The 120,484-nt window shown below is 33.1% G+C and overlaps 5 protein-coding genes across 5 annotated transcripts; 3 read left to right on the plus strand and 2 right to left on the minus strand.

Annotated features, from left to right (window-relative positions):
• Positions 1-23,787: 23,787 nt before the first annotated feature.
• Positions 23,788-38,414, plus strand: LOC148300995 (N(6)-adenosine-methyltransferase MT-A70-like protein). The gene is made up of 12 exons (XM_088273958.1): positions 23,788-24,235; positions 25,012-25,192; positions 25,409-25,566; positions 27,839-27,930; positions 28,021-28,147; positions 29,013-29,250; positions 30,509-30,654; positions 31,986-32,114; positions 33,342-33,486; positions 34,140-34,287; positions 36,110-36,288; positions 37,607-38,414. The coding sequence occupies exons 1-12, from the start codon at positions 24,037-24,039 to the stop codon at positions 37,722-37,724; spliced, it is 1,860 nt and encodes a 619-aa protein (XP_088130084.1). The 5' UTR covers positions 23,788-24,036; the 3' UTR covers positions 37,725-38,414.
• Positions 38,415-44,934: 6,520 nt separating this feature from the next.
• LOC148300996 (ethanolaminephosphotransferase 1-like) lies at positions 44,935-70,013 on the plus strand. The gene is made up of 8 exons (XM_088273960.1): positions 44,935-45,189; positions 55,998-56,066; positions 58,480-58,675; positions 61,006-61,268; positions 62,807-62,964; positions 65,201-65,381; positions 67,047-67,223; positions 69,671-70,013. The coding sequence occupies exons 1-8, from the start codon at positions 45,136-45,138 to the stop codon at positions 69,731-69,733; spliced, it is 1,161 nt and encodes a 386-aa protein (XP_088130086.1). The 5' UTR covers positions 44,935-45,135; the 3' UTR covers positions 69,734-70,013.
• A 13,428-nt stretch (positions 70,014-83,441) lies between these two features.
• LOC148300997 (coiled-coil-helix-coiled-coil-helix domain-containing protein 7) lies at positions 83,442-86,842 on the minus strand. Its single transcript, XM_088273961.1, has 3 exons — positions 86,672-86,842; positions 84,921-85,019; positions 83,442-83,967 (listed from the first exon to the last, which is right to left on the minus strand). Exons 1-3 carry the CDS (start codon positions 86,714-86,716, stop codon positions 83,863-83,865), a joined length of 249 nt encoding a protein of 82 aa, XP_088130087.1. The 5' UTR covers positions 86,717-86,842; the 3' UTR covers positions 83,442-83,862.
• Positions 86,843-87,548: 706 nt separating this feature from the next.
• On the minus strand, positions 87,549-103,454 carry Cep89 (Centrosomal protein 89kDa). The gene is made up of 12 exons (XM_088273959.1): positions 103,327-103,454; positions 101,264-101,691; positions 100,037-100,501; positions 98,389-98,699; positions 97,335-97,591; positions 95,990-96,139; positions 94,297-94,590; positions 93,527-93,695; positions 91,752-91,919; positions 90,556-90,733; positions 88,614-88,792; positions 87,549-88,255 (listed from the first exon to the last, which is right to left on the minus strand). Exons 2-12 carry the CDS (start codon positions 101,669-101,671, stop codon positions 88,063-88,065), a joined length of 2,772 nt encoding a protein of 923 aa, XP_088130085.1. The 5' UTR covers positions 101,672-101,691; positions 103,327-103,454; the 3' UTR covers positions 87,549-88,062.
• Positions 103,455-105,615: 2,161 nt separating this feature from the next.
• LOC148300999 (uncharacterized) lies at positions 105,616-110,619 on the plus strand. Its single transcript, XM_088273963.1, has 4 exons — positions 105,616-105,687; positions 106,439-106,533; positions 107,396-107,536; positions 110,449-110,619. Exons 1-4 carry the CDS (start codon positions 105,684-105,686, stop codon positions 110,617-110,619), a joined length of 411 nt encoding a protein of 136 aa, XP_088130089.1. The 5' UTR covers positions 105,616-105,683.
• Positions 110,620-120,484: the final 9,865 nt, after the last annotated feature.

A 120,484-nucleotide genomic window follows, 5' to 3' on the forward strand; every position in this document is an offset into this window, starting at 1 on the left:
CTTAAATACTGACATTTCTTAACAGTGAAAATTCTCCTTTAGCGTTAATTACTCTAATCGAGAGGTTTTTGAGGTACTTTTTCAGAATATCAAACAACTCAATAGCCTTTAAATCAGTTTATTGTCAGACATGGTTTTTATGGTGCAAATCTTTATTAGCCATAATCAAATTGTTTAAAAGGCAATGCGGTCCGAGATAATGACGAGATTTTAAGTTTCAAAACAAACGTTAACCCTCATTTAACAGATCTCATATCCATAGTGTTGCCACCCCGCCCCCCAAATCATTCACGCACGCTTTCATCGTAAATAAACCCCTCTAAATGGGTACCTACCCGAGAAACGCGAACGAAAAAAATCCAGTCTCGTCCACCTTAGAACTCGTGGCAAAAAAAAACGCAAACGAACGAAAAGGGCATATAGCAACGCCGCTTTGTAATTATAAATTTGGAGGAATCGGCCGGTCGTAGGTAGGTAGGTACTCAAGTACAAGAGCAGCGCTTCTAAAACTGTTCCAAGGACGTCGATACAATACAATAAAATAGTTTCGATGATGGTTTTGTTAATTATTAAACAACTATATATATGTAACATTTAATATGAAAAATTAAAAGTAAAAAGAAGGATGATATTTTTTTAAATAAAAACAGAACAAATTTTTTTTTTATTATTTATTTTGATTTTTTACCACATACTTTGTACCGTAAAGAAAACGTCGGTAAAAAGAAATGTAATTTTATGACTTTATATGACACGATTCCACATAAAAATATGTCTTTATAATTTTCATATAATACTGATGGAGATCATAAGACCAAAATTATTTTACACTAACCCGGATCCGCCACCAAACCCAGTCCTAAGGTGGAACACCAGGCAGACTCTTGTTACCCTAGCGATCCGGTTTAGTACCTGCCATATATATTTTGGATGTTTTTTTAAAATTTTGTGTATTACAGTATTGTCAGAATTCATAGAAACATGTTACAAGAATTTAAACGAGAAAAGTTAATTCTAGACATTTTTACACATAACTCCTTTATTTAAATGGAATTGCTTTTCGAATTTCATATGATAATGTTTGTACTCAAAAGTACATATTTACAATCAATAAGCAATTGTTTCATTTACATAAAAGTATTTTTTTTAAATTTAAATTCAAATGGTGTTACTGTATTATTTTGGAATATGTTTGTATGACTTAATTTTTACTGCTGGTATGCCTTCGATGTATGCAGATACGTGTCATAGTTCTGCTGATAGTGCAGATACCACACATTCAGAATCACTGATCTAGGGAGTATTTTTTTCGACTGGCAACATCGAAAAAAGGTTTGGGCGGGAAAGTTCTAAACGTCAAACGGTCCCACGAAAACGTGACAATGTCTCGTACCTGTAAAAAAACAACAACGTGTATTTTCATATTATATTATTAATAGGCCATTATATTTTTTACCTAGGTGGAAATAGAATGGTATAATTAAGGATCGGTCGGTCAGATAATGCCCGTGTAAGTTTTATAACTTTAAATTGTTGGAAATAAATGCATAATCCTAGTATTTAGTTTATTGGAAATATTGAATGATTGCATGGCCTCAGATATCAGATATACGAATACGAATACATCATTATACAACAATTGTTGAATATATAATGCGCACACGTATATTATTAAATGTTGCCTGTTGCTCGATGTGTAATTATATAATTTAAAAATAGTTGTGATATATAATAATTTTAGAAGCTTGGTCGCATAGTAAAATTATCTTCAATTATATCGTAAAATGTATAATAAAATGTCGATATATTTTCCAAGGGACTCGTTCAAATTAGCAGTGTACAATTTACGCAAGCTAGTAGGAGATGATAATGATATGCTAATGTATTTTTTTTTCTTCTAAATTATCAGTATAAAAATAAAAATATTTTATTCCTGTTATACCCGTTTATTGTTTTATATTTAACTTATAACTCTGATCAAATTTTGTTTAATTATTTTACTTCCTAATTTGTGTTTCAGTCTTGTTTATTTTTTACTATTGTTCTGACCATGTTTTTTTTTATTTTTACCTTTTTTCCTTTTGTTTTACAATTTTGTTATTTTCGTAAGTACCTACCTTGTTATACGTAACCTTATTCCTAAAATAAGTAATGAAAATTACTCATCCGGAATATTATATATGTTACTCTCATATGTTTTAAATAAAATAATAAAAATAATAAAACAATATACATATCTCTGTTATTTTCTTCAAAATTAAAACCATGTGTCCTGTAATACTGAAGATAATATTGCTTCTATACGATGCAGTACCTTATTAAGAGTTGGAAAAGATAAAATAAACTAAGTGTGTATTTTTTTATTTAATATATATTGTAGTCGTACAGGAGAAAGTGACCAACTAACAAAACGTAAAATTTTCAGGGGGGCCATTTAAGTCACTTTTGCTTGGCAAGAAAATAAACATCAATGCTGTTAGTCATTATTAACAAGTCAATATATTATACTTCCAAGTTTAAAATCCTTTAGGATCATTTTCAGGACAATGTGAAGCTAGTAAGATATCAAATAGTCGATGATCACGTTTTTGTTAAAAATGCACTTGGTCACTTTCTCCTGTGCGACTACGATATATTTACGAGAGTTTTTTTAAAATAACTAACTAACTAACCATCACGTCGCTTCCTCGCAGAGGTAGGCAGAGAGGATAGAACGCCACACCACTCTGTCCTTGCAAACATTCTTAGCCTCTTCCACGTTCATGCATCTCCTCATACATACCCGCCGATTGTTTAAACTCCTGACCACTTTCAAGTATTTGGCATACTTTATCGTGCTCGTTTTTTTTTAATAATTGAATTAATTTAGACATTTCTACTGGAAGAGAATAAGCTCTTGTGCTTGGAGAGAGACTTGACATACATTTATTATTTTTTGCTTATGTTTGTGGGTGATATGATTTGTTTTTGTTATTTTTTTACTGTGTTTTATTTTCTATAAAAACTTATCTTGTGAGGGTAATATATCGCTCACTCCTTTCAAGAACGTCATAAATCAAAAATCGTCTATTTTCAGTTGTGCATGTTTTCGGAATGCCCAGAAAATGTACTATATCCCAGCAAAAAAAGCATATTTTTAACTTAATATTTACCCGCCACAGGGCAGAAAGAGTTGTTTTTGCATTTTGAAGAAAAGGTATTGTTTCATTTTTTTAAAAATAAACTAGTTATTTTTTAAATGGTGAAAAAACCTTCAGGTTTAACCTAAAAAGATCTGTTGCACAGTAAAAAGTTCAATAAGTGGCTTGATATTTATTTTAAATAAATTGTATTATATTTTTCAACTTTAAAAACGTTCTCCTGAAAAATCTAGTTTTTTGATTTATGACGTTCTTGAAAGGAGTGAGCGCTATAGGTACATACATGTACGACGTAAATTCCGCTATAATTTAGTTAGTGGATATTTGTGATAATATACCCTCTTAGTTTGCAACATGTCGGGATGATTTTAGGGTCGTTTCTGGATCATTTTAGACTCCGTGTTAGCCCCGGGGAACGCTATACCCTGCGAGGTCAACCCTACATGCGCTCATTTGCAGTATCACCCACATACTGGGTGGACCAACACCTGTGGAACGATTTAAATATGATATATTATATCAAAAGTAAGCAGGTGCATTTGAAACATAGATAGAAAATGATCAAACGTTTCGTTTGGTCAGTACTGTTGTAAAATCCCAAGGTATGGATGAAGAAAATAAGTACAATAAATAGACTTTCAGATGTGGATGCGTAGACGCAGCTCTTTGGATAAAGGTATTCTTCTTCTTCTTCTCACCACTATCCGCACCCAATGGTGCATAGGGCACTGCATCGTAGCGACGCAGTGTTATCTTGATCGTTAATTGCATGAAGGCAAGGTGACCAGCCCTGCGCTTCTTGTACCAGTCCAGGGTGATATTAAATTTAAAAAATATTATTATAATTATATATACACTTAGGTATCTTTTTATGCGATAGATACGTTCCACGGGGAGTCGGATAAAAAAAGACTTGGAGTACACACAAAACTGGTGGATATACCTATTTTTCTTTATTCTGCGTTTACCTTCCACTTTGTTTTGTAATAATAGATGTAGGTATTAAATTGTTTGGAAAAATATTAACTCCTTACCTTCAATAACGCCTTTCTTTTCAAAACCCTATATTTAACCAGTCTGGGAGTGTGAACGTAAATGAACGTCAGTGCGAATTTTCCTTAAAGGAGTATGGACGTTAATGAACGTCGAAATCCGTCTGTGAGTTAGTATGATGTAACTTGTATAGCAATGTCATCTGTGGATGTTTGCGTGTAATTTTGTCATAATTGAAAAATATTTCGAAAAGGTGTTTTAAAAAAAAAATTACCTAATTTCTATCTTCATAATGCACCGATTTAACGAAAAAAAAATCATGTAAAAAAAACCAACTCCCCAGAGAAAGCCGGACATCAAATTTTGTAATCCCGGAAAGGTTAAAAAAATTACTTTTTCAGTACAAATAGGTGTTTTGAGTAAAAAATTAAATCACGTTAAATGTTACCTGGGTTTAAGAAAGTTATCCCACCTTAACGATCAAGATAACATATATATTTCAATTCTATGCAGTGCCCTATGCACCATTTGGTGCTGAGGGTCAGAAGAAGAATTTATTAAATATGATCCGTGCTTTTGTGACACCCAGCTTTTCAAAAGAAATTGTTTTGTATAAAAAATTGTACCATCACGACTAGCACATTTCCAGATTCCAGGTTTTCAGTAAGTGGTCGACATCAGTCCGAAAGAGAGGCACACCTGCGGACAAAAGTGACGGACTGCAATCGTTCCGATATTGCGATGAAAGCGTTGTGTTTTCATACTGACAGATGCTTTGAAATGAAATTGTTTTGAAGTATATTCAACTGCAAAAAATACGATAATATTGCGGCAGTCAAGCGCTATGTTTGAAGGTGGACGGAGAATTTTGAACTCAAGCAAATAATGGAAAAATTCTGCGTGCGTTCTTACAGGGGTTTTTAACTTTTTTCTTGTTTTCGTATTTGAGGTTGATAAAATATTAACAGTAATTTGTCCTCAATGTGATATACCCTGGCCGAGACATATTTTGTAACTGACAACATTTTTTGGTGTGCCCAAATCCTTGTTTTCAAGTGTCCCCAGTATGTAAAATAATCCGGCTAGGATCTTGCGTACATCTTAATAAAAGGGTCTCTACTAAATAAGAATTTGGCTGGGCCTACGATGGAAGCTTATTACGGTCGTAAGCCCTGTAAATGCCCAGACTTCTATATTCTTTTTCATCTATGTAAAGATGTGTCAACAAAAAAAACTCCTAATTGGAGATAATCCAGAATTTTGGGAACAAGTATTTGGACACATTCAAAATGTTGTAAATAATTAACTGATCTAATCATAAGCTAAAATAAAAATAAAAACATTGAATATCACGTTTTCAAGCGTTACGCAAGTATGTACAAATGTAAAAAATCTCTGCTTAATAAAAGCTTTTCTCATTCCAACATAGATGGCTTTTGTGAACTCGCACATACTGTGTCACGAGTTTGATCAATAGGTATAAAATATTAAGAAGTTTAAAAAATTTAAGTAGTGTTAAAAATTTAAGTCAATCACGGGTAGGATTGGAGAATGTTAGGTACTCGTATGTAAAATAATCACTTTATACCAGCCTATTACGGTCGTATGCCCAGACTTCCAAATTCTTCTTCACCTTTGTTGAGATGTCAAAAAATAATATGAAAAATAACTCCTGTAATTGAAGATAATCCAGATTTGTGAACAAGCATTTGACATACTCAAAATGTTGTAAAAGCAGCAGATTCTATTACATTTAAGTGGATATATAGATACAATAGATTCAGTATTTTTATATGAAGCAAGATTTTACTCATTTTTAAAGAATAAGAATAAAAAATATTGTCATTTGTTGAATTCGACATAAGACGTTGAGAGCATCTGGCCGTACGTTCGCTCTTGCAAGCTTCCATTTTCCACCGCCATCGCCGGCCCGCGATGGCAGCACTCGCGGCCATCACGATTTCCCGCGCGAAATGGCGCTGCGCAATGAGAATGAGGACCTCCTCATTATTATTGTTCCAACGACTGCCGGCCGCGGGCTAGAGGCGAAAACGAATCGCTACTAAATTAATAAGCGATGTGCGATTATGCACGTGCATTTGCTGCGTTCCGTATTCCATTACGGGTTCATTTTGTGTGCCCGCGCGTAATGAGGAATAACGAATGGGGAATGTGTGTGTATATGCGTGCGCGCAGAGCCGACATCTTCTAAGGTAGGTAGGTACCTACCTTAGAAAAATATGAATAGATTAAATGAATACCTACATACCTTCGTTCTTTTACGAGGCTACAGGTTCGCGCCGCCCATGACGACCACTGCTGACGATTCGTCGTCAGTTTTTGTCTGAACTTCGGGACCCGCGCCTGACTTGGGAGGACGCAAGCGAGCTGGCAGCCGACAGTAAAGCCTGGAGACAGTTTTTGGACTCCATAAGCTCCACATAGGGAGCGGATATGGTTATTCTCGCTAGTTAGGTAAGTAGGTACTTACCTAACTAGCGAGAATAAAACAATGAAGTAAGTTTTTTTTTATTACAGAATAAACCGTAAAGCTTCTATTTTAGAGGCTCGTCTGCAGTCATGATAGTTAGGAAAGGGTAGGTACATGAGAAAAATACATTACAAACACGAAAATGAATATTTCTTGGATTCATTTTGTAATTGACGGTAATCGAACCCGCAACACCAGTTTCGCAGTCAGGCGTCTGCCCGACTACGTCACGGCGCCTGCCACCCATCTTTTGAAAAACACTCGAAAATTGGAAAACCAACAAAAAAATAAAAATCGAGTTTTCAAAAAGTCAAACTTCCAAATTTCAGAATTCCAACACTCCAATAATCAAATTGCTAACATCGAAGTTTCGAAAATGATTCACGTATTTGATACATACTAAATAACATTTTTAAAACCCTTATCCGCACCCCAATGGTGCATAGGGCACTGCGTCATATAAACGCAGTGTTACCTTGACCGTTTACACAAGAAAGATCAGCCCTCCGCTTCAGGCACCAGTTCAGGGTAATATAGAATAAATATTACAGTGAAAAAATCACTTATTTTTATTTTACCCCCCTTGGGAATCGAACCCGGGACCTCCAGAATGGTAGCCGAGCGTGCTGACCATTACACTACGGAGGCGGACAAAATAACATACATACCAAAATCCCGATGTATCGAAATCCCAACGCATAAAGATGTAGATACCTACATTAATTTGTACGATAATTACCACCCTTTTAATGTAAACTTCACCCGAATCATAACACCAACACCCGTTTTTTGTACCAAGTTAAATAATATTTAACTTTACCCATTAATTAATTTAAATAATAAACCTTTGAAATCATAATTGCGAGGGTTGGACTTTAATTGAAGATGATGAAGTTAATAAGTAATTTTTTTAACAATCAAATAATAATGGCATGTATTTAAACAATTATGATTCATTGATTTTTAACAGCTTGATTAAGAAATTTTGAAACCTTGCATTTTCCGAAATTGCTTTTAGTAAAACTGTATCCTTTTACACGTCGCTGTGGCTGTCTGGTAACATGGAAAAGAAAGTAAAGAACGTAGTCGGTTTGTGGTCCCGTGGTTAGTGTTGTGGACTCTTGAGTCACAATTTCTCGGTTCGAACCCATTCTTCCACAATTTGATTACTATTTCTAATAATGAGCCGCTTAGGCTTACAGATATAGTGTGAAATTGAAGTATTTTGTAAATTATAAAAACACATATGCTTCTTTATTTTTTTTTAAAGCACAAATTTCCTCTTCTTCTTGGTATGGGCCTTGTGGCCTGTTTTTTTTAAGAGGGATTAACCTCCTCCGATGTCGATTCCCAGTTATCGATCCATCTCTTTGGTCGTCTACCTTGGGGTTGGTCGTCCAATGCAATGTGGGGGAGTCTGGATGGTTCCATTCTCCTCACATGCGTAAACCATTGTCTTCTTCATTCCCTTCCCCACCTAATGACATCTTCGATCTCGCATATTTCCCTTATCCTGGTTTTCCTTATTCTATCTCGTAGACTCTTGTCAGATATGCTCCCTATAGTCTGCATTTGTGACGAATTTCTAATATGCTAAATTTCACGTTGGTCGTGAAAAAATGGAATTATAAAAAACCTGTTAAAGAACAAAACAATAAAATAAAATAAATTTTGAAATGCTAATTAATTACTAAGATATTAAAAGAAATATAAGTAAAATTAGTAAGAAACATAATATTGCATGTCTAAATAAAGAAGATGGAAAAAAATTATAATTTTTTGATATTACTAATCCTAATCCTAGTGTTTTAAAGTTATTGTAATAATTCAATGACGTGCGGTTTATATGTTAGCGGTAGAATCTGTCAAGTGAATTCATGTCGAATTCTTCCGCCAATCGAAAGTATTTAAATGCGCGCATCATTTGAATGTTCGAAATTCCACCGATCCAATTAGGCTGTTGGGTGAGTAAATATGGCTACCGGCAATAGTAATTGGATTTTACCGGGGTAAGATGTTATTTCATTAAATAGTGCAAGAAAGGTAGCAGAAATACGTGAGCAATCAATGGGAACGGGCTCCGATAAGGCTGTACCATCACTTGTTTCAATAACAAATAATAAATAAAATAAAAAAAAGCCATCTTGTCTACCACCATTATATTTCATAGTTTAATAAATTACTCGTGTGTAAAGTAATCACAAGAACGTCATTAATCAAAAATCGTCAATTTTTAATTGTGAATGTTTTCGGAACGCCCAAAAAATGTACTTTATCCCAGCAAAAGAGGTCTATTTTTAACTTAATATTTACCCGCTACTAGGGCAGAAAGTGTTGTTTTTGCAATTTGAAGAAAAGGTATTGTTTAATTATTTTTTTAAATACACTACATATTTTTCAAATGGAGAAAAAACCTTCAGGTTTTACCTAAAAAGATCTGTTGCACAGTAAAAGCTTCAATAAGTGGCCTTGATATTTATTTTTAATACATTGTATTATATTTTTAAACTTTGTCCGCCTCCATAGTGTCAGCACTCTCGGCTACCGTTCTGGAGGTTCCGGGTTCGATTCCCAAGGGGGGTTAAATAAATATAAGTGATTTTTTCACTGTAATATTTATTCAATATTACCCTGGACTGGTACCTGAAGCGGAGAACCGATCACCTTTCCTTCATATGTAAACGATCAAGGTAACACTGCGTTGATATGACGCAGTGCCCTATGCACCATCGGGGTGCGGATAAGGGTTTTATTATTATTATTATTAAAAACGTTCTCCTGAAAAATCAAGTTTTTTTATTTATGACGTTCTTGAAAGGAGTGAGCGATATATCACATGGATTAGGAAAAATCTCACCGAAAAAAATGGTTGGTGAGTTGATTTTTGCTTCCCAATCTGGTATCGAATGCTCTCACATTTAATCAACACTAGTAGCGAGAATGAGGTTTAGAGGGCTGGGCTTCTAATCATTTTGGGGGTCCTATATCCCATATTACATCATCATCTACCGTACTACCCCTCAATCCTGGTACCCTGATACCTAAAAAATAATTACTCAATTTTATTTTAAACTAGCCATCCATACATGGTCCGCCTCCGTAGTGTAATGGTCAGCACGCTCGGCTACCGTACTGGAGGTCTCGAGAGAATCAAAATTATAAAGTGATTTTTCACTTTAATGATTACTTTATATCGCCCTGGATTTGTACTTGAAGCGCAGGACTGATCACCTTTCCTTCGTTAATTTAACAATCAATATAACACTGCTTCGATGCTGTGCAGTGCCCTATGCACCACCTGGTGCGGATGAGGGTTAGGGTTTTTTAAAAACAAGTAAATGTCGTGTCGTTCAAAATAGAAATGGACATTTCTAGAATCAAGGGTGTCTTTTTCAATATATGAAAAAGTTGACGATTTAGATACCATTTTTAGAATAAATAGTTTTTTTGTGCGTTGTGGCCCTTTTGCACTTAACCAGCGATGAGTATACAGGTTTTGTAAGAGAGCATGCTCATTTTAAGCATGCCTATAAGCATGCTCTTTTATAGCATGTTTATCTATACATATATATATATATATATATATATATTTTGTATATTAAAAGCATTGATATTCTAGAATTATATTACATAAAATTATATTTTGGGTCATAATTTCTAAAATGATAAAGCTAAACGCATTTAAACGATGAAATTTTGTATTGTATAATTGTTTTTATTATTTATTATTATTTTGTTTGTAAAAAATAAATAAAAATAATACTTGACACTGGCAGAAACATCCTTTCACTGGCTGACTGCCAAATAAATAATAAAAAAAATATTTAAAAAAACTTTGTGGTACGGTACTAAAACACTCTCCCTACCATCCATTGTTTACTTTGTGTAGTACCACTTTTTAAACACTTATTTCTGACTACCGGTTTCGGTAAATTATTCCATCTTCAGGTCATAAAAATAAAATTATAAATAAAATCGTAATAATTTTATTTCAATGACCTGATATTGGAATAATTTTCCGAAACAGGTAGTCACAAATAAGTGTTTAAAAAAGTGGTATTACACAAAGTAAACAATGGATGGTAAGGAGTGTTTTTTTTTACCTTATGAGTTTTATCTAAATTTTTAATATCTTTTAAGGTTTTTGTATACTTTACCTGCTGACTGTTTGATGTAAAAAGATTGTTTTTATTACCGTGCGTGTTTTATGATGATATATTTGTGTCTGCGGTGATTATCCTTAAATAAAGTCCTGCCTCCTCTCTTGGGCGCCCTTCTCGGAACGTTTCGGGTCCTGTGAACTATATTAAACGTATTCCGAGTGACCCTAGCATTTTCTGTATAGTCCTTAATTCTTATAATTGACGCTCAGCCCAGACATCCTCGAAACAAAAGGATCCAGCGAAAAGTAAATGGTACCTTCAACTAAATAAAGACGATACCATTTTGGTAACTATAGGATTGTTTGCCAAAATTAAACGTAGATAAAAGATTATTGATTATAGAGGAAGGAATTATTTTATTTATATTGTGTTTTATATGTTAAGAGTCAATAGAACGCTTACCGTTATAGGGCTGCCAATTTTTTAACAAGAGGCTCGCGGCTGGAGTGGGAAGGGGGGTGGGGGAGGAGGGAGGTGTATGAACTAACTAACTAACTAACCATCACGCCGCTTCCCCGCAGGGGTAGGCAGAGAGAATAGAACGCCACACCACTCTGTCTTTGCAAACATTCTTCGCCTCTTCCACGTTCATGCATCTCCTCATACATACCCGCCGATTGTTACGACTCCTAACCTGACCACTTTCAAGTATTTGGCATACCTGATCGTGCCATGTTTTTCTCGGTCTTCCTCTGCTTCTTTTCCCAATTACGTTCGCCTCATAAATTTGTTTTACCGTTCTTTCCTCACTCATTCGTTCTACATGTCCAAACCATCTCAACACACTTTTCTTAATTTTATCGATAATGTTTATCTCAGATTTGCATTCCTTCCTTATTTCACTATTCGAACATCCGTCAGACATCGTTCTGTCGCTCAATCTTACCTTAATTAAAATGGAATTCTACAAATTAACGTAAAATCTATAAATAAATACCTTTCTTATTATTATATTAATATATATAACATTTTTTATTAATTTCATTCAACTATTGAACATTTCGTTTAGTTTGATATGCAGGGTAATGTGGCCTGTATTATTTGCCTCGATTAGTCCGCAGATGGGGGAGGTCCAGCGGTGTCTGTATTCTGTGGCTGTTGAGAAAGAGGTCATTTTGGATTTTAGGAATCGGGGCCCTGTGTCGTGAGAATTCACAAAAATCGGGGTCGTGGCGCTCCGATGCATTTATTACTGAACGCCTTCGTTTTTTTAACAGGTTGAAATATTCTACATAAAACGAAGGAAAACATTTTTTTTTTTCATTAATGTGATATTAGCAAACACAGAGTTCATTCCACCAGAGACCACCGGAGAGGTCACATGTATTTAAATATATGGTATATAGAAAAAATATATATATTTTTTAACTCCTTACCTTTCAATAACTCTTTTCTTTTCAAAACCATATAATAATAGTAATAATATTTTTTTTAAATCCAGCTTGACTAAGGGCTTACTTGACTTGCTTAATAAGATACTTACTTCGTTTTTAAAGTTTAAAAATATAATGAAATGTATTAAAACTAAAAATCAAGCCACTTATTGAACTTTTTACTGTGCAACAGATCTTTGTAGGTAAAACCTGAAGGTTTTTTCTCCATTTTAAAAATATTTAGTATATTTAAAAAAATAATTAAACAATACCTTTTCTTCAAAATGCAGAAATTACACTATCTGCCCTGTAGCGGGTAAATATTAAGTTAAAAATATGCCTCTTTTGCTGGGATATAGTGCATTTTCTGGGCATTCCGAAAACATGCACAACTGAAAATTATCGATTTATGATATATGACGTTGTTGAAAGGAGTGAGCGATATATGTTTTACAACAGTGTTTTATATAATGAAATAAAAATTACAATAATTAACACATAGAATAAAATTGAAATAAAGAACAGCGAAAAAAAATAAATAAAATAAACAAAATATTTTTTAAGGAAAACTTATTTTTTCTATGTTAAAATAATGTTTTGAGAAAAAATTAATTACGTCATTACCTGGATTTAGATAAAATTTAGTTCGGATTCAACTTATACTGGGCTTTAATTGATTCGACAGTCAATTTGTGGGAAAATCTATCAATTTTAAGTATAAGTTTGACTTAGTAACTACCAATTTATTTTTACACTCACAATTGTTTTATACCTTATTTACTAAAAAAAACTTAAATTTAAGAAGGAAAACATCATGGATGTGTCCAAACTTGTTAACTTATCTTGGCTTCTCTACCAAGGAAATATATGTCCTTAACTACTTTAGAAGCAGAAGAAGTTGGAATAGATTCCCGCACACTAGTAAAGGCCGCCTAATATGGGGTTAGGAAAGAGATTCTCATAACTAATTGACGATTATGATACAGGAATGGATACAATAATGTGAGGTTTCCACACACTTAGATACAGAAATACGAGTATCCTTGTTGTACTGGGTGAACTACACTTATGATATGGACGTTAGTGTCATTTTTTAAATCAGTAAGAACAAAAATAACTAAGTAAATACTGACTTTAGTTATCAAAACAAAAATCAATATTTATTAACAAAATGAATTTAAATCATTAATTAGATTTAATTTATTATTTCGGCATTCACTTTGTGGTAACACATGATGAAATTGTACAAGAAAAACACTTGTTTTTGACCACTTCAGTTTTTTTTCACTTACCCCCTCCTTATTCACAAAACAGATAATTATTTATGCTTTACTTATATTTATACCTGAAGATTAAAAAAAGCTTATGAAAAAAAATATTTGTCGGGTTGTGGTCCCGTGGTTAGTGTCGCGGACTCTTGAATCAGAGTTTCTCGGTTCGAATACACTCTACCATAATTTGATACCTATTTCTAATAATGATCCGCTTAGGCTCACAGAAATTATATGAAATTGAAGTATTATGTAAGTAATTTTAAAAAAACCTTTTTTTAAATTAAAATATGTGTAACTCTTTTTACAATTAAATTTTACCCTTTCCGGTCTCTCAAAATAAAATAAAAAGCTAAAAATAATATCAATGATGAAAAAATGTCGAATAACATCTGACATGGGACCTAAGAGCAAAAACTCGATGTCGAATGAGATTCGACTTTGGACCAGTAAGGGTTAAGTTTTGTACTGGTATTTCTTGGTGAAACTGCATTTTATAGAATAAAATAAAAAGCTTTTTTTGACATCTCAACATAGATGAAGAAAAATTAGAAGTCTGGACATTTACGGGGCTTTATAGGCTGGTTTAAGATCACATGCATTGGAGATTAATCCAGATTTGTGAACAAGTATTTGGAGACACTAAATATGTGTATGAGTAAAAGTAAGTCCTGTTAGTAAAAACTGCCTTTAGTTGTCAAAATAGGAAACAATATTTATTAATAAAAAAAATAATACTTTTCATTAATTGATTCAACAATCACTCTAAAATCCTTGTTCAATGCGAGAAATGAAACTTATTCACCATTAATTAACGTTTACGTAACTTGATCGATCTTCGAAAGCGCTGGTAGAATCCAGGAGTTGTAACACACTGACCATTAATATTTATATATCGCGGTGGACAACTCAAACGCTTGTTAAATGCTGGGTCTGGAACACATTCACCATTAATTTTAATGTAACGTGGTTGACACTCGGTTGCTCTGCGAAAACGCTGGTAGAATCCAGGAGTTGTAACACACTGACCATTAATATTTATATATCGCGGTGGACAACTGAAACGCTTGTTAAATGCTGGGTCTGGAACACATTCACCATTAATTTTAATGTAACGTGGTTGACAATCGGTTGCTCTGCGAGTACGCTGATGGAATTCTGAAGTTGTAACACACTGGCCATTAATTTTTAAAGATCCTGGTGAACAGATTTCAGAAGAGCCTTCAGATATGCAAATGAGCATGAATGAAGCCACCGCAAGAAGTGTTTTCTTCATCTGAAAAGTGATATTTCTAAGTTTTCAGTTTTAATACGAGGAATGTATATTTAAAATAAATTCTAGTACCTTGTTTGATTGTAGCTGCTAGTACTGTAATATTAAACTAATCTATAATGTATACTTCATAACTTAAAAGATAACAATTATTGTTTGGCTGTCTTAAAACACGGTGGTTGGAAACTCTCAGTAATATATATATATATATATATATATATATATATATATATATATATATATATATATATATATATATATATATATATATATATATATATATATATATATATATATATATATATATATATATATATATATATATATATATATATATATATATATATATATATATATATATATATATATATATATATATATATATATATATATATATATATAACGTGGTAATATTTTTCTTTTGTAAATTGGGTATAAATAATATGTAAAGTGGGTGTATAATAATAAAATAAACAATGTGTTGCTTTGTAATTAAAGTTTATTCTTAATTTATCTTTATAATAATTTTTATATCTATCTATCTATCTATCTATCTGATTCTGACAGTTAACAATATTATCGGAAGTCTTTTGTTTTATTCTGAGCGACGCATGCGACATCTGGTGGTATAACTGTTTTATGTAGGTACTATTTGTAAGTACTTAATAAAATGTATAGGTAGGTACCTAGTTATTTTATTACATCTCCCCCCTTGGGGATGAAAATTCATAGTAAAATTTTCACTCGTCCTCCGGATCATCTTCTTGTAGTGAAGGGACTGGTATAAGTTTAGTGATATGATAAAGTTTTTTTTTTTCTTTCTTTCTTTTTTTTCCTTCTTTTTTTTCTTTTTTTTTCTTTCTTGTTTTTTTTTCTTTCTTTTCTTTTCCGTTCTTTTTTCTTTCTTTCTTTTTTTTGTATTTTTTTTTCTTGACCCTTTTAAAGTAGACACAGTTTTTTTCAATCCATTTGTTTTTTTCTTTTGAATTCCTTCATTTTTATTCAGATCTCTTAAAGTATCTTCTAATATAACCAAATGTACAACTTTTAATTGTTCATCTGCATTTTCATTCGATTCTAAAACTGGATTCCTGCTTAGACAATCTACTTCTAAATTCTTCTTTCCTGAAGTATATTTTGTTTTATATTTTGTAGTATTTTTTTCTACTTTATTTTTATTTTCATTCTTCAAGCACTGTTTCTGTGTTATTTGTATGTCTTCATTTTTATTCTGATCTTTTAAAATATCTTCTAATTTAACCAAATTAACAACTTTTATTTGTTCATCTGCATTTTCATTCGATTCTAAAACTGGATTCCTGCTTAGACAATCTACTTCTAAATTCTTCTTTCCTGGAGTTTATTTTGTTTTATATTTTGTAGTATTTTTTTCTACTTTATTTTTATTTTCATTCTTCAAGCACTGTTTCTGTGCTATTTGCATGTCTTCATTTTTATTCTGATCTTTTAAAATATCTTCTAATTTAACCAAATTAACAACTTTTAATTGTTCATCTGCATTTTCATTCGATTTTAATACTGGATTCCTGCTTAGACAATCTACTTCTAAATTCTTCTTTCCTGGAGTATATTTTATTTTATCTTTCGTAGAAGTTTTTTCTACTTTATTTTTATTTTCATTTTTCAAGCACTGTTTCTGTGTTATTTGAATGTCTTCATTTTTATTCTGATCTTTTAAAATATCTTCTAATTTAACCAAATTTACAACTTTTAATTGTTCATTTGCATTTTCCTTCGATTCTAATACTGGATTCCTGCTCATACAATCTGCTTCGAAATTTTTCTTTTCTGGAGTATATTTTATTTTATATTTTGTAGAAATTTTTTCCACATTATTTTTATTTTCATTCTTCAAGCACTGTTTCTGTGTAATTTGTAAATCTTCATTTTTATTATTAATCTTATCATCCTCTTTTGTTTTAAACCAGCACGTTGCTTCAGAGTGATATCGAGTTCCCTTATTTAAATTTTCACAAATCTTACATGGACTTTTATCTTTAATTTTATCACTAGTTCTTAGATTTCCACGTCTTCTTTGATTATCTTCTAATCGTTTTCTTTGATCATCTTCTAATTTTTCTCTCTCACTCCGAACATATTGTAGTAATTGTTTTAATACATCTAATGTTTCATCATCCATTTCCAATTAACAAAATTGTCGTTTTATAACGTGGTAATATTTTTCTTTTGTAAATTGGGTATAAATAATATGTAAAGTGGGTGTATAATAATAAAATAAACAATGTGTTGCTTTGTAATTAATGTTTATTCTTAATTTATTTTTATAATAATTTTTATATCTATCTATCTATCTATCTATCTGATTCTGACATATATATATATATATATATATATATATATATATATATATATATATATATATATATATATATATATATATATATATATTTCATCTCAGCTCAAGTTATTCATCGGTTCCTTTGAAAATTTGACATAAAATTGCAATCGAATATGAACGTGTTTTTGTAACTGTGACAGATGCTTTTACCTGGGACTGATAAAAACTTGCTTCTTGACAGCTGCTGGTATTTAGCATATTCAAAGTTTTAGATTTTGTTGTTTCATAGATTTTTAGATGTTATAAATGTCTGTTTTCTATATTCTTTCTTTTCATTTCAACCAGACTGAGCCACTGTCTTTTGTTTATCAATTACTATAATTCGTTTTAATTTTTAAATATACATTTATTTTTTAACTTTTTTCTTGATCACATCGTTGATTTAGCGTTATCTCTTGAGTTCAAATAAACATGACCTTTAAATTATCACTTGTAAATAATTTCTAATAGGAAGGCGAATTAAATAATATTTTGTTCGACCCTTTGGAGTAGCAGTTAGCAAGGTACTCAAATTATTGAAATCCCATATTTTGAGTGTATCCAAATACTAGGAGTTTTGGACATACATATATAAGTGTGGTGTTGTAAAATAATAATAATATGTTTTAAGGGGTCTGAAATCAGACCTAGCATCTATTATTTTTAAACGAAATAAGATGGAAGTCCATCTATGCCTTCCTTCTCTATTTTATATATTCTTCTTGTTTTATAACTAAGTTTATTAACCACAAGGTATTTACTACGATTTTTTACATGTCGCTCACTCCTTTCAAGAACGTCATAAATCAAAAATCGTCAATTTTCAGTTCTGCATGTTTTCAGAATGCCCAGAAAATGTACTATATCCCAGCAAAAGAGGCATATTTAAAACATAATATTTACCCGCTACAGGGTAGAAAATGTTGTTTTTGTATTTTGAAGAAAAGGTATTGTTTAATTATTTTTTAAAAAAACTAAATATTTTTCAAATGGAGAAAAAACCTCCAGGTTTTACCTAAAAAGATCTGTTGCACAGTAAAAAGTTCAATAAGTGGCTTGATTTTTAGTTTTAATACATTTCATTATATTCTTAAACTTTAAAAACGATCTCCTGAAAAATCTATTAAGTAAGAATCTAATCAAGTAAGTATTGCACCAATCCCTTGATATTTATTTTTAATACATTGTTTTATATTTTTAAACTTTAAAAACGTTCTCCTGAATAATCAAGTTTTTTTTTATTTATGACGTTCTTGAAAGGAGTGAGCGATGTGTGTAATGGTACTTTTTTCCCCACTAAATTACAAATGAAATTTGCTTGGACTAGAGTTATATATTAATATTTTTCAAATGTGGTTTGTGATACATGAAAGAACGTGTATCACAAGGACTCATTTACAAACTTGACAAATAATAAGGCATATTATTTTTTCTTTATCTTCTTCTCCTACTTCTTCGTTTTGTAGATCCTAGGGATCTGTATGTGCCTCCGTATGTCGCTCTTGGGATGTTGACTCCCGGCTGTCTTTCCATCTTTTCGGAGGTCTGCCTGGGAGTCTGCGTCCTTCAGGGTTGCCTTGGAGGGCGATACGTGGAAGTCTGTCTTCTGACATTCTATTTATATGTTCCTTCCAGTATCGCCTTCGTTGTCGTCCCCACCTCACGATATCCTCTGTCTTACACATGCTCCGGATGTCGGTATTTCTTATTTTGTTAATATCATTTAAAATAAATACTACGAAACTTGAAATCGTTAAAATGATTTACGTAATTGCGAGAATATTTTCCAATAGGTACGTAAATTAGAAAAACCGACCAACGATTGGTAGGAGAGAAGTCCGTTCCTTGGGCAGTTTTTTTCAAAGTCTCATAAAATGGTTAATTGACAAAGTTTGTCAATTTTTTAAATTGAACTGGAAAGATCGGTTATTTATGATCAAATTGTTGCCAGATATTTTATGCTCATCATGCCTTTATACATAGGAATGATATTTTACAAAACCTCATCTCCTGGCTCAACGTACGGTACGGTCCCCTACCTTGGACCATATGGTCCAAGTAACGTACCTTGGTCATATACAATAAAATAATCGTTCAGTAAAACTATTTAAATAGTGTTTTATGTTTCTAATCAGATTTTATGTTTCTATTTGTCGCCTCCGTGGTGTAATGGTCAGCACGCTCGGCTACCGTTCTGGAGGTCCCGGGTTCGATTCCTTGGGGGGTTCAAATAAATATAAGTAATTTTTTTCACTCTAATATTTATTCAATATTACCCTCGACTGGTACCTGAAGTGGAGGGCTGATCGCCTTTCTTTCATGTGTTAACAAGATAACACTGCGTTTATATGATGCAGTGCCCTATGCAACATCGGGTGCGGATAAGGGTTTGAATGAATGATTGTTTCTTTAGTTTTTTTAGTAATTATTGGCTTAGAAAACAGAAATTACGATTGTTTGTATGAAAACGTGCATCATTTTGCTATTGATATAAATTTGATCGGCTTTTCAGGTAAGTCTTAATGCGAGACAGCTTATACGTGAAGCAAAATCCTGATATTATAACATAAAACGGAAGAAACTAGCTTGAAATAGGGTATGTACTTATATAATAAGTAACAGGAGGCGGCATTCACGACATAAGTTTAGTAGCAACCGACCATAGTTATGTTCCCAAAGTAGCCAATAGCGCTGCAGCCCTACGGCTAGATCACTTGTGGATCCACCTTCAAGCCTTGTACTGAGGTCCAAGGTGAGTACCTAACTACTAGCTTTATCGGTCTGGAATTAAGGTACCTACTCGCCTATGGAAGTACCTACTTCAAGTAACACCTAACTTGCACTATATGAAAACAGTGCCTTCTATATCCCATACAGTCTATGGATAACGTGATTTTATTTACAAATACATTTTAACATTATTCTCATACAAATATAAGAGTTTCTTCTTCTATGAAAAAAAACTCTTATATTTTGAAGCCTAGCTAACATATTAACATTATTCACATACAAATATAAGAGTTTCAACATATAAGTTTTTTTCATTTTTGAGCTTAAAAACTTGCTAAAAAAGCTTCTTCATCTCCCATAGATGTCTCTAGTGAAATTTTAGTGATTCAAGCACTATGTTTAGAATTTTAACAAAATATGTTAAGAATTTGAGTTGTGTGGATGTCAATCATGGGTAGAATTGGTAAATGTTACACGTGTGTAAAATGATCACTTAAACCAGCCTATGACGGTCGTCAGCCCCGTAAATGCCCAGACTTTTATATTTTTCTTCATCTTTGCTGAAATGTAATAAGATTTCAATTTATTTAGATTGGCAGTGACAGGGACCATTTAAAAAAATCGTATCAAATTTTGACACAATTTAAGTGTTTTATAAGTTTTAAATGTTTTATAATTAAATATTTTACTTTTTTTATTTTTTTTTTACAAAAATGTTAGTAATATTAGTATATAACCACTCACCGAGATTTTTATGTCTACCGGTCTCGAGCCGTACCCGTCTCTCCGTCAGGACAATCACTAACACAGCATGCAAACGATACTACCCTTCACTACCATAGCACTATTTACACACTTAAAACTACACAAAATATTTACCACATGCGATTTTTATTGACCCGAAGACCAACATGCACTAGGGGTTGCAGCACAAATATGCATTAAGAGCCGAGGTCAAGCATGCACTTGTCTCAAAACCGCTAGACATAAAAATCTCGGTGAGTGGTTATATACTAATATTACCAACATTTTCGTAAAAAAAATAAAAAAAGGAAAAAGGACTAACCACAAAGTAAACGCTTTAAATATTAATAATATTGATAATGTAAATATTTTAAATATTGTGAGTTATAAAAATAAATGTTTCACATCTAGCCCGAATTAATATTTTTAATCACAACCCAGACCCTTAACCGAAAAGGTTTTTTGTAGGGTTGAACTTCGGCCACATATAACGAGATCATTCATCACGAGATGTGTCTATGATTCCTGATTTATCGCTCATCCCAGACCGAGGGACTGATTGAAAATGTAATTATTATGTAATATTGGATCCTTATTAATATTTCCCCACTAATTTACAGGACTGTTCACGCTTTTTTTAAACGTGGGAAAGAAACGAAGACGTTTGGTCAGAGTACGTGCCGACAATTATTTACAAAGGTTGGCATAGGCTCTAGCCAGGCATTGGGGGGCCCTGCTAGATTTTATTAAATATCCTAAAATCTCTTTATACACGATTTTGAAGAAAAAAATGTGCGCGCAGGGCCAAACGCGTGGTAAAAGTGAAATTCTTAAAAAATAAAAAATAAGAGAAATAAATCACTTATTATTTATTGATTCGGTATTAAGGCCCAGTATTTTGTTAAGTTGCAACATAATTTTCTCTAAATCCAGGTACCTAATATTTTATGCAAATGATTTTTTTCATAAAACACCGTTTTTGCTTTGAAAAAATAAGTTTTTCTTCGAAATTTTGAAAAGAAAAGAGTTATTGAAAGGTAAGGAGTTTAAAAAAATATAATTATATTTTTTAATTCTAAATGTTATATAATACTCGTACACATTTTTAAAAAATCGGGCTAGGAAAAACATGTGACCTCTTCGGCGGTTGGCCGGCAAATGAGTTCTCTCTTCGCGAATATCTCCTTAAAAGAAAAAAATGAGAAAATACAACTAATCACTAACATAATTATCTTTACATAAAGTATTTTAAGTTTATCTAGTTATCGTTGATGAGAAAATATCTGTTTGATTTCCATACCATTTTCCCTTGTGCAGATTAGTTTTCTAAGAATATCTAATTTCTTCTTCTTTTTAATGGCTTTTCACCCTTCTTGAGTGTTCTAGCCAGTGTCGAATATCTTATTACGGAACGATGATTTCCAAAATTGTTGCCACCCGAAAATAAAAGTCGGTTCCCGCAAATTATAACCCCATAATCCCTCGCGACACGAATTTGTGGACCTTGCAAATAGATCCCATAAAACGACAGAAATTGAACCAGATTCCTAAGCTTTTTCCCACAAGAAAACCTCCGACAAGTCTATAATCATTAGGGCTTAAATATTCACGAATTCTTATAACGTGGATCGGTAAAAGAACGACCCGAAATTGACACGCAAACCTAGTTTTTGGCATGGGATATTTTGGCCGAACTTTCAGTAAACATCAGGCGGGTTTTCATCCATGAGTCACATCATATTCCTCTCCACTCTTCTCATAATTCCTCTCCTCTCCTTTTCCTTCCTGCTAAACCATTTTATACCAAACCCTTATCATTAACTCCCACGAAAAATAGAATTTAACAAGTTTAAAAAAAAGTAGGTACCTAATTATTAAAAAATACCTATCTACATTTTGAGGGCAGGTACCTACATATTTAGTTTCAAACGATAATAATTCTTATCTTCTCCAATTTACGCTTGTGCAAACAGTCTTTCTTCATAACAAACTCGTAAAACTATGTATGGATGTTAATTACAGATATACATACCTCACATTTCATTTTGAAGTTCAACGTATCACAACACATTGCCCAACCTTTAATATGATGGAAAACACATTCACAATTTATAATTAACAAACGGCAGCGGACAATATTAATAAATATCATTTTATGATATTTTTGGTAACACCTGCGTAGGCTCCTACCATAAAGGCTCTTTCCAAATGTAACTGGTAGAAAAAACGATAATTTAGAAGCCATAAAGCTGCCGTAACTGTCGCGTCCGAATTCGGAACGTGTTAAAAAATGGCGGTGAATTTTTCAAATTTGACAGGTGACAAATGAACTCCGAATTAATGGCGCGAACGCGGGCTGCGGGAAGAATGCGTGAAAATTTTTGTTCAAATCGATTTGTTTCTGCACCGTGCGCGAATAAAAATTGTAGCTTCGTTCCTCGTCAGATCTAGATGTTAATTACGTATCAGATATATTTAATTAGGAAACAAATGTGTTCATTAATCAAAATTTAGTTCCGGTTCAAAGATAGGTATGGAGGGTACCTACCACTATTAATGAGATCAGTGCCTTATATACAGATGAAATACAAGACGTTGTATAAGTTTTGCAAAGTCCCATCATTAATCTATTATTTTCTACCTATTTTCTTTGCTAGCTTTAATTTTTTTGGGAAAATTTTGAGATTTTAATAATAGTTCTAAGTAAGATATGAGTAAGTATACGAAAAATATATTTTTATCGATATTAGTATTGTACTATATCAAACGCATTAAAATTTGATGGATATTATTTTATCAGTGTCCTTTTCGCATATATTTTAAATATACATATTTTTTTATGCTCTGTAAAAAAATCTAATTAATTTTCACGAGAACAACAGAAATATAAAAATTATTGCATGTTTCTAACGAGTTGTTTTTTTTTAATATTTAAAAATATATATTTATTAAAGAAATTAAATTTTAGTGGTATGGTTCTTCTCGTTACTTTTATCAGATTTAATAATCAAATGAAAGGAGGTACCTAATTGATAGAAATAATAATTATTAACTAATACTGTGGTGATATCATTAAATTTTACAGAATATATTATCGTAAAATATCCACACCCCCCCTCCCCGCAAAACAAAAAAAAAGAAAGTTAAAAAAAATATATACAAGGTGAAGGACATCTATTGATTAAATAATTTATTTCTTTCTAATAAATACATAGATTAGTTTGCTAATTCACCGACAGATGCGTCCGGAAAACTCTTGTTGACTTTTTTGACAGGTCAACGGCGTTTTTCTCCGGCAACGCCAAATACTTATTACATTTTGTAAAAATGACGATTTCGATTTGTCGTTCAATATTCCCTGTGTTAGTTTATTTATAAAATGCCAAAAAATCAAACCGGAAAGCCGTGTGCGGAAATATAGTTGACGCTTTGCTCGACATAACCTCAATCTTTTGCCGCTTGTTTTTGCGTATTTTTTCGTTTGTTTTACTTCACCGACATGTCCGACGCTTGGGAGGAATGGCAGGCGTTGAAGAGTAAACAAAACAGTTACAGGGAAAAGCTTGAGAAGCGGAAAAAGGAGAGACAGGATATTCTAGGAGCGTCTGTGGGTGTTCCCATAAAATCAGAGGGATCACCCGGCGGTATTAAACAGGAGAAAGGAGTTTCCAGCCCTTGTAGCATTAAAAATGAGAATTGTAAGTAAGAAAAAAATCATTTAAAAGTTTAATCTAATATTTTGGATATTAAAAGCATTGATAACTTTGTAGTATGGTAATAAAACAAAAGTGGTATTACACAATGTGAACAATGGATGATAAGGAGAGTTTATAATCAAATGTTTATTTAAGCGTTTACATGTTAAAAAATCAGACATATTTTTTTAAATTTTTTATTTATTTATCTATCTGCCCCAATAACTCGATATTAAACATTTTGTAACTGCTACAATATAGGGCCATACTCCCCTCTCCTGGGACAAATCGGCAGCCGTTTAAATTATTTATATATCATTCAATAAATACTAGTAATAATAATCTATGACTTCCAAAAATTTGAGTAGTGTGGTTATCAATCATGGGTAGAATTTTTTTAATTAATGTTTTACTTAGTAAATACCACTATTTCTTAAAATCTACTGTGACACGTGTTTCGATGCATTCCGCATCATTTTCAAACAAGTAAAACATTAATTAAAAATGGATAGATTTTACCACAAAGTAACTGCCGAATCAATTAATGAAATCATGGGTAGAATGTTTAACACAGGTTAAGCGATCACTTAACCAGCCTATGACAGGTCGTAATCCCTGTAAATGCGCAGACTTCCATATTTTTCTTCATCTATGTTGAGATGTCAAAATATAATATGAAAAATGACTCCTATTATTGTAGATAATCCAGATTTGTGAACAAAAGTATTTGGACACACTCAAAATGTTGTAATAATAATTGTTGTATTTCCATTTTCTAGCCGATTCGCAGTCCAAGTTTGAGGAGTCGGTGGAGACTGAACGAGGACTACTCCGGCTGCTCTCCGGGGTGCTTCCTCTCCCAATATCCTGCCGGGAGATGTGCTCTCTGCTCGGGAAGGAAGGAATATCCTCCACCATCAGCAGTCTCCTGCACAAGTTCTCCGTGCAGCACCTCATTGTGTAAGTTCCGATCTTTCTTTAGACCCTTTGACTGATGAGTTTTAAGACCTTCTTCAAACCCTTATCTGCACCCGATGGTGCATAGGGCACTGCATCATATAAACGCAGTATTTTCTTGATCGTTAACACATGAAGATCAGGTGATCAGCCCTCCACTTCAGGTACCAGTAATATTGAATAAATATTAGAGTGAAAAAATCTGTTTTTTGCTTGCAGCGTTAAGGAATCCTCGAAAGACTCTGGTGGTCCACCACAGCTGGAAGTGCAGTCCATCGATCATGTCAAGCTGGCGGCCTTGACTCACGACATAGGAATGGAGTCCAATGATAAATCCAATGCCAAAGGGTCTGAAGACACATCAAGAAAACGGAAAGGTAGTAGCACTTCTAAATATAGATTTTTTTTCTTCTTTTTTTTATTTTTTATTTGTACATTTATTTAAATCACAATTTATACATATTTAGAATTTTTTTTTTTTTGGAGAGACCCACCAAGTCACCTTGTGTGTCTTGTCGGTGGAGTTCTTTTTTAATACATTTTTATTGTTTTTAATGATTTTAACCTAATATAGACACAAAAAAAAGAAAAAAATTAAGAATATAAACATTTTACAATTTTCATAAAATTAACTCTTGATCATTTACCCATTCCTTTATTTTGCCTTTGTTCCATATTTTATTTTGACCTCTAACCTCCGTCGGCAACAAATTAAAAATGTTCGGAACAATATATTGCAGTGTTCGACTCCCATATTTACTGTTAATTCTTGGGACTATCAAACCTTCGTTGTGTGTAAATCGTGTGTATCATGGTTGTGTACTAAAGGATTTCGATATTTTTGTCTTGTTTGTTGTTCAACGATGATACTCATCCACAATATTTCACGCACCGGCAGTAATTTTAAATGTTTATATATCAAGATTGGATTGTCCCTTTGAATATATATATGACTAGGCACAATTTTTTTGATCAAGAAAGATTTCAGATTTTGAACCATTTTTAAATTCGTTTTCGTCGAATGTCCCCAAGACTTAATTCCATATCTTAACATGGATTCTACTAAAGAACAGTAAATAATCTTTAAGGTCTGTTTAGGCAGGATTAAGTACAACTTATAAAAAGTACTCCCTACTTATTAGGACCATTTATTTGAGTGATGCAACTCAATGTTCGATGCATCCGTTTCCCATGCTTTCAGCATTTCCCTTAGTCAGAAAGTCGCTTGTCATGCGAATTACTCGTTATAGGAGGTGCACGTTGTGAGAGGTTTATCTTTATTATTATTATTATCATGTATATTCAGTTACATGTCCTAGCTTACCGAGTAGTCGAGATAAGAGGGGAATGAATACATATTGAATTGTAGGATATACATATTTGTAGGCAGGATAAAGTACAACTTATAAAAAGTACTCCCCAGAGCCCGCAGACGATCGCAGAGTTTTATAATATGCGAATCCCATTTGAACTTATTATCTATACATAAACCTTAATATTTAAATTCGTCCAATTAAAATATTATCATTCTAGAAATATATTTATCTGTTATGAATATATACACACAATTTTATAAATACACATATATATTTTTTTTAAATCTGTTTTGACATAACGCTCACTCCTTTCAAGAACGTCATAAATCAAAAATTGTCAATTTTCAGTTGTGCATGTTCTCGGAATGTTCAAAAAAGGTTCTATATTCCAGCAAAAGATTCATATTTTTAACTTAATATTTACCCGCTACAGGGCAGAAAGTGTTGTTTTTGCATTTTGAAGAAAAGGTATCGTTTAGTTATTTTTTTAAATATACTAAATATTTTTCAAATGGAGAAAAAGCATTCAGGTTTTACCTAAAAAGATCTGTTGCACAGTAAAAAGTTCAAGAAATGGCTTGATATATATTTTAAATACATTGCATTATATTTTTAAAATTTAAAAACGTTCTCCTGAAAAATCAAGTTTTTTGATTTATGACGTTCTTGAAAGGAGTGAGCAGTACAGCAGAACCTCTATAATCCAAATGCCGAAAATTTACCCTCTGTTCAGACTAGTGGAGCGTTCGGATCACAGTACAGAGAATCTGTAGGGTATTTTTTTTTATCAAATAAAACATATTTATTGTAAAATTATAAGTAATTATATTAAGTATTTTTTCAACTTTTCTAAATAAATCGAGTATTATAGTTGGTCCAGATCTATTTGATGACAAGTAAAAAGCTTTGTCTCTCAATTTACGTAACAGCTCTTCGCTGGCACAGGAATATCTGGTCACTTGGTCAGCACATTCTAGGCTGTATTTAAGAGATGTGTGGGCATTCAGATTACGGCGGTGTTCCGGGTCAGCGGGGGTTCGGATCAAAGAGGTCTTGCTGTATACACACAAAAAAGAAGAAGAATAGAAAAGTAAAAATCTCTTTTACGGGGGCGCCAGACTAAAAAATTTGGGAACCTGTGGCTTGAAGTTATATTTTATATAGTGTATTTTTACAACTTTTCTCGAATGTTTTCCGCAGATACTTTGTGGCACATTTTATAAACTTTATAAAATTAATTAACTTTGTTTTCACTAATTTTTTTTATTAATACAATTTAACCTACCGGTTTCGACAAGAACCTTGTCATCATCAATATTTTTACAACTTTCAGCCGATGATGAGACGGACGACTCAAGCGAGAAGATTGCCAGGACAGACAAAGATGATAAGAAATCCGTCAAGAAGTGTGAACCGGATATATTGGTATGGACATACATACACACGTCAACGTGTTGAAGTAAATTTAAGATGACTGTCAAGTTTTTCTTACCAGTGTCGAATTGTCTCTTCCAGTCGCTGCTCTCCATGCCCTCGAGCCGAGAAAAAGAAAACAAGAAGATGGGGGAAGAGATTCTGGATCTTCTGAGTAAGCCCACGGCGAAGGAAAGATCGTTGGCGGAGAAATTCAAGTCACAAGGCGGTAAGCTAATGTTTTAATAATTATTATCATATAATTTTTTGAAATCTCATCAAAGAAGATTCCGGTTTCGGAGCTTCTTTATCAAGACTGATTAATACTATTAGTCTGTCTTGATAAAGAAGTGGTTAGCTTCGAAACCGGTAGACATTATAATTAAGTTATAATAAAATATTTTTTAGTTATTTTTAACAAGTTACATTTTCATATTATTTTTTGACATCTCATCAAAGATGAAGAAGAATATGGAAGTCTGGGCATTTATGGGCTGACGACCGTCATAGGCTGGTTTATATGATCACTTTACACACGTGTAACATTCACCAATTCTACCCATTATTGACAACCACACTACTCAAATTCTTGGAAGTTCTATACATATATATATATGAACCAATTTTGGTTGTCAATAATGGGTAGAATTGGTAAGTGTTACACGTTACACATATATATATGTATAGAACTTCCAAGAATTTGAGTAGTGTGGTTGTCAATAATAAGTAGAATTGCTGAATGTTACACGTGTGTAACGTGATCACTTAAACCTATGATGGTCGTCAGCCCGTAAATGCCCAGTCTTCTTCATCTTTGATGAGATGTCAAAAAATAATATGAATATTAATTCGGGCTAGATGTGAAACATTTATTATTATAACTCACAATGCATACTTAAAATATTTACATTCTGAATATTATTAATATTTAAAGCATTTACTTTGTGGTTGGTCATTTTTACTTTTTTAATTTTTTCACAAAAATGTTAGTAATATTAGTACATATGTAACCACTCACCGAGATGTCAAAAAATAAAATGAACATGTAAATAGCTTATTTGCATAATGAACGCACGTTTGGATTTGATCGCCAGGAGCGCAGGTTATGGAGTTTTGCCCGCACGGGACGAGGGCGGAGTGCCTCCGCAGCCACGCCTCGCAGCAGAAGGCGGCCGAGCCGCCGGCCAAGGAGGCTCCGGACCAGAAGGGGGGCGCGCCCAACAGCCACGCCTGCAAGAAGCTGCACTTCAAGAAGATCATCCAGTCGCACACTGACGAGACGCTCGGAGACTGCTCCTTCCTGAACACCTGCTTCCACATGGACACGTGCAAGTATGTTGGTTTGATGCCAAAACACTTCGATTAACTCTTTTCCGTCTTGTTGCTCATTGCTGAGGGTTGTGACCCTTGTGGAAGCAATTTTTTTTTTTATTTTGTTATTATTTTTTTTTTATTTATTTATTTATTTATTCAGGAGTTGTACAGCTTTAGATTTAGTAAGTATATAATAAAAAATAGTTACATTCATAAAAAAAGCCAATTACACAATTCCACATTTATGTTATAATAAAAAAAAATGAACCCTTATCCGCACCCCAATGGTGCATAGAGCACTGCATCATATAAACGCAGTGTTATCTTGATCGTTAACACACGAAGGAAAGGTGATCAGCCCTCCGCTTCAGGTACCAGTCCAGGGTAATATTGAATAAATATTAGAGTGATAAAATCACTTATATTTATTAGACCCCCCTCTGGGAATCGAACCCGGGACCTCCAGAACGGTAGCCGAGCGCGCTGACCATTACACTACGGAGGCGGACATTATAATAATAACGATCAAAAACATCACTAGATAAAAAAATAAATAAAAAATAGTGGGAGCGTGTGTGTGTGAGGAAGGGAGTAAAAGGGTAAGGGTATAGTATGATTTTGCAATGACTCTTCTCCAGTTATCCCTTCACTGCGCTGCACGTATCGCTCCGATCGCTGACGTGCTGACCACTACACTACGGAGGCGGACATGTCTCATGAGTGGTGACACCCAGAATTGTGAACAAGTATTCAGACACACTCAAAATGTTATTAAAAATATTTTTGTTCATCTGTGAGATTCATTACTTTTCCCATATAAGGAATAAAATAAATATTCCTTATATCGCTCACTCCTTTCAATAACGTCATAAATCAAAAAATTAGATTTTTCAGGAAAACGTTTTAAAGTTTAAAAATATAATGCAATTTATTAAAAATAAATATCAAGCCACTTATTAAACTTTTTACTGTGCAACAGATCTTTTAAGGTAAAACCTGAAGGTTTTTTCTCCATTTGAAAAATATGTAGTATATTTAAAAAAAATAATAAAACAATACCTTTTCTTCAAAATGCAAAAACAACACTTTCTGCCCTGTAGCGGGTAAATGTTAAGTTAAAAATATGCCGCTTTTGCTGGGATAAAGTACATTTTCTGGGCATTCTGAAAACATGCCCAACTGAAAATTGTCGATTTTTGATTTATGACGTTCTTGAAAGAAGTGAGCGATATGGGAAACATTACTATGTTTAAGAAATATTCCTTATACTTTCCAGATATGTCCATTACGAGGTGGACGGCTCTGTCCAGCCGAAAGACAGCGAGAGTGGAGGAGGAGCACCCACCTCTGCCACCTCCAACTGGGTCTCCCAAGGCTGTTCCCAGTCCCTAGCCCCAACCTCTGGGGTTCCCAACGGATCAGGTAATAAAATGTTTTATGTTAAAAATAAAAAATTCAATTAAATCTTGTCCGCCTCCGTAGTCTAATTAATGGTCAGCACGCTGGGCTACCGTACTGAAGGTCCCGGGTTTGATTCCCAGGGGGGGTCAAATAAATATAAGTGATTTTTTCACTATAATATTTATTCAATATTACCCTGGACTGGTGGTACCTGAAGCGGAGGGCTGATCACGTTTCCTCCACGTGTTGACGATCAAGAAAACACTACGTTTACATGATGCAGTGCCCTATGCACCATCGGGTGCGGATAAGATTGATGTTAATGGATAAAATGATTTTAAGAAATCTATACGGAAATCTTCACTTTTTTTTTAACCCATTGCACCACTAATAAAGATGACATAATTTGTTCATTCAACATACTATTTATTTTATTTATTGTTTCGGCATTAACTTTGTGGTAAGACATGTTACAATGATTTTTAATGTTTTTAGTGTTTTCTTTAATCATTGTAACATACTATTTAATTTTGCTACATATTTTTATTCCAAATAACATTAAGACTAAATTCTTCTTCTTCTTCCAACCCTTATCCGCACCTAATGGTGCATATGTCACTGCATCGTACTGCTTCCTACTCAAGGCAATGGAGAAAGTGCTAAACCTATATATAAGGTAAAAATATCTCGAATTAACAGACAGACTGGAGAAAGCCATAGAGGCAATTTCTTTGTCCTTTGTCTGTTAATTCGAGCAGAGCGGATTCCGTAGACTTACCTGTTTGATAGGCGTGTTGTCTAACTGCGTGTTTTATCTTGAGATATTTTTCCCTTATGTATAGGTTTAGCACTTTCTCCGTTGCCTTGAGTAGGAAGGAGGTAAGTCTAATTGGCCTGTAGGATTTAGGCTGTGACTTTACAATATATAACAAATCAGAAAAAAAATAAAATCATGAGTACCAATCACAGTTCTTCACACCTATGCATAAGAAAAATCAGATAAGAAGAGACATGAGACAAGGATGGGATAAAGAGAAAAGGAGATGACAGTGATGGGAAAAGAAGAAAAGGAAAGGACAGGGAATAAAATTACCTTTTTAGGTTTATAAGATTTCGAACAATTTAGCTTTGTTTGAAAGATTAGAGTAGAACATATCAGCTATTTGTCCCCAGCTTTGGGTATGTACGTTACCCTAACCCTAGTCCAGTCGGATGGTATATATCCCCACGCAAAGCCTTTGCCATAGTGAAGAAGAAGGGAAGGGAATCGAACCTGCGATGCCAGTTTTGCAGTCGAATGTCTACCCATTTGAAAAAAAATTAAGTATACTTAATGATGCTCATGTTTGCAGGTTCGAGATTGTCAGGTACGAGCACTATCAGCAGGATATCAGGAGCTGCTGCGTCAGGTGACCCCACGGTCCTCCACCCCCCACAGTGGGTCCAGTGTGACCTCCGATACCTGGACATGACTGTTCTAGGTAACTCTACTCAAACACTCTAATAATCTAATCTTATTTTTTTATTTTTTTTTATTTTACATCATAATATAATTCCTTCATCTTTTTCAAACCCTTGTCTACACCCAATGGTGCATAGAGCACTGCATCATATAAACGCAGTGTTATCTTGATTGTTAAACACACAAAGGAAAGGTGATCAGCCCTCCGCTTTAGATACCAGTCCGGAGAAATATCGAATAAAAATTAGACTGAAAAATCACTAATACATATTTATTTTGATTCTCTTGGAAATCGAACCCAGGACCTCCAGCACGGTAGCTAAACACACTAACCATTACACCAAAGAGGCGGACAGAAATAATATAATTACAAGTACAAAAATATTATATTATATTTACACACTTCGGACAGGACAAGTGTTTCCACCCATTCGGTGGATTGATGCTTAAGGATGGGAAGGGTATTTTTACCTTCTGCGCCAGCCTCATTTCAAAGGCAGAGAAGAAGGAATTATTTAATGTTTTTGTATGAATTTTTATTGAATAATGTTTTTTTTAATGAATTATTTAATTTTATTAATTTGGCAGTCACTTTGTGGTAAAATCTATCCATTTTTAATTTATGTTTTACTTGGTACATACCACTATTTCTTCAAATCTATTGTGACACTTGTTTCGATGCATACGGTGTTTGAAAATGATGTTAAATGCATTGAAACACGTGTCACAATGGATTTTAAGAAATAGTGGTATTTACTAAGTTATTATTTATTGTTTAATTTGAAAAGGGTAGAAATATATTTTCCATCCTAAGAGCCCTTGTGCACCACACGGGATTTTACTGTCCGGCAGTCCGGTTAGCATGAAAAAACGGATGATTAGCTTGTGAACTTATCCGTCTTTCTCTGATCGGTGCGCGTGAACTCGATCACACTAAACTGTCGTAGTTGCTTTTATTTGAAAAAACTGGACTGCCGGACTCTTAAATTCCGTGTAGTGCACAAGTGCTCATCCGGCACGTCAGTTAGCATATAAAACGGATGATTGGCTTGGATTGGCTTTTGTCCATCTTTCTTCGGATCGGTGCGTGAACACGTTGCGCGTAAATTCGATCACGCTAAACTCTCATAGTCGCTTTTATTTTTTAAAACCGGACTGCCTGACGGTAAAATTCCGTATATATAGTGCACAAGCGGCTTTAATGTGTTAATGTAATTTGACTAAAAATTTAATGAAAATTTTTCAGGGAAGTTTGCCGTGATAATGGCGGACCCGCCGTGGGATATTCACATGGAGCTGCCGTACGGCACCATGTCCGACGATGAGATGAGACAGCTCGGAGTGCCGCAGCTGCAGGACCATGGGCTCATCTTCCTCTGGGTCACCGGCAGGTGGGTAAATGCTGCAGTATTACCAGATTACAGAACGAAATAGCAGGATCAAGTAGAACTTGGCAGAGATAATACATATTTTGTATATTCAAAGCTTAGTTAACTTTGTGGTATGGTTATATAACACTATCCTCATCATTCATCGTTCACTTTGTGTAATACCACTTTAAAAAACACTAACTCCTGAAAAATCAAGTTTTTAGATATATGTCGTTTTTTAAAGGAGTGAGCGATATATCAATTTATATTACAGGTGTATCAACTGAGACGAAGAATCTTTCGCTTTTTTATTAAAGAAGATGAATGTCTAAACATTCCAGGGCTAACGATCTTGCATTCGGCTGGCTTAAGTGATCATACGCTGATGTAACATTCACCATTCTTCCTATTCTAGAACATTAATATTCTGACTGCACTGCTCTAGGATTTCTTTCCTATATAAGTTGTAACCTTAATAGATTTGGATTTTGGGTTATGGTACTATCATCAGTTGTGTGAAGTATAGTGCATTTTTCTGATTTGACATTCATTTAGAAGAGATTCATTCAAAATTAGTTCACAAATATTTGTTCAGGAGAGAGAACCTTAAATAGCATTTCAATTTTAGATATTTTAACCGGTTGATTGTGACCAATTACTTTTTATGATTGCAGAGCTATGGAATTGGGGAGAGAGTGCTTGAAACTCTGGGGTTATGAGAGAGTGGATGAAATAATATGGGTGAAAACCAACCAGCTCCAGAGAATCATCCGGACTGGGAGAACGGGACATTGGCTCAACCACGGGAAGGAGCATTGCTTGGTATTTGAAAAGTCATAAACTACAACATATTGAAACAATAGAAATTGATAAAAATATAAATAGTAAGAAACTCATAATTAACCGGATCCACGCGGCTCGTATGTGTTTTCACAAAACATGCCTCATACGCGGCTGACATAAGCGTATGTGTTTTTACTTTGCTCCAAGTTTCGAACCTCAGTTCAACTTGGAGGGATTTTTTCATGGTGTGGAAAATAATACTCAATCCTTGGCCTTATGACATCTGTTGAAATATAAGTGTATAGTATAATTATAATTTGAATGCAGAGGTAATCAGAAAGTACAATCAGGGTAATTGTGAAAAAGAAACATTACTACAACCAGATGTGAGAAGAAAACACACATTTAACCAACAAAAAATGTGTCTGTATAGTAATAAACATTGTTATCAAGTTTAACAATCAAAATTATTAATTAGAACACATAAATCAAACCAATTTTATTTAAAATAAAACCAATTTTACAATGGCCACTCAGTGCGTGATTTGAGTTTCTTCTCACCAGAATATATGCATTTAATGTAATTTAAAGAAACTTGATTGGCTTTAATATGTAACTTAAATATATATTATTAGATTAAAACCAATATTTTTGTTTTTACACTTTATTTTTATTTGACCAGCGACCGGGTTTCGTCGCTGGTCAAATAAAAATAAAGTGGAAAAGCTAAAAATATTGGTTTTAATCTAATAATATATTAAAAATGCAATTCCATCACAAAGTGTCAGTGGGTAATATATAACTTAAATATGATTTAAAATACATTCTGAAGGACCCAATATTTAAAAAAATATTCGTCATACATGACCGCGGGCCGCAAGTAAAGACGCTGCGGCCCGCTGGCCGCTGGTTGGCCACCCTTGGTCTAGATCACTGTTCCGCAAAGTGTGTGCCGCTGCACGCTGGTGTACCGTGGTGATTAATTGGTGTGCTGCGGACAAAAGTCCAGTTTTGTAAAAAGAACAAATTTTGATTGCCTGTGCTCAGTTAAGTAGGCTCAAATTTCGCATTAAACATAATATGTTAAATATGTTACCATAATATGGTGAATATGCACCTCTGAAATTTTTTAATTTGGCAGGTGTACCTTGAATAGAAAAAGTTTGCGGAACACTGGTCTTGATAAATCAACAGCCTACTGTATCTGCAGATACCAGTCGGTTATATATATATATATATATATATATATATATATATATATATATATATATATATATATATATATATATATATATATATATATATATATATATATATATATATATATATATATATATATATATATATATATATATATATATATATATATATATATATATATATATATATATATATATATATATATATATATATATATATATATATATATATATATATATATATATATATATATATATATATATATATATATATATATATATATATATATATATATATATATATATATATATATATATATATATATATATATATATATATATATATATATATATATATATATATATATATATATATATATATATATATATATATATATATATATATATATATATATATATATATATATATATATATATATATATATATATATATATATATATATATATATATATATATATATATATATATATATATATATATATATATATATATATATATATATATATATATATAAATATATATATAAATATATATATATATATATATATATATATATATATATATATATATATATATATATATATATATATATATATATATATATATATATATATATATATATATCTTTGCAACATTGCAGGTGGGCATGAAGGGCCGACCGACGCACCTGAACCGCAGCCTGGACTGCGACGTGATAGTGGCGGAGGTGCGGGCCACCTCGCACAAGCCCGACGAGATCTACGGGATCATCGAGCGCCTCAGCCCGGGCACCAGGAAGATAGAGCTCTTCGGCAGGCCGCACAACGTGCAACCTAACTGGTGAGGGAACCGCACAACACCGAGAACTAAACCTCTCTATATTTTAAATTTTTAACATTTAAAGAGGTTTATAATCAGTGGGAACATAGACAATAGACCAGGGGCTCCCAATCTTTTTCAGCTCGCGACGCACTTACAAGTTTAGTATTTTGTCATGGCGCCCTACTGTTGTAAGCTATTTGGAATAGGTAATGTGACTATATATGTACGTACATATATTATAGTCGAAAGAAATAGGTACCTACAATAATAGTAGTTGGGTAGAAAGATGCTAACTCTCAAAAAAAAAATTTTTTATACATTTTAAAAACGTACCCGAGAATATTTGTGGTTTCGGAAAATGATAGAGGATCGACTCACGGCACCCCTCGGCGCACACATTGGGAACCCCTGCAATAGACCATTCAATAGATAATGGTCACAAATAAAACGTCCATAATGTAGAAATCCTAACAGGAAAGTTAGGATTTCTCTAGGAAAATACCTTTCGCTTTAGACTCAGCGTCACAAATGGTATTTGAAAATTATGCAGAATGAATCGAAACCCGTGTCACAATACATTTTAAGAAATAGTGGTATTTACTAAGTAAAACTCAAATTAAAAATGGATAGGTATTACTACAAACTGACTGCCGAATCAATTAATGAAACTAATTGAATAACATTCATTTTTTAATCATGAAAGACCTTATAAAGTGTTAGACAAGCAATGACAGATCGATTGCTTCTTCTTCTTTCCATGTTTGCTCCCTACACGAGACGTCTCCAAGTCACTCTGTTACGCGCCATCTCCTTGGCTTCCTCCCAGGTCAGTCAGACGTCTCGAAGTTCCGCTGAGTATAGTCGGTGAATGGTCGTAGCGGCCTTCCGGGGCGCCGGAATCCTCGGGGTTGGAAGAAGAGACATGAGGGGTTGATGCACTCAGGTGGCATTCTAAGGACATGTCCATGTCCACCTTCTCCTCTTCAGGACTTCCAGTATGAGGGGCTGTTGAGTTCTTCTCCTCACAACGTCATTCCTGACGAAGTCATACCACTTTATACCCAGTATTCGCTTCAAGCACTTATTTTTTTCGATCGATTACAGAAGGCGTTTAACATAACTGGGATATATATATTAACCATATCCGCTCCCTAGGTGGAGCATATGGAGTCCACAAACTGTCTCCAGGCTTTTCTGTCGGCTGCCAGCTCCCTTGCATCCTCCCAAGTCAGATCCGCGTCCCGAAGTTCTGACGAGAACTGGGATAGGTTTTTTTAATTTTAAAAATTGATTTTGTAAATTAGGCCCGTGTGTTGATTTTTGTTTATTTTTTCAGGATCACTCTGGGCAATCAAGTGGACGGAGTGCGTCTCGTTGATCCGGAATTGATACAGGCGTTCCAAAAACGATATCCGGACGGAAATTGTATGACGCCTAAACCGCCAGTTACTTGAACAGATCAAACTGTACTACTTAACTGTATATGAGCTGTAGTTAAATCCATAATTATAATAATGTACATATTGACAAAATTCGACGTAAATCTGTGGATAATCAGCGAAAACAATTAATCATAATTATATTTTATTTCTTGTGTATCAAAAGCATTGTTAACTTTGTGGTATGGTAATATAACACACTCTCCTTATAATTCATTGTTCAGTTTGTGTAATACCACTTTAAATCACTTCTTCATTCTTCAAACGCTTATCCGCACCCCAATGGTGCATAGGGCACTGCATCATATAAACGCAGTGTTATCTTGATTGTTAACACATGAAGGAAAGGTGATCAGCCCTCCGCTTCAGGGACCAGTCCAGGGTAATATTGAATAAATATTAGAGTGAAAAAATCACTTATACCCTGGGAATTGAACCCAGGACCTCCAGAACTGTAACTGAGCGTGCTGAGCATTACACTACGGAGGCGGACCTTTTAAAACACTTCTTCATGTTAATAATAAAGTAGTGTTTTAAAATGGTATTACACAAAGTGAACGATGAATGATAAGGAGAGTGTTATATTTTATATGAATCATTCTTAACCTCTCAGAGAATAAGGAACAACCTTATCGTCCGAGCAAAACAAGTCTAAAAAATATGCATAAGACGTTTTATCCGTGCTTATAATTAAAGTATTATCAATTTTATTAAAAAAAATTCTTAAGCCTTGTAGTGACATCTGTGAAATTCTTTGCACAGTTTCTTGGGTATGTATTATGGGCGTTTGTGCACTACATGAAATTTTACCGTCCGGCAATTCAGTTAGCACGATAAAACGGATGCTTGGTTGGCTTGTGCTTTTGTCTTTCTTTCTTCGGATCGGTGCTAGATCGCGGTGCGCGTAAATTCGATCACGTTTAACTGTTTTAGTCGCTTTTATTTTTAAAAACCAGACTGCCGAACGGTAAAATTCTGTGTAGTGCACAATCGCTCTATAGGTGTAACTTCATCATTCAACTTGAAATCAATTGAATGAACCTATTGTTAAAATGAATGAAGATGATAGTCTGAGTATCCCAGGGGTTTCGACCTGGCATTTGGCTGGCTTAAGTGATCACTTTTTATACACAGTTTGGTTCGCTTGTTCGCCCACTCACTGAGATGTTAAAATGTTACTTATTTTTATCATTTTTGACTACTGAGTTTATACTAGAATATAAATTTTATCCATTGACGTTTTTAATTTGTATTATCCATGTACATTGGTCTAATCTCTTATCGGACTCTTTCATTTATGAATGAATGATATATCGCTCACTGCTTTCAAGAACGTCATAAATCAAAAATTGCCAGTTGTGCGTGTTTTCAAAATGCCCAAAAAATGTACTATATCCCACCAAAAGAGGCATATTTTAAACTTAATATTTACCCGCTATAAGGCAGAAAATGTTGTTTTTCCATTTGAAGAAAAGGTATTGTTTAATTATTTTTTTAAATATACTAAATATTTTTCAAATGGAGAAAAAACCTTCAGGTTTTACCTAAAAACATCTATTGCACAGTAAAAAGTTCAAGAAGTGACTTTATATTTATTTTTTATACATTGTGTTATATTTTTAAACTTTAAAAACGTGCTCCTGAAAAATCAAGTTATTTGATTTATGACGTTCTTGAAAGGAGTGAGCGATATGTATGTGATTTATTCAATGAATCAGTATAATTTCGATTATTGTAACAATGTAAATAAACAGGTCTATCAAACATTAAAATGACTTCACTGCAATCAGTGTTCAAGGCTGCAGCGAGACTGATATTTTAATTTCTAAATTTGCCTCATCACTCTTTTTCTTCTTCTTTGTCGTCCGGCTCTCCACTGCTGGATGTAGACCTGTTCTAATTTTTTCCAGACATCTCTCGTTTGGGTTTTTCCATCCACTTACTACCTGAGACGGGGATATTGTCATTAACCCATCTTTTCTGGGCTGGCCTATTCCTCTCTTCACTAATGTGCAAAGGTAAATAGCCGCAAGTCAAAAACAGTAGTTTTGAGATAAACGAGTTTATAGTTAACATAAAATAATGCTTTTTGCCAACACATGTCACTCACTCCTTTCAAGAACGTCATAAATCAAAAAACTTGATTCCTCAGGGTTACATTTTTAGAGTTTAAAAATATAAAACAATGCATTAAAAATAAATATCAAGCCGCTTTTTGAACTTTTTACTATGCAACAGATTTTTTTAGGTAAAACCTGAAGGTTTTTTCTCCATTTCAAAAATATTTAGTACATTTAAAAAATAGTTAAACAATACATTTTCTTCAAAATGCAAAAACAACACTTTCTGCCCTGTGGCGGGTAAATATTATGTTATAAATATGCCGCCTTTGCTGGGATATAGTACATTTTCTGGGCATTCCAAAAACATGCACAACTGAAAATTAACAATTTTTGATTTATGAGGTTCTTGAAAGGAGTGAGCGATGTATCAAATTAATACAATTTTGCGACTATTTGGATAATGAATATCTCGGTACAGGAAAGAGGTAGATCAAAATCTGTGATTGTGTGATGTATTTGATAGAGGCCAGTTATAAGAACGCTTTGAGCCGTGTCACGCCAAACAGCCGCAACTTGAGTTATGGCTAGTTGCCTTTACACATTAGTTCATGTCCCACGGTCTCCATTGCATAACTCTGGATGCCCATCTGTCCATTCCCTGTCTCGCGACATGACCCGCTATTGCCACTTTAGTCTGGCAACACAATCCATCACATCGACAACCTTTATCGGGCGTCTGATTTCTTCATTTTTTATTCTCATCTCTCATACTTATGCCTAGAATTTGTGTCTCTAAATAGACAATGTACACTGCTTAATTTATGTATGGTCCTCGCGGTCAATGTAATAGTTTTCAGACCATACGTAAGCGCAAGGAGGATACATGTTTTGAATACTTTAAAAGTTTATGGGAATATCTTTATTCTTAATGACATAATTGCTTCATCACTCTACCACTTCACATATTGCGCGCTGGTTACGCTTTCCCGAAAGGGTAGAGTATATTCTCAATATTATTAATATTTAAAGCATTTACTTTGTGGTTAGTCATTTTTACTTATTTATTTTTTTACAAAAATGTTAATAAAATTAGTATATAACCACTCACCGAGATTTTTACGTCTACCGGTTTCGAGACGTACCCGTCTCTTCGTCAGGACAATCACTAACACAGCATGCAAACAATACTACCCTTCACCACCATAGCACCATTTACACACTCGAAACTACACAAAATGCGATTTTTGGTCGACCCGAAGACCAACATGCACTATAGTTTTCAATACAGACATGCGTTACGAGCCGAGGTTAAACGTATATTGGGTAGAGTATAAACTCTGTCTGCGTATGTATAAATCAATACATAATACGGTTCCAGAGTATCTAAAAGACTTTTCATCTTTTCCGTTTGACCAAACTGAGCCGCAGCAGCGCTTAGCTGGGTCCAGCTAGTACATAGTAGAATCAATATTAAAATATTTATCAACCATGAATATATGAAACTGAGAATTACAAGATCACAAATATTGAGGGATAACTTTACTAATTTTTAATACTCTTATTGATTCATTGGAGTATTTTTTTTTTAAATGAATGTACAGTTTGTAAATATATTTTTTTATTTTAAACTGAAAATATTTTCTGAAATTTAAAGACTTATGGAACCATGTTGAAAGATGTTATCGTTTTGAAAAGAAAAGGAAAAATAAATTACTGTTTTTAAAGGTGTACGCTTATATGATTTAATTTAATTAAGATTTTATTAAGATATTGGAGAAAAACATAATAATCCGATACCTAAATGTCAAATAGTATAATATTTAATATTTTTTTAGGAATATAATTAAAATCTTTTATTTATACAAATCTTTTAAAATCATCCTTGTAAAAATTATTATACATACAGTCGAACCAAGATATAAGGAGTCCAAGGATTCGGGACATTTTTCTCTTATAAATTGTCACCTCTTATATATATGCTCTCTTGGTCTTTCAGGTTTCTTTAACCTTTCCCTTACAGTACTAAAAACATCCGAGTGCACCGGTGATATGTATTTTGTACACCATATGAAAATGTGATTTAAAAACGGGAAAAATGTGAATTTTCCTAATTGTTGCTTTTATTGACCATAGTTGAAGTTGAAATGTAACAATTATGTAATGCTAGCTCTGGTAAGTATCTGAAAATGAGAAAAAAATACATCGCAAGTAGCTGCAATAGCTGGCGTAGCGACACAACCGCCGCGTAAGACTATCTACGCACTACTCGCGCAGTAAAGATATTACTACATGCGTATACACAAAGCACGCCACGCACGCACACACAGAAACGTTTGTGTATTGGTGATTTTATCCCCGATTTTTTCACAAATTATTTATTTCCGTCGTTGCAAATGAATAACGTTATATTATAATACTTTCATGTAATACATAATTATATTACATATATGTATATCTTTTATATTTTATATTGATATTCTCGTTTTAAAAGTCAAGTTGTAGTAAATACAAATCACCGGGATGGGAAGGTTAAAGAGGTTTCTCTTATATCCAAGTTTGACTGTATTCGCACATAAGTTTTTTAAGTATGCACTTTTAAAGCAATATTTTCGTCACACGCAATAAAATCTATATTGCAGTATTTAATAACTGTGTTTTAAACTCTCGGGTAAGTAATATATTAATAATATTTTAAAACATTATTTGTTCAGTCAGTGAAACATTTTACAAGCGTTGGTAGTCCAAATATCGACATGATCTGGAAATATTGGAGAAATAATCACTATGCTGTAAATGTTGGGCCACACGCTATCTGACCTGCTATTTTATGGCCCCACAGTTGAGACAGTATGCACCGAGAGGATAGGATGTCATAAAACTTCTTTTGACATGTCGCTCACTCCTTTCAAGAACCTCATAAATCAAAAATCGTCAATTTTCAGCTGTGCATGTTTTCGGAATGCCTAGAAAATGTACTATATCCCAGCACAAGAGGCATATTTTTAACTTAATATTTACCCGCTACAGGGCAGAAAGTGTTGTTTTTGCATTTTGAGGAAAAGGTATTGTTTTTTTGTTTTAACATACTAAATATTTTTCAATGGCGAAAAAACCTTCTGGTTTTACCTAAAAAGATCTGTTGCACAGTAAAAAGTTCAATAAGTGGCTTGATATTTATTTTAAATACATTGTATTATATTTTCAAACTTTAAAAACATTCTCCTGAAAAATCAAGTTTTTTGTTTTTTTGAAGGTGTGATTGATGTCTAATATAATTAACAAACTCTTCTGTATATTTCTTTTCAGTTGAATTTGTTATTTTTGGGAATGTAGTATGATATTTATGAATTCTATATCAAATACTTTTATATTTTCACTGAATGTAGCTGTTTTTCTAAATGGGATCTATCTCCTTGTTGATGGCTAATGCCTGTAGCATCACGAAAGACTCTTCTGAACGCCTGATGGCAATTCCATGTACCTTAAATCAGGCGAATGAAAAATGCTCACATCCATATGAACGCTTTTATGAACGGGCCGTGTAGTCAGTTTGATAAGCAACTGCCATGGGACAGGCATGTTTAAATTGCATGACTAAAGTTTAACTTAATGTCACCAAGTTAACTAATAGTTGAATGATCTCAATATTCTCAAAATTTTAAATGTACCTAACTGCAAACATTTTTTTTAATACTGCAGTTTTAAGTGTCAAAAATGGTGTACCTACTTTGTTTTCATACATAAAACTCATCCCTTGTCATTATATTGACGCTAAGAAAGATTATTTGAGAATAGTTTGTACATATTTTTTTAAATTATGAGACATGGTTAAATTTTATCGATGATAGTTTAACTGATTTAAAACATTGATATGTAAAATATGACCATTTTCCTGAGGGTGGTGACTGACCGGAGACATTTGGTTGTAACGTAACACGTTACGATGCGAGCATTCGTATAGTCAGTACAACGAGCCGAGCGCTCCATAAACTATGGGGTTTCGGATGCTCGCCGCGAGCGGTGTTACGCTACGACAAAATGCTCCGGTCAGTCACACCCTAATACATAGCATGCGTTAAGCATCAAATTTTAAGCATTATTGTGTATGTAATCAATTTTATGTCCGAATAAAACTTTTATTTTGTGTATATTTACAAATTTTATATGAAAAATAAATTAATTTACTCAATGCGCTGTGTTCACTCTGTGTTCTCTCTCTTTACTTCTTACATTCATACAAAAATAGCAAAGCTACTCGGCTGTCCAAACTTAAAACACAGTAAGGGAAATTTTTTGTAGTATTTTTTTTGTGCATTTTTGGACTAAGTAGATTCTTCTTAGTCCAAAAATGCAAAACAAACTTACTACAAAAAAATGTCCCTTACTGTGTTTTGAGTTTGGACAGCCGTGCTGTTTTGGCGGTAAGTTTGTTTCTTGGTAAAACGTATCCTTATTCTATTGATTAAGAATAATTGAAAAAGGGAAACGATTGACTCAATTCGAATATTTATTTAATTAATTCATCTACTTTGTCCTTTCGATTTGAATATTTCGATTTGTCCCGCCGCTACCAGGGGATCACTCGAAAATGTATTAGTACGTTTCTTGCTAAGATCCGAGTAACGATTACTTATTCATATAGCGTTGGTTGTTTTTCCGGTTATTCAGTATTTTCTTGGATGTTCATTATTTATTCGGGTACCTGTGTTGAATTTAATCAATGGTATACCTTCCTACTTGTATGATAGATTCGATTACGGAATACTCGGTTTGAGATTCGGCAAAGAAGCCGAGTGATTTTTTTGGTCGTTGTCGATAGGTTACGCACATAAAAACATAGTAACTTTTTTGGTTACCCAAAAAAAGTTACGAATATTGTTCCATAGATTAATCTTAGAACATTTGAACCACAAACGAAAGAATGCACTATAATTTGGTATTTTTTTTTTAAATAATTCAATTTGGTCAATTTTGTACATAAAAAAGAAGCACTGTCGAAGTGTATTAAAAAATAACGAATACATTATGAATGTGAGTACTCGATACTCGATCTTTGAAAATAACGAGTACAAAATAACGTACTTGGTACTTTTGCGAACACCTCTGCTGTGAGTAATAAATGTATGGTTATAAGGTTATGTGTTATGTCACATTAAAACATTTTGCGGGCGCCAGAGCCGCGATGAGTGTGTCGGTTTGTTTTGCGTCGTGTTCGTTTATTTAATTTAATTCATCAACAGAAATGAATTGATACAAAACAAGTGAACGTATCCGTAGTTTAATAAATTAGAAATAGTCGAAGTGATCTGGTAGTGCAAATTATAACGATTTTCTGTCATAAGAAGTGAAGTGAAAACGCCAAAATGGATTACGAATATTTGGATAAACGACACCTAAAGGGCTTCGACAATTACAAGGTAATAATTAAACATATTATGGGTAATGAATGCTGATTCATATATGTTATATAAATGGCTGAATTTAATTGAATATAATAGTATGACGCCTACTTGTTGCAAGGAGTGCCGCAGTGGTTGAAAAAATCGTTAAAAATGACATAAATTCGTCTGTATTTTATCAACGAAGACATAAATATACATCTTATACACTTAATATCATAATATTGAATGTTAAAGTTACATTTTTTATTTAATATTCCTTCCTTATTGCTTTGACAGCTACAGAAACGCGTGGGCGATAAGCATCGTGTTCTGTTTTAGAACAAAATTTATAGGCAGTATTTATTTCCCCAATTTTTTTTATTATTCCGATATATTTATTTTGAATACTTATTTAAATCATGAATCCATTTCTATTCATATCAGTGGTTCCCAAAGTGGTTCTTACGGACCTTCAGGTCCCCGTAGTATTTCAGGCGGTCCGTGGAAAATTAAAAATTAAATTGGTCCCTGAACAACGTCAGGGGACCCGTGCAAGATTTATTATAAAATAAAAATTGTGACACATTTAAAAAAAAACATTTATTTGTTAACTATATACATACATTTAAATACACATTGTAGTCATACTGGAGAAAGTGACCAAGTGCATTTCTTACAAAAACTTGATCATTGACTATTTGATATCTTACTAGCTTAATATTGCCCTGAAAAAATCCCAAAGGATTTTAAACTTGAAAGTATAATACATTGACTTGTTAAAAATGACTAACTGCGTTGATGTTTATTTTCTTGCCAAGCAAAAGTGACTTAAATGGCCCTCCTGAACATTTTACGTTTTGTTAGTTGGTCACTTTCTCCTGTACGACTACGATTTACTGTATTTCATTTAAAAATTCATAAACATATTTTTTTACAGAGACTTTTTTTACAGAGATCCATCAGGCCACCTTGTGTGTCTTGTTGGTGCAGTTCTTTTTACATACGTTTTTAAAATTGTTTTTTTTTTTATCTATTTTAACATATCGCTCACTCCTTTCAAGAACGTCATAAATCAAAAAACATGATTTTTCAGGAGAACGTTTTTAAAGTTTAAAATTAGAATGCAATGTATTAAAAATAAATATCAAGCTACTTATTGAACTTTTTACTGTGCAACAGATCTTTTTAGGTAAAACCTGAAGGTTTTTTCTCCATTTGAAAAATATTTAGTATATTTCAAAAAATAATTTAAAAATACATTTTCTTCAAAATGCAAAAACAACACTTTCTGCCCTGTAGCGGGTAAATATTAAGATAAAAATATGCCTCTTTTGCTGGGATAAAGTACATTTTCTGAGCATTCTGAAAACACGCACAACTGAAAATTTACGATTTTTGATTTATGACGTTCTTTAAAGGAGTGAGCGATATATACACACAAATAAAGATAGATTTTTTTAAATTATTTTGCAATTTTCATAGAATTAACCCTTGATCATTTACCCATTTGTTTATTTTGCCTTTGTTCCATATTTTATTTTGACCTCTTAACTCCGTCGGCAACAAATTTTTGGAAGGATATATTGAAGTGTTCTTCTCCCATATTTAATGTAATTTCTTGGGACTATCAAACCTTCGTTGTAGGTTAATCGTGTATCATGGTTGTGTACTAATAATAAATAATAAAACCCTTATCTCCACCCCAACGGTGCATAGGGCACTGCGTCATATAAACGCAGAGTTATCTTGATCGTTTACACATGAAGGAAAGGTGATCAGCCCTCCGCTTCAGGTACCAGTCCATGGTTATATTGAATAAATATTACAGTGAAAAAATCTAGTGTACTAGAAGTTTTTTTTTTTAAATATGGAATTTGTAATAATAACAAAGAAAAAATTATAACATAATTTTAAAACGAATTTGGTCAACGGTAGTAGTAATGATCTTCCTCGGTTTTCATATTACTTTTAATTTCGAGTAAGGCACCGAACGGGCAGAAAATACTTTATCTACAAAATGTTTTATTTGTATTTTATTTTTACGTCACTATTTATTTGCCTAGCATTCAAGATAACAAAGTTAAATATGTAATTTTTCATTTATTGTTTCGGCATTAACTTTGTGGTAAGACATGTTACAATGATTAAAGAAAACACTTGTTTTTTACCACTTGAGTTTTATTATAGACTACATGTTTCAGAAGTTAAACTTCCATCATTCAGGTCTGTATAATAACTAAAATATAAAATATATTTTTTTCTATAAATAAGGAGAGGGGAAAGTAAGGGGAAGGGGTTAGTCAAGGGACGGAGTTTGAAAACAAAGGAAAAATGGAAAGCAAAGGTGAAGAATTTTGAAACAATGTATTATTTAATAAATTATTATTAGAATTTAGTTTTTTTTTTCAATCAATGTAATTTTTCTATTATGTAAATGCATAAATATGTAGTTATTTTATTCCGGGTCCGTAGGCAAATTTTTACTATGAAAAGGGGTCCGTGGGCCAAAAGAGTTTAGGAACCACTGATTCATACGAATAAATTTATAATTTTATCGTTAATCGGAGCTATAAAAAAAATCATAGCTAGTAAAATATTTTTCAAATATGTTTCTGAATTTTCTTCGTATTCTAGAAATAATGATAAAATGAGATTGCCATTTTTGAACAAAAACCGAATCGCTAAATTGTTTAATGTATAAGGGTTTTAAAATGTATGATGAGATGCCTGAATGTATGAAGAATAAAAAGCTACTAAAGAAATAAAAGAAATTGTCCGCCTCCGTAGTGTAATGGTCAGCATGCTCGCCTACCGTTCTGGAGGCCCCGGGTTCGATTCCCAGGGGGGTTTAATAAATATAAGTGATTTTTTCACTCTAATATTTATTCAATATTACACTGGACTGGTACCTGAAGTGTAGGGCTGATCACCTTTCCTTCATGTGCAATCGATCGAGATAACACTGCGTTTATATGAAGCAGTGCCCTATGCACCATTGGGGTGCGGTAAGGGATTTATTATATATTATATTATAAAGAAATAAAATAAAAAAAATTAAAGCCTTTGGTGCCACCAATAAGGTCCTAGGTTCGATTGCCGATTGGGTTGTGTTATAAAATAATATTTTTTCAAAACAATTTTACTAGTTATTCTAGATTGAATGATGTCTAAAATGGCACTACATAGTTTTATTTGACTACCCTATGAAACTTTAAACATAAAGAATAAACTCAGTTACAAGTAGTAATAAGATAAAAAAAACTTATAAAAGAGCTTAAGTTAGAACCTGATAAGCGGTGTTGCATAACCCCCCCTGGGATTTGAACCCGGGACCTCCAGCATGGTAGCTAAACACGCTAACCATTACTCAAAATGTTAGGTAATTTTAACCCGAGATTACGGGACATTCGTAAATTTTACGACTGACATTTAATTTGTGGGAGCACCGAGACAACACATCGCTGATCGCTCACTCCTTTCAAGAACGTCATAAATAAAAAATCGTCAATTTTCAGCTGTGTATGTTTTCGGAATGCCCAGAAAATGTACTATATCCCAGCAAAAGCGGCATATTTTTAACTTAATATTCACCCGCTACAGGGCAGAACTAACTTTTTTAAAGTATACTAAATATTTTTTAAATGGAGAAAAAAACTTCAGGTTTTACCTAAAAAGATCTGTTGCACAGTAAAAAGTTCAATAAGTGGCTTGATATTTATTTTTAATACATTGTGTTATATTTTTAAACTTTAAAAACGTTCTGCTGAAAAATCAAGTTTTTTTTATATTTATGACGTTCTTGAAAGCAGTGATTGACATGTAAAGAATGTAGTGACAACTAACATGCATCTTAGTTTCTTTTACCGTAATTTTATGGTCGTATTTTATACAAATTCCCCAAAAAACAGTTTACACTTCTTTTTCATTTATATTCAATTTACACAATCGCAAGACGCTAATCCCTTTTAAAAACAGGCCACAGCAAGAAAAAAAGAATTATTTTTAAATGTTTTGTTTTTGGTAAAATGTGAGTTTTTCTAACCGGCGTATATTTTACGATAGTCCCGTATTAAGGTAAATTAAAACAAATTCAGTTAACTAGGATTTTTTTTAAACTTGGATGCATATATGAGTACATGGAGTCCTTTTAATGGATGCTTTATTTTTTATTATAACCCTTATCCGCACCCAATGGTGCATAGGGCACTGCGTCGGATTGACGCAGTGTTATCTTGATCATTTTTTACATGAAGGCAAGGTGATCACTCTTGCGCTTCGGGAACCAGTCCAGGGTAATATTAAATAAATATTACAGGGTAAAATCACTAATATTTATTTTCACCCCCCCCTGGGAATCGAACCCGGGACCTCCAGCACGATAGCTAAACACGCTGACCATTACACCACGGAGGCGGACAAATGTATGTTTAGTTTTAGTTTTTCTGCTTGACATCGACCTTTTACCTGCAAAACATCGTAAATGCCAGTTAGGTCGTTTTGTTTTAGTAATTCGCGTATTCACAATTTGACCTTTTAACAAAAAGTCCATAAAAATCAGACTAGGTCGAACCCCACCTCCCTGTATCCCTTCCTGTACACCTTCGTGTACCCTCACGCAGTTAAAATAATCGCATTCTTTACTAACTTACCGGCGCGGTGTCAAAAACCCTAAAGCGAACGCAGCCGCCTTCGTTTAAAATATCAAGATTTTCTATTTTATTTTACAATCTGACAGGCACCGCGAATGTATTATTAGAATCCTAACTGTCCATCAAACCTCCTCCCTTAGTTTTTCCCTCTACCTCCTTCCCTAAACTCCCTTTTTCCTTTGCCCTCCTTATTATCATGTTTTGTAATTTATGTTTTTTTTATGTTAATTTGTAATTAAGTTCAAGTACCATCTACCCTCTGATTGCAAACAGCTATATATGGTATCAAACATTTTGATCAATATCACTAGTCTGTATTTGGTTGGTTGGAAGATATTGCTTTTTAGCAATAAGCCCGCCAATGTACTTTTATATTTTCTGTACATGAAGTTTAAATAAATAAATAAAATCGTCACAAAAAACTCATTTTTCGCAACGACCTTCACAAGCCAAGTTTCATATACGTTTGGCGAAACGCGGAAATGATATACATTTTAATCACGCCTGAATGTTTGTTTTTGTTTTTATTTTACCAAAATGTTATCATCCGGGGATGTTGAGTGACATTGAGTATTTGTGTTAAGAAGTCTGAAATTGAGAACACGATGTCGCATTTTATATCGATTTTTATCGTTTTTTTAAACGTTTTTATTCGTCTCGCGATACTCGTGGGAATAACGTTTCTACAAAAGAATCGCTAATTAACACGTTGTCGGCGGGACACGGCATTTGCCGTTTTTCGCGGACTGTCGGTCAACTGCGGGACACGGCAAATGCCGTTTTTGTCGACTGTCGGTTATCGGCGGGAAACGGCAATATACGGGTTTGTTATCAGCGTGAAATAAAACGCGTTGAAGGGTAATCTGCTACCCGGGTGCTAGGCGATAGTCTGTTGACGTTATTTGAGATTCGCTTGTAAAGGCATCCCCAGAAATCTAGAGTTTTTATGCGATCTCAATCTCAAGTTTAGTTTGAGCCATTTCACGTATTGGACTATTTTTCGTACCGCTCGCACTGTTTTGTTTACTGTTTGGTATGTTATTATTTGAATATATTAGCATTGTATAGGGAATGATACCTCGGAGGGGACTGCTATTTTTTATAGTTTACAATGCTTCTAAAATTGTGAAATACGGAATACTTAATTAAAAATTATGATTATAATTTATTTTTGATGATCAAATGTCATATATAATTTCTTTGAAAATTTCAATCGAAAATATTATTTGGTTAAAAAATTGTGTCAATTTTAAGAAAGCGATATATTTTTGCGCTAATCGCGAAAAACACCCGCTATAGGCTAGAGTCTATTGTTCGAAGCGCCCGACTACAATGTGTTAATAAATACTGTTATTTTTTATATGAAAATAACTCCTGTAATTGGAGATAATCCAGATTTTGTGAACAAGTATTTGGACACACTCAAAATGTTGTAAATACTGTTATTTCATTGATTGATTCTTCGGCAGTCACTTTGTGGATTTTTGTGTAATCAAATCCAAAATCAAACACGGTTATTGGATTAAAAACTACTTTTATTTACATATACATACGTATATGATAATATGTGGCGCGTTTCGTCTTATTAAGACATTAAGTGTATATCTTATGTTTTATCTTATTGTACTGTTAATGTTGACTTAATAACACGAAACGCGTCACATATTATCATATAATATATTGTAGTCGTACAGGAGAAAGTGACCAACAAGTCAATATATTATACTTCCAAGTTTAAAATCCTTTGGGAATTTTTTCAGGGCAATATTAAGCTAGTAAGATATCAAATATTGAATAAATATGACAGTGAAAAAATCACTTATTTTTATTTTACCCCCCTTGGGAATCGAACCCGGGACCTCCAGAACGGTAGCCGAGCGTGCTGACCATTACACTACGGAGGCGGACAATTATTCAATATTACCCTGGACTGGTACCTGAAGCGGAGGGCTGATCACCTTTCCTTCATGTGTAAACGATCAAGATAACACTGCGTTTATATGACGCAGTGCCCTATGCACCATTGGGGTGCGGATAAGGGTTTTATTATTTATTATTAAGATATCAAATAGTCAATGACCACGTTTTTGTAAGAAATGCACTTGGTCACTTTCTCCTGTATGACTACGATATTTTGAGCTGATTATTGTCCATTCGCTCCTTCGCCGTTCTTCCAGCTCCTTTCGCGGTTTATTTTGATGTTTCCTTGCGTCAGTGCGTTGCCATGGCAACCGCCGCATACCGCCTGCGTCACGGTACGCCGTTCTATTTCGGAATACTATCGATTTCCAGTAGATACTGAGCTGAGTGAATTGGGTTTGTTTACATGGGGTTTTTTTTTAAAGTTATAGTTTGCACGAGTCGTGAGTTATCATCGGTAGGCACGATAGCTTGCGTGTTTGTATGGAGACGTTTGAATCTTGGATTTTTGAGCGATGGATTTGATTTGTAGGTGGAATGGCGGAAGAATAGTATGATGATAATACTATGTCAATTAAAATTATAAGTAATGAGAAAAATATGCATACCGTAGAACGGGGCTACTTGAACTTTGATGTGTTACTTGAGCCCAGTACAAACAAATATTTAGATCTGTATTTGGTCTACAATAATGAACGTATCGACATGATTCATTGTTCCCCTGACAGGTGACACTTATTGTCACGATACGTTCATTATTGTAGACCAAATACGGATTTAAATCTCTTTTTTGTACGGTTAGTATTTAGAAAATTATGACGTATCTTTTATGTTAAATAAAGCAATTTTCGATACTTTATATTTATTTATATATTACTGTTTTCATTGAACAAATGGACCGACTACAAAAAATGCGTTTTATTTTCCTTACAAAATGCTTGATTCTCCATAATAAAGGAACAATGGAGGGTTGATTCTTCTTACTAGGGATTGATTCTCCAAAATAATCCTTTATCCCCCAAACTAAATATTTGATTCTCCCTGGTGATGGCTTGATTCTCCACAATAAAGGCTTGATTCTCCAAAATGATCCTTTATCCCCCAAACTAAATATTTGATTCTCCCTGGTGATGACTTGATTCTCCAAAATGATCCTTTATCCCCCAAACTAAATATTTGATTCTCCCTAGTGATGGCTTGATCCTCCACAATAAAGGCTTGATTCTTCTTACTAGGGCTTGGTTCTTATCGAATACGTAGAACTTTCGAGAATTTGAGTAGTGTTTTTGTCATCATGGGTAGAATTGGTGAATGTTACACGTGTCTTAAGTGATCATTTAACCTATGACGGTCGTAAGCCCCGTAAATACCCAGACTTCCATATTCTTCTTCATCTATGTTGAGATTCCAAAATATAAAATAAAATTTCCTTTTCAAAAAGCAAGTTCTCGAAATTTCTACCCAAGATCCATATTCTCGCGAAAAAACATATAAAAGAACCGACCAGACGTTTATTATGGTCAATCTGTTGCGGCGCCGTGCGCGCATGTGATAAGGCACTAATTAATTACAATGACGCGTAATTATTATACAATTACGCAGTGTGATATCGTTTAATTCCCTTATCGACGCATCGTTATCCACTATCGCGTCGGCGTACTATAAACGGCTCTAGTATTTTTATCGTACCTATATGTAACGCAATTACCTATGTGTCACGTGTTTCTTCTATCACGAGGGAGACTGACCCCCCTTATCTTTGCGATTGTGAATGTATCGTGTGCCACATTACAATGCACAATCTGAGATAAAAATAGATACCGTAGACTCTCGATTATCCGGGACGATGAAAAAAAAGTCTAATTGAAAAGGTCACATGAAAAAATGGAGAAAAATACGCACACACGCGTGTATGTTATTTTATATATTATTCTAAGCCTTATCCGCACCCAATGGTGCATAGGGCACTGCATCATATAAACGCAGTGTTGATCGTTATCACATGAAGGAAAGGTGATCAGCCCTCCGCTTCAGGTACCAGTCCAGGGTAATCCAGGCCATGCCTAAAGAGCCGTAATACATATAGTAAACAAATGTATGTATCTATGAAATAAATAAAAAATAAATAAAATAAAAAAATTAATAGAGATATCGCTCACTCCTTTCAAGAACGTCATAAATAAAAAAAATGATTTTTCAGGAGAACGTTTTTAAAGTTTGAAATAAAAAAATAAATATCAAGCCACTTATCGAACTTTTTACTGTGCAACAGACCTTTTTAGGTAAAACCTGAAGGTTTTTTCTCCATTTGAAAAATATTTAGTATACTTATTTAAAAAATAATTAAACATGACCTTTTCTTCAAAATGCAAAAACAACACTTTCTGCCCTGTAGCGGGTAAATATTAAGTTAAAAATATGCCTCTTTTGCTGGGATATAGTACATTTTCTGGGCATTCCGAAAACATGCACAACTGAAAATTGACGATTTTTGATTTATGACGTTCTTGAAAGGAGTGAGCGATATGTGAAAAAAATAAAAATAAATATTAAACAAATATTAGAGTGAAAAAATCTCTTTTACAATCAATTTTTTATTCCCCCCCCCTGGGAATCGAACCCGTGACCTCTAGAACGTTTGCCAAGCGTGCTGACTATTAATACTACGGAGGCGGAAATAATATATAATCAGTATTTTTATATTTTGTATATTGATTTTAAGAATAGTCATTTAATTATTTCGTTTTAAATATTAAAATTATCTATATTATAAAGCGTCCTTGAAGTGATTTCTCACGAAAACGGCGCTATATAAATTAAAAAATAAATAAATAAGTACATCATATTTATTTTTTTATAATACTTATAATTTATAAGTCTTAAAAACTCACATGGAAGTTACAAATTCTCTTCGTAAACCACCCGTGCAGTAATTTTGTCGTACATTTTTATCAAAGTTTTAAGTTACATGTTACGAGTTAAAAATAATAATACTAAATAACATTATTTTTTGATTCGGCTTTAACTTTGTGGAATGACATGTTGATATTTTTTTTTTAATTAAAAACTTGACTATACCACTTATTTATTAACCTATATATACCCCTAATAAATATAAGTGATTTTTTCACTGTAATATTTATTCAATATTACCCTGGACTGGTACCTGAAGCGGAGGGCTGATCACATTTCCTTCGTGTGTAAACGATCAAGATAACACTGTGTTCATATGAAGCAGTGCCCTATGCACCATTGGGGTGCGGATAAGGGTTTTATTATTTATTATTAGTACACAACCATGATACACGATTAACCTACAACGAAGGTTTGATAGTCCCAAGAAATTACAATAAATATGGGAGTAGAACCCTTCAATATATCCTTCCAAAAATTTGTTGCCGACGGAGTTAAGAGGTCAAAATAAAATATGGAACGAAGGCAAAATAAACAAATGGGTAAATGATCAAGAGTTAATTCTATGAAAATTGCAAAATAATTTTAAAAAATCAATCTTTATTTGTGTGTATATATCGCTCACTCCTTGTGTGTAAACGATCAAGATAACACTGTGTTCATATGAAGCAGTGCCCTATGCACCATTGGGGTGCGGATAAGGGTTTTATTATTATTATATACTCCTAAATATATTTTTAGTTCGTTAGTTTGAATTTTTACCAGAAGATGAAAACATCTGTAAGTTTTCAAAACTAGTCGTGTATATAAATAAAACTCATTAAGTGGTAAATTCAAGTGTTTCATTTTAAAGAAATACTAAATAACGGTTTTATAATATTAGACTCAAAATACTCATGTTGCTCTGTAAAGCAAAGGAACGACATTTTAGTTCGCCATCTTGTCTTTTCTCTCGGAGCACTTTTTAAATTCATAATTTAAACGGATACATTTCTTTGCATATATTTTTATCCCTCTGACTGATGAGTTTTAATGAGGATTTAATTTGGAAAAAGGCCCCTTCTTCTTTTCTCTTTCGGGGTGCCCGTACCCGGTACGGGCGAATCCGCAAAGCCCATTTTTGTGCCCATAATATGGGCAAAGGATTAATTCCTTTCAGTGTATTTACATTGGCATTACATTAAACTTCCATATTCTTCTTCATCTTTGATGAGATGTCAAAAAATAATATGAAAATAACTCCTGTAATTGGAGATAATCCAGATTTTGTGAACAAGTATTTGGACACACTCAAAATGTTGTACATTAAACTAGCATTAAATTTGAGCCTATTTCTTAATGTTTGGTGTATTTATTTTTCAGTACAACTCTGTGGACACAAGCCCCATCAGCGTATACGTGATGCACCCTTTCTGGAACAAGGTCGTAGAGGTGGGTTCAAACTTTATAACTAACTAGCTAACCGCTTTGCTGAAGGGGTAGGCGGAGAGAATGAAACATCTGGATTTGCTTGATACCTCGTTGTTCCCTACATGTTCCATGAATGAATCCCCAACATGCGGCTGTAGATATATATATATATATATATATATATATATAACATACATCTCAAATGCATGCAGCCGCCCCTGTTCTGCATGCCCGATAGTCCACGTTTTGCTTCCATACATTCGACACATTTTAGCGGCAGTTTTTCATAAACCCTGATCCCAATTATGCTCTGCCAGTCTGCCGCCCGACCCTCAGTATACTAATCAAAAGTAACCGCAACACCCAATTCCCAACTGTACAATTTTTTTTTTCATCTCTTACGCTATACCGAAATAAGCATATAGAACGCTTATAAGCGTCTCCCACCCTCTACCAACAGTTATGTGTGAGACATCGCTCACTCCTTTCAAGAACGTCATAAATCAAAAATCGCCAATTTTCAGTTGTGCATGTTTTCGGAATGTCCAGAAAATGTACTTTTTCCCAGCAAAAGAGGCATATTTTTAACTTAATATTTACCCGCTACAGGACAGAAAATGTTGTTTTTGAATTTTGAAGAAAAGGCATTGTTTAATTATTTTTTTAAATATACTAAATATTTTTCAAATGGAGAAAAAATCCTCAGGTTTTACCTAAAAAGATCTGTTGCACAGTAAAAAGTTCAAAAAGTGGCTTGATATTTATTTTTAATATACTGTGCTATATTTTTAAACTTTAAAAACGTTCTCCTGAAAAATCAAGTTTTTTGATTTATGACGTTCTTGAAAGGAGTGAGCGACATGTTAAAGTCGCTTTTAATTGTTTCCTGCAAACAATGTATTAGTATCTAATTAGGGTCATATACTAATCACAAGTAACCGCAACACCCAATTCCCATCTGTACAATGTTTGCAGGCGTCTCTTGCGCTCTACCAATTGTAAGCAAATAGAACGCTTATAAGCGTCTCCTGCTCTCTACCAATAGCATGTAAAAGACGCTTTTAAGCGTTTCCCGCAAATAATGTGTTAAGCCTTGTGAATATTAAAATTTATTATTCCTATCTCAAATTTTCTAGATTCTTTATTCATTTATCTAGATCAAGGGTAACCAACCCTCGGCCCACGGGCAGCATGAGGCCCGCCGGGTGTCGACTTGCGGCCCGCGGAGCAAATCACACATTTTTTCCTTTGATGTACACAAAACCACCACATAAACATTCCATCGTGCGTAGTTCGTATCATGTCCCATATACGGGAGTATTTCACTATCCTGACAATTTCAAGACCCATAATGGCGTCAAGTAGTAAAGACGTTGGACTAAAGAAGAAAAGAGTAACAGAAGAACTGAGAAGTTTTTAAGACAGATGGACTTTAAACAATTTTTTCGTGGAATGTAAAACAAAGCCAACATGCCTGATGTGCAATGATTCTGTTTCTATCTGGAAAAAGTATAACATTAAACGGCATTACGAGGCTAAACATGCAAATAAGTTTAAAAAGTACCTAATAAATATGTTCATATTTAATTTACTTCGTCAGGACAATCACTACAACAGCATGCAAATGATACTACCCGTCACCACCATAGCATTATTGTTGTATATTGAGTCGTTTGTATGCTGTTGTAGCGATTGTCCTCACGAAGAGACGGGTACGTCTCGAAACCAGTAGATATAAAAATCTCAGTGAGTGGTTATATACTAATATTACTAACATTTTGGTAAAGAAATATAAAAGTAAAAATTACCAACCACAATGTAAATGTACAACATTTTTAGTGTGTCCAAATACTTGTTCACAAAATCTGGATTATCTCCAATTACAGGAGTTATTTTCATATTATTTCAATAACTCCTGTAATTGGAGATTATCCAGATTTTGTGAACAAGTATTTGGACACACTCAAAATGTTGCAAATAAATAATCTGGTCAAATTATAAGCTTAATTAATAAAAATGAAAATGATATTTTCTGGCGTTTCTCATGTGTGTGATTATAATCCAGGATTCGGACCTCACATACTAATAAAAGAGTTTCTGCTCAATAAAAAGCTTCTTTTCATCTCACCAATAGATGTCTCTAGTGAAGTTCTAGTGATTCAAGAATAATGTTTCAAAATTGGTTCATATGTATAGAACTTCCAAGAATTTGAGTAGTGTGGTTGTCAATAATGGGTAGAATTGGTGAATGTTACACGTGTGTAAAGTGGTCATTTAAACCAGCCTATGACGGTCGTCAGCCCTGTAAATGCCCCATATTCTTCTTCATCTTTAATGAGATGTCAAGAAATAATACAAAGTAAATGCTTTAAATATTAATAATATTTTGAATATCTTCCATTTGTGTTGAGGTATCAATTTGATTTGCTTCCAGTTTGTTCCCAAGTGGGTGGCGCCCAACTCCATGACCTTCGCCGGGTTCCTCCTGCTCGCCTTCAACTTCCTGCTGACCTGCTGGCTGGACTACGGATACTCTGCGTCCTCGGAACCTCCCCAGGGTCCCGGCGGACCCGTTCCGCGGTGGTGCTGGCTTCTGATGGCGGTGTCGCTGTTTGTGGCGTACACGCTAGGTATGGATTTTATTATAGGCGTCTCAACTTGAGATTTAAAAAAATATGTATATTTACATTTTTCTATACAATTTCTATACATTTTTACTTAATACAATCACATATACAATTATAATTTTAGTTGCGCTGAGCCTCCCCAAAAAAGAGACTAAGCTCTTGTGCTAAATAATTTCCACCATAATATTTTCCCCAATTCATTCACCGTGAAGCGCCCTTGAGGTATTTTTTTTACAAAAATGGCGCTATATAAGTTATCCAATTTTATTATTATTATTGTGCTTGTGGATAATGATTTTTTCTTCTTTTTTTCTGGTAGTGAAATGTACATTTAAAAAATATATATTACTGGGAAACATATATTTTTATGCAGTGCGAGGGAGTTATCTCGCTAAGTTTTTTTATTGTATAGTCTGTATATGTTTATAGTGTTCGATAAATTTCTTTTTTAGAGTGTTTGTGTCTTTCAATTTTTAAAGGGAGGCTGTTGAATTTATTTTTATCTTTGGAGTGTGTTTGTTCCTAGTTTTGAGCAATTGTTTTAATATATTTTTTAGAATAATTTAATTTAATTTTTTGAGATAAGCATTATCGATAAAATCAAGAAAGGTGTGTTGAGATGGTTTGGACATGTAGAACGAATGAGTGAGGAAAGAACGGTAAAACAAATTTATGAGGCGAATGTTATTGGGAAAAGAAGCAGAGGAAGACCGAGAAAAACATGGCACGATCAGGTATGCCAAATACTTGAAAGTGGTCAGGTTAGGAGTCGTAACAATCGGCGGGTATGTATGAGGAGATGCATGAACGTGGAAGAGGCGAAGAATGTTTGCGAGGACAGAGTGGTGTGGTGCTCTATTCTCTCCGCCTACCCCTGCGGGGAAGCGGCGTGATGGTTAGTTAGTTAGTTAGTTTTTATTTTTTTAGAATATTTATATAGATTTTTTTTTAACTCTTTACCTTTCAATAACTGTTTTTTCGAAACCATATAATTATTTAAAAGAAAAACTTATTTTTTCATTGCGAAAACGTGTTTTTCGAAAAAAATCAATTCCGTAAAATTATCGTAGCCGGGTCTGATAACGCAGTGTTCCGCAAACTTTTTCTTTTCAAGGTACACCTGCCAAATTTAAGAAATTTCAGAGATGCATATTTACCATATTATGGTAACATATTATGTTTGATGCGAAATGTGAGCCCACTTAACTGAGGACGGGCAATAAAAATTTGGAACAATTGTGTTGTTTTCACAAAAGCAGACTTTTTTCCGCGGCACACCAACTAATCATCACAGTACACCAGTGTGCCGCGGCACACGCTTTGTGAAACAACGTACTAGAGCAGTGGTTCTTAACCGTGTTGAAGGTACCGAACCCCGCCAGTTTCATATGCCCGTTCACAGAACCCTTAATTGGAAAAATGTATTGTTAGATTGATGTATTCCTCTTAAATAATATAATAAATAATAATAAAACCCTTATCCGCACCCCAATGGTGCATAGGGCACTGCGTCATATAAACGCAGTGTTATCTTGATCGTTTACATATGAAGGAAAGGTGATCAGCCCTCCGCTTCAGGTACCAGTCCAGGGTAATATTGAATAAATATGACAGTGAAAGAAATCACTAATATTTATTTTACCCCCCTTGGGAATTGAACCCGGGACCTCCAGAACGGTAGCCGAGCGTGCTGACCATTACACTACGGATGCGGACATACTAGATCTATTTTATAAATGAATATATGGTGTCATTTTTCATAATATTTGATATATTCCTTTTATATAATATACTAGATCTATTGGCTAAATGAATGTATCGTAATATTTTTCATAATATTTGATATATTCCTTTCATATAATATACTAGATCCATTGGATAAATTAATGTATCGTAACATTTTTCATAATATTTGATATATTCCTTTCATATAATAAATATACTAGATCTATTGGATAAATGAATATATCATATCATTTTTCATAATATTTGATATATTCCTTTCATATAATATACTAGATCCATTGGATAAATTAATGTATCGTAACATTTTTCATAATATTTGATATATTCCTTTCATATAATAAATATACTAGATCTATTAGATAAATGAATATATCGTATCATTTTCCATAATATTTGATATATTCCTTTAATATAATATACTAGATCTATTGGATAAATCAATATGTCGTACAGTAAGTCGGTTGTGTGTTTTGACTTCTGCCGAACTCGGGAGACTGACTCACTAAACCCCTGGGGTTCCATTAAACCATTGTACTAGAGGATTTTTATACTTTGTACTAGCTCGATCTTGTCATTTTTATTCACAGATGGCATCGACGGCAAGCAGGCGCGCCGCACGGGCTCGTCGGGCCCGCTGGGCGAGCTGTTTGACCACGGGCTGGACTCGTACGCGGCGGCGCTGGTGCCCGTCTGCCTGTACTCGTGCTTCGGGCGCTTCGACCACACCATCGACACGTGGCGCATGTACCTCGTGCTCTGGAACATCCTCGTGTCCTTCTACCTCAGCCACTGGGAGAAGTACATCACGGGCGTGCTCTTCCTGCCCTGGGGCTACGACTTTGGAATGATTGTGAGTATTCTAATTGACCTGCGTCAGGCGCGGTGCGTCCATACATGCTGTGGATGCTCCGCATCCCTTGCATTTTAGAGAAAAAAGATTTGGACTTCTTTCCGTAATCAGCAATACTGCAATTTAAATATTTCTACAGCGACCTTTATGTTTTACAATAACGGCGCCGTACAAAATCATACAAATATTATAATTTATATTTGAAGCACTAACTTTGTGATTTTCCATTTTATAATTAAAATGTAACTTTGTTTTAAAATCACTATAAACATTTTATTATAACTTAATTGTAATGTCTACCGGTTTCGAAGCTAACCGCTTCTTAATCAAGACTGATTAATACTTACTATTAATCAGTCTTGATAAAGAAGCGGTTAGCTTTGAAACCGGTAGACATTATAATTAAGTTATAATAAAATATATATAGTGATTTTAAAACAAAGTTACATTTTAATCATACAAATATTATTATTATAAAACATCGTGCATAAATCTTCCTGTCTCAGTATACGTGCAACAAACGACACAATACAAAGATCGCGGGCAAGTCTAAATACACATGCATTCTCAAATACTGTGAAACGCGTATCATCGACGACTTCATGAAGAAGTCGGGCCCGCTAGAGGAGCTGTTTTAACATTGTGTTTTAATTTAATAATGTCTCATTTCAGTCATTTCCGCTGGTTAAAATGTAATAATTCATTTTTTTATTAATTGATTCGGCAATCACTTTGTGGTATTTATCATCCATCCATTTTTAATTAATGTTTTACTTAGTAAATACCACTATTTCTTAAAATCTACTGTGACACGTGTTTCGATGCATTCCGCATCATTTTCAAACACCGTTTCAAACACCAGTGTTTGAAAATGGTGCGGAATGCATCGAAACACGTGTCACAGTAGATTTTAAGAAATAGTGGTATAAACTAAGTAAAACATTAATTAAAAATGTAATGATACAATTTAAAACATTAACCCCTATAACGTTTCCTCCGATGACGCGGAACCTATCCCAACGTTATAAGGGGGTTTACTGTAAATGTCTTTTATACGTATATGAAAATAAATGATACAAAGAAAAAAGACTATTGAATATGTATTATGAATATTTTTAAAGACTGTATTGAATATTATGAATATTTTTAAAGACTGTATTGAATATTATGAATATTTTTAATATTTTCATCAAAATTCACACCTTCATCCCCACCTGGTGGTGCATACAGCACTGCATCATATAAACGCAGTTTTATCTTGATCGTTAACACACAAAGGAAAGGTGATCAGAACTCCGCTTCTACTAGTCCAGGGTAATATTGAATAAATATCAGAGTGTAAAAAATCACTTTTATTTATTTGACCCCATCTGGGAATCGAACCCGTGACCTCCAGAACGGTAGCCGAGCGTGCTGACCATCACACTACGGAGGCGGACAAAGTTGTGATTATGCTATTAATAATATCTTTCAATTAACAATTAACCAAATTCTGGGTTATTCCTCTTTTTAAATGTTGCTGTTGTTTTTTTTTTCAGAGTTCTTCGTTTGTGTTCCTCGCCACTGGACTGTTTGGGCACACCATGTGGAAGTCCGACCTCCCCTTTGGCTACAACTCCGGAACACTGTTCGAGACCCTCATCTACCTCACGTCGCTAGCTTGCAACCTGCCAGTCACACTCTGGAACATATACAAGTAAGTGCTTAAACTTTCAATGCTCGTGCGCAATAGAGGTAACCCACTGCCTGAGCAATTTTGTGATATATCCGCATGGCCGATATATCCGCATGGCCCGTAGATCCTGAGAGTTAAAAGGTTAAGATGAATTATTTAATCGATGTCAGGTGCCGTAGCATTGTTGGGTAGACGCTCGACTGCAAAGCTGGCGTTGCGGGTTCGATTCCCGCCAATTTCATTTTTAATATAAGAATGATTTGTTTTCATTTAGTCTGGGTATTTGTAGCATATTTTTCATATACATATATATTTTCATATACCTTCCCGATTCTTACTACCCTACCTCCAGACAAGCCTCTAAAAGTAGAGGTTTTGTGGTTTATTCCTTTAGGAAAATGTACACAGTATCTATGTATGTGATAATCTATCGGTAAGGTCTATCAACCAATCCATCAGGAATGCACAGCTCTTTTAGATACTCTGGAGCCGTCTTGTGTATTGATTTATGCATAAGCAGACAGTGTTTATACTATGTATACCGTTTCGGGAAAGCGTAGCTAACATTTTGTGTCTAGAACTTCATTTATTAAATTTGCCATCCTTTTTCAAATGAATTAATCATATTTACGTTTAACCGCACACCTAATTATGAATTACAATAATATATCACTTTTTATATATAACATTCTTTTACATAATGTATATCGTTTTTATGCATATGTTACGTTCACCATTCTGCCCACTTTTATTGGTAGCGCAACAATCGATTATTAGTAAAATATGTGTGATTGTTGCGCCATCACTTGAGGAATCTCCATAAGCCAGTTAAATTCCAGGTCGTAAGTCCTGGGATACACAGACCGCCATATTTTTTCATAAAAAAATGTAAGAACGATGCATGTTTCATATCAAGTTGAGACAGCTTTGAATTGATATCTCATCTGTAGGGTGAATTATCCAGTGTCTTTTATAGTAATTAATAATAATATGTCCGCCTCCGTAGTGTAATGGTCAGCACGCTCGGCTACCGTTCCGGAGGTCCCGGGCTCGATTCCCAGGGGGGGGTCAAATAAATATAAGTGATTTTTTCACTGTAATATTTATTCAATATTACCCTGGACTGGTACCTGAAGCGGAGGGCTGATCACCTTTCCTTCATGTGTAAACGATCGAGATGACACTGTGTTTATATGAAGCAGTGCCCTATGCACCATTAAGGTGCGAATAAGGGTTGTATTATTATTATTAGTATTAATATTGTTTTATTGTTTCGGCATTAACTTTGTGGTAAGACATGTTACAATAATTAAAGAAAACACTCGTTTTATACCACTTGAGTTTTATTGAAGACTACATGTTTCAGAAGTTAAACTTCCATCATTCAGGTCTGTATAATAACATGTAGATCAGTGATTCCCAAAGTGGTCTATATCGACCCCTAGGGGTCTATGACAACCTGCAAGGGGTCTACGTCAGCGAAAAAAAATTGATCTATTAACTTAAAATATTGACTTATTGCTTATGTTATTTTATTTATAGTTTATTTTATGTTACGTATATTTTACATAACAGATACAAAATTTTATTTTGAGTAGTTTTAATTTAAATTCAATTAATGAATGTATAAATTAACATGTGTTTTTACTTTAAGTTTTTAACACTAAACTTCATCAAATCAATATCAGGTAAGTAGGGGGTCTACCCAACACGGAAAAACATGGCAAGGGGTCTACGACACAAAAAAGATTGGAGAACTCTGATGTAGATGAATGATGGAAGTTTAACTTCTGAAACATGTAGTCTTTAATAAAACTCAAGTGGTATAAAACAAGTGTTTAGGTCTGTATAATAACATGTAGATGAATGATGGAAGTTTAACTTCTGAAACATGTAGTCTTTAATAAAACTCAAGTGGTATAAAACAAGTGTTTAGGTCTGTATAATAACATGTAGATGAATGATGGAAGTTTAACTTCTGAAACATGTAGTCTTTAATAAAACTCAAGTGGTATAAAACAAGTGTTTAGGTCTGTATAATAACATGTAGATGAATGATGGAAGTTTAACTTCTGAAACATGTAGTCTTTAATAAAACTCAAGTGGTATAAAACAAGTGTTTAGGTCTGTATAATAACATGTAGATGAATGATGGAAGTTTATCTTCTGAAACATGTAGTCTATAATAAAACTCAAGTGGTATAAAAAAGTGTTTTCTTTAATCATTTTAATATTGTTTTGTTATTTTGTCTGGCAGATGTTATCGGGACAACACCGGCAAGGGCTACGGGTTCCTGGAGGCCACCCGGCCCCTGTACGCCCTCATCGGGGTCATATCCCTCACCACCCTCTGGATGCTCGTCTCTCCCGGGGATGTCCTCAACTCGGACCCCAGGGCGGTCTACCTGCTCATGGGGACACTCTTCAGCAACGTCAGCGTAAGTGCAACTTCCGTTCTCGTATTTCTTTTATAGCGGTTGTATTGTAAAAATAATACTATTTATCTCCCTTGCAATCTGAATTAATTCTTTGACTGATGAGTTTTGACGAAGATTTTATTCAGAAAAGGGGCAGGTTTTTTATTTCAAATATATGATATTAAGATATCGCTCACTCCTTTCAAGAACGTCATAAATAAAAAATCGTCAATTTTCAGCTGTGCATGTTTTCGGAATGCCCAGAAAATGTACTATATCCCAGCAAAAGCGCATATTTCAAACTTAATATTTACCCGCTACAGGGCAGAAAGTGTTGTTTTTGCACTTTGAAGAAAAGGTATTGTTTAATTATTTTTTTAAATATTTTTCAAATGAAGAAAAAACCTTCAGGTTTTACCTAAAAAGATTTATTGCACAGTAAAAAGTTCAGTAAGTGGTTTGATATTTATTTTTAATACATTGTACTATATTTTTAAATTTTAAAAACGTTCTCCTGAAAAATCAAGTATTTTGATTTATGACGTTCTTGAAAGGAGTGAGCGATTTGTCCATAGTGGTCGGGGCACCACAAAGCTATAAGAGGTCTTTGGGTTATGCAAATGGTTGTGGGTGATTGTGAATATGATTCTGACGGGGATGTTGATGATATGAACTGGTCAGACACCGAAACTTCACGAAACAATCAGAGCTTTTGTGGGACTACAGGAGTTAAAAAATTCCAGAAAACTCTGAAAATGTAGATGATTTTGCTTCTATGTTTATTACAGATGTATTTTCGGACAAAATTGCTGATGCGTGCGGTTATAGGCGTATATCTCATATATTTAGATGCTTAGATGCATCTTGTTACATTTTAAACTTGTAATGACCATTAAGGTGTTAACACACTATCTGCTGTAAGGGTAATTTTACCATTTCACTTGACTCGACGTAAATTGCGTGCAAGTTATTTTTACGCATGACTTTTGCGGCAACCTTTGATCTCATATCGATGTATACTTCTTCTTCTTCTTCTTCTTTTTGTAGATCCTAGGGATCTGTTTGTGCCTCCGCATGTCGCTCTTGGGATGTCGACTCCCAGCTCTCTTTCCATCTTTTCAGAGGTCCGCCTGGGAGTCTGCGTCCTTCAGGGTTGCCTCGGAGGGCGATACTTGGAAGTCTGTCTTCTGACATTCTGTTTATATGTTCCTTCCAGCATCACCTTCGTTGTCGTCCCCACCTCACGATATCCTCCGTCTTACACATGCTCCGAATGTCGATATTTCTTACTCGTCTCGCAATGTGTTTCCGGTTATGGATTGGAGAGTCGATGTATACAGTATGGTTGAATATTATCACTTCTTTTCAGAGATGTTTATCTCTATTATGAGCGCGAATCCGCCCGCAGATAGTGTGTTCATATAAATTCTTCTTCTAACCCTTATCCGCACCCCAATGGTGCATAGGGCACTGCATCTTATAGAAGCAGTGTCATCTTGATCGTTAAATACACTAAGGAAAGGTGATCAGCCTTCCGCTTCAGGTACCAGTCCAGGGTCATATTAAATAAATATTAGAGTGAAAAATCACTAATATTTATTTTAGTGATTTTAGTGATTTCATTTAGTGATTTCATATAAATTACAAGTATAAAATGTAACGAGATGTGATGTGATTTGTTTCCAGTGTCGCTTGATAGTCGCGCAGATGAGCAGCACGCGCTGCTCGGGCTCCAACCCGCTCCTGCCCGCGCTGGCCGCCTGCTGCCTGCTCGTGGTCCTGCTGCCCCGGACCGAGCGCTTCATGCTATACTCCGTGTGCCTCGTGGCCGTCATCTCCCACATACACTACGGGACCTGCGTGGTGAGTAGGCCATTCTTCTGGCTGATTTTCAATTCAATTTTCAATTTATTAAAAAAATTAATGTATACATTACAAACAAATATTTAAGGCGTATATATATTAAAAGCATAAATTAAAAAGTAAGCAAGAAGACTCTTGTTAAAGATGTAGAAGAATTCCGTTTCGGAGTACTCCTTCAGACACGTGGAACAGATCCATATCCAGTGTGATATTTTTCAACATAGCGGTAGCTCTCCTCTTCAGACCAGTTTTTGTATCATGCATATTGCTGCCAACTGTTTGAGGCGTCCAACTAACATTTTCCCAGATGAACTATTGACATGTTCAATTTGAAAAATCGCGAGTGTGTACAAGGACAGTTCAGTGTATTGTAATAATACATATGTATTCAAGAAACAGTTTTCACCAGAAAACTAACCTTTAACTCGCACAAAAAAGAGTATTTTTAGTGACATTGCAAGCAGTTATCCCTGTGAGCATTTTTGCCTATGTGACAGCTGTCCCGGTGAGCATTTTTACATATCGCTCACTCCTTTCAACAACGTCATAAATCAAAAAACTTGATTTTTCAGGAGAACGTTTTTAAAGTTTAAAAATATAATACAATGCATTAAAAATAAATATCAAACCACTTATTGAAATGTTTGCTGTGCAACAGATTTTTTTAGGAAAAACCTAAAGGTTTATTCTCCATTTGAAAAATATTAAGTATATTCAAAAAAATAATTAAACAATACCTTTTCTTCTTTCTGTCCGCCTCCGTAGTGTAATGGTCAGCATGCTCGCCTACGGTTCTGGAGGTCCCGGGTTCGATTCCCAGAGGGGTTTAATAAATATAAGTGATTTTTTCACTGTAATATTTATTCAATATTACCCTGGACTGGTACCTGAAGCGGAGGGCTGATCACCTTTCCTTCATGTGTAAACGATCAAGATAACACTGCGTTTATATGACGCAGTGCCCTATGCACCATTGGGGTGCGGTAAGGGATTTATTATTATTATTATTTCTTCAAAATGCAAAAACAACACTTTCTGCCCTGTAGCGGGTAAATATTAAATTTAAAATATGCCGCTTTTGCTGGGATATAGTACATTTTCTGGGCATTCCGAAAACATGCACAACTGAAAATTGTCAATTTTTGACGTTGTTGAAAGGAGTGAGCGATATATTAGGGGGTTGAATTAGTTCTCGCCGTTTATAAAAATTTAATATTTCTCTGTGATTTAAATAGATTCTTTTCGTTTTTTTTTTGTTTTCCTGTCCCTTGCTGCCTCGAACACCCACGTGGCACTTTTAACCGCCTCAAACCGCCTCAAAATTAAGGCTATAGGCCTTGTTCATCGGCAGGGAAACTGGGTCCCGTATGCTCTGAAGGAGAGATATATGGAAAGGCGACTTTGCATGTGTGATTCACTCTTGCAACGGCATCACAGAAAAGGTTTTTTGCATCGCGTCATCACCAGCGATGAGAAGTGGATCTTCTTTGTCATCTGCCAGCCAGGTCAGCCACTCCCTGCTGAATCCAGCATTGCAAAACGCAACATTCACGGCTCAAAAACGATGCTTTGCATTTGGTGGGATCAGAAGGGAGTAATTTTTTTCGAGCTTCTCAAAGCAGGCCAAACAGTCACAGCAGAGGTTTACAAGCAGCAAATGATCAAACTGAAAACAGCAATTGAAGAAAAACGACCAGAATACGCAGCCAGGCACGAGTCGATTCTCATTCTGCACGACAACGCGCGCCCTCATGTTGCCAAAGTGGTAAAAGAACAGATAAACTCCTTCGGCTGGGAGGTTCTGTCACACCCGCCCTACTCCCCTGACGTCGCACCATCCGATTATCATCTGTTTCGGTCCATGCAGCATGGATTATCGGGAGTAATTTTCAAAAGTTATCGAGAAGTCGAGTTATGGGTTGAAAATTGGATTGCCTCAAAAGACAAGGTTTTCTTTTATAGGGGAATACAACTTCTTCCTGAAAGATGGGCCAAAGTAGTCGAGAAAGAATGGCAATACTTAAAATAAATTCTTACTTTTGAAAAAAAAAAATAATTCAATTCAAAATACTACAAAAAACGGCGAGAATTAATTCAACCCCCTATTACATACCAGCAGTTATCTCTGTGAGCATTTTTGCCTATGTAACAGCTGTCCCGGTGAGCATTTTTGCCTATGTAACAGCTGTCCCGGTGAGCATTTTTGCCTATGTAACAGCTGTCCCGGTGAGCATTTTTGCCTATGTAACAGCTGTCCCGGTGAGCATTTTTGCCTATGTAACAGCTGTCCCGGTGAGCATTTTTGCCTATGTAACAGCTGTCCCGGTGAGCATTTTTGCCTATGTGAGCAGCTTTTGCCGTGAGCATTTTTGGCCACATGCAAAATAACCTCTTTTTACAACACTTTTGTATTAAAGTAACAATAAATCCCTCTTTTTGCTTTTCAGGTACGACAGATGTGCAGACACTTCAACGTGAACTGTTTCCGGATAAAGTACAATGCGGAGTGAACACGTTCCCGGACTCTGAAATACCTGTAATACCTAGATTAAATTCTCGGCACGGACCGAGTCGGACTGTGAGGGCGCTACATTCCGCTGGTGACCAATCACGCGTTGACTATTCCAAATTATACAAAACGACTTATCTACATACCTAGACAGAGGCTATTCTAGTAATTTTTAATTTATATCGACTTTTTTAGTTAGTGTTAATGATAGCGATCTTTTTTTAAGTACAGTGGAATCTCTCATAACGAGTAATTCGCATAATGAATAAAAAAATATAAAATAATTGCTCATTTAACAAGCGATATTTCGCATAACAAGTTGCAGAGAAAGAGCAAGTCCCCTTTTCACGACATTCACTTGTGAGCTGAGACTTCGGCACTAATAATAATAATAATATATTTGGATAACTTATATAGCGCCATTTTCGTAAAAAAATACCTCAAGGGCGCTTCACTGTGAATGAATTGGGGAAAATATTATGGTGGAAATGATTTAGCAAACAAATGTGTTTTTAGTCTTTTTCTAAAGATCATCTCACTCTCACTATTTCTAACCATTGGTGGAAGAGCATTCCACGCCGTCGGTCCCGCAACAGCAAAGGTACGCTCGCCAAATTTAGTGCGTTGGTTGCGAGCTGGTAAGATAACTTTGCCCATTGCAGATGTTATCTTCACTGTGAATGAATTGGGGAAAATATTATGGTGGAAATGATTTAGCAAACAAATGTGTTTTTAGTCTTTTTCTAAAGATCATCTCACTCTCACTATTTCTAACCGTTGGTGGAAGAGCATTCCACGCCGTCGGTCCCGCAACAGCAAAGGCACGCTCGCCAAATTTAGTGCGTTGGTTGCGAGCTGGTAAGATCACTTTGCCCATTTCAGATGTTGTAGCCGATCGAAGCGTGAGACGTCTATCAACCAATTCATCTGGAATACACAGCTCCTTAAGATACTCTGGAGCCATATTGTGTATTGATTTATACATGTCTACTATTGTGTATTGATTTATACTAGTCAAAAAAAATGTTTCGCTTTACGAGTAAGATTCTGTAACGAATTATGCTGGCTATGAGAGGTTCCACTGTAATTATTACCGCACTCACAATGAGTCAGTTCGGTGCTATCTAAAATTATGTTACAAAATTATTTAAAAAAAGGAATATATCGTATACAGGAGAAAGTGACCAAGTGCATTTCTTACAAAAACGTGATCATTGACTATTTGATATCTTGCTAGCTTAATATTGCCCTGAATAAATTCCCAGAGGATTTTAAACTTGGAAGTATAATATATTGATTTGTTAAAAATGACTAACTGCATTGGTGTTTATTTTCTTCCCAAGCAAAAATGACTTAACACCCTCCTGAACATTTTACGTTTTGTTAGTTAGTCACTTTCTCCCGTACGACTACGATATGTGAAAAAATATACATAAACTATTGCCGATTGTAAACAATTTCATCACGTGTGCACCCAAGTCTTGCAAGACAGTCTTGAATTAGTTCTATTTTAACTCACGTGTCTCGCGTGAAGTTTTACGCCCTTTTAAAAGCCAGCTTTAAATAGTCAAAGCTGCATATGTATAAATAAAAATGTAAATAAATATTTTTTTTACATCTCAACATAGATGAAGAGGAATATGGAAGTCTGGGTAATTACAGGGCTTATGACCCGTCATCAGAGATGTGCATTCTAAATAGGCAGAAAAGCAGTGCCTACCCTGTATTACTCGCGTTCCATATATAAACACTACCAGTGCCTACTTTGCCTTATCCTTACCCAACTCAGTAGCCTACCGTGATTAAAAGCTCTGTCCGTCATAGGCTGGTCAAGTGATCACATTGCACACATGCAATATTCACCATTCTACCCATGATTGACAAACGTGCTAATTTTTTTTTTTTTCAAATTTTCAAAAATCTTTTTTTTATTCTTGGACAACCACATTCTTCTTCATCTATGTTGAGATGTCAAAAAAATGTAAAAATAAATCCTGAGTGGAGAAAATCCAGATTTTCTGATGGATACTCTCAAAATGTTGCGAATAAAAATGTAAATATATTTTTAATATTGAAAGCATTAACTCCAAATAATCATTGTAATAAATAATAATTTGGAGATATAAAAAGACTGTGTTATAAAAACCCTGAAGAGGGCAAGAGGTTGTTGCCGAAACTAGTTGGTTTTTAATTTTTTTTAAAGTGAGTGAATCAAAAAACAAAGTCTTTTTATTTCTCCAAAAAACATAAAAATGTTAATATTCATTTGTTCACAATTTTAAAATCTGACACAACGTAGCATTCTAATACTCTTGTGTTTTTATATACCTGTGACAGGTGTTTTTACTTATTACAGGTAAAATCGTGCTTTTTTACCACAGTGGCAGCGCCGTCTGTTGAACGTAACAGCGCACACGCAATACTTAACATTGCTCATGGCGGACTCATGGAAATTTTTTCAATCGCATTTATAATTTTTTTTAATATTTTCATTGCCTCACAAGAAATGAAATGAAACAATTATAATTGTGCGCGTTCTGTTTTCTTTCTTTTCCATTTTATCAGACTGAGCCACAGTAGTGCTTGGCTAGGAAACAGCTAGTTAATAGTAATAGAATGCTAATTTTAATAAATAATATGTACTACATACTGAGTTGAATTCAACCAGAGACAGCTTTTTGTTTAATTCGTTGACTGTTTTTTTTTTATAATTATTACAAATTACGCTTTAGCTGTCTCCGGTTATCGTCATACACACACATATATATATATATATATATATATATATATATATATATATATATATATATATATATATGTAAATAAGTTTTTTTAAATAAACTATTCCATTACAATGTCGTTATATGTATAAACATATGTAATAAAACATTGATAGATTTTTTACTAGTGAAATGGTACGATAGAATTTGGTACTATTTTATTCCACAAAAAAAAATTTTGGAATGATTCGAATACCAAATGATCTATATTTTTATTTATGTGTAGTCAATAGATATACAATTTAAATTATAATGTGTTCGCGGAAAAGAAATCATTTTCAACAAAAAATAAATTATATTTTACTCTTTTCATTAGTTGATTTGGCAGTCACTTTGTGATAAAATCTATCCATTTTTAACAAAAATTTTACTTAGTAAATACCACTATATGGTAATAGTGGTATTTATTAAGTAAAACTTTAATTAAAAATAATATTTTACTTTTAATATAACTCCTAAGTGTAGAAAACCCAGATTTATCAGCAAGGGTCCAGACACACTCAAAATGTTATGAATTTACAATTTACTTAAGTAATTTTACTGTATTATTGATACAGTAAAATTACTTAAGTAAATTTTATTTATATATTAACGCACTATCTGCGGGAAGGGTAATTTTACTGTTTCACTAGACTGGTGGTGTTCAGCGGGAAGGGTAATTTTACCTTTTCACTCGACTCGTCGTAAATTGCGTGTAAGTTATTTTTACGCATGACTTTTGCGGCATCTTTTGATCTCATATCGATGTATACAGTATGGTTAAATGTTATCACTTCTTTTCAGAGATGTTAATCTCTATTTTATTTATTTATTTTATTTAAACCTCATGTATAGAAAATAAAAAGTACATTGGCGGGCTTATTGCTAAAAAGCAATATCTTCCAACCGACCAAAGACGGACTAGTGATATTGATCAAAACGTTTGATACCATATATAGCTGTTTGCAATCAGAGGGTAGATAGTACTTGAACATTTAAAAAACATAAATTACAAATTGACATTTAAAAAAAAACATAAATTACATATTAATATACCAATTACCAATTAACAAAAGACGATTTTAAGCGTGAATCCGCCCGCAGATAGTGTGTTAACAACATTGTTAACTTTGTGGTATGGTAATATAACACTCCTTATCATTCATCGTTCACTTTGTGTAATACCACTTTAAACTTTTTAAATTGGTATTTATTACACAAAGTGAAGGATGAATGATAAGGAGATGTTTTTTTTATTATTATTATTAAAATAGGCTATGCTATGCTTCATCACATATAAAATAAAAGGCACAAGACTGCAATTATTGTCAAGAAAATTATTTCTTTCAACTAAACCAAATTTAGAATTAATTTTTAGCACCTATGGTTGCAATATAATTTAATTTTGTAAATAAATGAATTCTTATATATAGAACCCTTATCCGCACCCCAATGGTGCATAGGGCACTGCATCATATAAACGCAGTGTTATCTTGATCGTTAACACACGAAGGAAAGGTGATCAGCCCTCCGCTTCAGGTCCAGGTACCAGTCCAGGGTTATATTGAATAAATATTAGAGTGAAAAAATCATTTATATTTAATAGACCCCCCTCTGGGAATCGAACCCGGGACCTCCAGAACCGTAGCCGAGCGCGCTGACCATTACACTACGGAGGCGGACGAATGAAATGAATTCTTAGTTAGCGAAAATTATATTTAATTTTCTATGTACATGTTTTGTATTAACTCTTTACTTGCGGCTGGCGCGCAGTCTGTGCCACCGTTTATAATACCCACCGCGTGTTCGGCACACAGTTTGTGACAGTGTGGTACCTGAAATTCAATAATAATATTTTCTGGAATGAGTGTGAAATAGTTAATTCTTCATACTACTGACATCCGCCTCTGTTTTGTCCGTAGTGTAATGGTCAGCACGCTGGCGACCGTTCTGAAGGTCCCGGGTTCGATTCCCAGGGGGGGGTCGAATAAATATAAGTGATTTTTTTTCACTTTAATATTTTTCAATATCGCCCATTACATGGGCAATGCATTATCTAAATGGTTTGTTATATACTTATTTATCTGTTATTGTAATAAATAATGAATAATTCTGAAGGAAATGAGTGTTAAAAATAAATTTAAAAAATAGTCATTACTGCACAGAGCAGTGGATATGTCTGATTTGATTTCTTGTGATAAGGTCAATTATAACCCTAACATAACGCTCACTCCTTTCAACAACGTCATATATCAAAATACTTGATTTTTCGGGAGATCGTTTTTAAAGTTTAAAAATATAATAAAATGTACTAAAAATAAATATGAAGCCACTTATTGAACTTTTTACTGTGCAACAGATCTTTTTAGTCAAAACCTGAATGTTTTTTCTCAATTTGAAAAATATTAGTGTATTTAAAAAAAATAATTAAACAATACATTTTCTTCAAAATGCAAAAACAACACTTTCTGCCCTGTAGCGGGTAAATATTAAGTTAAAAATATGCCGCTTTTGCCGGGATATAGTACATTTTCTGGACATTCCGAAAACATGCACAACTGAAAATTGTCAATTTTTGATATATGACGTTGTTGAAAGGAGTGAGCGATATGCCTGACAAGAGGTATTAAATGTTTTAAGTTATGTACTGTAATATTCTGTAGATTTGCTAGTCGTTTCTGCAAAATCTTTAGTGTCGGTATATTAATAGAACCAGATCAGGTTTTTTAACCTTCCGCTAGTAGAGGTGCATAAAATTCAGATTCAACCATTTACTTCATTCATTATATATACAATACTCACCAATTGTTGTGCTTTGTGTTTGCTTTTCGTATATTTATTTAATAATATCCGCCATAGAAACAATACATTCCTTATTCCAAACTTTATGGCATAGTTTATTTGAAATAACTATGTCCAACATCGTAAAATTAAATTATTTGACGTTGGACAAAGAATTATTAGATAAAAGGGAAAATAAGTACCTTATACATTTCCCCACACCTATAGATGCATGTAGCCAACATTGTCATATCAAATGTCTATATAGATTGCATTTTTCTTGGCATGACATCTACATATCGCTCACTCCTTTCAAGAACGTCATAAATCAAAAAACTTGATTTTTCAGGAGAACATTTTTAAAGTTTTAAAATATAACACAATGTATTAAAAATAAATATCAAGTCACTTCTTGAACTTTTTACTGTGCAACAGATCTTTTTAGGTAAAACCTGAATGTTTTTTCTTAATTTGAAAAATATTTAGTTTATTTAAAAAAATAATTGAACAATACCTTTTCTTCAAAATGCAAAAACAACACTTTCTGCCCCGTAGCAGGTAAATATTAAGTTAAAAATATGCCGCTTTTGCCGGGATATAGTACATTTTCTGGACATTCCGAAAACATGCACAACTCAAAATTGACAATTTTTGATTTATGACGTTCTTGAAAGGAGTGAGCGATATGTTCTTTGCTTGTGGGCCGCCTTTAACATGACATCTATGGATTATGCTTGCTTGTAGAATGTGGCACTTATAGATGCCGTAACATCAATGGACGTTCCTCATTAATAGGCATTGTTTAGCATGGTATTTAAAAATGCCAAATATTTTTTTGTCTAACACAAAATGATGTCTAGTCACTTGAGTCAAAAAGCAATAATAGATAGGATATTTTTCTTTCTTTTCTTTTTTTAATTAAATGCAGTGTCTTAACGCATTTTTTTCAAACTGTTGGTAGAGAGCGAGAGACGCTTATAAGCGTTTTATTCGCTTACTTTCGGTAGAGCGTGATACGCCAAAAAACATTATGCAGACCAGAATTGAGTTTTCGGTTACTCGTGATTAGTATACGACCCTAGTTAGTATACTAATTAGGGCCGGGGTTGATGAAAAAACCGCCTGATAACAATGTGTTGATATAATTTATATTTGAAGCACTAACTTTGTGATTTTCCATTATATAATTAAATTGTAACTTTGTTTTAAAATCACTATGAATATTTTATTATAACTTAATTATAATGTCTACCAGTTTCGAAGCTAACCGCTTCTTTATCAAGACTGACTAATAGTATTTATCAGTCTTGATAAAGAAGTGGTTAGCTTCGAAACCGGTAGACATTATAATTAAGTTATATTAAAATATTTATAGTGATTTTAAAACAAAGTTACATTTTAATTATAAAATGGAAAATTACAAAGTTAGTGCTTCAAATATAAATTATAATATTTGTTTGATTTTGTACGGCGCCGTTTTTGTAAAACATAAAGGTCGCTGTAGAAATATCAAAATATTTAAATTGCAGTATTGCTGATTACGGAAAGAAGTCCAAATCTTTTTTCTTTAAAATGCAAGTTACATTTTAATTATACAATGTGTTGACACTGTGCTGTCCGGTGGCCCTACGTTGGTGTCCCGAGAAAACTATCGGGCAAATGCCGGTGACACTGAGATGATGTGTGCAAAACTATTGAGATGCTGGTGATACTATCCGATAAATAATAATTTTTAGATTTTTATAACGGGAATCTAAAAATATATATTATGTACAAATTAAGTTAAATATAATATTACTTCTGTAAAATACCCTATAGCCGCTTGTGCACTACACAGAATTTTACCCTCCGGCAGTCCGGTTTTGAAAATTAAAAGCAACTGCGACAGTTTAGCATGGTCGAATTTTTTCGCAATGTGTTCACGCACTGTTCAAGAGCACCGATCCGAGGAAAGATGGACAAAAGCACAAGCCAATCATTGTTTTATCACGCTAACTGAAGTGCCGGACGGTAAAATTCCGTGTAGTGCACAAACACCCTATTGGTTAGAACCATTAATTAAGCGCATTTTTACATTGGATACAACATAAACTCACCCTAAATATAAATAAGCAAAATACTATTTTTGATTATGTATTTTGACAGATACTAGATTATTCACCCTACGGATGATATATCAATATTATATGCGTCTCAACTTAGATGCAGTATCTATCATTTATACACGAAAGAAGGTGGAAATCTGGGCATACCAGGGCTTAAAACCTGCTATTTGGCTGGCGTAAGTGATCACTTTATGCACATGTGTAACGTTTACCATTTGCCCATTTTTGCACATATGGACAGAATGGGAATACTCAGACTTCCATCTTATTTATTTATATATTTATTTATTGGAAAACCAACAGAATACATATTTACAAAATATAATAAAATTTTAAAAATAAAATTCCAATTACAGGTTTTCACTTAAAAGTAATCTAAAAATTAACTGTTATGTACTTATGTATAACTATATAATATTTTAACTTACATTTGTTAATCAAATAGTCAAAAAGACATCAACAATATTTCTCTTAAACGTATTAAAAGAATCATTATTGATGTCTATTTCATTAACCCTTTCTGGTCCCCCAAAATTTAAAAAAAATCTAGGTAGACAGTTACACTCCAATTGAAAAAAATCTTTAGACCTCTGCTCCACATACTGTTGTAATAGATACGAGTGACAAAAATGTAAACTTGAAATTTAAATAAATAATACTAATGATGAAAAAAATGTCGAATAACATCCGACATGGGACCTAAGAGGAAAAAATCGATGTCGAATGAGATTCGACATTGGGCCCCCTAAGGGTTAGCATTACATAGCACATATCGCAGGCTCGATTTAAAAATGAATTTTGGTAAGACTTGGTATTCTTCTTTCGTATAAAAATGATAGACGCTTCATCTCAAGTTGATATATCTATAATATGCACTAATATACTCCCTAGCAATTTTAACTCGTAATTTTAAAACATCATTCTCTTACATTCTAAACGGATCTCTGTAAAAAATTCAAATGAAATATTCAAATAATGTAAAAAAAAATGTAAATAAGTACGGTGTTAAAGGAACATTTATATTATTTATTATTTTTGTGTAGAACATATCAAAATAATCATCAAATGAACGTTACTTGTCAATTGAATATCATAGCTCATTATTTGTACTCACCAAATTCCTATATTTTACAAACTAAGGTAACGCGTGCTTGTAATTATTCAAATATAGGCGTCGCTTGAATATTACATTTAAATATGGTTAAGAGTCATTTCCCTGCAGTTGTTTACGTATGCGTGTCTTCCAAAACATAAAGTATAAGTATCTAACGCATTCTGCGATTGTTTGATTACTTTTGTATGAAGATATATATAAGTAAGTACTGTAGTGAGCTGTGCTGTCCACAAGAATGCGTTAATATGGCAATCTATAAACTGATAGTCTTTGAGCTACTTCACTTTGAAGTTGGTGTCTACTTTATAGAAAATGTAAATTAGTCTATGGAAATTTCTGTAACGGGTTGTCAGGAAAGTTTGCAGTCTTGTTCAGCCAAGGCAAATAATGATCAAAGTATTTTCTTCTTGGCTAGTATGAAAAGAACAGAACGCTCACTCCTTTCAACAAGTCATATTTCAAAAATCGTCAATTTTCAATTGTGCACGTCTTCGGAATGCCCAGAAAATGTACTATATCCCAGCAAAAGCGGCATATTTTTAACTTAATATTTACCCGCTACATGGCATAAAGTGTTGTTTTTGCATTTTGAAGAAAAGGTATTGTTTAATTATTTTTTTTAATATACTAAATATTTTTCAAATGCAGAAAAAACATTCATGCTTAACCTAAAAAGATCTGTTGCACAGTAAAAAGGTCAATAAGTGGCTTGATATTTATTTTCAATACATTTTATTATATTCTTAAATTTTAAAAACGATCTCCTGAAAAATCAAGTTTTTTGATATATGACGTTGTTGAAAGGAGTGAGCGAGAATTTAACAGTTTTGGGAAGCATACTAACAATGACAAATCTCCCAAATGTTATTTATTGTTTCGGCATTCACTTTGTGTTAAGACATGATTAAATTATTAATAAATAAATTGTTTTACCACTTGAGTATTATATTGTTACGACTAGTTTCGGAAGCTTCAGATGTTTCCTTCTACGGATTTAATACATTGACTGCCTAGCGTCCTAGCGAAGAATGCAATCTATGAGTTATCTCGTACTGTCTTTACTTCCCATATTCAGCAGCTATGATAAAATTCCTAGTACATATGGCTCACTCCTTTCAAGAACGTCATAACTCAAAAAACTTGATTTTTCAGGAGAACGTTTTTAAAGTTTAATAATATATTAAATTGTATTAAAAATAAATATCAAGCCACTTATTGAACTTTTTACTGTGCAACAGATCTTTTTAGGTAAAATGTGAAGGTTTTTTTTCCATTTGAAAAATATTTTGAATATTTAAAAAAATAATTAAACAATACCTTTTCTTCAAAATGCAAAAACAACACTTTCTGCCCTGTAGCGGGTAAATATTAAGTTATAAATATGCCTCTTTTGCTGGGATACAGTACATTTTCTGGGCATTCTGAAAACAGGCACAACTGAAAATTGACGTATTTTGATTTATGACGTTCTTGAAAGGAGTGAGCGATATATCAGTGCTAATATGAATAGGTTTCTGGGAAAAACCAAAAATCAATGCTGGCTTACATGAACAGAAAATTCATGAATAAATGAACAGAAATTATAATTATGTACTATAATTAGAGTTTTTAATAATATTATATGCTTAAATGAAATTGGCTTTTTTGACCGGAACTCTGAGAATGTATATATTTGAACACGGGTTCAAATATTTATGTTCATCTACGGAGATGGAAGCATCTGTAGCTTCTGAAACTAGTTGTTACGAAATATGATACTCAAGTTGAGTAAAAAACAAATGTTTTATCTAACTAAAAGTAAATATCTATCCCAAAACAATTAATTATTATTAAATCTCTCCCAAGCAATTAATTATTATAAAATAGCTAAGCACTACCTAACAAATTTACAGCGCTTCAAATGCGTATGAAATTTGTATCGTGTTGTAGTCCCGTGGTTAGTGTCGCGGACTCTTAAGTCAGAGTTTCTCGGTTCGAACCCACTCTACCACAATTCGATACCTATTTTTAATAGTGAGCCACTCAGGCTCACAGAAATAGTAAGAAATTGAAATATTTGTGTAAATAATAAAAACACAAATATTTATCTTTTTTTTTTTTAAATAAAAAGAAAATTAGCTGCTTTGGCTGGCAACACTTGATATGAAGAACTTTAAAAAGTATGTATTTAAATAAGAAATACAATGATTTATAAGCATAGACCAGTTTTCATATTCAAAACTAGTCATCGATATAGAAATTCTATGGAAATAAGATGTACGTAGTATTCTAGCTTGAGTTAATTTTTGTACAATATTTTCTTTAATGTTACGAAATTTGTAACATATTATGCTTAACACGCGCAAAATATTTACAAAATATTATCTATGTGTTTGAATAAACCTCACTTAAGTTAATTGTGTTCATTTTTGTATTAAGAAATTTAATGTCAGTTTAAAATAATAATTATAGTGAAACCAAGATATAACGGACTTATTAGGGGAAAAGCAAGTGTCCGCTAAGGCCGAAAGTCTGTTATAAAAAAAATAGATTTAAATTAAATTAAAAAGTACTATTTTTAATATAATAAAGTATTGTATTTAGATATAAATAAACAATACAATTTTTTTTTTAATTGTCTTCGGACACTCAAACATTACTGTTTGATATCAATGTGCTCGATTTTGATAATCCTGCTTCGAAAAAGGAATCAAGTTTTGTTTGCACTTTTGGAGTTTGCTATTTTTTACAATCAACCCTCTGAAATTACAAAAATGCGTATAGTATATTTAAACTTCGTTATCTGACGAAAAGTCAATAAATGTTATTAGATCGTCAAGATGTGATCTTACCACTTCATGGCCGCTAAAAATTGTGAAAATTTCGTGTCCGCCTCCGTAGTGTAATGGTCAGCACGCTCGGCTATCGTTCTAGAGGTCCCGAGTTCAATTCCCAGGGGGAAGGCGTCAAAAAAATATAAGTAATTTTTTTCAGTCTAATATTTATTCAATATTATCCTGGATTGGTACCTGAAGCGGAGGACTGATCACCTTTCCTTCATGTGTTAAAAATCAAGATAACACTGCTTTTGTATGATGCAGTGCCCTATGGACCATTAGGGTGCTGATAAGGGTTTTTAATTAAAAATTAATGAATTACAATTTGTTTACATGCGGCGATACTTGAATTTAAGCATATGTTACATATTATATACATATATTAACAGGTTTTTTTTTTTTACATTTTACCGGATTTTAGTCCGTTATATCTGAAATTCATTTCAAATAGAGGTCCGTTATATCGAGGTTTTACTGTATTGAGTCTAGTTGGCAGCTTTAAATTTTAGTCATATTAATTGTAAATAATTACGCTGATTTAATTTATTTTTCTCGTTCGCTCTCAAACTGTGAACATTTTTTCAACACTGCATGCTAGTTTTTTTTGTGTTGAACGTGGAATTGAATGAATTGATATTTCTATATAAAGGTACTCGCATTTTTTATGTATGAATGTTGTTTTATTTGAATTATGAATTGTAAAAAACTATGTACTCAAATTGATAAATAAAAAATGAAAATATTGCAATATTTTTTGGTGTTTTATTTTACACATAAATGTGAATTGAATAAAGGAATTTTATTATTAAAAAATATACCTTTATTTAATTTAAATTTGTCTGCCTCCGTGATATAATAATTAGCGTGTTTAGCTACCGCGCTGGAGGTCCCGGGTTCGATTACCAGGCGGGGGTGGAAATAAATACTAGTGATTTTACACTCTAATATTTATTTAATCACCCTGGACAAGTCCCTGGACGCGCAAGGAGTGATCACCCTGCCTTTATGTAAGTAACGATCAAGGTAACACTGTGTCAATATGATGCAGTGCCCTATGCACCATTAGGTGCGAAAATATTCTTCTCACCTAAGGTCGCTTGTGCACTACCCGGAATTTTACAATCCAGCAGTTCGGTTTTAAAAAAATGAAAGCGACTATCTTCCTTTTTCCCCACTCATTTGATTCACATGCCCAAACCATCTCAACACACCTTTCTCAATTTTATCAATAATGCATATCTCAGCCTTGCATCTTTTCTTTAATTTACCATTGGAACATGTATCATATCGCTCACTCCTTTCAAGAACATCATAAATCAAAATTCGTCAATTTTCAGTTATGCATGTTTTCGGAATGCCCAGAAAATGTACTATATCCCTATATGCATATATCCTATATGCAAAAGAGGCATATTTTTAACTTAATATTTACCCGCTACAGGGCAGAAAATGTTGTTTTTGCTTTTTGAAGAAAAAATATTGTTTAATAATTTTTTTAAATATACTAATATTTTTCAAATGGAGAAAAAACCTTCAGGTTTTACCTAAAAAGATCTGTTGCACAGTAAAAAGTTCAATAAGTGGCTTGATATTTATTTTTAATACAATGTGTTGGATTTTTAAACTTTAAAAACGTTCTCCTGAAAAATCTAGTTTTTTGATTTATGACGTTCTTGAAAGGAGTGAGCGATATATCATTTTGCCGCCCTAAGACATGGTGTTTCGACTACATTCAGTCAAAAAAAATAAAAAATTGTTCAAAAAGGTCTAAAATCCAACATTTTTAAAAAAAATTATGTGGCCGAATGCCTAAATATCATTTTCCCTGTAATATTTATTTAACATTACTATGGACTGGTACTTGAAGCGTAAGACATATCACCTTGACTTCATACAATTAACGAACAACGTAACATTGCACGAATTCGATGCAGCGCCCTATGTGTCGTTGGGTTCAGGTGAGGGTAAGAAGAAGAATATAATTTCATTAATCGATTCGGCAGTCACATTTTGAAACAATAGAAATTCATAAAAATATAAATAATAATATACCCATAATTAACAATATGACAATGACCAACGCATCCCCCCTAATGTCTATGTTGCCACTGAAAAGAAATTAAAATAAAAAATAATATTAAAAATTTAATTAAAATAAGAAACAGCTCCTTCAACCTTCAACATCCCAAGGACCCAAATAAAATTTGGAATTAGCTTCACATACGGTGTTTGAAAACGATGCGGAATGCATCGAAACACGTGTCACAGTAGATTTTAAGAAATAGTGGTATTTACTTAGTAAAAATTTTAATTGAAAGAAGAATATAGTTTACAAGGATGAAGTTTCACCATTTTCTCTGATAAGTTAAAATGAAATATGAAATAATTATGACAATTGTAATATGGAGCAATAATTGTAAAAAGTTATATATATTTCATACTATTTTCCTATATTACGTACACAATATACAATTATCTTACTAGTATTCTATAGAAAATGAGTTGTTTTATATAACAAATAATTAATATTGATTTGCAACAATTAAAATTGGTATTTATGGGTGCTGTGTTAAAAATTCGTTTTTGACGGCTTCTCTGTCTTTTAATTCTGGCAATGCAGGAAATATTCCACGTCTGCGTCTGTATAAAGTCACTTGTCCCTAAAAAACAAACAAAACAGTTTTTACCTGTCATTTTTAAATATTTAATTTGAGAATAAGCTAGACACCAATTTTTGTTATATTTTTTTATTAAATACTTGGTTCCATTTTTTTAAATAATTTAATTAATTTTCTAGATATTTCTACATTGACAAATCTTAAAATTTATTACGCTGTTCTCTCCAATAAAGAGACTAAGCTCTTGTGCTTGGAGACTTACACTTATTTATTGTTTATGTTTGCGAGTGATATAATTTATTTCAAATATTTTTAAATCTCTAATTGCCCCCAATAATAAATCAAAATATTTTTTATCTGTCATTTTAAAGTATTCAATTTGAAAATGAGCTATATTCTACATTTAAATATTATCAAATCTCCAATTATTCCTAAAAAGCAAACAAAAGAGTGTTATTTGTCATTTAAAATAATGCTGAATTTGAAAATGAGGTAAATTCTTTAATTAAATATTCTTAAATTTCCAATAGCTCCTAAAAATCAAACAAGAGATGTTATCTGTCTTTTGAAAAATAGCATAATTTGACACAAAATTAAAATAAGCACATTTAAAAATTTATTACAGACAAAATACAGATGTTTTTTATAAATTCGTTTATTAAATACAATTCACCGTCTAAAAAAATATTGAAACAGAAAACTAACCTCAAAAAATCAATATTTATCAATAAAAATGACTTATTTATTGATTTGGCGTTTAATTTGTAGAACTCCATTTTAATTTATGTATTAATTTTAAATCAAACACAGATTTTTTGAGTCTACTAAGTTGTATTTTATTAACAAAACAATTGTATGTAATATATAATATTAACGAAACAATTGTCACAATATAATTTTTTATGTGTTTTTGTTAATAAAATACAACTTAGTAGACTCAAAAAATCTGTGTTTGATTTAAAATTCATACATAAATTAAAATTAAAATGACTTACCCAAAATCTCTTGCATATTTTGTAATTCTCAAAATGATTTTGACACTTGTCTTTGTCGTAATTGTTGGCGTCCATGCAATCATATGATTGGTTATGTTCCTAAAAAAAAAAGAAATCAAGTTTAAAACAAACATAAAGTCCGAATTGGAAATTATTTTTCACCCTTTTGTGCTATTCAGACATTTCCAATCAAATAGACCTCTCAAAGCATTAAATTGCAGTATATTATTATGTGAAAAAAATAGCTGATCTGTGAGCATGCTGTGAAAACTGTCCAAGTCAAAAAATAATTCAAATTAACACACTTAGGACGGGAAAGGTATTTCTACCCGTTGGGTCGATTGATGCTTAAGGACAGGAAGGGTATTTTTACCTTCTGCGCCGGCCTCATTTCAAAGGCAGAGAAGAAGGAGTTATCCAATGTTGTTATGAATATTATGTATAAATCTCTTTGTTAAGGTCTTAACTATATGTACACAATTATAAAATCTCGTCGCCAGCAGTTCGCAGGTGTAAGAAAACACCCATCCGAAATGTGTTCACTGACATTACAATATACTTTATATTATTAAGAATTTATGCCGATTATTATTTGTTTTTTTATACAATACATCGTACGTATACTAGCAACAAAAAAAAGAATACCTGTTTTAATATTCCCTGTTATTTATAGCTTTTAGCCTGAATAAAATACCCGCTATTAAACTTAAAGTTGAATTTACTTTTAAAACCACATAAATATGATATTTCTAACTACTTAGTGTATTTTTCCAGTTTATAGAACGTTGAAAACTTTATAATACTGCATCATTAAGTCTAAATTGCATATTTTCGAGTTAACGTTTTTTGCCAGTACACCCACGATATGTTATTTCCAGAAAAAATATTTAGTTTTATGTTTTGAGAAAGTTTTGCGAAATTTGGTAAAATGAAGATTATGGATTTAGGAGAGAAATACATTTGATGGAATACAAGATGAAAGTGAAGGATTTAAGGGACATTATTGATATATGAGAAAGGAAATGGAGAAGGAATAGTATAATAGTGGGAAATGGAGAAAAGCAACAATGGCTAGGGCACCCGCGGTTGTATGCTGTACTAGCTTGTGTAATTTGTGCAAATGTGTAACTTATGCAAATTATTATATTTATTTATTTAAACTTCATGTACAGAAAATAAATAAGTGCATTGGCGGGCTTATTGCTAAAAAAGCAAGACCTTTCAACCAACTAAATACAGACTAGTGATATTGATCAAAACGTTTGATACCATATATGGCTGTTTGCAATCAGAGGGTAGATAGTACTTGAACATTTAAAAAAAACATAAATTACAAATTGACATTTGAAAAAACATGAATTACAAAATATGATTGATCTGATCTGATCTGAGTTTAGGGAAGGAGGTAGAGGGAAAAACTAAGGGAGGACAGTTGGACAGTTGGATTCTAATGATAAATAGTAATGTCCCTGACGTTTCTTAAAAGTTATTAGATATTAGATTATATCATTCATAAGTATAAACAATGAGTGTACGTCCCTCTCCAAGCACAAGAGCTTAGTTTCTTTTTTGGAGAGGCACAGCGTAGCTAGAATCGTATGTTATGTTACGTAAGATATGTCAAAAGTAGAAATGTCTAACAAATGAATTAAATTATTTTATTATTTAACCAATAATAAAAAATCTAAGTTACACAAGCTAGTACGAGTCCCCAGAGGCCGTATTCGATTAAAATACCAAATAAAGTTTACCTTGAAGCAAGGGTTGGTTTCTTCATTGTTATTGTGAGACATCATTTCCACAAATTATAAGAAAAAATGTTTAATCCCGCTGTAGAACGATATTTTCAGGTTGATATGGTTGACAGAAAAACACTGGAAAAAACCATAGAAAACTGCTGTTTTGACAGTTGTTTTTTTAAATATATTTAAGGCTGATTAAAGCAGGTCAGTTAACATTTTACTTTAAAACGGGGTATTTTGTAAAACAAAGTAGGAACCTACTTTATTGTAAAAGAAAGGAAATAATTCTTCAAATTTGTTTTATTCAAAGGATGTTATTTGGTAATTAGTTTTTAAAATAAAAATCTGTCTCTCATTGCCCAGTGGTTGTAAAATGAGATGACTTAAACATTTATAAAATTTTAGTATGAAATATGAGTTTTTTTTATTTACCACTCAGTTTTGTATTTTTTAAGTATGGATAATAAACTTACCTATTACAAACGGTACCGGGATAGATACAAATGTCCCAAAATGAGAAATGGAAATTACTCATTGGGAATATTACATGTGAATATAATATATTTTGAAAAAAAGGAGTGCTCAAGTCAAATTCTTGCCACTGTTTTTTTATGCCACTTTATTCTATAAATACATAAAAATATATTTTTAAATCACATAAATTAATTTTTAAATATTTGATACAAAACTATTTGGAAAGAAATAAATAAAAAGGAGTAAAAGGATTTTAAACAGAAATATTTATTATTACTTACATGATAATAATATAACAGATATGTATCGAGGGAGGACTAGGTATAATAATGACTAGACATGTTTTAAAATAAAAAAATACTAATAAAATAGAAAGATATCATGATAAGGCAAACATAGATATTATTGACATCCCGAATTACTGACACTTTGATTTTATATGTGTAGATTACTAGATATGTGATATATTAAAATATAGAATGTACTATTTTTATGCAATAAAATTACTGTCTATATTACTAACAATATTTTATCCAAATGTTTCTATTAGTTGAGTGCACATGCTATCTGTAATTTACAATATAAATGTACAAAGTTAATGTACAATGCAGCATATTTTTATTATGTCTAGTATCACATCAATGATGGAAACAGATAATTTTATCAAACATATTCTTCCTTAGTTTAACCCTTATCAGCACCTTAAAGTGTATAAAGCACTGTACTGAATTTATAAAATAAAAAAAACTAAACATTTTATAAACAAACTAATCATGCATTTATATAATAAAAAATAAGTAGCATTTATATGATGAGTGGTTTATTTGTAAATCAATTTGCTTAAAGTGTCAGTAACCCGAGTCTTTACCCTGCATTAACAAAAATTAAAATTAAAATCTTTAATTAAAATTACGGAAGGTAAATGTTTATTTTGTTTGTTTTTCGATTGGCGCTTTTGTTCGGTCTCTTTGTATGAGAAAACCACCCTTTGCGGGGATTATTAATGTTTGGGGAATGTTCCTTTTCGTGACATCATCATTTTTTGATAGCATTCTCATTTTGGACACTTCCTCCGGGATTTTGTGCGCAGCAGTACTAGTGGCGCCATATTTATCTAATCTGGAATATAATAAAATTAATCCTTTAATTTTTTTTTTAAAGTGGTCATTTAAAAGTAGTCAATATATTCCCCTCATATAAATAGATGTTTCGTTTCTGTTGACACATTCGTGATCAGGATTTTCGGGGTTCCACTGTATATTCAATATCCAAACGTGTAATATCTACAATTTATACAATTTTTTTACAAAATTATAAAAAGTTTAAATAAAATAGAAAAAAAAATCACTCCCCCCCCACATACAGTTTTACTCGCAGAAACTCACTCCCGGACAGGTTAATTACATTGCGAGTTTTACTTTCACTTTATACAGTGTGAGTGTCTTCCAGTTCAAGAAATGTATAAAGACTTTAATACCTATCTTTGTTGATATGCTGTCTCATGGCCTCTACTGTTGCGTTACTCTCTCTCAGCATATCCTCCAGCCTAGCTATCTCTGTCGCACTCCTCTTCTTCAAGATGTCCATACTTTTGTCCTGCTCTTTCATCATGTTTTCTACGGCGTCTAATTCCTTCATCGCCTCTTTTTGCACCAGCTGAAACATATTTGAAATTAGTTTATCTCTATTGGATTGATCAATCAATAAAATAAGGAAAAATATAAATTCTGTACATTACTTCTAATTATTTATTCTCCTACAAGATGGATAGTCAGAATAAAGCAGTGAACAAATCCTCTTCGACATTTCAACTGTACCAAAAGACTTATCCCAAGAACATATATAACTATATATAACTTATCATTTAGAACATGATCGCTAGCTTTTTACTTTTTTACTTTGTCATCTTTATTATGTTTAAGTTTAATTTAAAAAAAAATAAAATAAAAAATTGCTCACTGAGAGTCAAGTATTTTTATTTTTATTTTTTTTTGTATTTAATTTAAGTTTTTTGTATTTTGTATTAACTAATTATACTTAGAAACCTATACCCTTATACCCTGTACTATGACTATTTATTTTGTATACCCACACACAGGCCATGCCTTTGTGGGATCTTTTTTTTTGTATTTATTTTTATTTTTTATAAATATTTTTTGTTTTTGAATTTATGTAATGCAAAAGAATTTTAAATAAAGAAAAAAAAAAAAAAAAAAGAGATGTCTCACTCCCATATTGATACAGTCTAAAACACTACTTCTACTGTATGAGTTGGGATTGGAATTAGAATTTTCATTACATTACATTACACAAACACTCCTATTAGAAGAGGTGTTTGTGATGTATTTTTCACATTAACCTATCCTTACTATCCTACCTGCAGACAAGCATCTAAAATAGACGCTTTGCGGGTTATTCCTTTAAATTAAATAAATAATCCTTGGCAGTCCTTGAGAGAAGAAGATAAACATATTTGGAACATGTCCTTAGAACAGGTGTCGGCAACCTCTTGGACCAAAAGAGACAAACGCGAGGAAATTGGAAATTTTTTGGAAGCCAATTTTTAATTATAATAATTTTATGAAATGTTTGAAGGAACGTACGAGTATTTTTTGGGTAACAGATTTTTAATCAGAGATACTTTTTTTGTGAATATTTATACAGCTATCATAGTTTATAAATCAGCGCAAAAAAGATATTCACAATGCCTTTTTCTATTAAGATAAACACTTTTTTAAGTATCTCTTTTACTCAAAAAATACTTAAAGGTACCTTTTAACATGCAACAATTTATGTGTTTTATTATGCATTATTAATATATGAGGTAGAAAAGACAGAATAAAACCAAAGTACACACCGTAGAACGGGGCTACTTGAACTTTGATGTGTTACTTGAGCCCAGTACAAAACAATGATTCAAATCTGTATTTGGTCTACAATAATGACCGTATCGTGACAATAAGTGTCACCTGTCAGGGAAACAATGAATCATGTAGATACATTCATTATTGTAGACCAAATACAGATCTAATTTTTTTTTGTACTGGGCTCAAGTAATACGTCAAAGTTCAAGTAGCGCTGTTCTACGGTACTTAAAAGTTCTAATTTATTTTATGCACAGAATAATGTTTTAAAAAGAATAAAATTTTCTGTAAAAAATGTCATTTTGAATTTAACAAAGAGAGAGCTATACAAATTGCTTGAAGAGCCACATGTGGCTTGCAAGCCACACGTTGACGACCCTGCCATGAGAATGTCATATAGAATGTCACCTGAGAGCATTAACCCCTCATGTCTCTTCTTCCAACCCCGAGAATTCCGGTCGGTCAAACCCTTTAACAGGTAAAACTCGTTCTATTCCAGAAAACCATGGCATTGAGCAAGGCGACAAAGTAGTAGATTCATAAAAAGCTAGTTACAATTTTCTCAGCCTTGGCCTGCTGCAAGCTGTGTTCTCCGGCATTTCCCTTCTGCAGCTCCACGGCTATCTGCCGGTACAGGTTCGCAGCCTGCCCGGAACGTCTTTTGGCCGAGTCGCGGGCAGCCTTCGTGGCGGCTAGCTCCCCCCTCAGGATGGCCACCTCTTTTCTGCATCTTCTGTATTGAATAATTTAATAAGACATTAGTAAATAATTTCCTGTACTTAATAATTCAATCCTTCTGTAGTGTGATGGTTAGCACGCTAGGCTACCATACTAGAAGTCCCTGGTTTGAATCCCAGGAAGGGGTTGTAAGGGATGTTATTTATTAAATATTGCCCCGGACTGGTATCAGATCTACCCACCTGTATTATATGAATAGCTCTTATATAATTCATTTATTTTTGTAATATATTTTCTTTTATACCAAGCAGAAGGAGAAGAAGAAGAAGAACTTTATGGATAATAAAACCATCCATAAAAATCATTTGAAAAATTATATTAATAATATTAAATTTGAAATGGAGCATTTTAGCAAAAATATCATCACAATGTTAGCAAACATATGAAGGGCGCCGTGGCGTAGTTGGGTAGACGCTCAACTGCAAAACTGGCATAGCGGGTTCAATTCCCGCCAAGTGCAAATAAATTTAAGAAATAATTATTTTCAATTGGTCTGGGTATTTGTCGTGTATTTTTCACATTTACCTTCCCTATCCTACGTGCAGATAAGCCTCTAAAAGTAGAGGCTTTGCTGGTTATTCGTTTATAAAAATTAAAAACAAAATAAAAATTGTAGAAAAATATACCAGCACTAAAACGGTTAATACACAAGTTAATAATGCTTTTAAAATACAACAAAAAGAATGTACTCAATAATACATTTTTCATTCATTTCATTCAAACCCTTATCCGCACCTCAATGGTGCATAGGGCACTGCATCATATAAACGCAGTGTTATCTTGATCATTAACACATGAAGGAAAGGTGATCAGCCCTCCGCTTCAGGTACCAGTCCAGGGTAATATTGAATAAATATTACAGTGAAAAAATCACTTATATTTATTCGACCCTCCCTGGGAATCGAACCCGGGACCTCCAGTACGGTAGCCGAGCGTGCTGACCATTACACTACGGAGGCGGACAATAATACAAAGATGATAATAAAAGAAATGGAATAATGAGTTAATCCTACCTGACAACTTTGTCTCCATTCTTGGCTTTAGTTTCCACTTTGTGCTTCTCGCAGCTCAATTCCACTAGCTTCTTTTCCATGTGCTCGTTACTCTGCTGCAGCACCGATATCCGAGCCGACAGTCTGCTCTTGTCTGCCTCGTATCGGTTCTTCAACTCCTCAAATAGTCTAAAATATATTGGGTAAAAGAATTAACCCTTCGACTGATGACAATTTAAAAGTGGTGATTTCTATATATACTATCCAATTTTGAAGCATTGTACGAGAATCACTAGAATTTCACTAGAGACATCTATGGTGAGATGGAAAATAACTCATAATTGGAGAAAATTCAAATTTGTGAACAAGTATTTGGACGTACTCAAAATGTTGTAATTTTTTTCCGAGTAAGATCAAAAAAATGGCTTAACGAATTGTTTGCCTCAAAAGACAAACAGTTTTTCTGGCATGGTATTCATAATTAACCCGAAAGATGGCCGAAGTATGTAGAAGCCGATGGCCAGTATTTTGAATTAGCAAAAAATAAATTTCCATTGAAAATTACGTGTTTTCTTAACCTTCTCCTCCCGGTGATATGTGGTTACTACAACCCGACTTTAAAAATGAGAATATCAAAATAAAATATAATAGGTATGGGCTAACAATTTTTGCATTCCTCCGTAGTACAATTATGTGTGACATAAGATTTAACAACACAAGATTTTAAGTATTAAAATATAAAGTTATTTATGCAGCGACGGAAATAAATAATTGTGAAAAAATCCGGGATAAAATCACCAATACACAAACGTTTCTCAATGTGTGCCGCGCTTTGCGTATACGCGCATGTTGTAGCGAGTTTAGCAGCGCCAGTAGTGCGCAGATCGTCATACGTGGCGGTCATGTCGCTACGTTAGCTATTGTGGCTACATGTGATGTATTTTTTTCCCATTTTCAGATACTTACCAGAGCGATTTCAACCTCAACTATGGTCAATAAAAGCAACAATTAGGAATATCCACCTTTTTTCCGTTTTTAAATCACATTTTCATATGGTGTACAAAATACATCACCGTTGCACACGGAAGTTTGTAGCACCATAAGGGAATGGGGTTAAAGGCGCTTTTAAGCACTTCTTTTAAACAATGTGTTAAGCAAACATATCGCGCACTCCTTTCAAGAACGTCATAAATCAAAAATCGTCAATTTTCAGTTGTGCATGTTTTCGGAATGCCCAGAAAATATACTATATTCCAGCAAAAGAGACATATTTTTAACTTAATATTTACCCGCTACAGGGCAAAAAATGTTGTTTTTGCATTTTGAAAAAAAGGTATTGTTTAATTATTTTTTAAAATAAACTGAATATTTTTCAAATGGAGAAAAAACCTTCAGGTTTTACCTAAAAAGATCTGTTACACAATAAAAAGTTCAATAAGTAGCTTGATATTTATTTTTAATACATTGTGTTTATTTTTAAACTTTAAAAACGTTCTACTGAAAAATCAAGTTTTTTGATTTATGACGTTCTTGAAAGGAGTGAGCGATATATCATAGGTATCTCAACTGGAAAAACGAAGCATATATCATTTTATATGAAAGAAGATGGAAGATGCTCATCCATTTCAGGGCTTCCAACATGAAAAATCCAGTATGTGATGTAATAAATAAATAATACTAAAAATTGTTAATAATCAACCGAACAGAGTATCTAAAATTTAAGTTATTTATGTGTTACTTTTGTTTGATCTTGTGGTTCTATGAATGTTTTCATGTAGTGTGTTATATATTAGTACCTTTTGCATTCCTGGACAGTGTTGTTGTAAACATTGGCAGGTATCGTCGACTGGAGTCCCTTCCGCTGGTCTTCAAACACTTGACAGCGAGATTGCGTAGCGGCGAGGCTGGTCTTACACTTGAAGTACTCTTCGTGAATCAGATTGTAGTCACGGGATAGCGCTTCCACTGAAAAACAAATGATAATATAATATATCGTAGTTGTACAGGAGAAAATGACCAACTAACAAAATGTAAAATGTTCAGGAGGGCCATTTAACTCACTTTTATTGGCAAGAAAATAAACATGAATGCAGTTAGTCATTTTTAATAATTCAATATATTATACTTCCAAGTTTATAATCGCTTTGGGATTTTTTCAGGGCAATACGTTTTTAAACGTTTTTAAAGTTTAAGAATATAATTTAATTTATTAAAAATAAATATCAAGCCACTTATTGAACTTTTAACTGTGCAACAGATCTTCTTAGGTAAAACCTGAATGTTTTTTCTCCATTTGAAAAATATTTAGGATATTTAAAAAAATAATTAAACAATACCCTTTCTTAAAAATGCAAAAACAACACTTTCTGCCCTGTAGCGAGTAAATATTAAGCTAAAAATATGCCGCTTTTGCTGGGATATAGTACATTTTCTGGGCATTCCGAAAACACGCACAACTGAAAATTGTCGATTTTTGATATATGACGTTGTGAAAGGAGTGAGCGATATATGTATTAATCATGTTAAAGGCATTAGCCGCATAATAAATAAATAAATAAATATCTACCTTTTTGCTCGTACAGTTCGTGGACATCTTTCAGCTTCCCTCCGAGTTGCAAGACCTTCTCCTTGAGTTCCTCAGACTCTCTCCGCAGAGCGTCTCTCTCCGCTATAGCCATCCCGCTCTTGCTCCTGTGCTCTGCCAGCTCCGCCACCAGTTTAGAGGAAGACAGATGGATGGCGTCGTTCTCTTCCACGACTTGCTTCAGCTTGGAGGTGAATCGGTTGAATTCGGATTCGTAATCTCGTATTAGCTGGTCCTTTTCGATTATGGACTCCTGGTATGCGTTTAATAAAGGCGCTGAAAAAATGTTTTTATTTTATATCGTAGCCGTACAGGAGAAAGTGACCAACAAACAAAAGGTAGAATATTCAGGAGGACCATTAAGTCACTTTTGCTTGGCAAGAAAATAAACATCAATGCAGTTAGTCATTTTTAACAAGTCAATATATTATACTACCAAGTTTAAAATCCTTAGAGATTTTTTTCAGGGCAATATTAAGCTAGTAAGATATCAAATAGTCAATGATCACGCTTTTGTAAAAAAATGCATTTAGTCACTTTCTCCTGTATGACTACGATATATTTATTTAAACTTTGTGTACAGAAAATAAATAAGAACATTTAAATAAACATTTAGAAATTCTATTTTGACATCTCAACATAGATGAAGAAGATTATGGAAGTCTAGGTATTTAAGGCTGGTTTAAGTGGAGAAACGACAAGCATTTGGACACACTCAAAACGTTATGAATAAAATAATTGGTCAAATTATAAACCGGAAAAATTGAATAAATCGTGTTTTCAGGCGTCACACAGTATGTAAAAAAATCCGGTTAGGATCTTGCATCCATCTAAATAAAAAGGGTATCTGCTAAATAGAAACTTTCCTAATCCAACCTAGATGGCTCTAGTGAACGGTGTCATGAGATTAATGATATATGCAGGATATCCAAAAATTTGAGAATTGTGGTTGTCAATCATGGGTAGAATGGTAAATGTTGTAAGTGTTTAAAGTGATCTCTTAACCAGCCTATGATAGGTCATAAGCTCTATTAATAGCCAGACTTCCAAATTATTCTCCATCTATATATGTTGAGATGTAAAAAATGTAAAAATAAATATAAAAATAACAACTAATAAATATTTGGACACTAAACGTTGTGAACCAATATCAAGGGTTCCCAATCTTTTTCAGCCCGCGGCGCACTTACAAGTTTAGTTTAGTTTGTAATGGCGCCCCACTTTAGTAAGCTATTTGGAATAAATTTAGTAGAGCGCCACCCATAGAAGCCGCGGCGGACATTTGAACGATGTTATATTTCATACATATTGCCATTGATGGGTCTTTCAAATGAATTTAAAAACGTGATAATATCTTACACACACTTTGTTTCATTAAAATTTAAAGATAGGAAGTACTTAATGAAAAACTCTGTATATATTATAGTAGAAAGAAATGGGTACCTACAATAATAGTAGTTGGGCAGATGGGCACAAAAATTAAAACATCCACAATATGAAATTGAGTTATATCATATTTATAAAAACTCATTGAAACAGAGAACAACAAAAAAGAGAATATTTGTGGTTTCGGATAATGATAGAGGATCGACTCACGGCGCCCCTCTTTATGGCGCACCAGGGCGCCGCGGCGCACACTTTGGGAGCCCCTGACCTATATTATAAATTAAATTACCCAAGGTGTGAGTATTGACATCTCCCCAGGCCGACGGAGTTTCCCTCTCAACGGAATACGTCATCTGCAACTGTTCAGCATAATTCAGCCTCTTTTCAGCGGCGACATTCCTCGGCTGCAAGTCAGCACGGCTATCATGATCTCGCTTTTCTGAAATTATGTAACTTATCTTACAATGTCGTCAAAACACCCAAAACACAGAAACACATCGAACAAAACCATACATCTTTTGATCAAAAGAACTTTGATTTCTATGCAATAAAGTTGTACAACCTGCTTTCACTATCCATAAAGTCATTAATAAAGGAAACTAAATATAAAAAAGCTATTATAAGAGCTGATCACCTTTCTTTCATGTGTCAACGTTCGAGATAACACTGCGTTTATATGATGCAGTGCCCTATGCACCATTGGGGTGCGGATAAGAGTTTGAATGAAATGAATATTTATAAATGAATAATGGAGATAGGTAGATCTGAAATAGATTGTATCATTTCGGCTGTCCAAATTTAAAACACAGTAAGGGACATTTTTTTCGTAGTACGTTTTTTTTAGCATTTATGGACTAAGTAGAGTCTACTTAGTCCGAAAGTGCAAAAAAAACGTACTACAAAAAAAATCCGTCCTACAAAAAAAATTTGTCCGCCTCCGTAGTGTAATGGTCAGCACGCTCGGCTACCGTTCTGGAGGTCCCGGGTTCGATTCCCAAGGGGGGTAAAATAAATATAAGTGATTTATTCACTGTAATATTTATTCAATACTACCATGGACTGGTACCTGAAGCGGAGGCCTGATCACCTTTCCTTCATGTGTAAACGATCAAGATAACACTGCGTTTATATGACACAGTGCCCTACGCATCATTGGGGTGCGGATAAGGGTTATTATTATTATTATTACAAAAAAAATGTCCCTTACTGTGTTTTAAATTTGAACAGCCGATTTGTGCATGTCATATTTGATAATATATCACAAACTATTCTCTTTTGTATAGTTTTATAAATAAGCATTATAAAATGTCCGCCTCCATAGTGTAATGGTTAGCCCTCTCGGCAACCGTACTGGAGGTCCCGGGTTCGATTCCCTGGTGGGGGGGAGTCAAAAAAATATAAATTATTTTTATACTCTAATATTTATTCCGCTAATATAATTATTAAAATAAATATTAGCAGTTGTACACTATAATATTTATTTTATATTACCCTGCACTGGTACCTGAAGCGAAGGTCTGATCATCTTTCTTTCATGTATTAATGATTAAGATAACACTGCGTTTATATGATGCAGTGCCCTACGCACCATCGGGTGCGGATAAGGGTAAGAATAAGAAGAATATACAACTTACCTTCCGGAAATTTGGTTGGAGAATTGTCAAATACGGGCAGTGACGGTATTGATATTCCTTCCGCACCCTTTTCTTCCAAATCAACTCCGGTAGAATTAGTAAGAAGGACATTAGTTAATTCTTTATTATCATTCAGAAGTTGTGCATTAGTGGGATCAGATCTTTTTATATCACGATAAACATCGTCCGTATTTGCGTATATCATCGGCTGAGCGTTGCGAAGTTTGTCCTGGTATCGCAAAAGTTGGACATTCAACCTAGAAGCAAACAAAACAATGAACAGACTGTAGAAGATTAACATTGTGGCATCTCAAAAGATGAGAAGAATATGGAAGTCGGGGCATTTACGGGCATTACATTTGTTCACAGAATGTCAGATGACAGACTTCCACGTATCGCCCTTCAAGGAATCCCTGAAGGACGCAGACCCCCAGGCAGACCTCCGAAAAGGTGGAAAGACAGTTGGGAGTCAACATCCTAAGAGCTACAAGCGGAGGCACAAACAGATTCTTAGGATCTAGAAGAAGAAGAAGAAGACATTTATTCACCAATTTTACCCATGATTGACAACCATACTACTCAAATTCTAGTAACATGTAAATATATTGTTCAAATTCGAAACATAGTGCTTGAATCACTAGAATTTCACTGGAGACATCTATGGTGAGATGAAAAAAGTTTTTTATTGAGCAAAAACTCTTTCATTATAATCACACACATAAGAAACACTAGAAAACATCCTTTTCATTTTATTATCTTAGCTTATAATTTGACCAATTTTTTTAAATCTATGTTGTGATGGCAAAAAATAATATGAAATAACTCCTTATTGGATATAATCCAGATTTGTGAACAAGTATTTGGACATACTCAAAATTTTGTAAATAGTAGATTTACATTTTGACATCTCAACATAGATGAGAAGAAGAAGACATTCATCATTCTACCACACTACAACCACACTACTGAAAATTTTCAAAACATTCTACACATGATTGACAACCACATTTTTGCAGCACCTCAATAAGCAGATCTCTGTACCCTCAAGTATTACCTGTAAACAACATTTTTCAGCATGACAAGATCTTCAGACAGCTGAGAATTCAATCTCCCGACCTTGATGGCGGTGATCTCATTAGCGCTGCAGTTGGCGCACGTCCCCCTCCCTCCCTCAGGGCCCAGCTCCAGCCGGCGGGCCCGGTCCTCCGTGGCGGCCACATAGCCCTTGTACTGGTCGATGCAGACCTTCATGTCCTCGTGCTGCCGCTTCAGGAACTCATTCTCGTCGGCAAACTGGTTGTTGCAGATGAACAAGTCCTTGATTTTGTTCTTCATCTTTAGAATGTGGCCGTCTTTCACTTGTATCTGTGGAAATAAAATTATCACGTTCAGTTAGTTCAATGTATCGCAAACAATCACAAAGACATGCTGACAAGATTTGAAAAAAGACAGCATTTTCTTCTACTTGATGTAGGCCTTGGGGCCTGTTTTTAAGAGGGATTCATAAGAGGGATAAGCTTCCTGCATTATTGATTCCCTGCTGTCAATTTATCTCTTTGGTGTTCTGCCTGGGAGTCATCTTGGGGGTTGGCCGTGCGATGCAATATGGGAGTCTGGATGGTTCCATTCTCCTCACATGCGCTACCATTGTCTTCCCCACCTCACGATGTCTTGGATCTCGCATATTTCTCTTATCCTGGTGTTTCAAAACGTTAAAACTATATTAACCTGTCCGGGAGTATGGCCGGGAGTACAACTATACATGAATGGCTGCGCTTATAACTAAAGCTCGGAGACATTTATTTATAAAATGGCACTCGTACTGTAATCTGTGGTTGAATTCAAACACTAAACCATGCCTCAGATTATTTTTCCGTTTCACCCACGACATTTTACTTACAGCAAAGTTTGTGTGATATCATCGTAATGACACTGTCAAAGAAAACTCATGAAGTAAAACATGGATAATTTTTATATAAAACATATTTACTGCTGTATATATATTTTTTATTCAAGAAAATATGCTGCTTATAGCATTGACTGATAAAAAATTGAAAAAGTAAAAAAATTATTAAAAAACTCACTCCCTAGATACAGTTTTGTCCGCAGAAACTCACTCCTAGACAGGTAAACACGTTAAACGCCAACACTAAAATTTATCAATTTTGAAATTCACAAAAAGAACCTTTTCGGTAATATACACTAAGACCTCACTTTGCATTGTAGATATGTTCCAAAATATCGTGACGCAAATTGAAATTTACAAAACGGAAATTACCTTTTAGAAAATTTAAAAATGATTATCTGAATAATAGTTTAAAATAACAACATAATTCGAAAAAACAATGACACACAGCGAAAATGAGTCATAATTCAGTAACGACGCAACTTTGAAAAAATGCAAAGTGAAACGACGCAAAGCGAGATCTGAGTGTACTTATTTCAATAATATATTGTATTTAGTTTGTTAAATTTTTTGATTTGACGATGGTTTCCATAGTTATTTTTTTTTAAATATAGCTCTTGATTGAGGTCACTGGTGCCCCCCATGGCGCTGCGGTCCAACACATGCGAGGTCGCCGGTGCCCCCATGGCGTTAAGCATGTTATAAATTTTTTTTTTTTAATAATACGAAAAAGCTATAAAGTTTTTTGTGTTATTATTTTTTTTTGAAATACAGTAATTTTATGTAAATATCATACTTGCAAGTCCTTTTGTTCGCATTTGGCTAACAATTTACCCAACATGTCCTCGTAATTCTTCACAATACTTTTAGTAGAAAACTTAGATTTGCTCCGCGTTATCTGAGCTACTTTCCCCGATGCTGAATCTTCATACTTTTCAATAACGACATCGCTGATCCTCCCATCTTCGCTTTTCTTAGCCCGCCTCCTCGATCTGTGCCCATTCCTGGCGACAATGTCCTTCGGGACTTCGTAAGTCGGGCAGTCGGAGTGGTCAAAGATCGTGACATTGTCAGTTTCGGAGTTGAAGTCCTCCTTGGATATGTTCTTGAAATGGCGCGATATGTCGATGCCCTCGTCTTGGTACATGCTCAGAGCCATTTCGGTGAAAAGACCGGTACGTTTCTGGTCAGATTTGAGGCTGTGGTTCGAAGTGTCCGTGAAGTTTTCATCTTTGCTTTTGCGGGATTTGTGATGAGAATCCTGCAATCAAATTGGATAAATTTAATCTAAAACGGAGATTCTTTATAAAGGTTACAACAAAATCTACTAGATGTCATTATGTTACGAAACTTGGGGTCAATGTTAAAAGATAACTTAAATCAGAACGACTTCAACTCTTAACTGCTGACCTTGTAACTATATTTTGACTGAACTATTCTGAACCTTGTCCGCACCCAATGGTGCATAGAGCATTGCATCCTATTGACCCAGTGTTATTTTGATTGTTACATATTACATGTATGAAGGCTAGGTGATCACTCCTGCGCTTCCGGGACCAGTCCAGGGTAGTAATAAATAAATATTAGATTGTAAATTTGCTTATATTTATACAATTTACATTTGAAGAACTAACTTTGTGATTTTCCATCTTATAATTAAAATGTAACTTTGTTTTAAAATCACTATAAACTATATTTATAATCACTAAATTTATAGTGATTTTAAAACAAAGTTACATTTTAATCATTGCTTATTTTTATTTTCACCCCCCTCTGGGAATCGAACCTGAGACCTCCAGCACGGTAGCTGAACACGCTAACCACTACACCACGGACGAAGACTATTACTGACCCTTATCTGCTTATAAGGCACGTCCTCAAATTGATGCAATGTCAATTTGATAATTTTTTAAATGAAGGTAAGGTGATCATTCTACGCTATGGGTACCCGTCCAGGATAATATTAAATAAATATTAGGGAAATAAACATTTGTATTTATTTTCAAAAGATGTGTATACTCACTGATTCCTTATGTCTATGGCTTTTCTTTTTATCCGTGACTTTCTTCCCTTTAAAGTGATATTCCGTTCCCTCTCTTTCCGTCATTTTCAACCTTCTCCTTTTCTTATTCCTTCTCTTAGTCAGACTTTTCTTACCGGCGGCTCCATCCAACCGCTTTTTTTGCACTAGGATGCTTCCGGAATCATTTTCGGGAACGCCTCGAAAGTCTTTGGGGATAATATCTTCGGAATTGGAGTAATGGTGGATGATGATGTCGTCACTGCCGAGTATCGATGCGTTCTCGAAGTAGAAGTTGGAGTTGTTGGTTAGTACGGAGGTGTTTGACCCTCCGGGTTTTTCTAAGTCAGATATGACTTGAAAGAGAGGCAGCATTTGCTTTGTTGTGACGTTAGTAGATTTGGCACCCATTTTGAAGCGTTGTGCAGTTGCTGAAATAAGCGGAAACATTAAGGAGAAACTCATATTTCGCTCACTCCTTTCAACAACGTCATATGTAAAAAAACTCGATTTTTCAAATCGTTTTTAAAGTTTAAAAATATAATAAAATGTTTTCCTTTCTTGAATGTTTTCCGCAGGCACTTTGTGGCACATTTTATAAACTTTATAAAATGAAATAACTTTGTTATAACCACTTTTTTTGTTAAATCCTAACATTTAGGATTTTTACAAAGTGTGTGGAAGTTTTTTGGTGAGAGTGTTTTAATGTTTTGAATGTTTTTGAATTAATATAAACCCTGATGATGACAAGGTTCTTGTTGAAACCGGTAGGTGAAAAATATTTAGCATGTTTAAAAAAAGAATTAAACAATACCGTTTCTTCAAAATGCAAAAACAACACTTTCTGCCCTGTAGCGGGTAAATATTAAGTTAAAAATATGCCGCTTTTGCTGGGATATAGTACATTTTGTAGGCATTTCGAAAACATGCACAACTGAAAATTCACAATTTTTGATATATGACGTTGTTGAAAGGAGTGAGGGATTTGTGCAGTCAGACAACCTCTATAGAATGGCATTGGGTGCACAGAGAATTAATTAGGGTTGGCAGTAGACATAGATAGTAAAGTAAGCTAGGTACTACTTAGTACATTAGATTGAAAATGCCATAACTAGGCGAAACAATTGTTACAAAATTGATTTTTAAGTGTTTTTTAACAATAAAATACAATTTAGTAGACTCAAAAAATCAGTGTTTGATTTGACATTTAAAAGATAAACAACTTAGTAAGGTAGAGTAAGAACTGGTTGCGTTTTTATATGTCTCGCGGGTAAGTTAGGATAGGCACTGCTTTTCTGCTTATATGGAATGCACGCCCCTGTAAACAGGGAGCTATGGCGTAGTGGAGTAGATGCTTGACTGCGAAACTGGCGTTGCGGGTTCGATTCGATTCAATCTATTCAAGAAAGATCTATTTTCAATTGGTCTGGGTATTTTTCACACTTACCTTCCCTATCCTTACTATCCTACCTGTAGATAAGCCTCTAAAAGAGGATTAGCGGGTTATTATTTTAGAAAAAAAGGCGAGAAAGATGTGGGGCGTTTTATGCGTAAATTAGTTAGTTAGTTATATTGGTTATTATATTTGACATAAAAAAAGAGTTACTACTAGAATAATTATTTATCAGTAGAAAAATGGCATTTTTAAATTTAAAACTAGTCGTGTATTATGTATTAACATTACGTAAATATTAATGAAAACACATTTGATATATTTGCATATTGAAGTTGAGGCTATTGTATTGAAAATATATACACAAGTTCAAGTAAATAAATACCTTTTCTTCACAGATCTCTGTCAAAAATATTACACAAGACGACAAACAAAGGCGCGCTACTCTGCGGCGGAAAATCAATTCTCACCAAGGATAACACAGAACGCACGCCAAAACAGTGTCATTTTCTCACAAAATATAACAAATTGTATTTATTCACGCCATGCTATCATCTATCGCAATGTAATGCAGGCGAAACTTTAACTGGGTCAAACTGCGAAAAAGTATTGATCAAACAATTCGAAACAACAGCGAATCTCTGCTTTAAACATAAATATAACAAAAACTTACCATTTTTAAACGTTTATGTATATATTCCTTGTAAATTCGACAATTTTAACGAATTTACTGAATATTGTGCGAGAGAATTGTTTTGTTGTGACATTTCCAGATTCAAAAAGTTTATTTTGTAAACAAACCCTAGTGACATCTAGGGGTCGATTTTCGTATCCGTTTATAAATGCTGCCTTTACAAAAAAACATTTTTAATAGTTGGTACCTAATTACAGATTACCCGTGGCGGTAGGTGTCAAAATCATGATAACAATGATTTTATTATTGTTTCTTCAGCTTATTTACAACTTGGTTTATATAACTTGATAATCGTATGTGATATATTACATACACTGATTAACACTTCCTCTGCGATGGTGGGTCTGGTCAGACCCACCATCGCGGAAAATTATTGATTACGTAATAGGTAATTTGTTTACGTCGTTTTCCTTGAGTGTAATCGTTCTTCAAAAAATTACCTACAAATTGAGATACAAACGAAAATTATTGGACCAGATTCAAATGAGTTATTTAAAAAAAAAGAACAAATAAAATATCAAAAATCATATTGAGTAAGGTCAGTTGATCGCTATCAATGTGTTAGTGTGCCGTCTGCCGTGATTTTGAAATCCCAAAAACAAAAGCATACATTGTCAATCTTTGGCGATTGTTTCCGTTTATTGTTTTTTTTTATATTTGTTTTTAACTGATTTATTTGTTTACTTGTATGACGGATTAAATATCATATATATAGACTATAAGGTAAATCTACATTTAAAAAATATTAATATGACAAAACACAGACCTTCACAATAAACTGTTTTATATTTGAACGATTTCTAGTTTTATTTTTTTTAAATCTTTTCGATACTTTACCACAATGGCAGGAAAAAAATAATTATCTCATGACGAGATTGAACGACTTTTGGACAGTTCTAAAAGTGAAAGAAAAGTGAGAGAATAGCGCAGATGACAGTGATTTAGAATTCAAAAACCTTAGATTCAGAATTTGAAAGTGCAACGGAAAACGTGGTTTTATAAGAAATGTCAGTAAGTGATAAAAACATCGATTTCAACAAGAAAAGTACCGATTGTCCTCTTATTTTTTGGTAACAATTTATTGGTCAATAATAAAATTAAATATCATACCTATTATGTCTAACGAACTTGTATATAAAATTTTTATAATAATTAGTTTTATTTGGTTTCGTACAAAATTGTATTCATAATTTCTAAAACCCGCAAAATGTTTATGTAAGAAATGGCGAACTTTAAATGAATATTTACACCATTTTGGGCAATTCCGTATATATTTTTCAATGAAAATTTAAATATTTTCACTGTATTTAAAATGAATTTTAATTGCATTATGGACAAAAATTTATCTTGAAATATTAACTCAAAATCCTAGAATTATTTTGTGGTTTTTGGAGCTAACTGCCACGTTTTATATTTGAAGATAATTACTTAGTTGCATTTTGTTAATAATTCTATCTGTTATGATGTTGACTTAAAATATAGTTATAAAATTAAAAACACAAATTATTTGAATTCAGTAAAAATAAAAATGTTTACAATCACTGCTTCATTGCCAACCATGCTACATGCGCGTGTGACATGCTCCGCGGTAGTAGTGAGTATATAAATTAGTTAGTCTGTGGTAGTGAGCCGAAGCGCGCGGTCGCGTTTGGATGTAAAATTATGCGCTTGGATAATTTAATTTCAAAACTATCAAAAACTTGAAAATTCTCATACAAAACTTATGACACATTATCCTATTGCTATGTAGGCTATTTTGAATAATATATAAAATATAAAAACCCGACGAAAAACGCCTAAAAGGCGATTTCTGTACTGGGTCAGATCAGACCCACCACCGCTGGGCGCGTTTTGTTTGAGGCCATCGCGCTTTAGGTGTTAAGATATAAATAATTATAACCTTTTAAAACCCTTGTTAATATAACAAGCTAACATTTTCTATACTAAAAACCATTATGATGACTAAACGATAATTTAAATATATTTTGCTCTCAAACTTATCATTGTGATAAGTTTAAGAGCAAATGAATTAAAAAAAAATTAATCTATAGAATTTAATCGTGTTATGTTGATCAATCTAAACTGTTGGAAGGCCAAAATAATCAAATAAAAAACAAAAATTTAAATAATACATAATCAGTTTTATATGCACATAATTATCAATGACATTTGTTTTGTCAATCTTATGATGAATTATTTTTATAGATAACGTTCGAAAATATTTTCTCTTATCAAAAAAACATTATTTTCAAATAAGAACATCAACAAAAACAGCGCATATTTTGATCGGCAGAAGAAAAAATCAATTACAGTTCTAAATATCACAGTACATTAAAATGGGTAAATATTTATTGTGTTTATTTTTTAAATTTAATGCAGTGCCCTATGCAGTATTGGCTGAGGATTAGAGTGCGAAGAAAATCATGACACGTGTCACAAATTTTTTTAATAAAAAGGGGATAGTAAAACAAGATTTAAAAAAAAAGAAATGTAATAAAATAGTTCCATGTGTGAGTCAGTGTGTGTGTGTGTGTGAGTGTGTGTGTGTGAGTGTGTGTGTGTGTGTGAGTGTGTGTGTGCGTGTGAGTGTGTGTGAGTGTGTGTGTGTGTGTGTGTTTGTGTGTGTGTGTGTGTGTGTGTGTGTGTGTGTGTGTATGTGTATGTGTGTGTGTATGTGTGTGTGTGTGTGTTGCATTTATATATATTGCGTTTATGTAGTATTAAGAGTGAGTTCCGATTTTTTATCTTTTTATGGACTTTTCATTACAAATTTAAGTCAAATTTAGGTCAAATTTAAACAGCATAACAGAATACCGCTAACAGATTTTCCACAGAAAAAATTGTAAAACATATAGCCTACTCTTAGTGTATTGCTTTCCTCTACCTTACTGTTTATGTATTATATGTTATACCCAGGCTTTCACGAATGCGTGAACTCTTTATTTTTTCTCTAAGGGACACTCCAGTTGATCATCTAAGCATTCGTATTTCAGCAGTTTCTAGTTGCCTATAATATTTTTTCTTATATAGAAACGTAACCCCTATAAATGACACAGGAATATTGTATTCATAGCTGTCGATTTGGTTACAGGTTCCCTTATTTTCACATTTTTGGCTGCCATTTTAATTTTCATCGCAATCAGAGAGAATGCCTACGCCGCCGCCCCTTGCACCTTTACTAGCAATGTAAGTTTTTCTAACCCTTAAGGGTGTACTCTGAAAAATACATTTCAGTACACAACCGGCTGCGCATGAAGTCACAATTTTTTAGAATATGTATTGGAATTTGGCGAATATATATTTCTTATATATCTCCTTACCTTTCAATAACTCTTCTTTTCAAAACCATATACATACTCGTATATATGTATTTCGAAGAAAAGCTTATGTTTTCAATACAAAACGGTATTTTCAGCAAAAAAATCAATTACGTTAAATCGCTCACTCCTTTCAAGAACGTCATAAATCAAAAAGCTTGATTTTTCAGGAGAACGTTTTTAGAGCATAAAAATATAATACAATGTATTAAAAATAAATATCAAGCCACTTATTGAACTTTTTACTGTGCAAAAGATCTTCTTAGGTGAAACCCGAAGGTTTTGTCTCCATTTGAAAAATATTTAGTATATTTAAAAAAATAATTAAACAAATACCTTTTCTTCAAAATGCAAAAACAACACTTTCTGCCCTGTAGCGGGTAAATATTAAGTTAAAAATATGCCGCTTTTGCTGGGATATAGTACATTTTCTGGGCATTCCTGAAACATTCATAACTGAAAATTGACGATTTTTGATTTATGACGTTCTTGAAAGGAGTGAGCGAAATGTCACCTAGGTTTGAAGAAAATTAAGCTGCGAGCTATCCCGCCACTGCACCAAATGGTGCCCAGGGCACTGCATAGTATATTGATCGATAATAAAAGGCAAGGTGATCAGTCCTATGCTTCGTATATCTGTCCAGTGTGGTATGAAATAAATATTTAAGTAAAAAAATTAAATAAATCTAATTCCATTACATTTTTATATTTATGTATACCTTTTTTTTCAGTTGGAGCCAACTAACACATATATAGCTCAGAACATGGAATACCCCGAATATTATCCGTATAACACAACTTGCCGCTGGAAAATCAGCAGTTTATCTCCAGATATTCATTTGCACATGGATTGTGACTTCAATTTACCTGTGGTATGTTTAAATACAAGTAATATACATTATTAGACCTATTCAGAGACATCTCCGTTATAACCATCTCCCTAACCCCCTCCCTTCCCTATATTTATTTACCTATATATACACCTAAATATATTTTTTGTTCGTTAGTTTTAATTTGTACCAGAAGATGACTGTCATTTTCGAAACTAATCGTATTTATAAATAAAACTCATTAACAACATTTTGAGTGTGTCCAAATACTTGATCACAAAATCTGGATTATCTCCAATTACAGGAGTCATTAATATAAGAGTTTTTGCTTAGTAAAAAGCTTCTTTACATCTCACCAATAAATGTCTCTAGTGAAGTTCTAGTGATTCAAGAACAAGGTTTCTAAATTGGTTCATATATATAGAACTTCCAAGAATTTGAGTAGTGTGGTTGTCAATAATGGGTAGAAATGGTGAATGTTACACGTGTTTAAAGTGATCACTTAAACCAGCCTATGACGGTCGTCAGCCCCGTATATGTCCAGACTTCCATATTCTTCTTCATCTTTGATGAGATTTCAAAAAATAATATGAAAAAACTCATTAAAGTGGTATATTCAAGTGTTTTATTTTTAAAAAATCTCCGTTAAAATTTATGTGTAAATCGAGTTTTTTAGATAGGAATTGCATTTATTATTTATATTAGTTATGTACAAGGTTTATAGATCATTAAGTGGATTTTTGTTTATTCTAACATTTAAAAAAATGTTTTATTGTAATCTGTGTTGGGAACAGGAGGGATAATCTAGTGTGGGCCAACCAGGAACTTAACAGCATTTGCTCATTGCTGGGAAGAAACCACGTAAAACTCCTCAGGATAAGTCGGACTGTTGACTGTCAACAGTAGACCTTCCATTAAAAAATGTAAATTGGGTTCCACTCTGTACAAACAATAATAAGGAAAAGATGCCGACGGTTTTATCTCACAGATTTCAAAATTCTCGTCTCTTTTGAAAGGAAAATCTTTTGGTCAATAAAACAGCAGGATAATAATAATAATAATAATAAACCCTTATCCGCACCCCAATGGTGCATAGGGCACTGTGTCATATAAACGCAGTGTCATCTTGATCGTTTACACATGAAGGAAAGGTGATCAGCCCTCCGCTTCAGGTACCAGTCCATGGTAATATTGAATAAATATTACAGTGAAAAAATCACTTAAATTTATTTTACCCCCGGGACCTCAAGAACGGTAGCCGAGCGTGCTGACCATTACACTACGGAGGCGGACAAAACAGCAGGAAGAGACCATAATAAATGACATTGCATTTTTCCTTCACACATATCGCCACCATAGCGCAAAGGGTACCGCATCGAATCGATGCAGCGGTATCTCGTGTTTAATTACGTTAAGGTAAATGCGCCAACTACTGCACTACGGAGAAGGATAATCGCTATTTTATATAATTTCAGAGCAATCTATTCGTAAATAAGGAATGCATTATCAAAAAATATATATTATTATCAATGCTCCCTTTTTCTTTAGTTGCTATAAAGCAGTGGTTCTTAACAGTTGTCTCCCTTTTGCTATAAAGCAGTGGTTCTTAACAGTTGCACGGCGGGCTTGTTACATGTGATCCGCGAAATTATGAAAACCAAAATTTAATATCGGCTCAAATAAGCAAACATTTGTGTGAGCTAGGTTTCTCGACCCTAACCCATATTAAAATGAAGCACGAAAGGCTTAACAACTTGAATGTATTTTCTATAATTATTTTGTTTGTAAATAAAAATAATAATTAACACTGGCAGAAACATCCTTACACTGGGTGACTGCCAAATAAATAATTTATAAAAAAAGAAATCGTAGTCATACAGGAGAAAGTGACCAAGTGCATTCTTTACAAAAACGTGATCATTGACTATTTGATATCTTACTAGCTTAATATTGCCCTGAAAAAATCCCAAAGGATTTTAAACTTGGAAGTATAATATATTGACTTGTTTAAAATGACTAACTGCATTGATGATTATTTTCTTGTCGAGTAAAAGTGACTTAAATGGCCCTCCTGAACATTTTTCGTTCTGTTAGTTGGTCACTTTCTCTTGTACGACTACGAAATGAGAATAGCTATATCAAATATTAGACCTAATATTGCTGAAATTTGTAAAAGTCGACAAGCTCAGGCAAAAATTCATTGGAGTTTTTATGTTTTCATTTTTTTAATAAGGTAATTTTTAACTTGTCTGTAATAAAATAATGTTTTATTTTCAATAAAAGTTATCTTTGTATGTTTTTTTAATCTTAAGTTTTGGTGTAGGTGCCGCGATTTTTTTTTATGATCAAAAGTGCTCCCTGACTTCAAAAAGGTCCAGAAACCTGCTATGGAGACTGCAAGTTTCGTGATGGGGAATCGGGAAGATAATTTTTTTAGCACGGAATGATGTCACACGTGATGACATCACAATTTTTCTGTCTTCCTGCCATTTAAATATTTTGTTTATTTCAAATATGCTTCTTACCTTATATTTTTCTCATTTATTTCTTTTAAATATGCTTCTTGTGCCTATTTATTATACCTGTATTTGTTTTTTATATTTTGCCATGTATTAGTATTAGTTTTGGTTATTTAAAAAAAAACTTTTTTGTTACTTTATTATTTGTGTTCCAGTCTTGTTAACCTTAATCCCATGTCCCAAAATGAGAAATAGAAATCACTCATCGGGAATATTATATGTATATATGACTTATGTATGAAATATGTTTTGATATATAAATAAATAAATAAATAATAAATTAAAATAAAATATTAGAAAGTTAAATGTTTTTTACCACCCTTATTTATTAATAGATTTTGTTAAGAACCGATTGTCTCGAGTTTTTTTTGTGTTAATTTATGCGATTGTTAAAAATTCACAGTAATTTTTAATTATTGTTGTAATTATTTACAGACAGACAAGTGCGTGGTGGACAGATTTGTGATATCAGTTGCCGGAAATATATCCGGACCGGATAGGGCTACTTATTGTGGAGCTCAATCAATGTCGTTCGTGTCTGTGGACACTACTCTGGATTTTGGTAAGATGTGTTTGATGTGTTTCATATCAATTTTAGACACCTAGAATCAAGATTAAAGGTGTCTAAACTTGATATGAAACACCTATCATTCTTTTTTATATGAATGAATATGGAAGTCTGAGCTTCCAAGGGCTTACGACCTGGCATTTGGCTGGCTTCAGCGATCATTTTATAGCTTGCAACTCAATTTTCTTTACTTGAATGTTTTTCACAAATACTTTGTGGCCACATTCTATAAACTTTATAAAATAAACTTATACTATTTTGTTTTTGTACTTTTCTCCAACCGGTCTCGACAAGAATCTTGTCATCATCAGGGTTAAACATGTACGCGTTTAACCCTGATGATGACAAAGTTCCTGTCGAAACGGGTCTGAGAAAAGTACTAATAAAAAGTGGTTAGTAACGAAGTAGTTTTGTTTTATAATTTTCTTTAAACCCAGGTAACATTTAACGAAATTGATTTTTGTTGTTGTTGTTTTAAACGCCATTTTTTTATTGAAAAAATAAGTTTTTCTTTTAAACAAGTAAATGGTTTTGAAAAGAAGTTTAATTGAAAGGCAAAGAGTTTAAAAAATAAAAATAAATTATTTTTCAATATTTATATTCTTTAAAAAATGTTCGCAGAAACACGTGTGGCTCCTCGCGCAGCCGGTCGCATAATGATTTGTATATTTGAAAGTACCCCTTAAGTGTAACAAGCTATGGGTCGATTTCGATACTTCAATGTGATAGTTTCATCGTCCAAATATTGAAATGATATCAAGTAATTGTAGATTAATTTTGTATTGTAATACATATAATAAATGTATATATGAAATGAATATGTATATTTGAATGTATCTATGTATTATGAAAAATAAAAAATTAAATAAAAAAAAATAATAAAAAAAATTAATTTTTATAGGTCTTTATGGCAACCTGGATTCTAGCGGAGGACTATTATACTGTGTTATAGAAGCCATCCCGGATTCTGAACTACAGCCTTAAAGATGCCATTTTCATAAGCAAAATACCTGTCGTTGGCTAGTTTCAGTGATCACTTTATAAACTGTTATATTCATTTTAGTAGCCATTATTGACAACCACATTATTCAAATTTAGAAAAGTTGTGTTAGAATCTTAAGTTAAGCAGAGATCTTTTTATACATGAATGATTCTTCCTGGATTGTTCCACATTTTTAGTTTATTATACTAGTTTTTCTATTATAAGTCCGCCTCCGTAGTGTAATGGTCAGCACGCTCGGCTACCGTTCTGTAGGTCCCGGGTTCGATTCCCAAGGGGGGTAAAATAAATATTAGTGATTTTTTCACTGTTATATTTATTCAATATTACCCTGGACTGGTACCTGAAGCGGAGGGCTGATCACCTTTCCTTCATGCGTAAAACGATCAAGATAACACTGCGTTTATATGACGCAGTGCCTTATGCACCATTGGGGTGCGGATAAGGGTTTATTATTTATTTTATTTTATACTAGTTTTTCACACCAGTTATTTTGTTAGTGTTTTTATTTCAATTTATCATACTTTTTTAGGCCATAGGTTTTGAGAATTATCAACCAGCGGTTCCAGATTCACCCATATATATGGTATTATTTAAATTTTCATACAAAAATCCATTCCTATGGTAAAATTACATAAAATCATACTTAGAACCCTTAACATGCCTATTTTTGTTTGCCTTTTAATTTTAATTTTAATGTACTACTTTAAATTTATTAAATTTAAATTAATTTTGTAATAAAAATAATATAAATTCTTGGTTTTCAACCCCTGTCTTGTTGTGTGTATATTATAAAATTTTGTCTAGCTTCCCACCAGTTTGATGATGTCGGTAACGACGAAACCTTAAGACTGGTCAAATAAAATAAATGTGAAAAAACTATTTACTCAGTTCTTATTTTATATTTGAATCAAGTTATTTTGTTATTTTATTACTGTTTTAATTTTCTATATATCATGCTTTTTTAGACTACTATGTTATTTTGTAAGTGTTTTGGTTTTCACTTCATCATTCTTTCAAGACCAGTTTTTTTGTTAGTGTTTTGATTTTAAATTTATCATTTTTGGACCATTTACTTTCTTTGTTTTGATTCAACCTTTTTACTCGAATTTAAAAAAGTTTTTATTTAAATATTTTACAAATTTTAATTAATTAAATTTTTTTGCATCAGTTATTTTTTTCCAAATTTTTAATTCAATCTTATAACTCAAATACAAAAAATTCTTCACGAATTTTTAAAAAAATTAATTAATCATCCGTTTTTATACCAGTTTGTAAGTTTTGAGTATACAATACTACTTTAAAGTATATTTATAGTAATGAAATGAACTTTGACCTATAACGGTAACGACTATATCTTTTATTTACGTATATTTATATTAATGGTCTTCCAAATTAATAACCCACTTTGGATAGGCAAACGCACAATAAATTACACATGTCGCTCACTCCTTTCAAGAACGTCATAAATCAAAAATCGACAATTTTCAGTTGTGCATGTTTTCGGAATGCCTAGAAAATGTACTATATTCCAACAAATGAGGCATATTTTTAACTTAATATTTACCCGTTACAGGGCAGAAAATGTTGCTTTTGCATTTTGAAGAAAAAGTATTGTTTAATTATTAAATAATTAAATATTTTTCAAATGGAGAAAAAATGGGTTTTACCTAAAAAGATCGGTTGCACAGTAAAAAGTTCAATAAGTGGCTTGATATTTATTTTTAATACATTGTGTTTTTAACTTTAAAAACGTTCTACTGAAAAATCTTTTTATTTTTATTTATGACGTTCTTGAAAGGAGTGAGCGATTTGATAACCATCAAAATCAATACATAAACTCAACATGGTTTTGCTGGCAATTAGAAAAATCTATATTTTAAACCATTCAACATTATTTTAGGACATATACCAATTTTTTGGTTTACTCGTTATTTTTTGCTAACTTATTTATACCATGTATAGAATAGTTACATTTCAAGGGGCTATTATTACTCATGGGGAATATTAGATTAAATAAACTATGAATATAGAATTTTCTGATTCAATTTTTGTATTTAAAAATCTGAAATATATGTAGAATATTTTTTTATTTACAAATACCTTAATATAGTATTGAAACGTTTGTACAAATCACTTTTATTTACATAAATTGTATACATTTATTTAAATAACAATTTCAAACATATTTGTTTTTTTTTGCAGAGACCCACCAAGCCATCTTGTGTGTCTTCTCGGTGGAGTTCTTTTTACATATTTTTTTATTGTTTTTAACCATTTAACCTAATATACACACAAAAAAGAGATAAAATTAAGAATATAAACTATGTACCATAAAATTGAGTCTTGAACATTTCCCCATTCCTTTATTTTGCCTTTGTTCCATATTTTATTTTGACCTCTAACATCCGTCGGCAACAAATTAAAAATGTTAGGAACGATATATTGTAGTGTTTGACTCCCATATTTACTGTTAATCCTTGGGACTATCAAACCTTCATTGTAAGTAAATCGTGTATCATGGATGTAAAACGTTTTATTCTAAGTAGCGTTGACTCATTCTGGATTAATAAAAAAGACAGAAAATAGAAAAGTCACATTTCTAATATGTTTCATTTTACAATGCTTCGTGGATCATAATATTTAACCAATCAAAATATTATAATCTATGATGTAAAATTCAATAGAAAACAATAAATACGCTTAGTGAAAGCAGATGTCAAGAAGCAAGCTATCCGCAATTTTTATGTTTTTCCCTGTCACAGGTGTAACATATATTAACGCGCGTTTCGAACGTAACGTTGTGTCCAAATTTCAAAGCAATCGATATTAAATTATTATTAAAGAAGATTGAAGATTTTGAACAAACGAATATTTTTATTTTTATTTATATTGATAAATAATGTCTTAGAATATCGTATTTTTTTCATGATCATAATCAGTTAACAATGACAACAGTACGTTGATTCCACATAAAAAAAGTACAGACTCTACTACCATCAGTACCAGCTCCCAGTACGAAATACTCAGAACAGAGACTGACAACTGTATAATCTAGTGACCAAAGATCATAAGCCAACTGTCAAAGATGACACATGTAATGACATCATGATTTGTATGTATTGCCTCCATTTGTAATATATAAATAGTTTTATCTTTATCTTTTTAGAGATATAAATAAGAATGATATCAATTGTGCATTATTTTAAATATCAATTTAATTGGTAAATTAAAAATATATATATATTATCGTCTATAAAACTCTGAGGAACATTATCCGGCAAAAGTCTAAGAGATAGAATAAAAAACACTAGGATAAGATAAATATGCGAGATCGAAGATGTCGTTAGATGGGAAAGGCAACGATGAAGACAATGGTATGCGCATGTGAGGAAAATGGAACCATCCAGACTCCCCCACATTGTATTGCACGGCTAACCCCAAGGTAGAACATTAAAGAGCTGGGAATCGACATCGCAGGAGGCTAATCCCTCTTAGAAACAAGTTGCAAGGCCGCCACAAAGGATAAGAAGAAAAAAATCATAAAGACGGACCCCGTGGCGTAGTTGGGCAGACGCTCGACTGCGATATTCGCGTGTTCCATTTCCGCTAATGGCAAAATAAATTCGATAAATATTTATTTTTAATTGGTCTGGGTGTTTGTGATGTATCTATCATATCTACCTTCCCTATCCTTACTATCTTACCTGTAGAAAGCCTCTGAAATAGAGCTTTTTAGAAGCTTACAATATGTATTATGCATAACACCACTCGTGCTCATATAATCGGACGGCTACTGTTCATGGAGTATGAAGTATTAACCTTTATAATACCCATGCGGGCTGAAGATAATGAACGTATTAGGAATTACGTGAGAATGATAAGTTTTCTATTATTACATATGTCTGTCAATGTCTGATGCATTCAGGGTCAACTTATAAATACATAGAGACAATCTAGAGAAAAAATATCATTCATTTTTAGATATTTCAACATAGATGAAGATGAATATGGATGTCTGGGCATTTACAGCGTTAACTTATTTGATGATAACAGGATAAGATTCAAAAGAAAAAAATGCCATATAAAATGGATAGATATTTACATATCCTTGAAGTATCTCCGGAATGAATGAATTTTAATAAGAATTTATTTATTTATTTATTTAAACTTCATGTACAGAAAATAAAAAGTACATTGGCGGGCTTATTGCTAAAAAGCAATATCTTCCGACCAAAGACGGACTAGTGATATTGATCAAAACGTTTGATACCATATATAGCCGTTTGCAATCAGAGGGTAGATAGTACTTGAACATTTAAAAAACATAAATTACAAATTGACATTTAAAAAAAAACATAAATTACATATCAATATACCAATTACCAATTAACAAAAGACGATAATAAGGAGGGCAAAGGAAGAAGGGAGTTTAGGGAAGGAGGTAGAGGGAGGAGGTTTGATCGACAGTTAGGATTCTAATGACAGATAGTAATGTCTCAGACGTTTTTAAAAGTTAATACATATTATTGTCTGATGTAATAGATTTTATCAAAAAACTAAAAAACAAAAAGATGAAAATGAAAAAAAATAATAATAACAAATAAGTATTCTAGGATTCTAATGATAAATAGGTAGAGTCAGGTAGCAAGTTTAAGGAAGAGAGGAGGGGTCAGGGGAGGAGGAGATGGACAGTTAGGGTTCTAAGGTAAGATAATGATGTTTCAGGCGTTTTTTGAAGGTTAAAATAGAAGGTGCATTTTTTTTATATAATAATATAATAAATATATTTATATATAGAATATATATTTGCGAATCAAAAAGTTACTCTATTTGGCAAAGATCACAAACATACTTTTTTTGCTGATGCCTTATAGCACTTATTTTTACTTCATTGCTCTTCTCAACTTCTACATATTATAACCGTTTATGTTTTTATTTTTTTATTTTTATATTTTTACTTTACTTCTAAATTTAGTCTGCCTATTAATCTTCTTAACTTTTGCTTTATTTTAATATTGCTGTTTACTTTTAACTCATTTAACATTAGTGAAATTTTGTAATTGGAATGTTACAAAATACCTGTTTTATTTGTTATTCATTATTGTAAATGTATATATGTTAATGTTCTGTTACATTTCTAAATAAATAAATAAATAAATACGAGTATAAGCCAGTACATGTTTCGGACCGAGAGCTAGACAATTAAAGTAAAATGATCCTACAACATTTTGAGTGTGTCCAAATACTTGTTCACAAAATCTGGATTATCTCCAATTACAGGAGTTATTTTCATATTATTTTTTGACATCTCATCATTCGGACCTCACATACTAATATAAGAGTTTCTGCTTAGTAAAAAGCTTCTTTACATCTCACCAATAGATGTCTCTAGTGAAGTTCTAGTGATTCAAGAACAAGGTTTCTAAATTGGTTCATATAAACAGAACTTCCAAGAATTTGAGTAGTGTGGTTGTCAATAATGGGTAGAATTGGCGAATGTTACACGTAAGTAAAGTGATCACTTAAACCAGCCTATGACGGTCGTCAGCCCCGTAAATGCCCAGACTTCCATATTCTTCTTCATCTTTGATGAGATGTCAAAAAATAATATAAAATGATCCTATTTTGTTTTCTACTGACATCTTTAGAAACTAACTCTTTCGCCTGCGAATTGAGACAAACAACACTTATCCCGAGGTGTACGTCTAAATTCCTCACTATGTCGTAGTGGTAAAAAATATATATATATGTATATATATATATATATATATATATATATATATATATATATATATATATATATATATATATATATATATATATATATATATATATATATATATATATATATATATATATATATATATATATATATATATATATATATATATATATATATATATATATATATATATATATATATATATATATAATTGAAGTTTTACTGCAATTCATTAGATTATTTTTATCTTTGTAAGTCATCTTCGAGATACCAAAATGAAATACTCAACAATTCCAATAGGACTTTTAATATTTGGGAACCAAATAGTCCAACAACCTTCATACAGATATAAAAAAAATTTATAGACGTTGAAATGACGTTAAATGAATTATTTACATGTTAATCGAATAAAAAAAAAACATTAAAAATTAAATTGTATCACCCACAAACATAAACAATAAATAATAAGCGTACTTTTCTCTCCAAGCACAAGAGCTTAGTCTCTTTATTGGATAGAACAACGTAATTAATTTTAGATTGTAAAGTAGAAACGTCTAAAAAATGAATGAAATTATGAAAAAAAAACTCTGTAACTATATAATAATAAAAAACCCTTATTCGCACCCCAATGGTGCATAGGGCACTGCTTCATATAAACGTAGTGTTATCTTGATCGTTTACACATGAAGGAAAGGTAATCAGTCCTCCGCGTCAGGTACCAGTCCAGGGTAATATTGAATAAATATTACAGTGAAAAAATCACTTGTATTTATTTGACCCCCCCTGGGACCTCCAGAACGGTAGCCGAGCATGCTGACCATTACACTACGGAGGCGGACGGAGGAATATTTAAAATAAAATAAAATTATTTTAAATATTGTCAAACTTTTAGAATGACCCTCTGTCCTATAAATAAAGTGCCGAAAACAGCAATAAAAATGTTAATTATCGAATGATAAAATATTATATAAGTCGCTCAAGTTTCCCATTGTAAATAACGATAATAAATAGAATTTATTTCCATAAATTGATTCGTAAACCTATTTGTAAACCTATCAGCGGAAGCTAAACTGGCAGTGCACAACGGAGTCCTGGTTCCAACTCTAATGTATGGAAGTGAAACATGGAGTTGGCAAACGAAGGATGAAAGAAGACTGAATGCAGTGGAAATGTGATCTCTCAGAAGAATGTGCGACAAAACGATGTATGATAGATGTGCGAATAGTGAAATAAGGAAGGAATGCAAAGCTGAGATAAGCATTATCGATAAAATTAAGAAAGGTGTGTTGAGATGGTTTGGACACGTGGAACGAATGAGTGAGGAAAGAACGGTAAAACAAATTTATGAGGCGAATGTTAGCGGGAAAAGAAGCAGAGGAAGACCGAGAAAAACATGGCACGATCAGGTATGCCAAATACTTGAAAGTGGTCAGGTTAGGAGTCGTAACAATCGGTATTTATAAGGAGATGCATGAACGTGGAAGAGGCGAAGAATGTTTGCAAGGACAGAGTGGTGTGGCGCTCTATTCTCTCTGCCTACCTCTGCGGGGAAGCGGCGTGATGGTTAGTTAGTTAGTTAGTTTTTAAATTGATTCGACAGTTGCTTTATGGTAATTAATATGTATCTATTTTTCATTATAACTTCATTAAGTAAATCAACTATTTCTTATATTCTATTGTGCCGTGTTTAGATGCATTTAGCATCATTTTCAAACACCGTACGTGAAGCTTCATCTCAATTTGAGACACCTATAATTTCAATACTCCTTGTTGACGGCAATATGCATAGCTCGGAAAATTTTCAGTCAAGTATGTATGTACATACAAAAGTCTGGATATAAACTCTTTTTTCTTCTGACCCTTATCAGTATCCAGCAGGACATAACACTCCATTGGTGCAGTGTTATCTTGATCTTTTCAAAGATTAATAAAATATTTATTGGAGTGAAAAATAAAGTAATATATTTTCACCCCCCATGGAAATCGAACCTTGGACCGCACACACGGTATAAAAATGTGCTTACCACTACAGTAGGAAGGAATAATTTGTAATTTGTAATAAAATTTTGTTGTAAACAAATAGGGTTAATGACATCTTACATACGAGTATATTGAAAATAATATACTCGTATGTAATAATATGAAAATATATTGAAAATAGAGAAATACTGAATGTCTTAACGGAGACAATGAAAAAAATACAATTATTTTTCTTAAGATTTTAGGATTAGTGACGGAGGTATCCTTTTTTTTATTTTGGTGCTATGATTTATTTGGACAGAAGAAGCAATTTATAAAAAATAAATTGTAAATTGACTAACTTACTGTCAAGTCACTTCCTCGCAGGGGTAGGAAGAGCGAATAAAACGCCATACCATCACCCACTCTGCCTTTGAAAACATTTTTCACCTCTCCTCCATTTATCCATTTCCTCATATCAACAATTTCAAATACAAATTATAAATTATTTGTGTATAAAACTGTGTAGGTAATTTTAAAAATGTATTTCTATGTGTATGGCGCCGTGGCGTAGTTAGGTAGACGCTCTACTAAGAAACTGGCATCGCGGGTTCGATTCCAGCCAATCGCTAAATTAATTCAAGAAATATTTATTTTTAATTGGTCTGGGTGTTTGTGATGTATTTTTCACATTTACCTTCCCTATTCTTACTATGCTACCTCCAGACAAGCCTCTAAAAGTAGTGGTTTTACGGGTTATTTGTTTTTTTTTAATTATGTTTGACTTTTTGAACTTTTTTCGATTTCAAGACAATGCTACGATTGGTATACCTACATACATTTTCCACCTGTATATTAAACTTAACAGTTACTTTAGATATATTTCGCATGTACATATTTACATCAATTGATATCGGAAGTTCGATTCTAGACTTTAAATATGTCCAGTATCGTATTCGGTCAAATAAGGTAAATAATTTTAGTAATATAAAAAAAATATAACATTTCTGGATCCATGCAAAAAAAATTAAAGATTAAATTTTGAAAATGAAAAAAAACTAACGAGTGAAGTTTTTGATGTCGTATTGTCAAAAAGAAAAATATTTTTAAAAAAATAACTATATATATATATATATATATATATATATATATATATATATATATATATATATATATATATATATATATATATATATATATATATATATATATATATATA

The sequence above is a fragment of the Brachycentrus maculatus genome, unplaced genomic scaffold (assembly GCF_059751285.1).
Source record: "Brachycentrus maculatus isolate JH-2025_06_01 unplaced genomic scaffold, ASM5975128v1 h1tg000623l, whole genome shotgun sequence".
Taxonomy (NCBI): domain Eukaryota; kingdom Metazoa; phylum Arthropoda; class Insecta; order Trichoptera; family Brachycentridae; genus Brachycentrus; species Brachycentrus maculatus.

Bases quoted from the DNA above. Each gene is read 5' to 3' on its own strand.
- Cep89 (XM_088273959.1), bottom strand. From the start codon at position 101,671: ATGGGTGCCAAATCTACTAACGTCACAACAAAGCAAATGCTGCCTCTC. The intron at 97,592-98,388 runs GTAATACTTGAG...GTTTGCTTCTAG, and splicing joins CTGAAAAATGTTGTTTACAG to GTTGAATGTCCAACTTTTGC. The intron at 96,140-97,334 runs GTAAGTTGTATA...ACATAATTTCAG, and splicing joins TCCAACCAAATTTCCGGAAG to AAAAGCGAGATCATGATAGC.
- LOC148300999 (XM_088273963.1), top strand. The intron at 106,534-107,395 runs GTAAGTTTTTCT...CTTTTTTTTCAG, and splicing joins CTTGCACCTTTACTAGCAAT to TTGGAGCCAACTAACACATA. The intron at 107,537-110,448 runs GTATGTTTAAAT...AATTATTTACAG, and splicing joins GTGACTTCAATTTACCTGTG to ACAGACAAGTGCGTGGTGGA.
- LOC148300996 (XM_088273960.1), top strand. From the start codon at position 45,136: ATGGATTACGAATATTTGGATAAACGACACCTAAAGGGCTTCGACAAT. The intron at 61,269-62,806 runs GTGAGTATTCTA...TTTTTTTTTCAG, and splicing joins GCTACGACTTTGGAATGATT to AGTTCTTCGTTTGTGTTCCT. The intron at 62,965-65,200 runs GTAAGTGCTTAA...TTTGTCTGGCAG, and splicing joins ACACTCTGGAACATATACAA to ATGTTATCGGGACAACACCG.
- LOC148300997 (XM_088273961.1), bottom strand. From the start codon at position 86,716: ATGATGTCTCACAATAACAATGAAGAAACCAACCCTTGCTTCAAG. The intron at 85,020-86,671 runs GTAAACTTTATT...TTTTTTTTTTAG, and splicing joins AAACCAACCCTTGCTTCAAG to GAACATAACCAATCATATGA. The intron at 83,968-84,920 runs GTAAGTCATTTT...TTTGTTTTTTAG, and splicing joins AAATATGCAAGAGATTTTGG to GGACAAGTGACTTTATACAG.
- LOC148300995 (XM_088273958.1), top strand. From the start codon at position 24,037: ATGTCCGACGCTTGGGAGGAATGGCAGGCGTTGAAGAGTAAACAAAAC. The intron at 29,251-30,508 runs GTATGTTGGTTT...TATACTTTCCAG, and splicing joins TTCCACATGGACACGTGCAA to ATATGTCCATTACGAGGTGG. The intron at 34,288-36,109 runs GTATTTGAAAAG...GCAACATTGCAG, and splicing joins ACGGGAAGGAGCATTGCTTG to GTGGGCATGAAGGGCCGACC.